The sequence below is a fragment of the Pollicipes pollicipes genome, unplaced genomic scaffold, assembly GCF_011947565.3.
Source record: "Pollicipes pollicipes isolate AB1234 unplaced genomic scaffold, Ppol_2.1 Scaffold_4002;HRSCAF=4701_pilon_pilon_pilon, whole genome shotgun sequence".
Lineage (NCBI taxonomy): Eukaryota > Metazoa > Arthropoda > Thecostraca > Pollicipedomorpha > Pollicipedidae > Pollicipes > Pollicipes pollicipes.
Window position 1 is genome coordinate 7,364,743 of NW_023596420.1, and position 143,372 is coordinate 7,508,114.

General features: G+C 57.4%; 1 protein-coding gene across 1 annotated transcript; it reads left to right on the top strand.

The window, feature by feature from the left end:
- Positions 1-49,096: 49,096 nt before the first annotated feature.
- Positions 49,097-100,018, top strand: LOC119093476 (B-cell lymphoma/leukemia 11B). Its single transcript, XM_037216431.1, has 5 exons — positions 49,097-49,174; positions 66,562-66,606; positions 82,601-83,008; positions 95,843-96,018; positions 96,142-100,018. The coding sequence occupies exons 1-5, from the start codon at positions 49,117-49,119 to the stop codon at positions 98,140-98,142; spliced, it is 2,688 nt and encodes an 895-aa protein (XP_037072326.1). The 5' UTR covers positions 49,097-49,116; the 3' UTR covers positions 98,143-100,018.
- The last annotated feature ends 43,354 nt before the right edge of the window (positions 100,019-143,372 follow it).

Sequence of the window (143,372 nt, forward strand, 5' to 3'; positions counted from 1 at the left end):
GCTTGCCAGCGCCGGCTTTTATGTGGTCACAGGGCCGAGGACGCGGAGAGTTGGCATCACCGTGGGAAGGGATATTCTCGCACTCCACCAGCCTTGCTTCCGCAGTTAGTTGATAATGACCACACATTTCGCGCTAAAAAACAGAGGCTGGAAAATCAATCGCATCGTGTTAGGTTCGCTAGCAGCGTTTCTTTCTGAGCAGTTTGGGTAGCGCGTTTTTTATCTCGTTTATTTCAGCGCAGTGTCATCGGGTTAACGTTAAATCTTGTCGGAGTTGGGGAGCCTCTAATCCGCCACCGCTAAGTATGTGTTTGGGCGGGGGCAGGATAGCTACTGAAATGAGAGCATTATGGACTTAAGCACCGTAAACTGTTCACCCTATAACCGGCTTCGGTGACCGCGAATTCAGTTTTGGACCGAATGTCTATTTTTCGCCAGTTGCGGACATTCAGTTCCGCAAGAATTCTTACTTGCATCATTCGTGCGCGAAGCTGGCAAATCTGTATTGCTGTTTTACATGCTGACGGCGTCATCACATTCGTCCGTTTTTAGGGTCGGGGGGGGGGGGGAGCAGAGTGAGTTAAAAAACAGACCACGGCTCATCCTGTCCGCGGCCGACTCCCGGAGCTCACCGGACTGACCACGCAACCCGTCCTGACGAGCCAGCGCCGCCCCGCCCTCCCCGGCGGCCCGTCGCTTGCCCATCGCACCGCCCACCACCCGACCGCCGGGGAGCGTCGCTGACGACGCCCGCCAATTACGGGCGGTAAGTGGGCGGCCGGGCAGCGGCCGGCCCGGCCAGCGGCTCCGGCTGCAGCCTCGCCACCGGCGCCGATCAATAGGGCCGGGCGCGCGCCGCGAACGCCCCCGACACCGCAACCGCCGCACGTTATCCCCGCGCGCCAGCCGCCGCGTCGCATCCGCCGGCGCCGGATAAAAAGTGCGCCCATGTGCGTAATGCAGCTGCGTGTGCGTTAAGCCGCACGCGCGCATTGTAACGGACACCCGGCCTCCTGCCGGCCGCGATTTGTTTTCGGCAGGCCCGCATAAAATAGTCGACAATGGCGATAAGCCTGCGTGAAAGCGGCGCCCGGCGCGTCCCGGGACGCGTCGTCCCGGGACCGGGACTGGCCGCGCGCGAGGCGCATGCATATGCAGCGTGCGTTATCGGCGGATTGCCGAGCTGACGCGTGGGACGCGCCGCCGGCCAGCTGCGCCCACCGTTGGAGCTGGGGCGGACAGGAGATTGGACGCACGCGTCCGGACCTTGTGACTGGAGGCACGAGCGTAGGCCAGAACTCACTCAAATGGACAGGGTTCTAATCTCGCGCGTGTTGGAAACGTGGCTTTCTAGACCATTGAGGGTAGAGGAAGGCTTCTGCGTGCTCATGCTATCATCAGATGAAAGAGGAGTGGAATCACGAGGTTCTGACGATTGCGCCATGGGGAGTATATTAGCAATGGGTTTAGGTATCACACATGCGGCATGCCGGCGGAAACCAAAGCGCAATGTTCACTGTTCGTGTTCAGTATAGTCTGTGTGCTATTTTTCATGTTACCTAATTACTGTTTCATCATCGGAGCACGCAGGTTTATCCAAATAAAAGTTGACATTGCTGGCTATGCTCATAATTTCATAAAACATGTGGCTTAAAACCCAGACTGGTTTTAGCGAATTACTTTCTTAGCAATAAACGCCCGGGTTAGTGAGCTCGAAACGACCGTAATGGTAGAGACATGTCAAATTCATATATGGTGCCGATAAAAATCGCTGAGCTTAGATCGGCTGGGACCGAGCTACCGGGCGAGCATGACACCAGAATGTCTTTATATGACACCGCTACAAACGTTCAGTCCAGCGCGCTCTGGATGCGGACACACTGACCGCCGCTGCACCGAGCTGGTTTGGGTGTAAATCAGCCCACGGTCGCGACGGCCACCCAGACGAAAACGACCGTGAGGTCCGACGACATCGCTCGTTAAACAGGCTCTCGAGGCCTGGAGTGGCACCGGCCGTCATATCTTCCCTGCAGTGGCTGGGGCGCATAAGTGGACAGCGGGCGCACCTGGCACGTGTCCGGTCTGCAGGGACGGGCCCCGCTGCACCCGGACGGGAACGAGCAGACCCCGACTGGGCACGGCCGGCCAGCCAGGGACGGGCCCCGCTGCACCCGGACGGGAACGAGCAGACCCTGACTGGGCACGGCCAGCCAGCCAGGGACGGGCCCCGCTGCACCCGGACGGGAACGAGCAGACCCCGACTGGGCACGGCCGGCCAGCCAGGGACGGGCCCCGCTGCACCCGGACGGGAACGAGCAGACCCTGACTGGGCACGGCCGGCCAGCCAGGGACGGGCCCCGCTGCACCCGGACGGGAACGAGCAGACCCTGACTGGGCACGGCCGGCCAGCCAGGGACGGGCCCCGCTGCACCCGGACGGGAATGAGCAGACCCTGACTGGGTACGGCCAGCCAGCCAGGGACGGGCCCCGCTGCACCCGGACGGGAACGAGCAGACCCCGACTGGGTACGGCCAGCCAGCCAGGGACGGGCCCCGCTGCACCCGGACGGGACCGAGCAGACCCTGACTAGGCACGGCCGGCCAGCCAGGGACGGGCCCCGCTGCACCCGGACGGGACCGAGCATACCCTGACTAGGCACGGCCAGCCAGCCAGGGACGGGCCCCGCTGCGCCCGGACGGGACCGAGCAGACCCTGACTGGGCACGGCCAGTGCTGGGACGGGAGCGGGCCGGCCAGCGGCTGCCCCCGACTGCAGAGGGCATGGGATTCTGACTTTATAGGAGGTTCACCAGCGACAACAGTGGACATAAGCTACCAAACGACGGGTGTGGGCTGATTAGGGGAGTCTGTCACAGAGTGGACCCAGTGGAAGAACTGACTTCGGAGAACTTGAGAAGAAAACGAATTATTGACATCAATTCTCTGGCGCACGAGTTTATCCACCTTGTCTCTCTCCGACTACTTAACTGTCCATGGCCCATGCACGGACTTTTTCATAGACGTTGGGAAATGGTGATTGGTCACCTTTTATGAAAAAAAGATATCCTTTGGCCAGGCAAGATTATTGACTGAAGCCACTTACCCCCATGTGTTGTATACAAACAATCACAAAGCAACTGCGGAATTTCAGAGATGTGACAGAAGTCATAAAGTTTCTTTGCACAGTTTTGTTGAAAGGAATGATAGGTAACGCCACCAGACAATTTTGTGCAAAAATATAATGTAACATATTTCTTGAATATGTATCGCCATTACCATTTAATGTCTACACCTTGTGATCTTTCTGCAATCACTTGGGCGTCGTCCAATGAAAACAAGCCGTCGTAGTGTGACGTCATCCCGACAATTTTCGCTACACCTCACCAGCAAGGGCCATCTCACCTCACCAAGAGCGAAGCAATCTGTCACACCCTAGAGCCAGCACCCAAAGTCCCCGCCGCCGACACCCTCCAGAGACTCCACAAACCCGCCCACCGTCCGGCCGGTCCACACGGTGCGTGCTGGACCTTCTCTAATGTCGGAGAGGGGCTCAACGCATCCGGAATCTCGGTCTGCTTTTTGTGCGCGCGCGCGCTCGGCCGGCCCCGGTGTTATGTTGCTGGCCGAGCGATGCGGTCACCGCCGGTTGCCACTTGGTCGGCCACCCGTGAGCGCTAGGCTGCGCCGCAGCCCAAGGACAGCTGATTGCCGCCGGCCGACGGCGCCGGCCGAGGCGGCGGGCGGCGAAATCGGAGCTGGACACGGCCGTGTCGGGCGCGGGGGCGGCGGGAGTGCTGTGGATCAGACAGGGAGGTAGGGAGGGCCGCATATTTGGAGAATGTCCCTTGGAACTGGATTTTTCCTTGAATCGGCCGACATAAGGTTTGCTATGTACTTACGCGACAAGTTGGAAGGTCAGTGACTCTTCCACCTTTACTCCACGATAGCCATTGCTATAAATGACACCGACGCCTGTTTCCCTCTGGTGGGCTGGTCGCCGGGCATGTCCGGCAGCAGATCACGTGGCATGTCGGAACGGTCACGTGACGGGAAGTTTGCCGCCTGCGAAGCCGCCGAGCCAATTAATGGTCAGACGTGACCCTGGTCTCTCTTCAAAACGTTTGGAAGAGTGCTCGCTAGCCAAGGGAAAGGATTTAATGGCATTGCACGCTCCTTGTTGGCTGCAGAGGCTGCTAGTTGGAGGAAATTCGAGCCATCACGCCCAGCACTTTTGCCGCCGCACAGAACATGCGTCAGCGGCAAATCAAGGCGCTTAATCATCCATCGCTTCCTGCAAGTCCGGTAACGGTGGCCGCCAGGGTTTTGTGCCACTTCAGGCCGAGAAATGGCACAACTGAGCTGGATTTCAGCTCCACAGTGCATGGTCCTGTAATACGTGACCCTGCGCAGTTAAGGAGTGCTCATTTTTTGTTTGAAATTCCATTTCATGTAGGCTCTGACGCCGAGCTTGCATTTGTTTTCCTTTGCGACAGCACCGGCGGGCTCTGGAAATATTTACAGGACAATGAACTGGTTTGCACATTCTGAGCTGGATGGTTGTACCATTCTGTAATCTGGCGATCAGGGGCGGAAGCAAGGGAGCGATCCAGGGCCTCCCCGCTCTTCCTTAGGCCTGAATTCATTTTATTTTACATCATGGCTGGCACCAGACAGATCGTTAAAATCGGCGTGATGTATACTCATCTAGCTGCGCCCTCCCCTCCTTATGGAAATCATCGCTGGTTTCTTGCTAGCACTAATAAGCAACAAACAAGATCTGACCACAGACAGAAGCACTAAGACGAGTACTGCCCAACTCCAGCCTCTGACCACTAGCGCGCCAACGAAGGATCATCACTCTCCGATGGTCACCATACCCCTCAAGGTCTCACGCGTCACCAATCCAGCCCAGTAAACACCCCGGCGATTATTACGTCTGCGGAACCAGAGATCTGACCAGATGAGCAGATGATGAGCCGACTGAAGCAGCTGCTGGAGCCGCGGGAGCCGCGCCAGCTGTCCGCGGCGGGCGCCCACCTGTAAACAGATCGTGTTCAGCGCGGCCCGTCAGATGAGCCGGACGCCAGACTGCAGAGCGGCGGGAGCCTGGGCGCCGACCGCCGCGGCAGGCGGCGACGCTCGCTCGGACGCCGTGGAGCTCTGATCTGAGGACGCCAGGCATGGCGAGACACGGAACGTCACGGTGGCAACAAGGCAAAAGTTATGCCCCAGTGCTGATCAGCTTTAGCCCTGCTAAAAAAACACGACTCAGCCATGTTTACCAGACGTTCGTTTGCATTTCACTCACCAGGACTTTAGAAAACAGTGAAATATGCAATTCATGAGCTGGCATAGCATTCGTTAGGTGTTATATTTTCATGTATATCAGGAGTGTTGTACGTGTTCAATTGCAGAGACTTCATAGCCCATGACATGACGTGGCATTATGAAGTTCATAGCCCATGACACTAGTCCAGTATTAGGGTGGGATGGGGGCTTGACTAATGCACAATACGATTTCCTGTTGCCTCGCACCACAACTAGACATATTGCCGAAACGTTTTGCAAGTAATTAGTCCGCCGGCCCTTTGGGACGGGCGCACCCACGCTGAGCCGTTACCAGGCCAGAGTGAAATTGTCCACCCTGCTCCCCCCCCCCCTCCCACCAGAATAGCTCTAGCCTGGCGTGTCGTGGTGTGTTCCGGTGAGTGCCTTCATTCCCTCCGATTTGGCTCAATGTGTGCTGTCCTTCCGGCAGTGTCCCATCCGACCCTGCATAGGCCACGACTCCAACCCCTACACGAGCCACGCCGTCCAGCCCGGCCAAGACGGCTGCGCGCCCTGCTGACGGCTCCCTCAGCGTCCCGTGAAAGTCCGCCGTTCGCTGCAGGCCGCTCCAGCCGCTGAGGCGGCCAACCGGCACGGAGACACGGTCAGCGCCGAAAAACACAATACAAATGGCCACAGGGACTCCATAGAGTTCCGCCGTGGCGACGATAAGTGGGCCCGCTTGATTGGTGCGACGGTCTAAAAACAATGCCGCCGCCCGGAGGAGAGAGGAAAGGTAAGGCGCCGCGCTTTCTGGCGGTTGAGTTTGGATATTTTATAGCCGACCGGCAAAGCCGTAATGGCGTGTTTATTCATATGTGGAGGAGAAAGGATGTGGGAGCTCGCGGAGATGAGCGGCCGCCGCGCCAGAAATGTCACCGGAAATCTCGGACGCCGTTTGAGCCGTCGCGTGGAGGTCGGTCGGCGACCGAGCGAGATGGCCGCCGGCGGTCGCAGCAGGAGCGACCGAGCGAGATGGCCGCCGGCGGTCGCAGCAGGAGCGACCGAGCGAGATGGCCGCCGGCGGTCGCAGCAGGAGCGACCGAGCGAGATGGCCGCCGGCGGTCGCAGCAGGAGCGACCGAGCGACGGTGGCCGCCGGCGGTCGCAGCAGGAGCGACCGAGCGAGATGGCCGCCGGCGGTCGCAGCAGGAGCGGCCGAGCGACGGTGGCGGTGCGGTGGCAGTGCGTCCTTTCATCTTCGTGGGTGGTGGCGGTTCACCAGTGCAGGGGGGGGGGGGGGGGCAGTGCGTCGCATGCGCAGTCACGGCATTGCAATCCCGGCAGTGTCCGGAGATGGAGAATGCGGATTGAAATTCCGACCGCATTCCATTTGCCATGGATTTACAGCTGTTTGGCTGCGTGGACCGCGTGTGGCTTTTGCAAGTGCAGCGAGTTTGGGCTGCTGCCGAGAGTGGACTGGCCCACACGTAGCTTGCCGGTATTTCCATGTGTCCTAGTTGGTATGCAGCCCAGCAGTATGCAAACTGCAAAGGGCAGGGGTGGTTTGCGTAGAGCCCCTGAATGGCATCTGAGAGCCAACTGTGGTGTTCTACGGTTCCGCGAGGGTATACAGAATGATATGTAAGTCATATACTGGTGGCTGTTGGTGATGCTCTTGATCCATCGGTGTTGGTATCCTGAGTCGTGGGCAGGGTAATGCCGGGAACTCCGGAGCACGGTAGTGAGAGACGACTCCCGTGATTTGCGCGCCGGCAGGACACACGGTGATATGGGAGTTGTACCCGGACGGCTGTGGGGGATATTCTGATCAGCAGGAGTAGAAAGTTGAGAGTCAGGAGCGGCTTGCTGAGTTCCGAAACCAGAAGACTTGGCGCCGAAATGATGTTCCGAGACCCGGGAGTGGTGCCTGTCCTGGAGGCCGCACTGGTATACCGATGTCCGGGAGTGGTGCCGGTACTGGGGCTGCTGCGGTATACCGAGGTCCGAGAGTGGTGCCGGTACTGGGACCGCTGTGGTATACTGAAGTCCGGGAGTGATGCCGGTACTGGGGCTGCTGTGGTGTACCGGGGTCCGGGAGTGGTGCCGGTACTTGGGGCCGCAGCGGCATACCCAGGACAGGGAATAATGTACCGAGCGTCGGTATGATACACTGTCTGCCGGTAGTGGCACAGTGTGGGAGGGAAGTGTGCTCAGTCAGAGCGCTGTGACGTCACAGCTGACGTCACGGCGTAGCGCCGGCGACAAAGGCGACCAATTTGTCGAGTCCCGCTCCGTGCAGGTAACAAATGAACGGCCGATGTTCTGACTGCGCCGCGTGACAAATGCGCCGCTGCTCGTCTGAGTGTGACTATCGCGCCGCGATCGCGCCGACTTCGCCGTCCGGACAGCACAATTACCGGATGGAAGAATGCGCCAAACCAAATCATCGCCAGGCCAAACACAGAGCAAAAACCGCTGGGAAAAAGTCGTCAGATGGATATTTAAATGGTGCAAAAAGGTGGCTGACGGCCCAATTTATTTGTCACCCGGCACAAGGTGAGGGAAATAAAAACTGCGCGATCCGTCATTCCGCCCATTTTCAAGCCGATGTTTTCGTGGTATTTTCCCGATCAAAAACCTCGATTAGCTCCGCTTATTTTTGTGCGATCACATTCAGGCATACATGTTAATTGTAGACTAGGCCCAAATTAGACCATTTTATCTGGCTCTGTCAACACTGAAAACAAAGCGAGTTGTTTCACCGCGCTGTCGGCGGAATAAAGGTTCTGTTGACGCGTTTGTCGCCCTGTTGTAGCAACAGGCCTCCGTGTAGCGATGGAATCCGATGACGTCATCGGAGCTGGTACCGTGTGCGTTGTGGGCCGGTCGCACTGCTGCTGTTCCATACTCAATGCGCTGAACCTGTGGCGCCAGTGATCATAATGGAAACGCAGTGTTTTGTTTCCAGCCAAATGTCATTTCAGACAATTATATTGGCAGCCAGTTGCGCTGGTTGCGCCGTTCCCCAAGTGCAGCGAATCTGTATCACAGATATATACAGCGAAACAGACTTCGCTGGGGCAAGGAAAGCATGGTCGGGTTTTCCATACTTTTCTTAATTTCAATTCCAGCAAAAAAGGAACTGCTCTCCCATATCTCTGCGGACACAGTCCTACGCACAAAAGGCTTAATTAACGGCACTGTAATGCTGCCAACTAAAGCGTTGCAATTTTAAGCGCGTCTGTGTTACGCAACGGCCTGGAGCGCTGCAGGCTCCATGCTCGCACCGCGGTGGCGTCAGCCCATCCCTCGCACCGCTGTCCCACCCTCCCCTCTCCCACGGCCCGAGGCCTGGACACAGGCCCCCTGGCCAGCCTACCGCCTCCGCATCTGGACGCTTTTTGCACACCAGCGCAGCTCAAACAAACAACAGTTGCGAACAAATAGACACGGTATCTGGTTTCGGCGCGCCTGCGAGCCAATGAAAGACTGGACACATGAAGCAGTCCCCGCCCCCCGCCGCGTCCGACGACCGTCGGTCGCCGGCGCCGACGCGACGGCCGCAAAAACGGCTCCGGTCCGGTCCCTGACCGCCCCCGGCGGCGGCGGCGGCAGAGCGTCACGTGTCACGCACACGGCGGCGGCCCGGCCAGCTGCAGGACGTGGGAGGCTGATGGCTGGTGCCAGAGGCTTTGTTCTGCGCACCGAGAGGCAGAGCATGCACTATTAGTCGTGTTTGTATGTGTGACACTGTGCTGCCGTGGCCTGCCCTCTATGCTGGTCAAATTGCCTGAAGTATTTGTATTTCTTCTATGAAAATAAAAACGGGCATTATAACCAAGCCCTTGAAAAGCTTATGCCAGCGCCGATATTTGAGAGAGTCGGGACCCATCCATGACCCCTCTGCTCCCGTGTTGTCATGTTTTTGTCCTCTTCCTGTTTTGGATTTGATAAAAGCCGGCGCATCACCCCATCACCCTCACCGCCGTCCTGAAATGCTTTGACGGGCGTGTCCACAGTCCCCCCCCTTCACCCCCACTCGCCGACAGACAGCCGACCCCGACACAGCATCCGATTCTTCCCGGCGCACTACGGCCGGTTCCGACCGGTAAGTGGCGCCGCTCCGGCCGGGCCGGTCGGGCCTGCCGCCGCCCCGCCCCGCCCCGCCCCGCCCCCTGCCTCTCCCCGCCGCTGACCGTCCCCCGCCGCCGTCGTCGCCGCCGACGGTGACGGATGACGCGCGCCGCGCCGCCGCAGGATGCGATGCTCCGCGATGCCGTCCGCAAAAAGCCGCGTCACCGCGCCGTCGGCCGGGACGTTTTACCGACGCAGCGGGGGGAGCGTCGACGGCCGAGGGGGACGCAGGGGGAGGTGAGCGACCGCAAAAACCGCGGCCGCCGGCGCGCACATGGTCCTGCATTCCGCGGACGGGGACGGGCCAGCCGCCGGCGCCACGGGAGAGGTCTGCAGAGCTAGAGCGAAAGAGAGGATGGTAGAGGCAGAGTGGCAGAGGACGACAGAGACAGGGCGGGAGAGGACAGTAGAGGCAGAGCGGGAGAGGACGGCAGAGGCAGGGCGGGAGAGGACAGTAGAGGCAGAGCGGGAGAGGACGGCAGAGACAGAGCGTGAGAGGACAACGCAGATGAAGAAATGGGGAAGCGACACGGAGAGAGCGGGGCAGGACGACATGAGGGAGAGGCGAGGACGTCACGGAAGGCGTTCCACGTCCGCAGTACCCGGTCGGCCGCGGCTGGGCCGGAGGCCCCGTCACGTGACCAGTGGCGCGTCACGTGCCGCTGATTTGGCCGCGTCCGCCGCTCCCAGCGTTTCGCGCCGAATGTGCCACTTCGTTAGGCGTCTGACCGATAGACAAACAGAGCTTGATTCGGCTGAGTCGGTGGACCGCGGATAGCGCCAGGACCGCGTCTATCGGACCGCGGATAGCGCCAGGACCGCGTCTTTCGGACCGCGGATAGCGCCAGGACCACGTCTATCGGTCCAGAGCTGAAGATGGTTTCGGTGTGTCGTCGGATCCAATTCGCTCCAGCCACAATTAAATTGTATTCACAGCACCAAAGTACCGGAAGCAGTCTGCAGTCCATCCAAGGGTCCACTACACCGACGAACTTGTACTGAACATGAACGACGCAGGTTTACGCCACGGACGCGGTGAGCCGGCTGGTCCGGTGCATCACCATACCTGGCAAAATGCCGGATTCACTGCACTGCGTCGGATGCATTCTGCATAACGTTGCCATGTGTCATATCGGTATTCTGACATGGAACTTCCTGAATGAGCTTTTGTGACAACCTGCAATTGTCGGCTGGATATGACTATTGAAAGTGGTTTGCAAACAAGTTTTGCCGATCACTTCTGAAGCATAATTATAAAAAAGATTGATGGGACAGGGAAGTGACAAAAAGTGAATACATAGCTTCAAAGTGCCCTCAAGAACACAATGCCTCAGTTTGGTCTATAGTAGTCGTTGGAGGCAAAAATGATTGATGATTAATGATGCTTAATAACGGGATATGTGAGACATGTTTTGCACAGATCTGGTCCATTTTGGTTTTTATTCAGTGACAATAAGTGGAACAGTTGTACTGTACCAGGATGTTTTGTGGGCCAATAAATTCACAAAAGCAACTGCACAGGCGGGCAAAACCAAACGCAAACAAGGACTAATGTACACATCTTTTTTGCATATTACCTGTGATAATGCCAGCAAAGAGAGCGATGTTGTCTAAATGAACCCTGTTAGCACGTGGGGACATTGTAGACCCATGTGGTAGAATTGCCTACAAGCACGCGTGGGTTCTGACGTTCGGAAGATTTATCTGTGCACGGCCCAAATGCAGTAGTTTTGCGGCCTTGATGGCATTGCACAGTTTGGGTTAAGCAATTAAAATATTAACCCAAAATGCTTCAATTATACAAAATAACCATTTTTTTCTTTGCAGCCGCTGCCAAAGTAGTGACACTGAACATTTCTATTTTCGAAGCATGCCGCGCCCTAAATAGTCACCTGTGCAGCTACCACTATAGTATATACCACACACATTAAGTCAGATAAAGTTCCACATCTCGTGTCGCACCCGAGAACCATGGACCAAGTTTTCTTCACCAGGTCCGCGTCTCATTCCGTTCCGCCGGTGGCCCGTCACCTAACCACTACCTCTGCCGCCGCCAGACCGCGGGACCTAGCCTTCCTGACCCCAGACTCCGGCAGTCGCAGCTCATCACCCGGTGACCTAGCCTTCCTGACCCCAGACTCCGGCAGTCGCAGCTCATCACCCGGTGACCCAGCCTTCCTGACCCCAGACTCCGGCAGTCGCAGCTCCTCACCCGGTGACCCAGCCTTCCCGGCCCCCGACTTCGGCAGTCGCAGCTTTGAGGGAGTGCGCAGCTGCGTTCGCCGGGCGACGGCCGTGGGGTAGGTCAGCCGCGTCCGCCGCCGGGGACCGGCGCGGCTCGCGGCGCAGAGTGGCCAGGCGGGCCCGAGCTGTCGGCTACCTGCCGACGCCGCCGACGGCCTGCCGTCGCTGCCGACGGCGCGCCGTTTTTGCCGCGGCTGCGCTCGCGGTGCAGGGTGCTCGGTGAGTGAGGAGCCGGGCTGCGCCGGCAGGCCGCCAGCGGCCATGCGGGGCGGGACGATGTGCTCTGGACGCCCGCCAGTCGAGCTGACGTGGCAAGCTCACCGAGCTGGGAGAGAGACGGATGATCGAGTACGGCGACAGCCACCGGACAGCGAGGATTTCGTTCATAGCTCACGAGCAGCGCCAAGCAGATGCAGACTGCGACATGCATTGATTGTCCGGAAGATCTCCTAGTGAGACGATTCGTACGAGTAGTCGACCTTTATGGCGGGATGGGTCAATACGTCAATCAATCGCGACCTTGTGACGTTGCAAGCTTTGAACTTAGTTGCCGCTCGACAGAGCCACGCGCCGAAGTTCTGCAGAAACTCCTGACACGTCCGAGATTCTGAAGCTTATGCATCATCGCCCCTCAAACAACCAACAGGAGTGAAGTTAGCTGCCACTGAAGTGGCGTTTGAGCACTCTTCTAACATGATGATAATGATGGTGACGACTTCGATGTTTATTTGAATATCACTCGTATCTGACTGTTTGGAAAGCTGAGCAGATGAAGCACGCTGCTATTTGGTCCGTTGCCTTTCTCGTCGATTTGATCTCCCGGGCAGCCAGTCCAACATGATGCGGCAGGGATCAGCCAACAAATGTAGCATGTGATCATCAAGGACCCGGGCCGCAAAGTCATTCGAGCAAGCAATCCAGCCAGAGTCGATGAGACTGAAGAACCCAGGGTGACATTTCTGCCCACGATGGTGGCCAAAGGACACGTGAGGAACCTCCGGTGAGGAAAATGGCCCAATACAAAGGTTTGGCACTGCGTCGCCCCGGCCCGACCCCTCTCGTCAATGCTCGTCTCACCTTAGCTGCGCGCGCGTTGTACCAGTCCGAATCTCGCCCGCGTCCTCTCGTGTGATGTTGACTCGTCCCAGGTCGGCCCTTCTCGCCTCGCCCAGTCCATCTCAACTCGGGTGAGACGCCAGGCTTCGGCTTTGCCGTCCTCGTCCCATTTTGACCTGCCTCAGTTCGGCCCTGCCCGCCCCGCCCCAGCTCGCCACCGGAGGTTGTTTCGACTCGCTGTACACTCGTCCCGTTTCACTCTGATGCGTTTCACCTCAGTCAAGCTCGTTTCGGCTTGCCCCAGCTGGTATCAACCTGCTCCAACTCGTCTCAGCCTGCTCCAGTTCGCCTTGGCTGGGTAACTTTCGCCCCAGCTCGTCTCAGCGCGTCCCGCCCCAGCAGGCCCCAGCTCGTCTCAGCTCGTCCCGCCCCAGCTGGCCCCAGTTCGTCTCAGCGCGTCCCGCCTCAGCTGGCCTCAGCTCGTCTCAGCTCGCCCCACCCCAGCTGGCCTCAGCTCGTCTCGGCCCGTCTCGTCTCGCGGCTCGGCGGCGCCGGCCCGGTTCCGCTCGGCACCGCGCGCGACGCGCCGGCCGCTCCGGTCACGGCCCAGTCGCGAAAACGGCGCGGAAACGGCGCATTCATCATCGCCGACGCCGGGCCGCCGTGTCCGGCCGCGGCCGGCCGCCGTACCGGCAAACGACGCCACGGTTACGCAGCAGAAAGGCGACCGCGACGGCGGCGGCGCGGGTGGCCGGCGCGGCACGCGACCCGCGCCCGCCGCCGTCGCTCACGGCGACGCGGGATCACGACACGTGGTCACGACACGTGATCACAGGTCGCGGCAAGCGTCGTGTCGGCGCCAGTCGGCCGTGCCTGTGTGTGGACGTGGCGGGCCGCGTCGTGTGGCAAGTGCCTTGTCTGGGAAGATGATTTCGCGACATTTTTTTGCCTGGCCTTCACTTCGCCGCTTAGCGAGGCGTCGATCGCTCCCTCCCCAACACGTCCACTGTCATTGTAGAGCGCACGTTGTCCAAAAGCGCGTGGCGCGCGCCATCGAACTAAGCATCGACACAGGTGGCGGCGCATCCCTGCCGCAAATAATGAAATGCGTTAAACACCTCCACTGGCCGCTCGATTAATCAAATGGCAATTACTTGTGGCTGCGGGCGAGCGAAACGACCTGATCCGCGTCTGGCGGCAGCTGTTAGTGGCCCTGTCTGACCTCTTAGAGTCTGCCTGTGACAGTGACTTTGTCTGACCACGCGACTTCTAGTATTATTCCCCGGGGCTCCAGGAAACCATTCCTGAGCCGTTACTCCTTCTGATCTCCCCAGATTAACTCCTCACGCACAAGTCACAGTGCTACCTGACCTTTCAAGTAACAGAACGCTCAGCACCGTAGGGCAGACGCAGTGACCTTGCCCATGCGGGCACTGAGGCCCGCCCGTGCGCCCGAGGCGCGCCCCCTGACCTCGGGCTGGCGACTCCGGCGCCCCGCCGGAGTGACCTCTGGCCGGCGCTCTGCGTGCCCTTCGGCGGGTGACCGCCAGCCGGGCCCGAAATAGCCGGGCCGGTGAGCGGCGACGGCAGGTGCCGCCTGCGCGGCCAGGCGGCTACGGCCGCGCCGGCTGATGACTGATGTCCGGCCGCTCCGGTTGGCCGGTGGTGCCGCACCGTCGCCGCCGGCGGCGCGTGCCGCCCCCTCCGCTCACCGCCCACTGCCCACCGCCCATCGCCCACCGCCCTGCGCGAGAGTCAGAGGCGCGCCCGGAGAGGGCAGAGCGTTAAGTCAGGCCAACCTTGTGTTGGCCGAGGGAAGGACGGTGTGATAGTTGTTGATGGACAAGAGGTGTAAAGCCGGTGTTCGTGATGATGGTCGAGGCCGGTGGTTTTCTCTGGTTCGGGGGCGGTAGGCATGAATTAACAGTGCCAGTCGTCACCAAGTAGGTGTGAGAGTATCAGTTTAGGGATATTTTGATAGGGAAAGTTTGGGTTGGTCAAGGCTTCTATGGCTGGAGGAGTACCCAAAACGTGGGATGAACGCTGTTTCCCGATCGCCCCAATTGCTATCTAACCATCGCCGTTACATTTCTCACGAACAGAAGCCTTAAAAAGGCTCATTAATGAATTTCCCACTTTTCAGCTGATGTGTTTAACTTGTCCTGTAGTTACACGCTAGTCTAGCGAACAAGTGTCCGCTTCATGCATGTGTCTGTCTGTCTGCCCGTCTGCCTAACGTAACAAATCTGATTGATGCCTCACTGAGATCGCGCCATCCCGCTCTAATGTGCAAATAACGGTCGCAGATCTCCTGCAAACCTCGCCGTGTGTCTCGGGCAGTTGCACCCTGAAATGAACACTTCCGTCGCTACATTTCCCTCTACACATGGCGCGCGCGTCGAGGCGTGTCCTATTCGTTCCACACAATCCGCAGGCTTTGCGGCGCGCCGAATCGGCGCGCGCCCCGCGCCGCCGACCCGGCCGCGTTGTCAGACCACTGCCGACGAGTTCGGCCACCTCTCGGCCGCCTGGATGAGCGCTCGTTCCGCGCCGGCGGCGACGAGCTCGTTTCGCGAGGGCCGGCGAGCGCGGCCTGCAGCGGCCCGACGGTCGCCAGCCGGCAAACCGCAGACGCCGGCCCCGTTACTAGGCGCCGCGTGACCGGTGACGGCCGACGCGCGGCGGCGCGCCGGCTCTGCAGGGGTCAGGCCGGCGCGCCGGCGGGGGCGGCCGCTGACCGCACCCGCCAGATGTCGCCCGAGACGCCGCCCGCCGCGGCCCGACGCACCCCATTAGCCGTCGCGCCGCTGCACGGCCGGTGGGGTAGCCTCGTCGCCGACACCGACGCCTCGCAGCCACTATTGTGTTACCCGCGGCCGACACTCTGCCTCAGCGGGGGAGCGTGCTGCCCTCGCGGCGACCCGTCTTCGCTCGGACTACCGAGGTGCGCCAGCGGTGGCTTGTTTTGCGCGCCAGGGTCGCCGCTCTAGCACGGGGTCCGGCTGTAGCCGACTGCCTGGCGACAGCGCGTGGCGTGGTATTGTGCCCGCCGGAAGTTGCATGATTGCATGCCGCTCGCATGCGACGCCGACGAGCCTTATTTTTGAGGCAGAGAGCCCGGCTCCCGTGGTTCGGTCGCGTGATGTGACCTTGGGCCTGGGTTAAGTGCCGGTTGGGTGCGGTGATTTCCGGGCTATAGGATCCTGCTGACGGCCGCCACCAGCAGGAAAAGGAGGGAGGGCAGGACCTCTTCCACTCGGGCCGCCCCGGCTGGATGGACGCGCTGGTCGCCGTGGTTATTTGCGTCGTCGTCGTTGTTTACGCCGGTCGCGCTCCCGACTTTGATTTCCCAATAAATGAGCCAAACGTTGTACCGCTCTAGTCACGAGGACGTAAAAGTGGACTCAAAAGTTTATTGCCCAAGATAAAAGGAGCTGTGTTTTAAATACGACGGCGGCTACAAAAGTGCCGTGCTGGCTCACCCAGCGCGAACCGGAACAATGCATTATTTTTCCGGAGCTGGGGCGCCACCGTCGGCGCAGTCGGCCAGCTGATTACTGTTGCGTGGCGCCGCTGTTTGCACATCAGCGTAATGACGAAGTCGGTAAGTCCCACGGCCCTGAGGCCAAACAGAGCCAGACGGCGACAAACGCAGCGTTGTGGTCGCATTCCCTCCCCCCCTGGGCTCGAAGCGCTGAACGTTGGAATGGCGATTCACGCATGTTGGGAGTCGCCACGTGAGGAATGCGGGTAGATGCGTTAAAATAAATCAAGTCAGTCCTCAAAGGTAAGATCATGCCAAATGGGTTGGTTTTGCCTTTTATAATAGTCTGCATGAAGAATAACGGTTTTGGGAGCAACGGCATTGGAAAAGTTTGTGATCGATTTTTGAAGATCATGATGAAAGGTTCTGTCATTGATACAAGTTTGTGGATCGTCACAACTCTGCAGCTAAGACATGTCGCTTTTGACAAACGAGATCAATCCCGTTTCCACCGGCTGTCGAGGAGGTACCGCGCGTCACCGACAGACGGCAGCACAGTTTCGAAGGGTCAGGCGTCACGCTCGAATACAAGGCTGATCTGTTCGCCACCAGTCTCGTGCCTGACGGAGCGACGTCGACTGGAAATGTAAGGTCACCTAACAAAAGGTCACCTAACAACGCGTCAGCGTGTCACCGATGACCTTCCCCGACGCAAAAGAAAAGCACAGCCCCACCTTGATCCCAGCTGAGTGAGGGGGACGGGGTAACGAAGCGCCACCAACAAATCGAGAAACAACAAGAACAACTTTCTCAGCAAGGAGAAACAACTTGACGAAACGCATGCATACCACGACACCTGCGGAAATGGAGCGTGCAACCATAGAGCGCCACTGGAGTAGAACAGCCGGAGCGGTGCATGTGGTTCAGTGCATGTCCAGTTCATGCAGGTTCAGTGCGTGTCGCACATCATCACTGGTTCTGCACTAATGGCCAGGACGACTCCCTCCTGAGAGCCCTGTCTCGCCCTCCGGCACCGGTCCTGCCTCCGCTCTCTCACCTTAAGTCTAGCTCTCCCACTCCTCCACGATTTCTTTGTCTGATTCTTTCCCTCCCTCTCCCTCGCTCCGACTTCCTCTTTTGCTGTTTTCCTCGCTCCTTTGCCCGTTCGTTCCCTTGCTCCTTAGCTCTCTTTCTCTTTCTCTTGTCTCCCTCAGTCACTCACTCATTTCTTTTTCTTTATTTTCTCGTCTTTTTCTCCCCTTATTTCTGTTCCTCTCTCTCCTCATCCCTCTCTCCCTCCTTCCCTTCCCTGCCTCCCTCCCTCCCTCCCTCCCTCTATCCATCATTTATTCATCCCTCCACCCTCCCCTCTCTCCCTTTCTTATTCCCCCTCTACATTTCCCTTTCCCCTCCTTCCTCTCCTTCACTCCCTCCTATCTCCCTTGTCATCCATCTCTCTCTCGTCCCCTCCATCCCTCTCTCTAACCATCATCTTCTCAATCCTTCTACCCTCCTCTCTCCCCTTCTCATTCCCCTCTACATCTCCCTTTTCCTCCCTCTTCTCCTCCCCTCTCTCCTGTCCCCCCATCTCTCTCTCCCTCACCCTCTCCCTTCCCCTCTCTCCTATCTCTCCTGTCCTCCATCTCTCTCTCTCTCTCTCTCTCTCTCTCTCATCTCTCTCTCTCTCTCTCTCTCTCTCCTCATCTCTCTCTCCTCTCTCTCTCCTCTCTCTCTCTCTCTCTCTCTCTCTCTCTCGCCCTCTCCCTTCCCCTCTCTACTGCCGCATTTCCGCCGTCCTGTTTACCGTCCGGGCCCGTGACGTCACCGCTCCAGTCCCCTCCAGCGGTGCCCGCCGGTGACGCGACGCCCGCACAAAGAGCCGGCGGCTATTTTAGGTCAGCGCCGGCGGCCGGGGCCGGCCAGCCGGCCACCACGCGGGCCCAAACAACCCGCATGCCCGCGCCCCGCTCGGACCGGCCTTCCTGCCCCGCGGCGGTGTCAGCGCCCTCGGGGCGCTCCCCACTGCGCGGAGGCAGAGTGGCGGGGGACGGAGGAGGATGGGAGCGTGAGGAGGAATGAAAGTGAAGACGTCTGACCGCGGTGTGCGTTGCGCACAGGTGTGACGACACGCGCTCTGATGCGCGGGAGTCATGTTGCCCATGATGTGCCGCGGTGGGAAAGTCGAGCCGGGTCGGCATCGGGCGGGGAACAGAATGTAATCCGGCGATGCTGGGATAAGCACCCGTGAAAGGACGTTCCTAATGTTTTCGCTGTTAGTTCTGTTGCATGGTGCGAAAAATATTCATCCACCACGCAAATCTCATCAACATTGGGCCATTCGGGGTAACACAATGATCAAACACTGCCACAGTTAAGATGGCGATCCTAGCCTGCCTGTCTGCGGGCCCACGCGTTCCGGCTAAGGACATTATACCGCACCGCAAGCATACGTCTGCGGTCGTGGCTAGCCAACACGGGGAAATACAAAACCATTCGTTAAACTGGAACCGGCTACTTGAGCCTCATTGGGTAATGGGTCCAAAGTACATGTAAGATAAGTTTGGCTTAGATTTGGATGTGAAAACTTCTCTAGTCTGCACCACTCGTACATAAATATAGCAGCTGTAATGCAGCGGGGCCTCCCCAAGCGACAGCGAGGTGACATGCCACTGACAAAGGCAGCATTCGTTAGTGGACCAGCTTCTATCCTGATGCCGATGACGCTGTTTGTGGTTTTCGGGCGTCTCGGCTTCAAGGGGCATTCCACGCTAAGCAGCATCCATTCTTCGGCTGGGATGTCCTCATAGCTCTACTTGAAGGATATTTGACAACTGGGGCGTAGCTGTTGCCCCGTTTCTAATGCATAGCATTAAGCGTTGCACTGGCAGGTGGGGATTTTGAGAAGCTGTCAGAACCATTTTTTTCTTGGTTTGTTGTGCGGATGCCAAATAGCTTGCGAGCCAACAGGATTCAAACACGACGGACGGGATGTGGCTTCTTGTGCCTCTGGAGTAGGCCTTCTCACAAACTCCGCCGTACATACGTCCGATTTTCAGATGGTAGCTGATAGTGCTTGACGTTTGGCCATATCTCAACAAGAGACCCGTTCCTTATTGACAAACACCGTCCAAATGTCACTAACCTGTGACGTTACATGTATATTAAATATTTTGAATGATTTGGACAGACGGATGTTCGCGTGCGACGTAACTACCTGTAGCTACGTCACTCTCACATTGCCCTCGGGGCGTCGTTTTCCAAGAGAGAGAAGGAGGCGGACGTCTGAGATCTGCGGTACCCGACCGTCCGTTTGAGATGAGGGCCGGGTTCAGTTCTGGCGCGCCGCGGCCTTTGTGGAGCAGCGCACCGGACGGATCGCGTGTCCCTTATAACCCTGGACACGTCCCAACTCATCCGTTCGCACCACCCACGCCCGGCCGGCGCCAAGTCCAGCAGGGGCCTGACGTGCCATTGTAGCGACACGTCAGACGCACCTGCGAGACGTGACCTCGTCCTGACGCGCCGCCTGAAGCGACAGTCGAGGTCCAGCCCAGAGCTGGCGCCGCTCCCCCCCCCCCCTCATCTCTCTCTCCTTCTCTCTCTCCTTCTCTCTCTCTCTCTCTCTCTCTCTTCTCTCTTCTCTCTCTCTCTCTCTCTCTCTCTCTCTCTCTCTCTCTCTCTCTCTCTCTCTCTCTCTCTCTCTCTCTCTCTCTCTCTCTCTCTCTCTCTCTCTCTCTCTCTCTCTCTCTATCTCTCTCTCTCTCTTCTCTCTCTCTCTCTCTCTCTCTCTCTCTCTCTCTCTCTCTCTCTCTCTCTCTCTCTCTCTCTCTCTCTCTCTCTCTCTCTCTCTCTCTCTCTCTCTCTCTCTCTGCGACGAAGTGCGAGGTTCCGCTCAAACTCGGCCACTCCTCACACCGCCACTGAACCCCCGGCTCGCAACTGCCAGTACAAACTCTCCCTCATCCGTGACGCCACGTGCAATGCAGCGCACCCATCCCCACCTCCGTCACCGCCCCCGGCCGCAACGTCCCGTGGGGTCCACCGCCCGTAACGACTCACGAACCGGCGAAATCACGGCGGGCTTCCTGTTTTCGCGGCGGCCGGTCGTCTCCTTCGACGAGCGGCGCTCCTGCCAAGCCAACAGGGCCGCGTCGGCCAGCGGACGGCGGCAGGCAGCGCCCGATCCGGCGGATAACGACGGTATTTACCGGCCGCCGCCGCCGCTGGCGACTGCCCCCGGCCATTGAGGTCAGCCGCCGCGCCTCCTGGAACGAGGACGGCCCCGACGGCGACGGCGGGTGTCGGCGACGACGCGGCAGCCGCCGGCGTCGTTGGGCCCGGGACGGGGGCGCGGCCGCCTCGCGACGGCTTGGGCACGGACAAGGACGGGCAGCTGAGCCAGGACAAAGAACGCGACGGAGCTTCATGGAGACTCTGCAGTCCGCATGAAGGGTTTGGACGCGCACATGTAAGAGCGAGTGGACAGACTGCTGTTTCTCGTGCTTGGACAGAGGTGCACCCACACTAGACTGCTGTTTCCCGTGCTCGGACAGGTGTGCGCCCACACTAGACTGCTGTTTCCCGTGCTCGGACAGAGGTGCACCCACACTAGACTGCTGTTTCCCGTGCTCGAACAGGGGTGCGCCCACAATAGACTGTTGTTTCCCATGCTCGGACAGGGGTGCACCCACACTAGGCTACTGTTCCCCGTGCTCGGACAGTGGGATTGGTATCTTCAAAAGTCATCCTGTTGAGGGCAGTAAGATACAGGATTCACGCAAGCATGGTCCGTGGGGACCAGAGGCACTTTGTCTCACATGGTGAGGCATGCACTCACAGTCGTTCAGCAGTCGTCTAGACATACAGCATGAGATTGAAGGCAGCGTTCTTGGCAACGGCGCAGGCCTGCGCGGACCACCCGTGAACAACTAAACCTCGACCTGGCTCGTGCAAGAGGCATCTCCGGAACATTTTAGTGACTGACCTTTGACCTCACCCGTGACTGACTGACCTTTGGTCAATCGACATATGCAGTCTGGGGAAAGTACGCTGGGTTTCTCTTCGGTCACTGTAAAGGTTGAAGATTATGCTTTTTCAGGGTCCTCGTGGCCAAGCTTGCCTTGAATCCTTAACAAAAACTAAGTTTTTGTTGGCACCTGACGTGCAGTTCGATTGAGAGTCTTTTTGCCGGTCACCTTATACAGAAATCAATGCATCTGATTGCCTACGCTGACGCCATTAGTCATCGTTACACTCCAAACGCCGTGGGCTGTGACTAGACGTTCGACGTTGAGCCCCTCCTCCGCCCCCAGCCTCGGCGTATTCTGTGAGCTGTCTGCTGTTTACCGAGCTTGGAGGTGTCCTGGGGCCCGCGTCCGTTCCAAGCGCTGCCAACGCTCCGGCATTGGCAGAACTCAGCAGACCGTACAAGACCTCAGAAGACTGCATCAGAGCTCAGCAGATTTCAGCAGGCCTCACTGGGCCTCTGCAAGCTTCAGCAGGCCTCAGCAGGTCTCACCGAGCCTTGCCTGACCTCATGACGCCACAGCAAACCCCCGAAAATTCAGCAGACCCCAACAGAGCCTGGCAGACAACAAAAGGTATCATCAGATCCCTCCGTAATTTACCTGTCATCAGCCAACATCAAAATCAGCAGGTTCAGAGAGCTTCAGCGAGCCTTAGCAAACATCAGGAGACCGACAAAACTAACAAATTATCGTCCTAGCCCACCTCAGCGCCTTTCGACGGACCTTAACCTCAGCAAACCTGGACAGACCTCAATAGACCTCAGCAGGCCTCACATCTGACCAGATCAGAAAACGCCTGACCAGCCTCCAGCAGGCCCCAGCAGGCCTCGGGCGTCTAGGCGGTCAGCCGCCCTGGTCCCAGCCTCCAGCAGGCCCCAGCAGGCCTCGGCGTCTGGGCGGTCAGCCGCCCTGGTCCCAGTCCCCAGCAGGCCTCAGCAGGCCTCAGCAGGCCTCGGGCGTCTGGGGGGTCAGTCGCCCTGGTCCCAGCCTCCAGCAGGCCTCAGCAGGCCTCGGGCGTCTGGGGGGTCAGCCGCCCTGGTCCCAGCCTCCAGCAGGCCCCAGCAGGCCTCGGGCGTCTGGGCGGTCAGCCACCCTGGTCCCAGACCCCAGCAGGCCTCAGCAGGCCTCAGGCGTCTGGGCGGTCAGTCGCCCTGGTCGGCGGGTGTCTGGGCGGTCAGCCGCCCTGGTCCCAGTCCCCAGCGGGCCCCAGCAGGCCTCGGCGTCTGGGCGGTCAGCCGCCCCGGCCGGCGGGCAGCTCCAAATGTTAGTGTTCGTCCGTGTATACAGCGGCGCCGGCGGCGGCCCCGGCGGCGCCGGCGGACGCCTCGACGCTGACCGCTGCGTGGGGCCGTCCGGTGACTCAGGGGGACGCCAGCTGAGCTCGGCGCAGGCCCGCCGGCCGGCCGGGCGCCACCGAGCGCCAGCTGCGAACTGGCCGCTCATCACTGCCAGAGCTGCGTCACTGCTTTGTTTCGTCGGGCTACGCCAGCAGGCTGCGTTTCCGTTGCATCCGCCTTTGTACGGATGCGAACGTTTCTCTAATTCCGGATGAAAACAGACATGGAATGAACGTACTGGAATTGCTGAAGCCTTCAAGGTAGAATTTCCACCGAATCTGCACAGACACACACGGAGACATCCGGCATTTGCATGTCAAAATCTTGCGAACCAAAAATGTCGATAATGCCTTAATTTCTGCTGACAGTTTGTTGCAACGACCCATGTCACCGTCTGTCTGTTCAACCAGTTTGTAAACACCATGCAATATACACCACAAGCCTGCCCTGCGAGTAAGCACCACTCGCCTGTGCCGCCACACCATTCTGCACCACAGTCCGCACCATCACCGCCTTCATCCCCAACATGAGTAACACCACTCCCGCACACCTATCCTCTGTACGGCCGCGCATCTGTGCGGCCGTCGCGAGCTCGCGCCAGGCCGCATCGACGCTCGTCGCTCGCCGATACCATCGGTGGAGCGACGCGTCGCACGTCGCCAAGGCGCGCCACGCGCAAAAACGGCCGCCGCACCTATCTCAAAGAGGCATCGCCGCGCGGGACCGGCGCGCCGAGTTATGACGACTTCAGGGAAAACATGGACATAAATAGTGGCGCGAGCGACGGCGGGCGGCGCGGCGGGGGGGCATTCTTACCGCGCCTGTCGGACGACCGCCGACACAGCGGCCGGACGGCGCGGCCGTCTGACCCGGGCCGGCCCCAGCGAGCGGGCCGAGTTGCGTCAGCTGATGCAGCGGTGGGATATCAGCTGATGCGGCGGTGGGATATCAGCTGATGCGGCGGTGGGATATCAGCTGATGCGGCGGTGGGATATCAGCTGATGCGGCGGTGGGATATCAGCTGATGCAGCGGTGGGATATCAGCTGATGCGGCGGTGGGATATCAGCTGATGCGGCGGTGGGATATCAGCTGATGCGGCGGTGGGATATCAGCTGATGCGGTGGTGGGATATCAGCTGATGCGGCGGTGGGATATCAGCTGATGCGGCGGTGGGATACCGGACCTTCACGGCCGATCTTGAGACTCCCGAGGGTTTAGGGCTGCTGCGTGAGGGTGGGGTGGTCGGGGTGGACTGTCGGTTGATGTGGAGCTGCCGCGTGTGATGCACGGCGGGTCTTGAGACGCCTGAGGGTTTAGGACTGCTGTGTGAGGGTGGGGTGGTCGGCGTGGACTGTCGGTTGATGTGGAGCTGCCGTGTGTGATGCACGGCGACCAGGGCCATGGACCGATGGCCAGCATGAAGCCTTCACAGGGTGCTGTCCGGCCTGGCGTGGATTAGCTATGATGTTTCGGTTGTCTAATCGGGATGATTAGCTGGCGGTGCAACACTAGTAAACATGTGGCTGCTATGCGGGCTGTGCCGCCGACCATAGTCAGGCATTCAACATGAGACCGGTCCGATCCAATTCAGTCCCTGGCTCAGTCCATGGTCCAGTCCGCCAGTTCAGTCTCAAGCGCTTTTGTGCGCATGCATGCTCATCTTGAGAGAGCTCTCACTGCTGGTTAACACCACATTCTGAACACTATTCAATGTTACGTGGCGCCAGACGTGCACGTGAGTATGTACGAGCCCACTGGTCATCATGGTGTCGCAACCGGTGGCAAGAAGTGGCAAACGTCCATAACTGGGCGGTCCACGCCGCCACATAGCCGGCGTGCCCGTTGGTGACAAACGTGGACAGTCATTGAGCTTCAGGCGGTGCTATCGTGCCGTCATTTGTCATTCGTGTGTTTTCTGGATTTGGAGCTCGGCACGAGCTGAATACTGAACCGCCATCAGCCCCGGTGTTGTCACTTCAAAGAGCAGGGGCGTCGCCAGGTCCAGTCAGGGGTCGGCAAACACTGGCCGTGAATACATAAGAGAGGCACAGCCAGCTGCTCGAGGCTGCATGGAAACGACGCTGGCAAAGCCTGCCATAATCAGAAAGCGGAGCAGTTGCAGGGGCGCTGCGAGCCTGTAAAAAAGTATCCGCCTGCGAGCCTGAACGTAAGAGAGAGAAGTGATGCAAGTCTCGGTCTGAGGCAGAGTGCGGGGGGGGGGGGGAGGGCGGCTTCGTGCCGTGTTGAGTGCACCGTCTGTTCATAATACCCATGTCTCTTTAAGCTGCATGTATAAATGTATACTTCACCGTCAGGCCAATTTCAAAAGCTGGCCTCAAGTGCGGATTCCGGACAACTTGAGACAAGAATATCTGACCAGCTCAGTTTTCTTCTCTCGCCAGTTGGCCCCGCTTTTCAGGAGCACTCCTCAATGCCTGAAACCAGCCAATGAATGAGCTCGACCTTGCGTGCGCTCGAACAGTTATTAGCCCCCGCTATCCCCGCAGTCGTGGCTTCTTTGACGGCTCGCACGCGTCAGCTGCCGTTTCTCCGCAGCCAGCTGTCGGAAAGAACGCTGGCTCTGCGCGACGCGCAGGACGACACCTCTGCCGCAGTCCCTGGACCCGCCCCTGCGGCGCTGACCTGCCCCAACTGAGCTGGGGCGCGGCCGGTGCTGCAAGCCGCGGCGGCAGGCGCGGGCTCAGGCGCGGCACTCCGGGAGGCGACACCACGGACAGCCGGCGGCCGGCCGCCAACAGCGTCCGCCGGCTAATCGGACGTAATGGCCGGCGTAACGGCCGGCCGAGTGGCGGCCCCCGGACGTTTTTGTCCTCCGGGTCGGCCCGGAATGCGGGCGCCAGCCACTTCTGGCTACTGAAGGTGCGATGCGTACACGATGCGGATGCACTCGTTTGATTAAATCACGCGTTGTTTTTGTACTGCTGGCGGCTGGAGTGGCTTGGGAGAAAGATGCTCTCGTTGGGTTGACATGGGAGAGATGCCGCGTCAAAAGTATGCTCACGTTACATGTCATTTTGCAAGATGTCACGTAATGAATATTGAGAGTACGGCCGGCGTAGAAAAGAGTGGGTATGATGGATTGGTTGTGACAGTTCTCAACACGCCCATGTCAATGGCGGGCTCTTTTGCCTCTGTTTTTGAAGCGTCTTTGCCGTTATACTTCTCACGGATGGAAATGACTATGTTCAACATGTCCTGACAGGTTGACACTTTGTGGTTATCAATAAAATTGTGATTTGTATCCGCATGGACAGTGACGAAAGGATGTGGCGTATCGTTACAACACGACAGTGAAACATTCAATGCCAGTGCGAGCATAAGTTGTCCAAAAACACCATCTCCACCCACGCCTGTCAGTTCCGCCAAATGCCTTCACCCGTGCGAGAGTCTCACACGCCAGACGAGTCTCAGTTGCCAGTCGAGTCTTAGCCGCCAGACGAGCCTCAGTCGCCAGACGAGCCTCAGTCGCCAGACGAACCTCAGCCGCCAGACGAGCCTCAGTCGCCAGACGAGCCTCAGCCACCAGACAAGCCTCAGCCGCCAGACGGGCCTCAGTCGCCAGACGAGTCTCAGTCGCCAGACGAGCCTCAGTCGCCAGACGAGCCTCAGCCCCCAGACAAGCCTCAGTCGCCAGACGAGCCTCAGCCGCCAGACGAGCCTCAGTCGCGTGCCCCAGCCAGCTCCCGCCGCGCGTCCGCCGTCTCACCGGCGGCCCGCAGCTGGGCGGCCCATCAGATTCGTCCAAAGGCCCCCAGCGGGCCCCCGACGCCCGATGGCGCCGGCTGGCTCGGCCGTCACCGGCCGTCACCAGACATAATTTGTCGGCATTCAGGCTCGGGCCGATTATTTGTTGGTTTTGTCCCCGGCTCGGCAGCAGGCCTGAAGAGCGGACCGCCGGATTCAGAGCTCCCGCCGATTTTATATGAAACCCTTTGGACATCGGACGCTTTCAGGCTTACGGGGAGTCAGCATTTTTGGGGTGCGTGGTGCTCTGGATAGTCGGCCACGACCCTGAGGGGTCTGAATGGGGCCCGGATGATCCACGCTCTTCATAATGGGCGCCAATTCGGAACTGGACACCCCGTCGAACCTTGCGAAAGACGTGGTGGTCGCTTTTCGGTTTCGGTGCCGTTGTGACGAGAGCAAAATGCGTTTTCTGAGTGATTTCAAAATACATCGTTTCCCAAGGCTTCAACAATGCTAGAAAACCGGCACTGTTTCTTATGTTTTTCTTTGTTCACGCCATTGTGAGGCGTCTATATTCTATTGGTACACGGAAAGATACAAAATAAATGTATAAAAGGAATGTGACGCACGATAGGGAACTGCAGGGGCTGTGTACCCGTGCTGCACTGCATCAGCTCATTGACTGGGGTCGCCCAACGCTGTCGCGCGCTGCAAACATGGACACTTGTGATTCTCTTGAGTGGGAATGCTTGGCTGTGATGATTGTACAGGTGCATATTGTTTTCGTAAGGGTTACAACTGAAGAGTAGAAAGGCTGGGTGGGAAAAGACCATCCAAAAAGGACCCCAGAGCATTTGAACAAACAGCAGCCCGCCCCCCGCCTCGGAGCTGGGCGGCTGGAGCGGTGCCATATTACGGTGCCTAAGCGTTACGATACTGGCCACACGTTATGTCGGCATGCGTGTGATGTCTAAAGACGGCATGTTGGATTAAACAGCACGATGAGCGACGCATTGAGATCTTATACGGGTGACTTTGGCTTGAATGATATTCGCTAAATGGGTATCAATGCCTACTGACCTTGCTCTGCCAAAAATAATCGTAGTTATAACAGAGGCTTTTATGAAAAAACTCCATTTCAAGGCACCAGTGGTGCACCCAGGAAGCCCAAAAAGGTGACAGACATACAGTATGCATATTGCATGATGTTTCCGTGCCGTGAGACGTACGGTGGATTATCAAACTTATTTATACGCATGCGGGTTATAAAAGCCCATTTCCAATGGGTGTTTTGCTATCTGCTGACATGGAGATGCTAAGTAAGGGCCAGTTTGATTACCGACCTATGCTTTGAATCCAAGCATGCCAGTGTACATAATTCAGATATTATGTTTAAATGCATGATATCTCACAGTTGCTTTGAAATGCATGCCGATGTTTAATGAGTCGTTTTGCTTAATGTAGAGAAAATGTTCGTTGCATGGCAATGTTTGCGTGCACAGATTTAATGTAGGGTAATGTGTGACAATGTGTAGATGGGTGGATATCACGTACGGGTGTAGGGTATGGTAATGCATGGATTTGTTGTTATCAATGTGCGCATTTAATCTATGGTAATATGCGAATGTAATGCGTGGTAATGTACAAATGCAATGCATGATGATTTATGTGAATGTGATCTGTGGTAATTTGTACCTGTGGTACCACGAATGTGATCTGCGGTAATTTATGAACTTAATATATGGTAACACATGGTGAGGTGTGCATAGATGGATATTATGTGTGGTAATGTTTCAGGTAATGTTGAATGTCCAATGATTCGCCAATGCTTGGTGATCTATCAAGGTAAAAAATGTGTCATCTTGATAATATTATGTTTTTGATAATTTGTCGATGATAAACAAACTGTTGTGTTTGAAGATTTGACAATGTTTGGTAATTCGTCAACGTTTACATGCATGTTTAAATACACGCACCACCAATGCATGAGGTTGGCGCCCAGAGTGGGCAACCCTCGATGATCCAATATGCCGGCGTTATACACAATGAAGTGCGATGGGTTATGTATGTACGGCATGCCGTCCCCACTCAGCTGGCGGACTGGCGAGATGTGAGCCGCTGTTGTGTGCAGACCTGCTCCAGAGGCCCAGGACGTCCGCCACCCCGGTGGAGGGACGTCCTGGTGCGCGCCGGTCTCAGTATCCGCCCTGCCTTGACAGCCACCGTCTCGGCGTCCATCGTCCTGGTGCGCGCCGGTCTCGGTATCCGCCCTGCCTTGACAGCCACCGTCTCGGCGTCCATCGTCCTGGTGCGCGCCGGTCTCGGTATCCGCCCTGCCCTGACAGCCACCGTCTCGGCGTCCATCGTCCTGGTGCGCGCCGGTCTCGGCATCCTCCCGAAGGCCGCGCAGTCGGTGCCCGCCGCCACGCAGGTCACACTCCCAGCCTTTGGCTGTGAGTCTCTATCCATCACCGAGACCCTCCGACGGGCGGCTGCCGACGACGACCGCAGCTAACCGGGCCTCGGCAAAAACATCGACGCGGCGACAGCATGGCGGCGGCGGCGGCGGCTCCGTGATCGGAGATGGGGCAGCGGAGAAGATGGTGAGGGTGGACGCTGTCAGTGGACACATGACGGAGGATAGACAGCTGGGCACGCCAGTGGGCATGGGGCAGAGGGGGAGGGGTGGACACATTCGACACGTAATGTGGAGGGCGTTGGATGGTTGACATGCCAGGAGACACAGGCTAGAGGGTGGTGGCAGGTGGACACATGATCGGGCAGGCGATGGCGAAATCGCTGTGGGAGGATCCAAAAGCATGTCATTGCGTGGGTGGGCGACGTGGAAGCATTTCACGGCAACAGGAACGTAAGTGCTCATTGATGAGCATCGGTGTGTTTTTCCGAACGATCACATTAAACGCCGACAAGAAAACAACACTGCGTTGGCTCGGCATGGGAGCCGCTATCGTGGCCAGAGCTGCTCATCGATTGTCTCAGTATCCCAGAGCCGATAATGGCTGTCGAACCACCGTGGCATCAGTCAGCGAATAGCCCTTGCAACAGCACAGCTGAATGGAACAGCATATAGGTAAGCCACGCAGGACCTGTCAAGAAATATACCCAACCCGCAACGTGGAAATGATCGGGGCTAGGTCGAGGCTTGGGGAAGGAGCCGTGACGCATGGCTGCATCCGGAACCCTGGCGGTGACCTTTGGAAGCCGCCCGCGGGTGATCGGTGTCTCCATCTAAAAAGCGTCGTAAAACCCGACTCCACCAAGCCTATCGATAACTGAGCGCTGATGAATGAGTCTGCGGGCGGCCGAGTGTTCAACGCTCACAGTCTTTGTTTAGTTCTGGAAAGTAAGCGTGGAATCGAACCACACGTACTCCCCGGAAAAAGTGCGCGATAAAAAGTCACACCATTGGCAAGGTGAAAAGAATCAAATGGTCATTAGGGGTTTTTGTCCACCTCGCGCTGTAATCTATATTAACCTTGGGTCAGCTAATCGGTCTTTTATTATAATTAGGTACCGATTATTAGCAAGTCAAATCCGATGAAAAAACAATCACCACTTTGTTGGTGGATTAGCATAGGATATCGATTTTAATTGCCTTGGTGTCCGAGTCCGCCCGTGGACATTGGCCTGAACTTTGGCACCCGGCTCTCTAGTGAGCTGCGCTCTGGCTTGGCGCCCCATTTCCATATTCCACGCGGGTAATTTACCGGGCTGGCACGCATTAGCGATGAACGCGAGCTCATGCCTACATACTCTCTCGCAGGCGGACAAGCGTTCACGTCGAAGCCAAAGTGATGTACTTAACGTATGTGGTGGTGGGCCGAGTCCCACCACACTAACAACGAAAAACGGGGAACGTGTACAACTTGCACCCACAGTACCTGCACACACACAAAAAAACGGCTCGTGGGGTCATCGCCGCCTGCCAACGTCCATCCAGCCGTTCGGCCCGCTGGGCATGCGGCGTTAAGTCGTCGGCTAGCGCCGGCGCCGTACGATAAAGTGCCGGCGGCGGGGCTCAAAGCACGCCGTGGAGGCATTCCGGCCGCGCCGGGCCGCCGGCGTGACGCCGCCATGTTCCGGCGCGCCGGCGACAGCTGCGGCGCACCTCCGCGCCGTCCCGGCCGTCGCTGCACGGCCCTGCTTCCTGTGAGATCGCGGGAAAGTCGCGTCGCGCGTCCGCGGGCTTCCGTTGTCGTTCCTCTGTCGGCGGGAGGAGCGGGGAGGGGCAGGAAGCGTCGCCGTCGGCGGGCCTGCATGTCCCACCAGATGACGACGCGTCTGCAACACCACCTGCTGCTGGCCCGCTCCGGTGGCGGCGAGTCTGCACCCTCAACAAACAGCCACCGCCTGAAACATGGCCTGTGACGACCCCACGGCGGCAGCAGGAGTACGAGCCGCATGCGCATGCCCCCATCCGCCAGCGCGGACCTCTTCCGCCGTGGCGCGGGCCTGCTCCGCGCCGCGGCGGACCGCCGGACGCCGCCGGCTGGGGAGGCGTGTCGCCTGTCGTCGGCGTCACAACAGTGGCGTCTGCACCACCTCGGAGCGCCGCCGCCACTTGTCGCCGGCACTCAGGCCGACCAGCGGCCATCACGGGCCGCTAATTGGGCCGGCGAGGCCCCACGGCGCGTCCCCGGCGGGCACCCGCGCCCAAGTGCGGGTCACGAGGGAGGGGCACCGTTACAGCCCGTGGAGGGGAGGCAAAGGCCCTCCAAATCAGAAGCAGAACTTGGCATAACTACTATAGGCATTGCTCAGAGAGGGATGCGTCGATAACCTAACGTACTCGCTAGCTTGTGATATGTTGTGAAATTTTTGGGCTCAGTGTTAAGCGTGTCTCAACGAGACGCGTGGTGATTTTAAAGCGGATTGTTTTGGCATTCGAATCAGCTAAGATTTAAATGACTCTAAATCTGGTAGGAGCCTCGGCGGCCTCGGTGCCGATCTTAGAAAGTTGTCTTCCAAAGTCAAATCTAAAGTTCAAAGATGGACCAGCTGCCTGTCCAAAAACTGTCCAAAAAACTAAGTTGTCAAGGCATTTCCAGTTTATTTAAAATATCAGGCTGCTACACATAATAAATCAACCCAATCGCTACTTACGCCATGGCATTCTTTTACTCGAAACGAATGAAAAAAAAAACATGATCGTGGATAAGTTATGTGAATCGCAGGTTTCCGGGAAGATATCCATACTTTACAATTCACATCGATGTCCTTTAAGCTTAACTGTCACTGTGCTCGACAACGGCAACTAGGTAGGATGGTGAGTGGTCCGGTTCGTCCGGATAGTGAGAGTGGTAACGTATTGAGTCCCATAGCCTAAGGAGCGGCGGTGTACGCAATGTGTTTCTATTTTGTGTGTTTCTATTTGTGTGTTAGTGTTTGTATTTTATGTTTCAAAAGTTGCACTTTTTAGTGTGCGCTACCAACAACTTGTTGATGGTCCAGAATCAAATAAATTTGAAAACGAGCAGCACTAAATAAACTGAGCTACAATAAGTGGCAGGACAGCATCACATCGGTTGTCCAAAATACTCCTAAGGTTTTGCCCCTGTGTGTCCCAAATCCCAAATTTCCAAATTGAACTCTGCAAATGTCTGGAATTCCAAAAAATGTTGGATCCAGCCGGCACCTATACTCGGCACCCGCTCAGGAAGGGAGCTGAAATCGATGACTGCACCAACAGAAGATAACCCCCATGGCATGGAGCAGGAGTGGCGGTCCTAGTCCCTTCATGCGTGACAAAATGCGAAAAGCTTTATTCAGTTGCGGAGCCGGACGCTTGTCCCGAGTTTCAGAACGTAGCCGGCAGGAACGCCAGCCCCACCCACGACACCCGGCCGGCCCAGCGATCCGTGCTGGGCGCCGCGACCAGACCATCGGTGCCACACGTGTCGCTGGCCGGGAGGGAGCCGACTCCACAAGTGTCGCCAGCGCCGGCGCCCGTGCCGCCGTCGCCGGTCGCTCGTCGTTTTTTACGGCGCCGGTCCGATATTTATGCCCTCTGGTCGAGCGGGTCTCTCGTAAACGGCGACCGGCCCGTCCGACGGTCTGCTTTGCATAATACATTGTCATGGGCTGCGGTGTACGGCAAGTATTTATCGTGACCTGGCGCGGCCGGCGGCGACCCGGTGACCTGGCCACATCGTCGATCGGAGCCTGGTGGGCGGACAGACCGCCGGCTGCCGCTCGGCGCCAGCGGCTCGCTGGCCGGGCCGTCGGCGAGATCTGGACAAGGGACGAATGCATGCAGAGTAGCAGGTGAAACCGGGAAGTCTGAAATGATGAGAAACTGCCGCGAGATGCAAGTGTTGTCTAATTCGTGACTATACATAATATCATGTGCTGAGGATACACGTTCACGTGGTACGATTTTCGCGTATTATTTGTGGCAGCCTGCGTGCTAATTAGTCCAAATATTCAAAACAAGATTGACAAGTCAAAATGTGGTCGCTGGAGTGGATTTTTTCGTTTGTTTACTTATGCGCAATCGCTTAATCGCCACGTCTGGAATTATAAACAAAGAAAAAAACACACAAAAACAGTGAAATCATTAACGCATGCACGCATGATTGTGCGCGAAATTTGGCGATGGGGCACAGCTCAACATTTCTTACCGGCAAGCATTCTAGCACGCCGAAATTGATTGCTCTATTCTAGCAGCTCTGTAAGTTTTCAATCCAGTAAGTTTTACATGGCGACCTCTAATGTTTTGACGCCGCCATTCACATGCATAATCATGCATGTAAAAACTGATAGGGGTAGGAGGCACGTGACCGCAGTGTCCCCTTGAATGCGTCCATGCACGCGCGTTTCCTGACTGCGGTAACACAAACTAGGAGGCCGCTTTTGAAGACAGTTGTCCACCCGAGACTGTCATGGCCCCTGGGGGAGTCATGATGTGTGAACAGTTCACTCGTGACTCAGGCCCGGGATCAAAACACGACTCCGATTCGGGCTCACAACGTCACGATTCAAGCTCCGATTGTGAACTTCGGTGGCATGGTGTACGCCCATTCTGACTCTGGCTTTGGCTCGTTCTGAGATAACGCGAACCGAAATATGGATCCATATTAAATCGAGTGTACTTTATGTTCACATCATTGGAATGTAAGATATCGCGTTGACCAGTGCAGCAGTGCAGGTATGTATTTTAAGGTCCAGAATCACAGGACAGACGCACCGGCATATGCAAGGTCTCACGTTAGTTTTTTTGCGTTGCGTGCAGCACCTTATGAATGTGAATGGTTGGGGGGGGGGGGGGGAGGGTCAGTGTCGGATTGTTACGTAGCAGTACAGCCCAATCAAACCCAAATGATGCAGTCCAAACCGGTACAAACCGGTGAAGCAATAATCCCGCGACCATGACATCACAAGTGCACAGCATTTACAGGCTGACATCTAGAGCGTAGGTCGCCACAAGCCCCCATAACGAGCCCAGGCCTGCCTGCCTGCCTGCCAGCATCCTGTCTCCCTCGCGTGGCTCCTAACAGAGCACGCTGCAGTCCTGGGCCGCGGCCGGGCGTCTCCCCCAGGGGCCTCCCCCCGCGCGGGGGTCGCTGGGCTTTTTTAGCGGACATGCCCTCGGGCGGCACGCGAGCGGCTCCCATCCATCATCCGGCGACATGGCGACGTCAATGTCGCCGTTGTCATGGTAATGCCGGCGTCTGATCGGATGCCGGCGCGATAGCTGATCGCCGCCGCTGTTCAACGCCGATCGCCGCCGCTGTTCAGCGCTGATCGCCGCCGCTGTTCAGCGCTGATCGCTGCCGCTGTTCAGCGCCGATCGCCGCCGCTGTTCAGCACTGTTCATCGTCGCCGCTGTTCAGCGCTGTTCACCGCTGCCGCTGTTCAGCGCCGATCGCCGCCACTGTTCAGCGCTGATCGCTGCCGCTGCCGCTGTTCAACGCTGTTCATCGTCGCCGCTGTTCAGCGCCGATCGCCGCCGCTGTTCAGCGCCGATCGTCGCCCCTGTTCATCGCTGATCGCCGCCGCTGTTCAGCGCCGATCGCCGCCGCTGTTCAGCGCTGTTCATCGCCACCGCTGTTCAGCGCCTATCGCCGCCGCTGTTCATCGCTGATCGCCGCCGCTGTTCAGCGCTGATCGACGCCGCTGTTCAGCGCTGTTCATCGTCGCCGCTGTTCAGCGCCGATCGCCGCCGCTGCTCAGCGCCGATCGCCGCCGCTGTTCAGCGCCGATCGCTCCCGCTGTTCAGCGCTGTTCATCGCCGCTGCTGTTCAGCGCCGATCGCCGCCGCTGTTCAGCACCGATCGCCGCCGCTGTTCATCGCTGATCGCCGCCGCTGTTCAGCGCCGATCGTCGCCGCTGTTCAGCGCCGATCGCCGCCGCTGTTCAGCACCGATCGTCGCCGCTGTTCAGCGCCGATCGCCGCCGCTGTTCAGCGCTGTTCATCGTCGCCGCTGTTCAGCACCAATCGCCGCCGCTGTTCAGCGTCGATCGCCGCCGCTGTTCAGCGCCGATCGCCGCCGCTGCTCAGCGCTGTTCATCGTCGCCGCTGTTCAGCACCGATCGCCGCCGCCGTTCAGCGTCGATCGCCGCCGCTGTTCAGCGCCGATCGCCGCCGCTGTTCAGCGCTGTTCGTCGTCGCCGCTGTTCAGCACCGATCGCCGCCGCCGTTCAGCGTCGATCGCCGCCGCTGTTCAGCGCTGATCGCCGCCGCTGTTCAGCGCTGGCGGCAGGCGGCCGCCCCGCTCGTCAGCCAGCGTGATTGAGAGGCTTAGAGGGCAGGTCTTGTTTAGGAGGGTGAGCCACATCGGCTGTAAGTCGCCGGGTGGCCAATCGGGCCAGCTGGCGGCTGTGGCTCGATGCCACTGACGCTTGGACCAGGAGTTCTGTCATGGTACGAATGCTAAATTATTGAGTGATTTGGTGCAATATTGTATAAGTTATAAAAATGCAAGGCCTTTCATTGTGAGTAACTCGGGCCGCCAGCGATTTGACTTTCCGCAGCACTTAGCTTGCGCTCTTGGTGACTGTAATATGCCACAATCAACACTTAACATCAAACTGATACCGGCATACCAAACTCTGACGTGACTCCATATGGGTCACAGTAGTATGGTGTACGGTGTGCTCCACACAGTTGCTGCCGCCCGACCGCAAAGGTCCCGAGGAAAGATTCTTCCGTGACCAGAAAGGTCGGCAAGATTGCCGAATGGGAGCGATATAGGCGCCTTGGCGTCAGCATTGATGCGTACTATCGTTTTATTTCGTCTAAGTTAGTAACAAGTCTTTTACCTGCGCTCCGAGAGTATCAGAACAAGAAATAAACCAAATTGCAGATAGCTTGATATCTAAATTACCCAATGTTATCCCGCTTAACCCATTCAGGACGGCCATTCACCATTTTCAGACCACTAATTCCAGTTTCGTTTTTGTTTTTTGTTTCGCTCTGCCCAGTCCAGCCAATGGCACTGGCCGCCCCTGACCGCGGCGAAGTTCCGCCAACATCGGCCACCACGCCACCATCACCAGTCCGGCCTGCATGGTCACAGCGCGACCGTGGTCAGTTTGGCGCCAAACCGGCAGCGCTCCGCGGACGGCGGACTGGCCTGACCATGCGGGTCACCTCCGGGTCAGCGCCAACCGCCCCATATGGGTCACGCCGCGAAGCGGGCGGCGCTGCCGTCCGGGCTCATTACCGATCGTTTCATTACCAGCCTCCGCGGGGCGGAGGGACGGGGCGCACGAGCGCTGCGAGCGGTGATGTGCGACCAGCACCGCCCGGCCCGCGGCGGAGGAGCTCCGGCTCCCGCCATGGGATGGGCCGGGAGGCCTCCCCCGACTCCCGGCTCCCACCCGAAGCACCGTGAGGTCACGAGGTCACGGTAACGCTACCGGTTCCAAGCCGAGGAACGTTTGGGAACGTTCGGATCACGAATGTGGGGAAGGTCGGAATCTGGACTGGGTAAAGTTGGCCATGGCATTCTGCATCAGAGTGCGTGGCATCATTTTGACGCAATAGGCTCTGTAGTAACTAGAGCGTTTACCAGGCTTGCACGCCGTAGTTTATCGTCACGTCATCCGGCACGACACTGCCGCAGTGGCCATCTGCAGCTGTCAACGCGTGCACTTTGTTTGGACTTCTTACTGGTGTCGTCATTACTGAGTCAAGACAATGTTCATCGCGCTGAAGGTGATAACATTTGTAAGTTGACACAGGTCTTGACATCCTGAAAATTTGCGGCATGTGTAGTCGACACGATGGAAGATGGAGATGATGCCATTCCAGTTGAGGAGCCCACAGGGCATTGGTGCTGGGACAGCATGTGTCCGTGATTCGGATGCTCTCCATGTTAAAAAGGTCAAACATGCGCAGAACCACGATCACGCATGCGCACTGCTCCAGACCGATGTTGCAACTCACTGCCAAGAACACCAGAAGAACACAGACCGGGACACCACCTCACTGCCGCATCTCCTTGGTGTTCTGCCGCGTTCCCGCACTTTCTCAGGCAGCAGTCCGAGTCTGGCAGCCTCGAGTCTGTCACGGATCAGCTCTGCACACAGCCGCCAGTCGAGCTGATACGGGGTATTTACGGGCGCCGTCCCGGCCTTCGGTGCACTCGCGGCACGGGCCGGCAAACCCTGAAAAACTCCGCCGACAATGGCTTTCGCGCCGAACCCAGTGACAGGGTGCGAAAGTCACATGTCTCGGCCGTATTTTTCCCACGTCTTCTTGTTCGCCTCGGCGTGTTTGTGTATTTTTGCGGGATATTTTTCCCGTAACGCTACAGTTGTCGCTTGATGCGTAGGCGGTAATTTTTATAATAGGAGCTGAGACATGCAATTAACCATTCACGGTCTGCATTGTGCGCCGTTTTTCTTTGTTAAATGGAGTATGCACCAAGGTCATCCGATCTGCAGATAAGTCACCTGTTGCATACTGCGATGAGGTAATTACTCGGATGACTGTGGGCGGGAACAGCCGCTATCTTGCCGAGATCGCCCGGGAGCCGGCCCGAGCGGCGTACCGACTGATGGTGCTGACAGGACAGCGGACGCACCAGCTGCGCCGTCCGGGGGCGCGGTGTCTGACAGTGCAGGCTCTGGCGTTGTCTGGTGGCTCACTGGGGGGAGATGCTGAGACTGGAGTTGTCGGAAGGAATTTGTGTGGTGCATGCTTCAGTTTCCGACATGTAGTTGTATTTCGACTCGTCCATTTTGGACGTTCATGCCGATCAGCATATGTTAAAACATGAAGATCGGCGTAACGACAAAAATGCAAATTATGCCGTAGTTACGTCCGTCAGCTCGCATTCTGACGCAAGAGCACTTACTGTTGCTCATACGTTAACCTATATACCTTGCAATGTTATAGGAAGGTCAAATGTGTAGTTCACTCGGCACTGTCTGGGGACTTCTGTCTGAAACTGCACCTGCTGTAATGCAACTGCCTGTGGTCTGCATCAGTTCGTAGTGCTGCCTGTTGTCCCGTTGTCTGCTGGTGTACCACACTTTCCTTCTAAAATGCACATTTATAGCATTTGTACGGAAAGCTAAACTGAGGCCGGGCGGAAAGGTCAAGAGGCTTGCTATCATACAGGTCGTGTTTTCCTGAGCCTCTCTCAGGGAGGGCACCACTAACCGTCGGTGCTGTGCGTGCGGATCGGCACCTGTCAGCGTCTGGTCCGAAATGGCTCAGTGCTGGGGCGGGCGGGAGGGCCAGCAGCCGCTGTAATAGCCCGTGAATGGCCCGCGCGCGGCCTTAATCGTCCCGCTCATCTCGCAGCGGTGACCCCAGCTTGACCCGCGACCTGGCACTGATAGGGCCGTGCTGTGGCCAGGTGACCCCGAGCCGCTCATTTCTAGCATGCTATCCCGGCGCGGGAATTACGACTTTATTTCAAAGCGTAATTGCCCCCGAGACGTTTTAATTGCACTGAGGAAAGGGGAGAGATGGTGCGTTCTATGCGTCATGCTACATGACGCGGGTAAAGCCAACTCGGGGCACGCTAATCAGATCTCGTGGGAAAGATTGTCAACCAGAGTTGTGCTAGTCTTCATAACATCAATATTATTTTGTCACTATCATAACATAGGCATTGCCAGTGTTTTCAATAACCGACAGCTAACTTGCAGTGTGCAACGAATGAGTTCGAATTGGCAATTGCGTAGAAGCTGCAGATCAGTGGGGAAATGCTTGCCACACAAAAATCACTACATTAATTGCCATGAACCGTTCATTCATAGCGTCATACTAAGTCCCGCACGCGTTCCTCATGCATCGAGGGGCTTAGGCACGCTTGTATGGACACCACATGAAGGACGTTATGCCACGACACACCAAGCCAACAAAAACCCACAAAACAAAAGAAATCGGGCCAGCGGACAGCCAAGCCGGCAGCCGAAGAGAAAGGCGCAGGAGTCGGCAGCATAATCGGCCGGATGGGCCGAGAGGAAGATATGCCAGGGCGCTGAGAGACTATTCGCCGACAATTTGTCTGCGGGGTGGCCGGTGGCGGCGACGGTAATGGTCGGCGCCCTGCCTCCATCATTATACACCAATTACTGCCGACTGCGGCCCGGCCGTCGGATGGCCGGCTTTCAGGGACAGATGACCGCTCCTCAGGGACAGGTGATAGGTTCGCTGGCAGCATGGCGTCTCAGGGCAGATGACCGGCTCTCAGGGACAGATGACCGGCTCCCAGGGACGGATGACCGGATCTTTTGCGGCACAGCATCTCAGAGATACATGCCGGTGCCCACGGATGGACGGCCACTTATCATCAGCCGACAAATACCCATCCTGATAGCTCAGCTGGTTAGAGAAACTGCCTTCCAGCCCGCCCACCTTTAGCGGGATGGATTCGAGTCGGTTTTGGGCGTTCGCCATTTAGCCTTGAAGGGGATTGCCTGTGGCCGTTGGCAGTGGCCGTGCTAAAGGTCAGATGACGCCAGAGGGCAGGACGGGCTGAGCCTAGCCTTGCGGCACGTTAAACTTTGACCACCAAATTTTGCCGTTGAACTGGAATCTCACGATCAGATGGTGGCGGCCAGGGTTCACGCCAACAAGCACTACTTAGCGTGAGGTCTGACCTCAGAAATTTATTCACTCAATAGATTCGGGGTACATTTGTTTTGGTAAAGATGACTGAGCACTTGCCCGCACAGCTCTTCAGGGACAGATTAACCACCATCTGGCAACACGGGATCTCAGGCTTACTGCACTGCCTGCCTCTGCAAACGACCGGTTCATATCGACAAAAAAACATCCATCTGACAACCACCAATATCTCAGGGACAAATGACGGACTGTCATGGGCAGGTGACGGCTATCTGGCAGCATGTCTTCTTCGGGACCAATGATGGGCTGTCAATGGTGGAAGATGAGCTCAATGGCAGCAGAGTGTCTCGGGGATATTGCCGTCGCCGGCGGTACAAATGACGGGCCTGTCAGGGTCACGTGACCGGCTGTCAGCCTGCCAGGCAGAGGTAACCAGCTGCCTGGTAATCCGACATCTTGTGAGCATATGTACCGGTCTCAGGGGTACATAACAACCTTGGGAGGTGGGGTGGGTGGGAGATGGCCAGCTCTCGAGACCAGATGGTAATGTTTCAGGGACAGATGGCTTAGCTCTCGAGGCCAGGTGGTAATGTTTCAGGGACAGATGGCTTAGCTCCCGAGGCCAAGTGGCAATGTTTCAGGGACAGATGCTTTAGCTCCCGAGGTCAGGTGGTAATGTTTCAGGGACAGATGGCTTAGCTCTCGAGGCCAGGTGGTTATGTCCCAGGGATAGATGTCCAGCTCTCGAGGCCAGGTGGTAGTAATGCAGCATTTAGTTGGTGATCAGTTCTTTTTAATTTTCTGGGGCATCCATTATTGACATCCAGCTCTATGGCCTTCATGAAAAGAAGCCTCGTTTCCTTCTCCCACGCAAAGACCAGTCAAGCACCAGGAAATTGGCACCTTCTTATGCGTGACCGGGTTAGGAAGCTCAAGAAGACTTGTCAATGTGATTTCCCATTCACGCTTTTAAGTTTGGGTAATTGAAGTAGTGAGATTGGATTAAAACGATCTTGTAAGTTGGCTTTTCAAACCGGAGTTGTTGAACTCTGTTGCGCAGCATACGATTTTTTATTACGATTCAGCCGAACAGCTAATGAAACAGAACTTAAATCCGAATCTGTACAACACAGGATCAAACCCGGAATAAGACCCTATTCTGCTGGAATCGAGCTGAGTATGGTGGGCCAGTTTCGTGAGTAGACATTCGTACACAGAGCGGCGTGGTCGTAAGATGCAATTAACGCTCCCTTTACGGCGAATTATGTTCATATTTTAGGATAACATAGACACCAGCCAAATGCCCGCCTACCGTCACGATACTGCACTCATGTGTGGAGTGCACAAGAGCTACGAGCGAGCAAGTAACATGCCACGCTTTATGTGCATAGGCATTCCGACACCGCTCAAGCACCAGACTGAGTGCGTTAGCGCCGGCTTACAGCCAATAATATTTACTGGCACTGTGAATTTAGCAATCGTCTACGTTCAGTCCCATGCCTTCAAAAAGGCAATGCATGTGCAATCATGATTTACCATGCGTCATAATGAGCTTCTGTCTCCAGCACCGAGCAGCTGGTATCGACGCTGGAACAGTCCAAGCATCGCTCCAGCATCGCTGATGGCAGTCGAGCACCGGACGCTGGAACAGTCCAAGCATCGCTCCAGTATCGCTGATGGCAGTCGAGCACCGGACGCTGGAACAGTCCAAGCATCGCTCCAGCATCGCCGATGGCAGTCGAGCACCGGACGCTGGAACAGTCCAAGCATCGCTCCAGTATCGCTGATGGCAGTCGAGCACCGGACGCTGGAACAGTCCAAGCATCGCTCCAGCACCGCCGATGGCAGTCGAGCACCGGATGTCGCTGCCGTGGCGCCGCAAGTCTGGGCCTCTCCAGTGCGTGTGCACTGGCTACGACCAGCCTGAGAGTCGGCCATCTCACCTTCCCGAGGGCTCCACAGTCAGACTGCAACGCATTGTCACCTGCTCCGTTCACACGCACCCGCCGTTCAGATAACGGTACGTGGAGATGCGCCGAATGGACGATGTGGCTATCTTGCAGCATTCACGCCTTTCCGTTGAGTAGCGTTGTACGTTGAGACACTGACGGTCGCGCAGCAGTTGCAAACTCTGAATCATGGCTTGCAATATGGACGCGCAATCCTGCTGTGGCCCACCGTCCGCCAATTCGCGTACAGAGAGACTAAAGGCAAGGAGTCGGGCGGGGGCCGGGAGGGGGGGGGGGGGAGAGGGGATGGCGGTGCTGCTAATCATTAGCACCATGTATTGCTGTTGAACTCTTTACTTACGATTGCTGATAATGACGTCCCTTGTCACTTCCTAGGCATAAGAATGCCTCATGACCGTACTTCACACGGAGTCCTTGGCGTTTCCAATAGTTTGCCTGCGGGTTTGGTCATACGACGCTCCAGCGCTCATCAGCGCCTCAGCGGTGTCCGCCACGTGTCCGACATAACTCCCCCCTGAGCAAACAGCCATTCCGCGGTAAAAGCCAACTTCATAGTGCGGCGGGAGCGGCCAGGCCGGAGCCAGATGTGTCCGGGCAGCCGGCTGTCCGCCACGGCTTCGTGTCGCAGTCGCTGAGCACCGGAGTCGCCGGCTGTCCGCCATGGCTCGGTGTCGCAGTCGCCGGCTGTCCCCCACGGCCCCGTGTCGTAGTCGCCGGCTGTCCCCCACGGCTCGGTGTCGCAGTCGCCGGCTGTCCCCCACGGCTCGGTGTCGCAGTCGCTGAGCACCGGAGTCGCCGGCTGTCCCCCAGGGCTCCGTGTCACGGCCGCCGGCTGTCCCCCACGGCTCCATGCCGCAGTCGCCGGCTGTCCCCCACGGCTCCATGCCGCAGTCGCCGGCTGTTCCCCACGGCTCCATGTCGCAGTCGCCAGCTGTACCCCGCGGCTCCATGCCGCAGTCGCCGGCTGTCCCCCGCGGCTCGGTGTCGCAGTCGCCGGCTGTCCCCCACGGCTCGGTGTCGCAGTCGCCGGCTGTCCCCCGCGGCTCCATGCCGCAGTCGCCGGCTGTCCCCCACGGCTCGGTGTCGCAGTCACCGGCTGTCCCCCACGGCTCGGTGTCGCAGTCGCCGGCTGTCCCCCACGGCTCCATGCCGCAGTCGCCGGCTGTCCCCCACGGCTCCATGCCGCAGTCGCCGGTTGTTCCCCACGGCTCCATGCCGCAGTCGCCGGCTGTCCCCCACGGCTCCATGCCCGCAGGTCGCCGGCTGTCCCCCGCGGCTCCATGCCGCAGGTCGCCGGCTGTCCCCCACGGCTCCATGCCGCAGTCGCCGGCTGTCCCCCACGGCTCCATGCCGCAGTCGCCGGCTGTTCCCCACGGCTCGGTGTCGCAGTCGCCGGCATGGCTGCAGGCCACACGGTCAGTCTCACGTGTGTCACCGGCGCAGGCGGGGGGGGAGGGGGGGGGTAGGGGGGCACCGGAACCGGCCATCGGCCTCACACTGGGGCTTACCGCTCTGCAATCACATCCTCGGTCTGATAAGCCTGCCGTGTGTTTTGTCGTGACGAGAATGCTTCACCTGTGTGTATTTTTTTTTTGCAAAGTATTGTCTTATTGAAAAGCACTTATGCATTACAAGTCGCGCAAGTGTTGTGCGCAGCACATCTTTCAGAAATGTCTTTTAGTCTCGTGTAACGGACGCTATACGAAACTGACGAATCCTTTAAAAATAACGCGCATCGCCACGCTACCGTGCTTTGAGCGAAGCAAACTACGACATGTGGATACCTCAGTGAACCAGGGGCACAACTCCACGAAATTCACAGAAATGTAAAACCAGATTCCCTCAAGACATGGCATCGCATGCTGTTTTTATGCTTTCAGACGCCTTCCATTGATTTAAGGTTTTACATTCGTGGCTGTCAGAGAGGGGTTAGATTTGAAATAGGAGTTGTTAGCTTTTATGAATTGTTTACTATGAATGTATGTAGTTCTCGATGACTGACTGGAGTTCTTGTCCACCTCCCCCTGAGGCGTAACTAGCTCTGGGTCTTGCGAGGGGTCATTGCTCATTTGGTTGCAGGTCCAAACTCCGTACCATGACGATACAATGAAACAGAGCTACATGCAAATTGATGCGCTTTCCATCACCTTAGGAGAGGACCCGCCTGTCCTCTCCCACCCTCCCTTCCCTCCCTCCCACCCATCCTCCCCTCGACCCGCCCTTGACCTCTCGTCCCCCAACGCCCGCAGCGTCGACCCAGGCTAGCGCGGCGCACCTCACACGAGGTCCGCCGCCATCTCCTAACTCGCCCGCAGCGCCGCGCGTCTGGCGCGCGGCTGGCGCCGGGCCGGTCGGTGCGCCGCGCGGGGTCGGGCTGGGCCGTGTCGCTGCTACAGCTGGCCGTCACTGTTGTACATGTACGCCTTTGTGCACGGACAAGTGGTGCCCGGACGAGTGACAGGCGCCGCCATAGGCGACGAACACCTGTGGCCGGCAGCGAGTGGCCTCATTGTCCGCGCACCACCTGAGCGCCGGGCGAGGGACCCGACCCCGCCCGGCGCTGCGGGCGCCGTGTCCACCGCCGCCTGAGTCATGAGGAGGGGCCAGCAGGGAGGGTGTCCACCGCCGCCTGAGCCATGAGGAGGGGCCCAGCAGGAAGGGTGTCCACCACCACCACCTGAACCATGAGGAGGCGCTTGGGTTCGTGTGGTGACTGGACGTCTGACGCCACATCTACCTCACAGGGGGGAGGGGGGGGGGGCATTCGCCACCGCCTGAGCGCCAGAGGAGAGCGACAGATCCTGCTGCTCAATGGTCATGAGGAAGGATCGACTCGTTTACGCGCAACGCCTAAAGGGCTCCCAGCACTCGAGGTTCTCCCAGCACTCGAGTGTGCATTATTTTTGTGTAATGAATGAGCAAATGTTTTCGTGATGACGATGTGATGATGTGATAATGATCCGCGAATGCTGTTTGCGTGGAAGTCAGGTCAATGTGAAGATCAGACAGGTCAAGCAGGCCAAGGCTATGTTTGGCAATTTTTCTGAATTTTCTAGCTCCCTAAGTTACGTGGCCCATTGTGGCCCACAATGACCTGCTCAGCAGTCGTAAGTGCCCTGTTATCGGTTCATTCAAGCCTTCTCAGTTCCGGATCACACGCACGACGCCTCATAGTCGGCGTATGTATTTGAACTTCACAACAGAATTCAGCATAATTGCGCCAAGGTACAATGGTGGCGCACAAGGTACAATGGCGACGTGGGGAGCTGGCCTCTAAACTGAGGGTGCTTTGCATTTAACATGAGACATCATATGACAATTAGTTTTGAAAATATGCTGGTGCTGGCTTAGAGACTAATTTGTCACGGCCCGAAAGGGCCAATAATTTGGCTTAGTCACTTATAAGTTGATCTGACATGGCTGTTGCTGCCGCCCGGATCCGACTCACGGTATTCGCTGGCCCAATTCAAACAAGTAAAGTAGTTTGTTACAGCGGTCCAAGACGAGAGAGGGAACTTCAAACCGCCGGGTTAAGAAAACCACACCAACACGTTGCACCAAAAGCTCTGGTTCTTGGAAGGCAGCTGTTTGCTTCCCATTGACTCAACTTCTTTAGATACGGAACAGTGTGACAACTTTGTCAAGAATGACAACAGTTGACCTCGTTCCCATACATGAAAATGCCTCCAGGACGTATGCCAAAAATCTGCACCAGGTGAAAGTGTGCTTGTAGGTATCGTTCCCTAGTTGCGCCACTAATGGAAATTTCGACATTTTTTTATATTTGCAGCATCAAATAATGCACAAAATTGTTTTATATGGCTGAAGTAACGACATGAGTTGGCGGAGTGTTGCACATGTAATGATCTCACGGTGCTGAATTTGGAGTTCACATTTAGAATAGCACTGCACCCACGTTACAGCCGGAACACCAGTAAACGAAAAAAATTATCTGCACTCTACCATGCATGATGGTCAATTTCTCAAAATAATTGGGGGGCTAGATTCATGAATGTCGTCGAAAAGTTACAAGTACGGAAAACTTCTTGGATTTCGTCCGTTTATGTTCTGGTTGTTTACTTACATAATACATATATATATATATATATATATATATATATATATATATATATGATAAATTAATATATATATATATATATATACATATATATATATATATATATATATATATATATATATATATACATATAAAGATAGACATATAAACATCACATTTTCCATGCGTTTTTTTAAAGTTCCATGTGCATATCCATAGCAATCACATATGAATGGTTGGCAGTTCGCATCAAACTCTAATACATACGCAGAGCTTTTGTGAAGTAGAGGGTGTGCAGCTGTGCACACTCTTTTGCCCGCTGAAATGAGAAATTGACGTATGATTCACCATCATGCACTTGAAAACTGGAGAGAAAAAATGTTCAAGAGCGGGGTGTTCACAATATATGCAGCTATCCCAACCCGTTTAGACATACGTTCTCAACACGCAAACATTTTGTCAACAGAGCAAATGCATCTCAGTAACGTAAAAGAAAACATAAGTCCTCCTCCACGCAGCCTTAAACAAAGTTGTCCTCACACTTTCCCCAAAAACGCCTAGGCAGATGCCCTCCTCTTGAGACAGATTTTCCCCGTTCGTTTCAAAGAATACGCGTTAAGAGCCCGCGTTACATCTGTGGGACACCGTTCTAAGCTGTTGTGCCTTTGAACGAAAAGCAGCCATAACCCGTTCCACTTCTTACGTGTGCCAAACGAAACGCCCATGTCATTGTCATGCGCAACACGGGTTGATTGTAACAGCGTTGCTAGTTGAGCTGACTCCTCAGTAGTCATGCGATTATACTTATGCCCACATACCCGGCGCTGAATGAGCTCACCGACGCCCAGCCAGCCTTAATACCCCTGGTTGGCATTGGCAATGATCGTACTTTTGACGGTTCGCTATCACTCTGGCCGAAAACGCGCTTCAAACACCGCACCCACATGCGGTCCTCGCTACGCCTACAGCAGCGATGCGGATGAGCACGTTCGGCTGCATTGATAGGTGCTCTGTTTCTCGCATGAGGCTCTTTGGCGTTCGATAACGACGACATATATTGACACGCATATTGCAATTACGCACGCATATTCAAAGGCCGGCTTAAAAGTTATAGATGTGAAAAACTCGCTCCAGCATAACCTTTCAACAACGCGAACTAATTTTGAAGGACTTTCGGAAGCATTATTCTCCGACGGTCGTTCACAATCGGCGCTCCATACCTGGTGTTGACCACAGTGGCCAACACCGTTCAGTTTTACGGAGAATACAGCGCTGGGCATGGTTGCTCCTGCTCCCAGCATTACGGAGAATACAGCGCTGGGTATGGCTGCTCCTGCTCCCAGTTTTACGGAGAATGCAGCGCTGGGCATGGCTGCTCCTGCTCCCTGTTTTACGGAGAATACAGCGTTGGGCATGGCTGCTCCTGCTCCCAGTTTTACGGAGAATACAGCGCTGGGCATGGCTGCTCCTGCTCCCAGTTTTACGGAGAATACAGCGCTGGGCATGGCTGCTCCTGCTCCTACGATTGTGAGCGCGCAGACACACAACTTTTATGTGAGTTGTTTCACAAGTCGATGCTGCAAAAGGATCAACGCTCTTGCGTGAACATCAGCTGGTCTTTTTCGCTTTTTATCTGATTTTCATTCGCTCTGTTGAGCACTAATGAAAGACCTTACCGGGCAAGGTGTTTTGCAGGTAAAACACTAGGGACGCATTAGCGTTCCCAATCATGGACTGAAGGGCCATTCCGTTCCCCCTCGGGGTGCCTACCGGCTGCCATTTTGGCGATACGGGAGCGGGGTCCCCTGGTTGATTCGGAGGCCTTAAGAGGACTGTTTCATACATTGGTCCCCTTCTCGACGCGGGAGGCCCTTTGACCCAGTAAGTTGGCCCCAGGTCGTTGCAGGAGCCCTCATTGACACAACATGATCTCTTGTCACCGCAGGTGGTTCAACAACTTAGCTTTGACTTTTTCATTCACTCTTTCATTCTCTGATCAGGCGTTGCAGCAGAATAACGTAACTCATTGCAGTCTGTAGAAGCTGAAGTATTACTGAATACTGGCAAAACACCGAGGCAATGCCAAAAAACTAGACCAGAGCCAATAATGCTTATGCATCGTGTAATAAAAATACATGCAGCATGCAACAAAGAGAGAAAATACAGAAGTAAACACGGTACAAACGCAAAGTTCTAAAAGTGTGACTAGCTTAGCTGCACTTACCCTTACATGACACCGCAGTTTGCATTTCGTTTGTTCTTTTGACCTTTTAAATGTCTGTTAACAGCCTTCATTAAACTTGATGTGATTTTAAGGTTCTGTATTTAATGCTCTGCTTGTACCGAGGCCATGAAAGGTTGGAGGTGTGTGCAGTCACCATTAGGGGAGGACGAGGTAACTTGGAAAGGGGGGGGGGGGGGGGGGGGGGCGGGGGCGGCAGTGGTCCAACCAAAACGATGGAATTCGATACCCGTGATTGCAAGTCGCATGTATCTCGATAGAAGGTCCCGGCATAACATGCACGAACTGATTTGCCTTCAATGCTTCTACAAGACTACTTTTGCTCAGGGCTCACTTTGTGCCGTTGCCGAACAGCCTTCCGGAACTGACGTCAGTCGTTGATTGGGGTAGAGTGGGGGTATCGGGAAAACGCTACTCAACCTTAACTTTCTTTCTGTGACTAAATGACTGGTCTGGTCGTGCCATTCTGCCCCAACATTATTCATTGCAAACTGGAGTTGGTGCCCCCCACCTCCCCCACAGAAAAGGAGAGAATCAATAGTTCGGTTGTGTTTTCCTGTTCCGGGTTTGTTATTTCCCAATCCTGGGTGCTGGACCAAGTTCAGAAAACTGTGAAAAAATGTCGATTTTTTCGGTAAAAACAACCCAAAACCTAGCATCATAATAATTCAGTGCAAATTGGACATTAACAAATTGTTGATGTATTGTTATGATGCGCATGCAAGTTTGATAACTTCAAAGATGATGAAAATCTGGGGATCCACCTGGAACACACGTGAAGGCTTTCAGAAAATCAGGGAGATGCTCATGCCGTTAATTCCAGGTGGACCCGGATCAAAAGTTGACATATATGACCAGAAATTACAATTATCATAACGGTGGGCTATGAAGCTTATGCGATTTCGACAGAAATTCCGACCGGCAAATAGCTGCAGGCTTAGGCTAAAACCGTTCAAATTTCATCTCTCTCCTTAAAATATGCCATATCGAAAGTCCCGGGACGCAACGAAGCCAGCTCTCATCCGCTTTCAATGCCCGACTTACCGCAGGCGGGGGCGCGAGCGCGGGCGCGGACAGGAGCGGGGGCGGGGGGGCGGGGCGGGGGCGGGTGGGTGGGGGTCGGTCGTGCCGCGCCGGCGGCGCCGTGCAGCCGCCTCCGGCGCCAGTGGTTTGCCGCCCGCAGCGGTCGGCGGCGGCCGTCGTCGGCGGCGCCCCACCTGTCGGCGGCGGGCGCAGGTCAGCCGGCCGCCGCTCGGGCCGCCCCCGCCGGCCATGCCCGCGCCGCGCCGGCCACGGCGGCCAGCGGTCGACGCGCGGCGGGCCGCCGGCCGTCGGACAGTCGACTCGCCGCCGCCCGGCCGGCCAGACGCGCCGGCCCGCTGCCGCCGCCGCCGCCGCCGCCGCCGCCGCCGCTGACGCTGCTGCCCGCCGGCCGGTGATGGCGACAGCTGACTGACCCTAGGTCACGGCTCAGCTGGGCCGCGCAGTGTGCCGCGCCCACACGGTGCGCCACGGAACGCTTGAGGGGCCGACAAGATGAGGGTGAAAATGCCTCCTTCCATGCGGATTCTGCAGGATAGCCAGGCGGACCAGGGTGAGTACAGAGTGAGCTGATGTGTTTTGCGCACGGGGTGGGGTTTGCTTACAACTCAAAGGTAATCCTGCGTGACCGATGATACGTGGTTCTAATACTTACTCACGATAAATCCCGCTCCCGCGCGAAGCGCCGATGAAGAGCGACGATGACATACAACACAGAGTGCCGCGCATTCCGAACTTGAATTATTAGACTGCGTTTGAGTTAGCTTGCTATCTGGAAGCATTTGTGAGCTTTTGTCGGTACTTATATGTTGTGAATGACCCGTTTTTATTCGAAATCATTGTGGACGCTTGTAATTTTGACGGGCCGCCTTTCCGCGTAGTGTTATATTTAATAGTTCAAAAGCAGCCGTTCCCCTTTTTGTTTTTACGTTCCTTACAGAAATTTGATATTTTTGTTTTTCATAGATATGCACAATTTCTGAAACGATATTTTTGTAGTTGAATTGCTGCGGTTGAACAACTAGCTCCAATTTAAGAAGCATTTGCACTTTACAGACCATTCCTGGTCCATTGTCGCTCGCTTTTGTTGGTTAGGTTAGCGTTCACGTTCGTTCAAAGATGTTTAATTTTTGCTCAGAATTTTCAAACTTTTGCGCAGTTCTAAAGCTAACAGGATACCAGCGGCCATTTTCGCGTCAACCCTTCAGAGCCTGATAGTTTTCGTAATAATTATTTGTCTGCGACCCAGATATTCTTGCATTCCTCATAGCCCGCTGTTATTTCGCAGACTTGATTGTGAATGCAAACGCAAATGAATACCATCGCTCAGTTTCGGGGTTCAGATAACCAACAGGACAGCACACGAGTGCCTCTCTTGAGGCAGGCTTGATCTTGACTTTTAAGCAAGTTACATGGTGCGTGGCCGATTTAGCTGTGGGTTACAGAAAGTTTGCGAAATCCTTACTTCAAAAATAGCACAGTGGGTTGACCACGCAAGATAAGAAATAGCACGCACTCGTGCTTTGCCAGACACGGGACTAGGTGGCATCAGACGGCCAGTGTGGTCGGGGCTGGGAAGGGCCGTGGAGTTTTACTACGACTTTGTTATGAAAGCTGTGACATTAACGACAAAACTTGAGCGCTGTTGGGGAAACCTGAAGCCTTCAATGCTGCATTCTTTTTATTATTCACAAACCGATGGAATGTAAGGTTTGGACATCTTGGTGTGACTATGAATAACACATCCCAAGCACGCAGAAGACGCCCTTTTTAAAAACCACGCACAACTTTCAAAATGGAACACTTAGTGTATGTGAGGTTGAAGAGTATACGATGTGCTAGGAAAGCTATGCTTGAAATTCTGATAGCGCACTTGAGCCTGCGAATCATTGCTGCCTGGGCGTGAATGGCAGGGAAGCCGGTCAGCCGGACTGCCGGAACGCGGACCAATCAAATGTTTCCACCAGAGGAGCTTCCGCCATGACACGCAGCGATGCTGATGGCAAAGGCTACGGCCGTCTGACAATTAGCTACGTTACGCCTAGTTTAGATGACCCACGCACGGGTGGAGGGGGTGGCGCTCCTGGGGGTCAGATACTTTGTAACGCGTTGTTTTATTAGCAATTTGGTAGCCTGTGAGTAACTGGCGGTGTCACAAGCGTCATACCTTTTCTAAGACATTACCCAAGTTAAGGCCTTCCCGCCAGATGCACTCGCATGTTATTATGCTGTTGATGGAACATTTTTAGTAGAACGTACACCATGCGTTAGCAGTAGACATGGATCTAGAAGGAAAAAAATAAGTGCAATACGTCGAACATAGCTCTTATACTCAATTTGGCTATGTCTTAACGCAATGCTGGATTATTTGTAGCAATTGTTTTAAAGCAAAATACTTGAGACAAAAAAGAACAAACGGCAATAAAGTTGTCTAATGCATAGTGAAGTAAACAGGATGACAATTCGTGCAATATATCAAAAGTGCAAATATGAGCATAACTGCAAGATCAAACGCTTTAACGTAACTCGCTTCTGCAAGCGTTAGGGGTGCCCCGTATTTCGCTTTGTTGGAACGCATAATTTGCAAGCACCAGTTGACAATCGCAGTCGCCCGGTGCCCGGTATCATGTCTGTTCCCATGTCTGCTGGAAAACATGCTTAGATTCGGCAAAGGCTGGTGATCTCAGAAGTTGGGCGAAACACAGCTGACATGACAAACTGCATAGTTAAACTCTCATGAACTTTATAGTTTGGAGCGCTGTCAGCCTGTTTTAGCAGTTTTTCTTTATGTAGGTGTGTACCGCGCCGCGCTACGCCGGCGATGTATCTCCAACCGCCTGCGAGATTCTCCTGCGTTTCCATTCCACGATCTGGCGTCCCCGCCACTCAGGGGAGAGACCTCACCTCGTCCACTCGGCCGTCGCTCAGCGCCGCAGTGCTGGCGTCGCCGCGGCCTTGTCGGCGTCCGCTGCGTGACAGTTCGCTCCACATTCGCCGCGCGCACTCGCGCGCTCTCGGTCCGGGCACGAGGGGTCGAGCGGTTAGCTTCAGCCGTCGCGCCGACGGGCCGTCGGCGCGGCGCGGAGTCGAATTCCACCTGTCGGCCCCTCTCGGCCGCGTGACCCCGCTGACCCCGACTGACCCCGCCGGTCATCCCGCTCCGATCTAGTTACAGGCGGGCGGCAGCTGGCCGCGCGCCGTGCGGGTCCAAGGCTGCGGGGGAGAGTGGGGAGCGGCCGTTTATCGCCCCCCGCCGAGAGCGGGTCCTTCGCCGGTCAGGGGTGCGGGCGAGGGGGGGGGGGGGGGCGCGGGGTACCGGGGCACGTGCGCTCCGGACACTTGGCAAACGCTGCCCCGCTTCCTGCCCGGCACTGAGCGTGTTTTCGGCGCGGAAGGAGCGCGCGCGGCGATTCTGGTGCGCCTTTTGTGCGCGGCCGGCCGGTGCGCCAGAAATAGGCCGCCGATTCAGAGCAGTACATGCCCGATCTAGATAAACACGCGACATCAAAGGTGGCATTCAGCGCTGGCTGGCCAGATATGGTCAGTGCGCAGGCATTGTCGACTTGTTTTGCATATTTTGATGGCTGTTTTGTCGGCGGTCGCCCTATGAAAACCGGCTGGCCAAGGGTCGCCAGCCATCCCCGCTGCGCGCCTTTCAATCATCTCCAATTTACATGTGAACGCGCCTTGGCGGCCCCCGCTCGTTTCGTATTCATTGCCTGTTTAACGGCGCGACCGGTGACAAAAATCGCCCTGCAATGTCCGTGGCGCCCAAGGGCCGGCGCTGCTTGTGCGTGCCCCGTGCCGACTAAGGCGAGGGTGCTGTCACCCCGTGCCCTGCCGCTGGGTCTGACGGCCGGCGCCCTCGCTCGCTCACCCGCTCCTTTTCGTGCAGCGCCCACCGCGGGTCCGGCCTCCCCGCTCTCTCCCCTGCCTCCCCGCCCGCCTCCCCGCGTCCCCGGCCGCTCGCGCTCCGCTGCGGTGAGCCACAGCGGCGGAGGGCCTCACCCGCTGGATCTGCCGATCGGCCCGGGCACACGCAGATACTCCCGAAATTATTGTTTGCGGCTGGCGGTCTGTTGCAGGCGACCATAACCTTGATCGCAAATTAGCCCCGCCGGAGCGCGTGGCGGAAAACAGCGTCATCTGGCGGCGGCGAGTCTGGACCGTGACCTGCCGGTAATGCCCCGCAGGCGTGCGTCAATGAGACGCAACAGCAGGAGCCCCACGCAGCTCTCCGCGACACTGCTCCCGGTTAAATCTCAACGTCATGCCGACTGTCGTCTCTGAATTTATGCCTGCTTGAGAGGAAGAAACGTGTGATGTCTCGCTCCACACCTCTTCACCGCGCGGCTCCCGGTGCCTGGACGCGCAGGCACCCGACCACGGACGGCGGCGGCTGCAGGCCCTCCAACCAATACCGCACGGTAGCGGTGACGCGCTCCGACAGCGCTGCAGCACCTGGCGCCCCGCAGAGCCGGTGCCGGCTGCAGCCTCACGAGTGGAGAGGAGCGATCTGAAAGCAGCTCCATTGTAAGGGGCGATGATGCATCGCAACTAATTACAAATACACGGGTATTCATTGGATGTGATGTCAATATCGCATGAAACAATCTGGCCCGTTTGGTTGAGAGATGACCACAATCCTTCACCGGACTACCAAGTCATCGCCGAGAGAGAGGGGGGGGGGGGGGGAGCTCACGACAGTCATCCCTGGGAGGGGGCCGCCGTCGGGCACCGGTGTCAGCTGCAGCTCAATAGCCCGCCCGTACCTGTGGATTTAACCCCTTCAAACAGGGCCATTAGCTCTAAACACGGCCTGCCCCCGGGAAGGGGCCTATTTATTTTGTGTGTGAGCCGAGCCATTACATTCAATTATCGCCATTAGCCTCCCCCGCGCTGGCCGATAGGGGGCGGGGCCGTCCGTGTCCGGCGCGCGGCCCGCTGCTTTGTCGGGCCGTTTTTGCCTCGGGGGACGCCGCCGGGCGGCCATCTGGTCAAGCCGTCGGACGCGCCGCGCCGCCGCGCCGAGGTGTGGCCGGGCGCGCGGCGCTCGCCAGAAGCGGCGGCGCCGCCTGTCAACAGAGTCACGACGGCTGCCTATCGCGTCCCATCTACAAGCGGACGTCTTAATTAGGCGACGTGTCAACCTTTCCGGTGTTCTTGGTCCTGTTGGTGTTTCTGAGGCAGACGCGGCGCGCAGGCGTTTGTTTCGCCTTCGGAAGTGGAGTGACGCAGAGCGCCTTGGAGGCTGGCGGCAGGGAGCACGACTGGAACCTCGAGGAACGCAGACCGTGAAAGGCACGTTCTGGAACGGCGTGTAGCCTGCAGGGGGCGCAGCGGCGTCTCGGTCATTTTTCTTGTTCTGTTTTGGACCGTCACCTTCTCGACGAGCCGTCGAGAAGGCGACGAGACAAAAAGCCGCCTCGTGACGGGTCGAGCGTTCGTCGTCTTTGAGTCCCCACCCTGCCATGCTGCGTTGTTGGGCGCCAGGCCAGTCAGCCTGCTTGCAGAGACTCTAGTTGGACTGGCTGGCTGGCTGGCTGGGCCTGGCTGACTGGCTGGGCCTCGCAGCACGTAAGCGGGCTCACCGCCCCGGGGCGCCCAGGTCACGTGACACCGCCGCCAGGTCAGAGTGCGGCAGATCGTGTCGCACGCGCGCGCCGCAGCGGCGGGGAGAGTGACGGGAGGGGGCGGGGGCAGTGGACGCTGCGCACCCTCCCAGCCCGGTGTCTTATCCTGACTGATAGGAGCCGGACAGGTGTGCGTTTCGGCCGGCCCCGTCGCCCCGTAATCCGTTCTCAAGCCGGCGCCGACCCGCTCCAGTTCCCGCCGCCAGGGCGGCGCCACCATCGCGGATCCGTCACTGACCGGCCTGTTATTCTATTTATCCGGATGTCCCTCCCCTGCTCCCCTGCGAGTGGGGAGCGCGTCCGCGGTAGACGTGCCCACGGTCAGATCTCACCCCCTTCCGTCCTCCTAGTCGGCCGCTTTGTTGGTTTTTCAATGGGTAAAAACTCTTTGAATGGCGAAAGGGTTGGTGACCGTTTTTTCCCGGCACTGGGGGAGGGTCGCACCAAAATAGATAGGTAATTAGAAAGGCGAGGGGCGCGCACGGCAGTCGCGGCTGGCGCGAAACGAGCTCACGGCTGGCGCCGCGCGGCCAACGGCTCGGCGGCCGACGCGTCCGTGCATGATCCCATTGGCAGCGGCACCTGGTGCATCTGATGAGCGCGCGGAACGGTTTTCGACCATTCGTCCCGGCGCCGGTGGGGTCAGCGCCTGCTGAGGGCGGTGCCGCTCTGCGAGCCAGCAGACGCGCCGGGCGTGGCCGCCCCGGACACGCCCGGCCGCCGCCGCCGCCGCTGCTGTCGCTGCCGCCGCCGCTGCTGCTGCTGCTGCTGCTGGCGCTGCTGCCGGCGTTGTTGCTGCCGCCGTCCCGCTGCCGCCCCTCCTTCTCCCCTCCCTCGGTAGCGGGAGGGACAGGGAGCAGGCCAACCGGAGCTCATTATCAGCACCTTTAGCACTCGTTATGTCGCGGACCGACCGCCGGGCATAAATCAGGCGGGAGTGGGCAGCGGCCAGCGACCGGCACCGCACAATGGCCGCAACAAGTGGCCGGCTACCTCCGCGGTGAGACCCCCCTGGCCGCGGTCGGGGGAGGGGGGGGGCGTCACCTGTCGCCGGCCCGGCCCCAATCAATCTCGGCATCGATTATGTCGCGACACGGCCAGAGTGTCCGGCGGCCCAATGTCAGCCGGGCTGAGCGACGTGCCGGCGGGCGGCGAGCGGGAGGGGCCGCCGGGCCGAGCGGAGGACTGGGCCCGCCTGGCCGAGCGGAGAACTGGAGCCTCCCGACCGGAGACCGCGACCGACCGGACGAGATGCGGGAGGGGCCGCCGTGCCGATCGGAGGGCTGGAGACGCCCGGGTGGAGAGCGGGAGGAACCCGACATGTCGCTAGATGAGCTGATGAAGCGGTGTACTGCCCAGTCGAGTCAAATACTCAGAGAGCCTACCACAGTTGCGGTGAAAAGGAATTTCGGGGGCGACCAGGGGGCAGGTCACCACTCGCAACACGCCATTGTACGGATGGCCCAGTTCTATCGACTCCTAAACGGCGAGCGGGGTGCTCGAAGCTGGAGCCGGAGAGCAGGCCGGCGTGGCCAGAGCTGCCGGGATGGACCGGTCACCGTCACCGACCAGGTCAGCTGCCGCCGCCGCCCGGATGGCCGCCGGCCTGACCTGCGGCCAAACAATGGCCGGAGAGCGCCATGGAATGCTCAATTAGGCCAGCGCCGGCCAATTTATGAACGCCGGCGCCGGTGGCGAGCATTGTGTGGTGATCGGGTGTCGGGGCCGCACCGTCCGACCCGCCGCGGCCGCCGCGGCCCGACCAAGGTCCGCCCCCGCCCGCCGCGGCGCCCGGCCGGCTATTTGCTCAGCTTAGAGCGTCTCCTTTTGAAACGGCCGCTTCGTCGTCGCTCGGTCCAGCGGCGGCGGCGGCCGGCGACGCGCTGAATCTGGGGCTGCCGGCCGTATTTTGACTCGGGCACATTGTGGGCCGCGACGCGATAAGGCGTTGGCCCCATAGATCATCGGCGATTCTCCGCTCGCGGGGCTGTCGGGGCTCACTCAATGCGCGCCTGTGACCCGCGAACAAAAAGCGTCGCCGGCCAGCGTCCCCCGGCCGGGCAAAAACATACACAACTCACGCTCGGTCGCCCCGCCGCCGCGACGGTCCGGCCGATCGCCGGCCGTTCTGAATGCGGCCGTTTAGCTGGCTTTGTGCGAGGTCCGGCGCCCCGGCGCCGCGGCCGCCGGCTTTGCCGGAGCTGGTGGACCATGGCGCTCTCCGGAGCCGCGCCGGCCGGGGAGGTCGGTCCGCGGCGGACCGGCGGACCGAGCGGCGGCGCCGCGGACCGCGACACGTCGCCACGGACGGCTGCTGTGGACCAAGGACTGCTTACGCGGACCGGTGCTGTTGTTTGAAACTACAGACCATGGGCCATGGGCCAAGCACCACAGGCCGCTGCCATCAACCATAAACCGCCTCGTATAAGACCGCAGATCACAAACCGAACCACAGTCTGCCGTCACGCGCACAGCGTCCCAGCAGACCATCGCCATGTACCGTGGGCCACAAACCTGCCGCTGACCGCGGACCCCGGACCCCGGACCCCGGACCAGGGCCGGTCGCCCTGTCGGTGGCCGATCCCCCCCCCTCCCGGCCGCGCCGACCGTCTGAATAACTGATCCGGCCGGCGGGCGGCGGGCGGGCCGGGCTGTCACGAGTGCTGGTGACCCGTGTGACACACCGGGGCGCAGCCGGACAGAATCCATCACGCCGCCACAATGCCCGAGTGGATTTTAATTCAGCGCCTGTGCGAATTTACATGGCGCCCACCACCTTAAGATGCCATTACAAATTAAAAATAGCCGCGCGTTTCGAAGACGGCCGGCGCGCCGGTAATTTTTCTCTATGGAGATGAGTCCCGGCCACTGAATATGGATGCCGGTCGCCGGCCGGGCGGACAGGACGGACGCGGGTGGGAGGTACGCCGGGTCGGGTCAGCAGCTGACCGACCCGCGTGGCCGGGCGGACAGGACGGACGCCGGGTGGGAGGTACGCCGGGTCGGGTCAGCAGCTGACCGACCGGAGCGGGCGGTCGGCGGTCCGGCGGAGGACCGCCGCCGCTGGCTCCGGCCGCGGCGGCAGCGGCGGTGGCGGCGGCGACGGCGGCAGCAGCGCGCCCGCCGGCCTGACGCCAATTGGCCAGATTGCTCGTTTCAGCCAATTACGGTCATCGGAGGGCACTGGCAGCTGCCGGTCGAGGACTTCATTAGTCACGTGACCCGCGTCGGAGGGGTGGTCAGTGGTAGTCGGTATTCAGTCGTCAGTCAGATCTGACTGCCGCCGACTGCTGCCCTCAGCGTTTGCCGCGCCGGGTTTCTCGTGATTTAGATCCACCCTTGCATATGCTTCACAGGCATAGAAGCGCATGGATCACCGAATCAAACGACGCGTCTAAGTTACTGCAAGTCCGTGAGATGGGAACTCTTGAGCAGGAAGGGCTGGACTGGCTGCCAGCGTGCTGTGCTTTTCTCTTGGCACTGCTCGTTTGTTCCATAAGGCCGGCGATGAAAGTCTGGGAGTCGTTCATGCATGTTGGGGTCACAGCGCTCGGTGCTCTGTTTAACCTGCATTAAAATACCAGCGAGGCAGTGCCATTACACAGTCTGCGGCAGCAGCTGCATACGCAATAGTCACGCACGACCCTGGGCAGAGCCCGTTCGTCCGAATTCGTGTCTCTCCCCGGCATGGGCTCGACGCGGTGTGTTGCATGCTCGATTCATCCAGCGTGGGGCGGGGAAGGGCATGATGCGGAGTCAGGCGTCGGCTCATTTTTACGTAACCTGCAGTTTACCCAGATTCCTTCCATGTCAGCTGGCATGGTCGGCTGAGCAGGGGCGGGACTTCCCAAAGTCGTTGCTCGGTTGGGAGGCACGTGGGATCCGATGCCAACTCTGTCCACGCAGCGCTCATGGACCCCATGTTAGGAATCACACACTCCATGACAGCCAAGCCCCCCAAAATACTGACGGTTCCACCTGCACCTCTGACCAGTCCAACGTCGCACCAGACAAACCATTTCTCGAGTGGGCCTCGCGTCAGTTCGCGGCCCGTCCGCGGCCGCTGGGCGGCTCGCCACCGCGGCGAGCACACAGCCGCAGGGGCAGCCGCCGCCCGCGCGGTGCGGCCTTTCCCGCTCAAGAGTTTTTGCCTTGGCGCCGGCCGCTTCAAGTGAATAATGTAACCTAATGATGAATCGGACAAACCCGATGTCACGCCGCGCCGCGAGCCTTGCGGAAGGTCAGCTATTGGCCGCGGCCGTTTTTCGGCCGGCGCGTCGCCGCGTTCAGCGGCGCCGCCGCAAAAAACGCCACCAGCCGCGGCGGCGAATAACGCCCGTCCTGTTTTTGTATTTTCATCGGGCTTCATGCGCGGAGGACGACCGTGCGTCGGGCTAAGCAGCGGCGTGCCGCACGTGACGTCATCAGAAGCGGCGGCGGCCGACAGGCGGACGCGTCGGGCGCCGATAAATCGTGGTCAGACGGGCGGCCGCTCCCAGGTCAGGCGCATCTGACCCAGCCGGGGCCGTAAACAGGCGCGAGCCGCGGCTGCGGCCGCGCGCGCCGCGTGCTTTACGAGTTGTTGGCGATGCGCTGCCGAGAGCGGCGCGTTTACGGTGTTTACCCGATGGAAACCATACGGCTAGATTCAAGGCTTCTCCGGACACGGTTTGCGGTAAATCATGTGCGGCGGCGCGACTTTCACTGAGCCCCGCCTTGAACCGGGCGGCCGACGGCTCGGGTCATCGGCGGGTCAGGCGCGGGTCAGCGGGCGTGGGTCCGACCCGTGACCCAGCACACCTGACCAGCGTGCCACCGACCGCCTGCGGCGGCAGCGGCGCCGGTGTCTGACGGGGTGCTGCTGTCGGCAGCATCCAGAGGAGGCCCGTCGCGGTCGCCTGTGCAGACAGCCCGACTGCAGCCCCCTGTCAAGATCCCGCAAAATGTGCGTTCATCCAGGCAGATGCGCTCATATACTACCTCACATTAGTTTATTCTGGAGCTTGGCCAGATGCATCGACTGCACTTGAGCTACGCGACAAGCTGGGTCAAGTTGGCAAGCATCTGCTTCTCCCTGAGTGTGTGCTGTAAACAGCGATAAATAGTGAAGTCTGGTACAGGTATCGCATTGGCCCAAAGGCTAGGAGCCTACTCTGCTAATCTGCTCCGGCAAACGGGTACATCTAAACACATCATCTGTGAGTATGCAGGCGAACTCACGCACAGACACTTACGAAACCACTGACACACGCACACGCACCCACACGGTGTTTACGGCCGTTCGCATCCGCCGCCCCGACGCCGTCTCGGGCCGGCACGAGGCGGCGCCTGGCAGGGGTCCCGGCGCCGTGCCCGGAGTTCCCGATGCGGAGCTGGGCGCGGTGTCAGGGGTGCGCGGCGGCGTGCGGTCGCCACCATCCATCAGGCGCGCCCGGCGGCGGCGGGTCCGGCCGGTCATACGTCAGAGCGAGGTCAGATGAGGCCGGAGGTCACGGTCGCCGGCCCGGGCGGCGGTGCGCGTCAAGCTGCGCTCCGGCCCGGCCGAAGCGCCGGCCAGATCTGTCCAGAACCGCCCAGCAGCCGCTCAGATGCTGTCCCGTTCCGGCGAGGTTTGGAGCACCTCGCCTCAAGTGGGGTCCAACTGTGGCCCACCCGCGGTCCAACTGCGGTGTAGCTCCGGCCCAGCTCTGGTCCAGATCTGATTCACATGCACTCATACTCCAATGTGGCTCCGGTCCGGCTCCGGTCCCGTCAACCTCTGGTCCAACTTAGGTCCAGCTTTTGTCCGCCTCCGCTGCAGACCTTGTCCAGGCTTGGTCCATATCGGCCTGCTGGGAAACCGTGGGAGCTGCCAACAGCATTAAACAACGCCGAAACACTTCCTGATCGGTTTCGGTATGCAGCTGTTGGATAGTTCGTGCCAGAACCCGACACGTTTGAACCCGTCACGTGTCCAGAAAGTTTTCGCCGCATGTGAGCCACAGCACCGCCGGGCCTCCACCACGTGCGGCCTCAGGTGCGCCGAGGCCCCGCCGAGACGCTGGGCGGGAAGGCCGTCGTGCCTCGTTTGGTTATTTTACACTCGTGTTTACCACTGTGCAGTGAGGGTTAATTACCGACTCCTGGAGCTCCGCCCTGGCGGATCCGCAGCGGGATCCGGCCGCGGACGCCGTGGACACCGCTGGCGGACGCAGTGTCCTTCGTTATCGGCCGGGCTGGGCGCGCGTCACTTCCGGCCCGCGCTATGGACGGACGAGCCGGGCGGGCAGGGAGGGGCTGTCATGTGCGTGACGGCGTGCTTTTGGTGCGGCGGTCGGGGTCACCGGCTGACCATTGTGTAAGCGCGCTCGGCCCGCCCCGCCCGCTCCCGGTGACGCCCACGGTCCGCGGCAGCGGTCCTCGCGGCGGAGGACGGGGTCCTCGCGCGGGGAGGACGGGGCCATCGCGGGTGGGGTGAGGAGGTCCTTGTAGGCGGGAGGACGAGGTCCTTGCAGGCGAGAGGATGATCCTCGCGGTTGGGAAGGACGGGATCCCCGCGATTGGGAGGACGGAACGGACCTGTTCGGGACGTGAGGGCGGCCACGTGTTGACGCCACCGGCACGGGGATGGTCGGGGCCGCCTGATGTAACCTTACCTTTGGGGGTCGAGCTAAAAACCGGCATCGCACGATTGACAACCTAACTTAATCTACACTGAAATGAGCCGATCTACTTCTACTAAACTATGTCCTGATAAAAGCCAGCCTGACCTGGTCCTTCCCACCCTGACGTGAACGGAGCTGACCTGACATGACCTGACGTAACCAGAGCTGACCCTTACTGATGAGAAGCGCTGGGACTTGCCACAGGCCACGTTTGCAATGAGTGGCCTTTTCAGTCAAATCCCCGAAATAGCCATCAATGTCCCGTGTTATTTTTCATAACTATGTTTTTATGCGGAGCTGATGTGGGGGCTTCAGCTACTTGGACCTTCCTGCACGCACGTGTCCTTGGGACCAGTATCAGTTGGGAACAGCGCGCTCTTGTAATCCTTTGCACGCGCATTTGTCCTCCCCTTGCTCTGAAGATCTTCGAGCCTCAATGCCGATGTCTGAACGCATGCACGGTCCTGCATCTCATTTGCAACAGCCGTGGATGCCACTCCTCTCGCATATCCGGTCTTACTCCCTCGGATTGCACTGCATGGTTGACGAGCAATGGGCCCAGTGTTCCGTGAATCCTGCACCGAGTCTGCGGTAGGCCTATCAACACGGCGCCGATTAGGACTGCCCCTGCTGTTGTCGGCTTAGATACGGGCGCCCCGTGCTGTTGTACCCAGTGTTGCGACCTGCAGCCTATGTTGAGCCCCGAGACATGGCCGATGCTGCGACTGCCATTGGCCGTTGCTGTGGACCAACCACGTGACCCGTGCCGAGACCGGCCGTGACGAGCGATGAGACGAGCGACCTGCTGCCAGCTTTGTGACCGCTCTCCCGTCCGGTCCTTCGCCCTCGACGACAGCACCGTTTACGCTCCCAGGGCCGCACGCCCTCCGCCGGACAATGGTCAGGCGCAGGTCAGAGGTCACGGGCCGGGTCAGAGGTCACGCGTCGGGTCAGGGGACGTTCGGCTCCCATGCCGGCGCGGCCGTTACTGTCGCCGCGCGCTGCGCCTGCCGGTGGCGACGCTTGTGGCGCGTTTGGCGCGGCGGCGGTGTGTGGCGGCTGCGGCGCGCCGGCTCCGCGCCGGCTCCGCCGGCCGCGCGACTCTAGAGCAAACAGGCTGCTGTTTGTGCTCGGACCTGGCCGGTGGGGCGACGCGCGGACTTATTTTGATAGGCTTCACCTGCCACTCCGTCCGGCGGCCCCGCTGCCGCCGGCCGGACCTCACGGCCAGCGCTGGCGCTCGGCCGAACGGCTGGCGAGTGTCGCCGCTCTCGAACGTTGGTTTGGCGCCTCATCTTGCCGAGCGGGTGAGGGGATGGATACGCCGTTAAGAATATTCGTAACAGGCGGTGATTGTGCGGAGCGGTTTGCAAGATGTCTTGTCGTGTTAACACGGCGTACGAGGTTTGTGTGCTTGGTCACTGTCTGAGACGCAGCGGATTGATGCGGGAGTCGTTTTCCTTCTTTACACGATGTCTGTCTGACAATACCAAAAGATCCTGGCTGGCCGCTCGGGCTCTACCCTGGTTCGAGATGATCTCACGTTGCCCTGCCTCCCTAGTCTTGTGCCTGGGTCCGCCACTGCTGACGGCCGGACGGCGACTCCCTTGACCGGCCTCCTAGCACCGCCTCTGTCGCCGCCCGCCACCGTCCCGACATCCGACGCCTCACATGTGAATAGTGTGCGTCCCCGGCACCCGAAGCCGGCCTTGGCGTATTTGTTGTGATTGTTTGGCGCAGAGCCCGAGGTAGCTCGAGTGGGTGCCCGTTTCCGGATGGCACTGCCTGTGGGCGGCGCGCCCAGGTCGGTCACCGGGGGGCGCCACGGAAGCGAGCTCAAGGCGGCTTTGGGAGGATTGAAGGTCTGGATTCATCCCGGATGCTGTTGGTTGGTGTGTGGACGTCGATATGCTCTGAGATCGAATTCAAGTTTGGTGTGTGTAATCGGAATGCGTGGTCACTTTTCTGCGTTGCGTGTTTTTTATGGCGAAAAGATGTTTTTAAGCCTTTTAAGTTACACGATAGGCTTATGGTACGCTGTCATGTATCCTGTTATTTTATGTTGATAATTTTGTCTTCTGAGACGCAAAATTTACCTGCATGCGTACTCCATATCCCCTGAGCACCTCTCGTGTTGTCCTGATGCTGTACGCTCCAATGTGGTCAGCTGGTACGTCTATGTGCCGGTTCCAGTGTCCTGCTCAGGTTCAGCTCGCTCTGTTCCGACCCCGGTGCCCCCGGTGGCTGCGCTCCCATCTGGTGCGCCTGTTGCGCCCGCGCCGGCGGTGGCTGGCCCCTCCTCGGCTCGATCGCAGGCCAGGTGCGGCGCCTGCGCCCTCCGGCGATGCCCGGCGCCCCCGGGGCCGCCGGTCCAGCCGCCGGCGCCGGTATTTACGTCTGGTGCTGGCAGCATCGTGCACTGAATCAAGGCCCGGCTGATTTACGGTACCGGGCCGCGTGCTTAGATTTACAGCGCCGACACTTGAAAGGTGATTTTTCAACAGCTCAGCGGCTCTCGGCCAGCGTTAGAGGCGTCCGATCTCCCTTGGTCCACACCGCTTCCCTTATACCAGCGTGGGCCAACAGTCTGCCGTATTTACACCCTGACCTGCTCCAGTCCACCTCAGACTTCCCAGCCGTCGGCTTCGTCCCACCTCGGCCTGCTCCGGCGCGGTCCCGGTCTGTCCGTCCCGTGACCACCCCGCCTGCCCAAGCACGCCCTCAGGGCCCTCGTGCGCCCGAGGCCCGGCGCGCTGCCGGCGCCACGGACGTGCCGGGCCATGTATGTATGATCCATGGCCGGCATCCATTGTACTGACCGTCGGCCTGCTGCCACCCGCCAATGCCGGAAAACAATGATATCTGGCCGGGAGCCAAGTCGCCGCGGCCACTGCCGCCGCCGCCGCCGCCGCCGCCGCCGTCGGCAGGCTGTCTCGCGTCTCGCCGAGGTGTGCCGATTTCCATACGCCACCGCTGCGAAACACCGGCAATTTCGCCGTCGGCGGCGGCGGCAGGACACTTCCGCCGCCTTTGTGACGTCAGGGGCGGCAGCGGGCGCGGCGGTCGGCCGGGGACGCGGCCGCTAATGTCGGATTGTCCGTCCGGCCAGCCGCCGCGTTGGCCCACGCCGAAAGTGATAATGGATATAAGTGGTGAATTGTGGTGACCTTGAGGTGACCCGTAATGCCGGTCGGGTGACCCGACGCCGCGCTCCGATCACCTGGAAATCGGTCGATCCCGTGGTCTAATGGAGGCCGGGCAGACCTCGCCACCGGCTGGTGGGGAGCGACTCCAGGACCTTCTCACAGCCGGGCGGCATCGGCGATGTACCACCACCACTGCAGCCGACACGGGCTCAGGGGAATGCAGTGCAGCTCATCATGGTCTCGCGTGTGACGCGAGCACTGCAGCGGTATGTCTCGACGCCCCGCTGACATGACGCCGGGCCCCTGGTCAGAGCGCACCTTGACGTCCCATGCCATGGCCAAGGCACTTCCCACCCTCCTGGTGCTCCGTGTCAGAGTCGGGCCACCTCCTCACATGCCGTGACGCGGTCAGACTGACACGCTGTGACGTCACGTCACATGGCCACGCCGGTCGCGTACCGGGCACCGGCCGGAACCGAGGCCCGTACTGGCCGGACCCGCTGAATGGCATAGCCGGCGCCATTGTGTAACGGCCCCATCACAATCGGATTGTTTAGCCGGGCCGAGTTTTTCCATAACAAGCTCTTCACACATGGCCGGCGGTCGATCGCCGCTCGCCGACACGGTCGTCTCTTCCGCCGCCGGACCGGCGGCCGCTCTCTCGGCCGCGTTTTTACCGACGTGCTGGACCGCCGGGCTAGCGACGAGCGGTGCGGCCTTGCCGGCCCGTCCGTTGTTGACGGGTGCGCGGTCCATTGTTGAGGGGCACTCGGTCCGTTTGTGGTGGAGTCCGGTCCGTTCGTGGCGGAGTCCGGTCCGTTGCTGACGGGTGCTCGGTTCATCCATGGCGTTGTCTGGTCCGTTTGTGGCGGAATCCGGTCCGTTCGTGGCGGAGTCCGGTCCGTTGCTGATGGGTGCTCGGTCCGTTCGTGGCGTTGTCTGGTCCGTTCGTGGTGGATCCTGCCCGTTTGTGGCGGAGTCCGGTCCGTTCGTGGTGGAGGTCGGTCCGCCATTGCTGTACGTGCGTGGATAAGCCAGGCAGCTTGTCATTTTGTTGTTTGTCCAGAGCGCCTGGTCTTTCCGCGCTGCATTCCCCACCCGTCCGCGACTAGTGCCGCCCCCCCCCCCCTCCCCTCACCTCTCGCACTGACCACTTGAGCTGTCAGAGCAAGGAGGTTAGGGACGCACCCGCAGTGACCCGGGCGAAGCAGAATCTATACTGTCGACGTCACTCATGACATCATGCCCCGTAGATTCCGCCCGTTTGGTGTTCGCAGCGACCCGGACGACAACGAGTCTACGTGGCGTCACGTAGAACCTTTGCCGTGTACGCAGAATCATTTTCTACCACTCGATCGGAGTAAGACAGAAATGACTTAAAACAAATTCAATTAAAGATATGTAAATTTCATGCTCAGGGCCGACCACGAGTGAGCAAATGTGTTTTATACGTTACAAATATCACAATTTGTAGTTTCTATTCGTAGAAGCGCTGGGAGTTTCTGGGAATGAAAATAATGTGTACCCGCATGCGCAATTATTTTACTCCGACAGTCACGAAGATGTATACACAAACCGAGTCGCGCTGCAAACACGCCCGGCAAATAATTTACGTGATGTCACGTAGAAGAGAACTTTCTTGGTGTACTGCAAATACGCTTAAGGAGGCGCACCATGCGCGCTGAGGAGGTCGGCCCGCGCCGCCATTCGGCCGCTTTCACGCACCGCCGTCCGGTCGTCGCCGGCGGCGGACCTCGTGACCCTGCCGGCCGACGGGTGCCGAGCTGACCCGGCCTGAGCGTGGCGGCGGGCGCGGCGGCGGCGGCGGCGCCGGGCCACGGGCGGGGTCGGGACCCGGCCGCCGCCGCCGGCCGCCGTGCAGCGGCACCGCATCCGGCGCGCGGCTTTCCTCGGCGCTAATTTCAGGCCAGAACGGCCGGTTGCCGGCCGGCCGGCCGGCCCGTCCGGTCGACGACGGCCTCGCCACTCCGCTGACGCATTTCGGGGACGGTGAAACTGGAGCTCTGGGGGGCTGGGCTGTGGACGCCGAGTAAGCCGGTGTAGCCGGGTCGCCGTGGTCGGTTGGGGTCGCGTAGCGCTACACATCTGCAATCTCTTAAAAAGCACGGAGACAGTGTGGTGTCAGCTTGCCTTAGCACGTGTCTGCAGTGTGTATCCCGTGGCGGTACCCCTGCCGTGGCGGTTGACCTCCGTCAATTCCCAACCCCGCGTGGACCGAGTGCCCCTCCCCCTCCTCCCCCTCCCCCGTCGGATGACTCACGTCGCGCCGCGGCATGCTGGCGAGACCCGTGTTTAGTAAACACCGGGTTTGTTTCGGATTATTTAGCTTCACAGCCGTGACGCGCATGACCAGGCGTCGCAGTCTCAGCGCCGCCGCCGAGCGTGTACGGGTCGACCTGCGGGCGGCGCGGCGCCGCTCCCAGCGGGCGGCCGGCGTCACCACCACGACCCTGGCGCGTGTGACCCTATCTGACGGCCGCTCCGTGCTCTTCGCAGGGATGCTGCTGCTGCACCGGGAGATCTGCTGCCAGGGCAGCGCGGGTGAGTAGCCGAGCGTCCCGCCGCCTCCGCCGCCGCCGCCGATGCGCCGACGCGCCGATGTCGTAAGCGCTTCTGAGAACGTGCTGAGAAAAGGGTCCGACGAACTGGAGGCGTGCCAACTCGCATGACGGATTCGCTAGATCCTATCAAATGGTCGCAGCGACGGCTTGAGGCGAGCGCTGGGCGAACCTTTGATGACACGATAACGGTAATATTGCAATAGCTTTATAACATTATAACTGATACATGGACGACGTTAAGCTGACCCGGAAACATACTACCCTGGTGGACGACATGACCTCAGAAAGAGCCTTCCCACCGGCGTGTTTGGCGATGGATCCAAACAGGGCCTCCCCCGCAGTTTCCCGGTCGGCCGTCGGCCACCCCTGGCTGCCGCCGCGGGACGTTGGTGGAGCGGCCTTTGAAGTCGACACGGCCGTGCCGCGTCCCGACCGGCGCCGCGGGCCACGCGGTCGGCTAAAAAGGCGTCCGAGGGCCGGTCGACGGCGATTGGCCGCCCTTACACCTCTGTTGACCTTCGTGACGGCCGTGACAAAGCGGGGCCCGCCCGAGCCGCAGCCGCGCCAAGCCAATGGCGGACGAACAATGCGTCGAACCGGCGTCGTCGGCCGCCGCCGCCGCCGCCGCCGCTGCTGCCGTGTTGCTGGTTCGGCTGACGCTGGACCGCTGACGCTCGACACTCCGCCACTGACGCCCGACACTCCGCCGCTGACGTCTGGCACTTCGCCACTGACGCCCGACACTCCGCCGCTGACGCCCGGCACTCCGCCGCTGACGCCCGGCACTCCGCCGCTGACGCCCAACACTCCGCTGCTGACGCCCGACAGTCCGCCGCTGACGCCCAACACTCCGCTGCTGACGCCCAACACTCCGCCGCTGCCGCCGCTGCTGCCGTGTTGCTGGTTCGGCTGACGCTGGACCGCTGACGCCCGACACTTCGCCACTGACGCCCGACACTCCGCCGCTGACGCCCGGCACTCCGCCACTGACGCCCGGCACTTCGCCGCTGACGCCCGACACTCCGCCGCTGGCATCCGACACTTGACCAGTGACGTCCTACACTTCGAATGGCACACTGTAGTACATCACAAACGAACGGCAGTCGTATACTTAACCACAATGATTGACCACGACTGTCCGACGGGCGCACATCGACGCCTGATGACGATATCCGACGTCAGCGACGTCCGACTGCTGGCCGATGAGAGGCGACTTCGGTTGCTAGTGCGCGACTCAGTGAAAATGAGGTTCAAATACTTCCAATGAAATGTTACGACGTGGCCCAAAAGAGAACCGCAAATCCTGACAGAGTAAGTCCGGAGAGGAATGTAAACCAGCCAACGATTCGCGATTCAACGCATCGTAAAACTCGACGCTTTCATTAGCTATGCAAATGGCTTCGAAAGTGAGGTAAGCTGCGTGTTTGGAAGCCAGAGGTACGGGTTCGATTCCCCGCAGTGCCCGCCCTCCCTGCCAGAATGAGAAGCAGGCTGCGCCATGAAGCCTTAGCAGCTGATTGCGCCATCAAGTCTTAATGACACGGATCGGCATACAAACTAGGAATGCTCCCCATTTGCCTGTTTGCATCAGTGGCAAATCATTTGGATAATGCGATGAGCGAATCACCAACACGCTTGCTGAATATAGCTCATGATCAACCCATGAACTTACCAGACATATATCACGGCTGGCACACGCCTCACGAGACGTTCGTGACTGAGGGGTGCGGGCAGACGGCCGGTCGCCGCCGCGTGTTGTGGCCGGCGCCGGTCAGTTTTTGCTCCGGCTGACCCTGGCCGAAGGTCATGACCCCGCCGAGTGCCCTTGAGCCCGCCGTCAGCTGGCTCAGAGGCAACACAACAACAGCGGTGCGATGCTCTTCTCTGGGGATCATCGCTTGACCCACACCGATCAACTGGATCGACTGTGCGAATGGGGTTTTGTTTCGTTCCGATTTCCATGCAGACTTTCTCATAGCTAAACTTTCCTGTGGAGTCCAAACTTTCAATTCATGAATTGATAAGAATGAATTGAAGATGGGCAAGCGTGCTCGTATCTGCTTGTTTGCCTTCGTGGTGATAAATTTCGGGGATCCATGATCAGGCTTCAAAGCCTGGGAAGTTATGTTCAATTACCGGAGGGCGAATGGAAACATTCCGGAATCTCAAAGACCAGCAGTATTTCATTTTTGTGATTATAAACAAATAAGCGGGACTAACAAGAAACAAAGTCTTTCGTGGCGGTCACAACGTAGGTTTACGGTCAAATAAACTTATTAATTGGCAGAGCGGCGACCAGTCGAGACTGAAATGAACTCGACGGGGCTCCGTGTTTCGTGACCCTAGCCTAATTGGAGGCCGTGGTCTGATTTAGAGTCGTCGGACTGGGGCCGATATCAAATGGCCGATAAATATGTAGCGGCTGGCCATGCAACGCGCACGCGACGCAGGTGTCGGCCAAGGTCTAGACTGGGGCCACCCACAGCGTAGACATGATGACGGGGGGGGGGGGCAGTGGACGGCGGAGAGATGCCGAGAGGGAGATGGTGCGCGCTGCCGCTGCTGCTGTCAGCGTCCTGTGTGCTCTCGGTCTTGCGCGTCCTGCGTGTGGGCTGTCTCCATCCTCAGCGAAGGCCACCCGATGGTGTGTGGCCCGTCAGCCAGGAGACGCTCAGCCCTCTCGACCGTTCTGCTGTCTGGTGCCTTCCCATGTCAACTCAGGTGTGGGACGGATCAGATACTTCTCCTGCTCCGCTCAAATCCCGACCTGTTATCTCACCCACACGTCACTCCGACCCTCCCACTAAGCGGCTACGTTTTTTGTGCGCTGGCTAGTAGATGAGACAAGCCACAGCAGCGCTGCTCATGGCTTTCGGCGGCCACAACAGCGCTGACAGTTTAAAAGCGAACAGACCACGCGGCCCGAAGCGGACACCTGAGCGCCCGTCTCAACGTATGCGTATCAGCCGGACAGCGAGCCGCCGCTGCCAGTCCGTCATATGATCCCGGCCCTGTGTGTCCTGGCTCGCTGCCGCCTGTGCCCGCGCTCCATGACACCTCGCGTGCTCCCGGCCCTCGCCCTGGCGCCGCCCCCGTTCCGTCCCCTGCCTCCCCGGGCCGCCGAGCCAGGCGGTAGCAAGGCAACGCGCCCGGCACCGGCCTTCGATACGCGGTCGCCCTGACCAGGCAAACAGTCGTAAATTCAGCACTCCAACTCCGCGCCGCCAGCCAGCAGCACGCTGTCTTATCAATATCAGGATTTATGGGGATTTGGCGCAGACGGCGCGGCCAGCGCACGGTCGGAAGGTCCGGCGCGCGGCGCCCCGACGCGTCGGCCGGGCCCCCTCCCCTCCCACTGACACTGACCCCCGCCGACACCTGCACCCGGCGGCGGGGTGCACACAGGCGGCGGAGACGGCGCGTAGGCAAATCGTGAAGCGTTGCGTGCAGAGATTGATCACGGCAGTGCGTTCCTTTGCGAGACGGGCCGCCCACAACGGGCGTCTGTTGCAAAACTTTCCGGCCCGCTCCGCAGTGTCGGCGGCGCTCCTCAGGTGGTGCCGGTGGTTACGTGGGCCAGCCTGTCGCGGCGCCTCAGGTTCCACCGCCGCCTGCAAAGCCCACAAAACAGAACTATTACCGCCGCACAATGTCGTCTTTGTTCCACTGTGCGCGGCGAATCCGTCTCAGATTATCATCGGGGAACCATTTGCAATACTGCTTCATTAGAGGACAATCGCAGCGACGTTGCGGGGCTGTCATTACCGGTCGGTTCGCGTTGCTGCCGTTTGTCTTCTCGGCCGGATATTTGTGTGGCTGCGTGTGGCTGTGGCGTGGGGCCGCGTGCTCTAATGACCTGACCTCGGAAGAGATGCTGCGGTCCCGGCCTCACGCACGCGACCCCCCACCCCACCTCCCCTCCCCTCCCCGCCCCCGCCGAGCTGTTGATTCGGGGACGCACCCCGGTCCACGCGGCTTCGACAAGGTCAAATTTACAGACGATCTGCGCTGTTATCAGATTTATCACTTAACGTACTTTGTTGTCAGGGAGTGCGCACTGTTTCCCGTGTTATGAGGCTACCGCAGTGTAGCTATGTGCGAGATGCTGCCCTCCAAATCTTCCAGAACATTGATGAAGGTCCCAACAGTATCAGACAATACCAGACGACGGCCCATCTCCCCCGGCTAAGCGCATTCGGCGCCGATCGAACAAGTTGTAATGCGCGCGGCAACACGTCTTCTGCGCTATCACAGCGCGCTCCGACGCCGTGTACGACACGGCCGTTACGACGCCGGCGTGTCGTTTGGCGCCGCCCGGCCGCGGGTATCACCGCTGCTCATCAGCGTGGTCACGGCTAATCTAGCCGGCTCTCCGACGGTCGTTTATCACCCATCATTGGCCGGCTTTGAGGACTCCCCTCCCTCCCCGCCGGCGCGGCCGGCGCGGCGGTGCGGCGGCGCGGCGGTCAGTCAGGACGGGCGCGCGCGATTGCCCGCGGCCAGGCGACCCAGCCATACCTGCTGTACGCGCCGCTGTCCGGCCGGCGGTCGCGGCCGGTCACGGTTTGATGGTAATGATGCGGCCGGCCGGGGCGGGCACACTCGGTCCGACGGGCGGTGACCCAGGCGACGCGACAGGGGCGCGCACATCGTTAGTCACCGCTCGGGTCATGTCGGGTCAACAATGGGTGGGGGCGCGGATAACAAGCCTGTTTGGGCATGTTCTGCCACCGGCCGGAGCGGGAGACGCTCAGCGCACGCCGGCTGGACAAAGCGGATGGGACCACGTCCGATTTGTAAGCGATCCGGCCGCGCTGGGTGGGAATTTTCCCCCGACGCGTCTGCAGCAGGCGTTGGATGAAAAGACACGGTGTAAATGGCGGAATGTGCCCCTAGGAAGGAATGCACCCACCCCAAGAAGCAGCTGAACTTCTGCCCGACTGCGCTCATCCCGCGTCCTCTCAGAGCACGCTGGGAGCACTTGAAAATAAATCATGCCGAAAATGGTCGGCTGCTGCGGAGGCGCAGGCGCCCGCGGTTCGTCTCTATTGGCCGACAATCGGACACGTTATGGTCTCGTCGGCGTCTGTTCAGTGTCCGCGACTGGGCACTGGCCAACAATTCATTCGTCGTCTGTCCGTCTTTGAAAGGAGGGCAATCAATTACTGGCGAATGGAGTCGGCCGTGAACAATAGACCCTGACCAGAGCGCGGCGCCAAGACGGACGGCGCGTCGCGCGCCACTCGCGCGCCGAATTTGTGTTCTGACGTCACCAGCGCTAACAGGCGACGGCCCATCCGTGCGAATCACTTCCAGACGTGCGCTGGAGGCGATGCTTAAGGGCGAAAGGCTCTGGCGAAGCCGAATGTAAACTCGATGGATTTGGAGTCAGATGAGCAGAATGATGGGAGCAGAAAGCGAAATGACCTGCCTTTCGCTGCCTGGGATCTCGTTGGGGGACTGATGCAGTCTGTGTGCCGTACGATGGCGGAGAATGCGGATTCTGCGTGATATCAGCTCAGGTCCCATAGCCGGATTATGAACGCGTCGGGATATTGATAAGTCCCGGGAAAGTTTCGACCGAAGACATATTTGAAAACCTGCCAGGATTTCTTGCACCGTCTTCGTTTCGTCGCAATCCTTTCGACTTGGAACTGTGCATTAACGATTGCTTGCGACTGTATATTACAGCAACGACTTTGCATGCCCCAGTTCAAATGTGCCAGAGGTCAGCCTAGCTTTAAGTTCGTTAGAACTTTAAAAGTCAAACTAAAACGCTGACGTTAAAGCGTAAAAGCTCGAACTCATTGGGACAGTCCCCTAATGTACGGAGCCACTGCCCGACCAGCTGCTGCCTGTGACGGGCAGCAACTGGCTGGTCCAGCGCCGCTCCGGCCGGTGCTATCTGGCTCTCCCGTCCTCGCTCCCATGGCACCGGGACACCGCGGGCTGGTCCAGCGCCGCCCCGGCCGGTGCTATCTGGCTCTCCCGTCCTCGCTCCCATGGCGACGGCACACGAGCTGGTTCAGCGCCGCCCTGGCCACGGTGCTGTATAGCTCTCCCATCCTCGCTCTCATGGCACCGGCACCTACCGGGCTGGTCCAGCGCCGCCCCGGCCACGGTGCTGTATGGCTCTTCCGTCCTCGCTCCCATGGCACCAGGACACCGCGGGCTGGTCCAGCGCCGCACCGGCTGGTGCCGTGCGGCTCTCCCATCCTCGCTCCCATGGCACCGGGACACAGTAGGCTGGTCTAGCGCCGCCCCGGCTGAGGCCGTGCGGCTCTCCCGTCCTCGCTCCCATGGCACCGGGACGTACGGTCCAGCGAGCCGTGCCGCCTTTTTATTCGTCCCAATTACGCTGGTGGCGGCCAGAGTGATTCGAGCAGGCGCGGCCAGCGCCGGTCGCCGACCGGACAGCATCCGGACAGGCAGCCGACAGGCGTCCGGACAGGCGGCGATTCAATGAGAATTAGCGCCGCATTCTGGCGGCTCGGCGCCGGCCGGGGGTCCGGCCGGAGCGCGGCGGCTGGCGCGCCCGGCCGGCGTCATTCACCGCTTTGTGAGGCGTCTTATCTCCACGGCGATCCCGTGCAAAAAATCGCGGCCGCTGGCGCCGGCACCTGGCCCCCGATGGTCAGCGATGATGCATGGGGAACGGTGCCCTCAATGCCCGCTGAGTAAAAAGCCCGCCGGATTAGGCGGGGGGAGGAGCGGCCGGTAAAAACCACGCACCTGGCTCGCGTCGCGCCAGCGCGGCGGCGTCGCGCGCTTTTGTGGCGCGGCCGGGGCGCGCGTCGCCACCGCACTGCGCTGATGCCCGTAGCGCGCGCATTGACGATTTGAAAGCGATCGCGCTGGTATGAGTTACTGCAGGCTCGCCGCGCCGCGCCGGCATAAATTTCCGCGTGGGAATCACATAGACATGCTCGGCATGTGCGCTGTGCGCGCCCGACAAGGCTGTAAACTGCGGACGGACTGCCCCATCGCCCCTCCCCCCCCCCCCCCCCAGCCCGGTCCGCTGTCAGGCGCCGCGTTTACAGATGTGAAAATATCAAATGACCGGCGGACAACGGAGCAAATTTGAATGCGGATCAGGGGGGGGGGGGGGGGCAGCGTCCGAGGCGCGCCGTCGCCGACAAAACAGGCGGCCCAGCTGCCGACCGTGTTTTATTTGGGCCGACCGCGCGCGCGGCCGGGCGGGGAGCGACGGCCAGCTGCGGCCCAAGTGGTCATATCATAATTACCGGCCATTGTGGCGCGGCCGGGCCCCTCGCCGTCGGACGGGCAGTTTTGATCAATGACGCGACGGCGGCGCGCGGCGCGCGCGTCACGTGACTTAAGGACGGCGGTGGTCCGGGACCGCGCCGGGGGTGAGCTCAGCTCACGCCGGTCTGCGTCGGTGGAGACCCGCCGATGAGGCGGTCTCGTGCCACCGGGCGGGCTCCGTCTCCAGCTCCTGGATGCAGTGGCATTTGCTCTCAGCACGATTTTCCGATTCGTACGAAACTTTGGTTGTTTTGGAACACCTCTCGGTCCCCAAAACCAGAGTCAATTAGGACAGATTCTTTGTTTGTGCGGTTCGTTTGTCAGTTTTTGGTAACAGAAGGAAGTTGCACATGTTGTGAGGGATGTACCGATGCGTTGTCTCCGCAAGCATCGATGCTGAACAGGGGCATTTTTCATAAGCCATTGACACAAGTTGTTGTGGGAAATGGGAGAAGGAGAAGTCCTTTATCACCCGCTACGTGCAGGCAGGGGCACAATTTTCACCGATATTGTTTAATTTCGGAAATTGTCACGTAACTGCAGGCGCTGGCATAGTTATTTTGTGTCACACATTTCAAGCGGCTTTGGTATGACGCCCAGTGACATAATCATGTTCCAAAACACCACAGATGCCAGCAAACCGGACAGACATGGGGGACTGCCGTGATTAGATGTCAGTTTCCAGCTGGGTGTCACGTTTTGACGGAAACTGTCATTTTCAGTGACGTAATTGTATTAAATATTACAAGCTTGTAAACTGACTGGTCAATGACCTCACCGAAATATTTACTCGCTCACACGGTAGCCCAAAGTCGGCTCCAAAACTGCATTCTAGCGTCGTGTCGCTTAACGCACAGACGTCCCACCAAAGTCATCTGAAAGGCCTGGGCAAGCCACGAGCCGCTTTCATCCCGGACCGATCCTGACGGAGCGCCGCCGACATTAGCCACACCAACTGGCCGCAAATGACCCGGCCGCCGGCCGGCACCGCTCCATCATCCGATTTTATCTGGACACCGGCCGCGGCGGCATTTAACATATCTGCCATACCGCGCCGATTGGATACACCTACTGCGCGCGGCGCGGCCGCCGTTCCATCACCGCGCTATGGACCGGCGACCGGCCGCCGCCCGCGTCCCTGATGAGACGACCGTGGCGCGGCGCCGCGCACAATGCGCCGCGCCGCCGCCACCGCGCCGGCCGGCCGGCGCGCGGCGCGACAGCCGCCCCGCCCGCCGACCCCCCGCCGGGCGGCCGCTGCGAACGGCGTTTCCAGCGTTCTGGGCGTTTTCGGCGCTGTGCGCGCGCCCGCGGCGCCGCCCTGCCCCCGCGCGATCCGCGCCAGCGCTGGCCGCTCGGGAGGTCAACCGAAGGTCAGGCGCCGAGCTTCCCGTCCTTCGGCCGGCCGGCCGCGGCGCCGGCAACGCTCAAGTTGTTTGCTGTCGCCTTTTTGCGGCGCGGGCGGCGCCGACCCGTCTGCGGCCGGTGGAGGCGCTCCGGTGTCTGTCTGCTGCCCGCTGCCCGCTGCCCGCGGCGCTCGCGCGGACCCCCGTCCATTGTCCGGCGGCGGTGCCCCTCCAGCCCTGGACGCGGCGACACAGGTGGTCAATGTGAAGGGAGCGGCGGTCAGGGCGGCGACACAGGTGGTCAGTATGAAGTGGCCCGCGCCTATCGGCAGCACAGGTGGTCAGTGCTGGGGGAGCCACGGCCAGGGGAGGACGCAACACAGGTGGACGCGACCGGCGCAGGAAGCGGCACAGGTGGCTGGTGTACGCCACAGGTGGACTGCGGTCAGTGCAGAGGGGCCGGCGTCACACTGAAAATAATACCGGTAAGCGCTTCCATTCAATGAACTCCTAGCGCTTCGTGGTGGCGAAGCGGCGCTAGTCTTACAAGCGTGTTCAATTAAGCCTGCTGATTCGGTATTTGCGGGATGAGGACGTCATGACCTGACCTCATCACTGACGCTCAGTCGACCCGTCGTCGGCGTCGTAACACCCGACGTCGTCGATCTTCGTCAAACACGCGACCGCATCACCCGGCTGACCGCTCCGCCGTCGCCCGCCTGGCGTCCCGCGTCGTCGACGCGCGCGCCGCCGGCGCCGACGACAGGGTCAGGTGGCGTCGACGCCGACGGCCGGGTCACGTCGGGAATGGCGGGCCGCGGCCGGCGGCGCCTCCGTCCCACTAATCACGCCGCTCGTTTGTCTTGCGCCTGACACCCCGGCCGCTGCCTGGCCATTATCGGGCAATCGCGTAATTGTGAATGAAGCGTGCTGGCCGCGCTGACCGCCCCGGCGTGGAGGCGCCGCCGACGGTCCGGCGCGAGCTTCGAGGCGCTTCGCGAGGCGTCTGGCTGGCGAGTCGAGACTGAGTGTCGCTGCCCGGGCCATCGGTGTTGCAGGCTGACGCGCCGGTGACGCGCTCGCGCGCTGGAATGTGGGGCACGCCTGAGCCTCGTGCGGCCTGCCATCGGCAGCTCGACGCGTGTTCTCGGGTTGTCGCTGCGTCCGTCGGTGTCCGTCGGCGGCCGTCGGCCAGGAGCGGAGGCCTGCCCGGTGTGACCCGAGCAGCCGGGCTAAGCCGGCTGCTCGCAGGCAATGATCTCCTCATGAGCGGAATCAAGAAGTCAAGTGGTGGTTTTGCCTGTGTGCATGGCTTTTTGGAGTTGGGATGGTGCATTTTAACGTCATTGTTAACGAGCCGTTACCTCCCTCGTACTTGTAGTTTGGTCTGTATCAAACGCTGCCGATTGGCTTATCCGACCTAGTTTTTGCGATCGCCATATTTCATTGAACGTTAGTCTTAAGAAAAGAGCAAACACGATTAAAATTACCGTCAGGATGCTGGACTTCACTAATTTGTGTTGTGTGACATCTTTTCTCAGAGCCGGTGGAATTTCCGTTACAGATGGTTTATGCCATGAGGCTGGATTCCCCATTCCAAAAGCCATGCCGGAACAGACGACGCTGAATGAACTCCCCCCCACTCCCCCACCCCGCCTTTTCCTGTCCGTGACTAGACCCACAACCGACTGGACTTTTGACAACTGGACTCCTGCTGACCAGTCATAGCCGCCTGGGCTTCTGCTGCCCAGAGCCGGTGACGGCCGTACTCGTCGCTTATTTGCTATGTGGGTCAAGAGGCTGCTTATTCTGGTAATGTACCTTGCGTGTGGCTAGTTATCTAGCGATCATTTTAAAAAGCATACACATCAACCAAAGCCAGGACCGGCTGGACTCTGCTGACCAGAGCCAGAGCTGGCCTGACCTCTGCCAATGCCAGAGCAGTCCAACTGCCGACTACTCTCCCAGCCTCTCAGTAACGAGCCGTGGAGTCTGAATCTGACCAGAGCCAGAGCCAGCCGCCCTCAGCTGACCAGAGCCAGAGGCGCCCGCGCGGCGCCGCTTCCCGTAAATATACGGCCATTTATCACCTGGCCGGGCAGCGCACAGGCGTGCGCGCGCGGCCGCCTTGACCTGTTGACCCGCGGTCAGCGCCGGCCGGTCCACCGCGCGCGGCCGCCGGCGGCGCCGCACGACCCCGCCGTTCGCAGCACGCCGATTTGTCATTCTCGGAAATGAATGACCGCTCTCGCAGACGAATTGATTTTCGCCGAGCGGCTCGACGGCTCGCAGCCGTGAGATAAGGGCTGTCGGAGTTGAGCGAGCTTAACCACTCACGGACTGCAGGATGCGGGCTCTCGCAGCGGAAACCACTATGGCGGGACGCCGTGGCGACCGTGGCGGTGAGAACTGGCCGTCGACTGGACACGATAAACGCTGGATCGCATCTGTGTCGTGCTTGAATGTGGGACCGGTAGGGTATCGTAGCAGCAGGGAGATTTGGCAGACTTTTTAGGGCAGGGGGGAAGAGATACCAGAGGTCTTTCGAGCGCACGAATGCTTAGTTCGTCCCTATTTCTTGCGTTTGGGGAAGCCTTGGAAAGCTGTTGGTCTGTATCCTCACATTTCTCCATGTTCAGGAGTGCCCGAGGTGCGAAGCCAGTCATTTACCAAGAGTCCTGGTAATTCTGCTGCTGGAACAACTGATCACAAGATCTTTCGCATGGTTTCCATGGGGACAGCGGCTGCATGCTTGGTTGACTGGTAACCCAATGCGGGCTGCACCGGGACACTTGGCGACCATCAGGCCGAAAGCGCGTGCACCCGCTCTCCAAAATGGCGCGCCCCACCGCCTGGGGTCGGATGAAAACGAATCAAAAACGCATCAGCTCGGTGCGATGTTGGTGAGTCGTGTTATTGCCCCGCGCCGGCGACCGGCAGCTGGCCCATTGTTAGGGGCGCGAAACGGATGGCTGACGAGAGAGATACACACGGATTACCACTGGCTTTTCTGTGTAACTGGTGGTCGCGGGTGGGCAAAAATAGCGTCACACGCTGCTTTGGCGTGCGTGTGGCGCGTGTGTTGTAAAATTCGGGGCCATTGACAGCAGACGGAGGTGAGGCAGTGGCGGACCGGAGGGAGAGGGGGCTTCCCAGGATGGTAAACATTGCGCAGTGGCGCGCTGACGGCTCGCCACCCGCCGTCACCAGCTCCCCTCTCCCCTGCCTGCCCCCTGCTGACGTCACAGCGGCTGTCCGCACCGGACGTTCACTGGCAGTACACCCGCCTCTGGGCGGCTCATGGGGCTGCGACCCAGATTTCCTCCGGTTAAGGGTCGTCTGACCGTTGGAAGTGCGTGCTGTCCTAAGCCGGCTGGACCCAGCCCCCTCCTCCTCTGCGGACATCGACCTTTGTCAGTCGCACCAAAAAGCCGAGCACTGTCGGCTTCAATGGGATCGGGATTATTTTACGCAAAAACGAGCAAAGGCCTGCTGGTAGACAATGGGCGTCCCCACAGTGTGCTCGGCTGCTGCGTGCCCCGGGCTGGCCCGCGCGACTCTGGCGAGTGTCGGACCACCTGGCCCAGGGAGGGGCCGGGCCGTTACTGCCCGCTGGGTCGGCCCGCGCGCGGGATGAAACGGCGGGGACATGAGGCGCCTCCCTGTCGTCGCTTCAGCGGTGGCGCTGACTCGGACGAGACGCTCGGCCACCTGGTGGCTAACCGTTCGTTTGTTTGACACCGTATCTGGCAATTGGCAGTGGCTAGCTGGGCGATGAGCTCAATGCTTTGTTCTTGACGTAAAGGACGACAATGCCGCTACGTGCATGGCTTATCCAACGTAATTTTGGAGACCCGAGGAGGATTGTTCGTTTCAACCGATGAAATAAACTATTTTGAAAAACAACAGTAAAAAACCGCACGCTTTTGGATCCACCTGACACGTTCACTGAAAGGTGAACCTGTGTGTATCCACCTCCTTTTCATTTGTCATATCACTAGTTGTCACTCTCATGGTTGCTGGTCAGTTTTGCCGTAATCATGCCGTGCTGCCATTTTCACGATTAGTCAATCTACTTAGCCCTCACCGGGCTGCCATATTATTTGAGCGGCTCGTCGTGCGCGCTGGCCCACATTCTGTTTCGCGCCACCGGTGCATGAGTTGCGCCAGGCCGGCGTAACTACCTCGTCTATGTCCGGTGCGTGTCCGGCTTTCAGTGGTTCCCTGCGCACGACCACAGGGGATGTGCAACGCGGCCTCGAGCAGCGCCCGTTCGCGCTTAATCGCTTCACGACTGGCCGGCGCGCGCCTGCGTTCAGGGCCCGCCAGTTTCGCCCGTCACGACCGCCTACCGGTCCACGGTGCTGCCGTGACCTATGACCTGGTCTGACCCGGCCCCGCTGGACGATCAGCGGGCTGCCGGAGCCGGAGGCTGTCTCGATTTACGCCGTCTGGTCACTGACGCTGACGGTTTTCGATGTGGTCAGAGGGTGGGGTTTTTGGGCAGGTTGCGGTCCTGCGTTCCGGCGTCAGATTTAGCCGGCAAGTTTGGTGATTGCATTGGGAGAAAGCTGGCCTATTCTCACTTAACTGCTGGGATTATTTTGGTCTCGTACCACTTATCATACGTTAGGCCTTTTCGTTCATCAATCTGTCAAAAGACCATGTTTTCGTTGGTTTAGTTACATTCTAAATGCCTTCCCGGCGGGGAATGGAATAACAGACTGAAGTTGGTATCAGTAGCTGGCCGGCTTCCTCATCAACGACACATGAGTCATGTATTCATTGTACGGAATGTTTTTAAACTGGCTTATCGAAGGCTGTTAACACGTGACACTCAAATCTATTTAAAATAATGTCACGCTTGAGCGGCCGGAGCTAGCAGAAAAATTTCATGACTGAAATGAGCATTCCATGCGGGCGATTCATACGAAGCGAATGAGCCAGCAGTATGAGAAAACAAACACAGCCCAGTAGGTCAAACCAAACCTGCATGGTTGGACTGCTGTTTGCTAGCTGATTTGGGGTACGGAATTCGGGCATCTTCTTTCTTTTCTGGGCAGCTGTTAAGGAAGACGAAAAGCTATTAAATCGGCTGCAGAAAGATGCGCTAATTAGACCGAGCAACGCGCTTCTTATTTTCTCGCCAAAGTGACTTCCTCCATCTTATTCATTTCTCCCAGCAGCGGCCGGCTGCGATTCTCTCTGCCGCTGCTGCGGCCATCCCACCATAACGGCGCCAATGGGGCGTCGCGTCCGACGGTGACAGGTGACCAACGTCGCCGCCGACGCCCCGCCTGCCGGCTCCGCGCCGACCGCTCGCCTCGCGGCCGGCTATTTTTGTGGGACGGCCGCGACTGCCGGCAAATGGCCAACGGCGGCGGCCGATGATTTGTGCTGATGTCCGAGATCAAAGACGCCGCCAGGCCATCCGTCTGCGCGGCAAGCGCGGGTCATCTGGCGGCCGTCTGCGTGACACGCTCCGTCGCGCCGCTGGCAGGAGCCGGCTCCGCGAAGCGTCGCTGCAGGAGTCGGCTCCGCGGAGATTCTGCCGTGCGGGTGGCTGATGGCGGGAAAGGGACGTTGCTCTAGCTGCTCCACAGCGAGGCCCGCCTACAGACCCGTGCGAAAGTCACTCGAAACTCCGGACCCGACGCCGCCCACGCGGGTGGAGAACACGACCCCGCACCGGGTCCGTGGGAGGCGGCTCCGGGGCCGCCGGAGCCGGGGAGCGGCCTCAAGCCACTCGGCTCGTGTGCGGAGCGTGGCCCGGGGCGCGACGCGCGGACCGCATGCGCTACATCGATTCGCCTCGCGCCGGCCGGTCGCGCGCCGCGTGCCCCGGCAGGCCCGGCGGACGTGTCGCCCGTATCGACACAGCGGCACGCGATGCCTGCGCGCCCCCGATCGCCGCGATGGGACGCAATTAGGCGCCGGTCCACCGGCGGCCGGGGTCCGCGCGGGCGGCCGACGTGGCGCGCTTCTCTGCGCTGCGGCGGTCGCGGCACATCCCGGCACGCGTCGTTTGTGCCGCCGACGCGCTCGCCTCGTGGCGGCGCCGGCACCGCGCTCTGACCCGCGTGTTGACAGTTGTGATGCCGCTGGCTGACCCGCGAGCCGCCAGCACCCGGCGTTATTCGGTATTCTGACCCGGCAGCAGCGGCGGCGCGTCATTTCGGTCCGCCTGCATTCGTGGCGCATTATTATGGGCCGGCGGCGGTCCCGGCGCGCCGGGCTCGAGCAGAGGCGGTGGTCACGTGGCGGAGATATCGTGTGTCGTGCCGGCTAGGTGGAGAACAGGCCCACGTCTCATTGATCCGCTGGTAAAGATCGCGCCTTCGGTGGACGCCAGCGGCAGGGCGGCCGGCCTGACGCGGGCGTCGGCCGTATCACTCCGGCGCGGAGAGCGTGATCGGGGCTGATCTGATGCTTTCGGTTAATTAACGTCACTCCGTCCCGGTGATGGAGCCGTGACGCCCGGCTCCGCCGGCGGCGGCAGATGGGATGCGCCACTTTGGCCGCCGGCGGCGGTTGTGGCGCGCGCGCCGCGCCGGCCGGACCGACAGGAAGTCAGCGGGCCCGGTATTGATGTTACTGCGGTCGGCTGGCGTGACGGCCTGAATCAAGATTTTATTTCTAGATTAAGATGTAAATTAGTTTTTGTGTTTAATCACGGGGTGGCGCGGGAGATGGCGAGGGAGCTGTCCACCGCGTCGAGCTCGTTGTCAGACATTATTAGGGCTTATGTAATCGTGCATGAATTAGTGTCAGTGCACCAGTTAGCAGAACGTCAAACAGGCTTCAGACGTCACCCGCGATGATGTGACCGCCCATCACAACGGTTGTCGACCTGCTGGCATCACTGGTGCTCCGGGCAGTGTTCTCGAGGAAGTCCTTGTAAAATCGTTCAGCGATTGATTTAAGTCAGTGCGACGGTGATTTGAGTGTCGATAAAGGTCCCTCGCTTCTTAACTGGTGATCATCTTGGCTTCAGACACTGCTGGCAATCGGTCGTGAGTCTGTGTTACTCTTATTCGCTACACACTGCGGCTGCTTTGTGCAGGAACCGTATTATGAACAGCACATGCCGCAGCATCCGTGCGCTCCCAAGTCGGGATGTCCCTCTGTGAACAAGCGCTTGTACTGCCCCTCCAGCGCAGTACAAGCAGCCGGGCGACCAGGCCACTCCAGCCGCCGACTGTTGCAATGCGCGGGATCGGCACAGCCGGCCGGGGAACGCGCGGCCAAATTGACCCAGTTGGTGTGGGAGAGGTCAGGGGTGGTGGCCGCGTCGGGCCGCGCCGTCCGGCCACCACCGACCCGCAGCCTTCACCCGGCCTCACCGGCGCCTCTCTCCGGCAGACGCCGACCCGGTGGGCGACGCGATGACCTGCCGCATCTGTCAGCGCGACTTCGACCTGGCGGACGTGATCCGGTTCATCCACCAGCGGGTGCTGCAGTGCGCGCCGCCGCCGCCCGCCACCGGCGATCAGGGCGGCCGCGACACGCCGCCGGGGGCCCGGCCCGACCGCGACGGACCAGGCCTTAACGGCCGCCGGCGGCCTAGCGGCAATGCTCCCCGCCGAATAGCGACATCTATCGGCGACCGTGAGAAGCTACATTTGAACGGGCTCTCGCCGACGCCGTCGGTGTCGAGCACGTCCTCAGACGGCAGGAGAGAGGACGGCGACCGGCCGAAGCGGACGGAGGAGGAGGAGGCGAAGATCAAGTGCCGCCTGGTGGATGCCTGTGCCAACACTACCGAATCCGGTAAGCACCGCCAATGACATTGTTTTCAGCATGCGTGTTGTGAACGCCGTGGATCTTGAGCAACATATTGGCGAAGAATCTCGGGATGTAGTTTTTCAATCAGACGAGACGGACCCAGCGCCACCACAGTTTTGAGATGGATCTAGCACGACTTTTGCCCAGTGCGGATGAGCGGACGCGGAGTGGGCGATTGAGAAGTAGCACCACCCGACCTGACCCTGACCTGACCCGCCACCTGTGCGCCACCTGACACCTGACACGGCCAGCAGCCTCACAGTCCGCTGAGGCGAAATTGGCGCGCGGCGCCGGCGCAGCGCCGAGCGCAGACACGTGTGAACTTCTGCTGCCGTGGCCGGTGATGGATGGCGCATCAACGGGCGGAACGCAGGCAATTTTACACTTCAAACGCATTGTCCACCCGCCCAATGACCGTGTCGGGCCACGTCACAGCGCGACCGCGGCGTAAACGGATAAATCCACGGCGCCAGCCCGCGGAGAGAGCGACGGCGCTGAACCGAGTCAGGCGAGGAACCGCGCCAAAAAGAGCCGTGAAGGGAGAGCGAGTGATCAGTACATGACCAGAAAATATCATTGGGTGTTATCAGCTATGAGGCGGCTCGGGCAGTAAAGGTGTTCTTCCGACGCTGTCATGCCTCTGCTGGGGTCGTCATATTTGATGAGGCAACGGATATCGATGCCTCCCACCAGCAACCCGGAGTCCACCATTCACCATCATCCACCAGTCCACCAGGTCACCACATCTGACATGTCAGAGGACTTCGCCCCCGCCCCTCGGCCGTCCTGACTCCGCCACTGAGCGTCCCATCAGCCGGTGGTCAGCGGTCATCGGCGCCCCCTCGCCGGTCGTCCTGACTCCGCCACTGGGCGTCCCACCCACCGGTGGTCAGTGGATATTGGCGCCCCCTCGCCGGTCGTCCTGACTCCGCCACTGAGCGTCCCATCAGCCGGTGGTCAGCGGTCATCGGCGCCCCCTCGCCGGTCGTCCTGACTCCGCCACTGAGCGTCCCATCCGCCGGTGGTCAGTGGATATTGGCGCTCTAATGGCGCCGGTTCCGGAGCCAGTCCACGCGTCGGAAGTGACCGGGCCCGACTTCACACTCGCCTAATGGCCTGATTTCCGGCCGAGCTCGACGCGTCATCGCCGCCGGCCTATCGCACTGTGACCTGGTTCCACGACCAAGTGCGTGGCGGCCGCCGGGCATCAGTCGGCGCGCGGCGCTCAGCCACACGAAGCCGCCAGTGCCCCCCCCCCCTCTCTCTCTCTCTCTCTTCCCTCTCTCCTCTCTCTCTCTCTCTCTCTCCTCCTCTCTCTCTCTCTCTCTCTCTCTCTCTCTCTCTCTCTCTCGTCTCTCTCTCTCTCTCTCTCTCTCTCTCTCTCTCTCTCTCCTCTCCTCTCTCTCTCTCTCTCTCCTCTCTCTCTCTCTCCTCTCTCTCTCTCTCTCTCTCTCTCTCTCTCTCTCTCTCCCTCTCTTCCTCCCCTATGTGTCTCCAGTAAGTAAGACCGATAAAGTTCCATGGAGTTATCCGCTGCTCCTCTGGTAACGGTGGCATGGTCCGATCGACCTACCCGCGGTAGTTCCGGCCGTCGCGTGCACGTCACAGCGCCCGCAGTGATGTCGCGTGCGCGCCGCCGCCGCAATCACACCATTTGCCCTCAGCCCCGCCAGCATGACAACCGCGTGCCCTGCACCCTCCCAGTGCCGCACTCAGGTGCGTCCTGCACCCCTTCCACCGCCATACCCACGTGCGGCGTCAGCCTGAGGTCACCGGTGGGTTACGCCGTAGCCCCGGCCTCCGTAAGAAGCCAGCTCACGCTGGCCGAGCGGCATGACAGTGTCGCAGGGCCACTGGGGCGGGCTGGGGCACCCGGACCACCGGACCGCTGGGACCGCTGGGACCGCCGGGCCTGCTGGGGAGGCTGGGCGCCCGGACCCACCGGACCGCTAGGGCCGCTGGGACCGCCGGGCTGGCTGGGGCGGCTGGGGCGCCCGGACCACGAGACCGCCGGGACCGCTGGGACCACTGGGCTGCTGGACCGCGAAGGCCGTTGCAGATGCCGAGGCTGATGCGACCACTGGGAACGCTGGGGACGCCTGACCTGTCTGACCCCGGCCTGCGGCGCCGGCAACTCTGGCCCGCCCCCGCCCCCCCCCCCCCCCCGGACGCGCCGGCGGACGTGGAACAGGCGCCGCGCTGGTGGGTCCGGCGGCCCCACCCGCTGGCCGCGGGGCTGGACGCGTGGATGGGAGGAACCAAGGTCTCGACGTTTTACCAAACAGCTGGATATCGATTTAGTTTGTGATTGATGACCTGCGCTGACCCTGTGTGACCATCAGGGCCGACCGGGCAGGGTCAGTCATTCATCATTAACTGATTCCATTTTAATGATTCCTATGAACGTACGACCACTATCTCCCAGGTACGGCACGCTTATGGAAATGTGGTCGTGACGGTGGGAGAAATGCGCTGCCCCACACCCGGAGACCTGAGGTAATTCATTAGATACTCGCGCCAACGTCTCTTGCCCTGTCGAGGGTCGGATTGTGAAAAACCCTGAATATGCACGGCTCTGGCGGTGGTGGGTGTGCCATTTTTGTCAGAACTGCGTTCAGAGCAAGTCAAATTTTTCGACACTGTTCCTCGTGCTGTCCCTGCTCCCTGGCCCTGTCAAATCAAAGTCCTTTAAACAAAGTGTCTCCTTTGATAAAATGTGCATACATGGTGTGGCGAAAATTTGTGGTGTGGTGGAGTAAACGTGAATAATCTAGTTTGGCTATTAGTCATGCTATTACTTATTACGTAACTACGGTAAATAAAATACCAACTACTCCGACTTTGCACAGATGTTGCTCGAAGCAATGTAATATTTTAAATGCCACCGGTTCTCTTGCCGTGTCAAATCTTGCCGAAGCAGCCGCCTGAAAGGCTTGAGATATGCTGTGCCGGCGTGCCCGAGAGGCTCAGCGGCTTGGTTGCTGATTCCGCCAACAGGTGGCATTAGCGGCTGGCTGAGACATCCGGAAACAGTTGGGCCTGTTTAATGAAACCACCATTAGGTCACCATCGCGGACTACTTGTTGGTGCAAGGCGCGGCGGCGTCCACTTGGTCTGGCACGGCTGAACTTCCTGAACTCTCACATATGCATCCATTCGCAAGCACCAAGGCACTAGAGATACTGTTACACCCAACAGTTGTGTGCACCATGCGGCATGCTATCCTTATCCAGCACTTAATCTTCAACCATCGGGACATCCCGTCTCACTGGGGCATGTCGCGGCCGTCATCCATTAGCTTTGCCCAGGCCCGAACGCTGGCACAAACCCCGAAGCAGGGTCTCTATGCCGGGTGGTATAGCGGAGGCATTTCGCGACGGCCATGGTATTTCCCCGCTGGTTATCTCTTCCTCGTCCCGTAGCCCTGACATTGTCGTTATTGGATGAAAGGGATATAGTCGAGACCACGCCAAACCAAACCATATTCAGAAAAATGACAATCAGGACCGCCGGCCGCCTTACGAACATACTAGTCGAAGTGATTAGAGTGTCGAAAGGATCGGAGATCGAAGTCATACAGAGTGATCTAACCTCGAACAATTTTCAGATCACTTGAAGAGTATTTTGCTCTGGCATTGTCCGTTCGTTTCCACCCAATGACATCTGCTCCCTGTCATGCGTTCTTCGCCGACGTGAATCAAGGCATTGGCCTACCAATCCTTTTGTATTGTTAACCCTCCCTGAAATTCTTGTCGGATCTTTAAATATCTGACCATGACCTATGAAGCTTCCAAATCCAGCCTTTGAAGTTTTGACGGTACAATTAAGCTAATCACCCGCTACTCTTCCTTGTGGATCTTTGTTCCCGGTAATCGTTAGCTTTCATAATTATCATAGCGCTACCCTTTTTGTGTAGCTGGCTGGTTAGATCTGCAGATCATTTATAACTGCCTGATGATGGAGTGGTGCTCTGAGATAGGGCCTCGAAAACCGCCTCGTTTTTCGTGGCGGCGAGGGGCCACCAGCTCATGCTCTCATTTGCACCGTTGGATGGCGAGGCTCTGACTTCAGCCTCGTGTTCACCAGCGAATTTTAGACGAGGATGATGTCATAACAATGGCTCAGGACTTGCACGTAATAACATTGGCTTCCTCCCCTCCCTCCCCCCCCCCCTCCCAAGTTTTCGCCACTGTTATTGCCATCCGTTGCGAGCTGAAAAGGGTGATGCACGCCCTATTTGTATAAATCACATCCAAATGCGCGCCCCGGCACAGCTTGTTCGGCGATCATCGTCAGCACGTGTGCGCTAGAGCAGCGCCGCATCACAACCGTCCTCGCCCGGTTGCGCCTCTCTCCGCTCGCCGCCGCTCAAGAGGCACCCCTCTCTTCGTTCGCCGCTCCAGAGGCGCCCTTCACTGCAATCCTTTTCGAATGCAATATGCCGTCCGCTGCGGCCAGCGAGCCGGCACCGTGGCGGCCTCCGACGCGCACCACACTTGTCAATTTGCATGATAGCGCTGTTAGCGGCCGCCGCCCGTCCGCCGGCCGCCGCCGCCGCCCATCCCGTCCACCTGGGACGGCCAATGCAAATGGCATCGTTTGCGACACTTGTGCGGCGCCGGGCGGCCGCGGCCGCGGCAGCGGCGGCCAACCCTTCTGGCGCCACTTGTGGCCGACGCTGCGGGGACGGGCAGGGGGGGGGAGGGGGGGGGGGGGGGGAGTGGCAGACGGCGCCGAAACGGGGAAACGGAGCACGGGGCGAGTAAGATAGAAGCGCTTTCTGGCTGTTCACGGTTGGGAGTAAACAGTAGTGATAATGTCCGCTGGTGATCCTATTCTATGGTTTGATGGCATGCGATTGCGCATTTATCTTCCACGGTGCGTTATGGTCCTCACACCTTTTTCGAGTTTCCCATCCGATCTTTCGCTCTGGCCAGGATCTCCATATTCCGACACTCTGCAAGCGATGGCACGGCGTCTGCTGTACCTAGTTAGTGGTTTTCTGTCCCTAATTCCGGCTAGTTCACGGTCCGGCGTGTCTTATTCCCATCAGCTGTGAGCAGCGGAAACGGAGGGTCGTGTTATCCACATGCTCCGGCGCCTCGTGACTGTGCATTGGTGTCATAGGGCAGTGTGCCGGTTTATCGAGGCTGTGGACCACGGTCCAGGAACAATGCATCACTCATCGTGTGCATCGCGCATCAGCATCCCGCGCCGATAGCGTCAGTGTCCCGCGCCGGTTGCATCAGTATCCCGGGCGGGTGTATCAGTATCCCGGCGGGTGTATCAGTGCCCCTAGCGGGTGTCCTAATATCCCAGGCAGGTGCATCAGTATCCCATGCGGGTGTACTAGTATCTCGGGTGGGTGCATCAGTCTCCCTGGCGGGTGTATCAGTGCCACTAGCGGGTGCATCAGTATCCCAGGCGGATGCATCAGTATCCCGGGCGGGTGTATCAGTATCCCGGGTGAGTGTATCAGTATCCCGGGCGGGTGTATCAGTATCCCGGGTGAGTGTATCAGTGCCCCTAGCGGGTGTACTAATATCCCAGGCAGGTGCATCAGTATCCCAGGCGGGTGTATCAGTATGTCGGGCGGGTGTATCAGTAACCCGGACGGGTGCATCAGTATCCCAGGCGGATGCATCAGTATCCCGGACGGGTGTATCGATGTCCCGGACGGGTATATCGGTGTCCCGGGCGGGTGTGCCAGTATCCCGGACGGGTGTATCGGTGCCCCAGGGCGGTGTACCAGTATCCCGGACGGGTGTATCGGTGTCCCGGGCGGGTGTACCAGTATCCCGGACGGGTGTATCGGTGTCCCGAGCGGGTGTATCGGTGTCCCGGGCGGGTGTATCGGTGTCCCGGGACGGCACGTCCGGCCGGTGGTCGCCACGCTGCCCGCAGGGGCGGCGGCGCTCGTCCCATCCCGACGTCCGTAATTTCCGAATACGATCGCCTCCATTCGACGGCTGAAAAAATGGCCCGTAATGAGCGCGCTCGCTGGCGGCGCGGTGAGGTAAGGGTTAATGCTACGGTGGGGTCGCTCGCAGCGAGCCCTCCGGCTAATGGATGGACCAGCAGATATTTTTACATCATTAAAGGCCCATCATCATTCATCAGTTGTCTCTGCGGCGGACGGTCGGAGAGGGTGACAGGACGGTCCAGCGGCTGGCGCTGTCCCGGTCAGGACCGTCCAGCGGCTGGCTCTGTCCCGGTCAGGACGGTCCAGCGGCTGGCGCTGTCCCGGTCAGGACGGTCCAGCGGCTGGCGCTGTCCCGGTCAGGACGGTCCAGCGGCTGGCTCTGTCCCGGTCAGGACCGTCCAGCGGCTGGCGCTGTCCCGGTCAGGACAGTCCAGTGCGTGGCTCTGTCTCGGCCGAAGAGCGAGGTGGCGTGGGATATGAGTGTGCCGAGCACTGTCATTGGCCGCGTGATCGACTGCGTTGTCGCCGGCAGTCGATGGCATGATCACCTGCCCAGTCCGAGTGTCGCAGTTAGACTTAAACCGTCCCGTGCCCACCTGCCTCGGTCCCGTACGACTCGCGGCCGGATGGGGTTAGCGTCGCACAGACGATGCAGGGTGACACAGGATCGCTCACGACACAGTCCAGCTTCCAGAACCGGGGCCGATTCGTCTTTTTGTGGGTTTTGGCGGGGGAGTTGGATCATGTCTCATTGACCGTCTGATATGGTGGTGTTCGGTGTTTCCGTCTATATCTGCCGAGAATTGAATATTATGTTAATTACTACACAGCGACGCGTAAGCATTGCGGACACACTTGAATGTTGTCACAGTGGTAGGCATTCCAAGGACGATAAGCCCCAGTTTTTAGCAGTGAGCTACCAAAATGTTGTAAGTGGGCGAATTAACAAGCCACCATGCTAAAAAGTTACGTTAGTTGGACGCGAATTCGCCGCACCAGAACATGAAAGGTGGTGTTGTGCTGGTCATTGAATTCACTTGCCTTTTAAGCATGTAGTGACGGTATGCATGATTTTGACACCACAAGGGGAGCTTCTCAGTTCCTGAAACCTCTTCTGCTCTCCGTATAAAGGTCTTAAATTATTTCACTCGAAGCTGTTTCCTGTGCATTTTTTACCCTCTGGGCTCGATACTACTCTCCTCCTTACCGCCGGCTCTTCCTAGGGGTCTGATAGTATCCTTCTTTCTGACCATCCCTGCTCTCCTGTGTGCCAAGCATGACCCCGCTCCTGCTTGCTGCCCCCTCCCAACCCAGGCCGTGCCCCCAGCTGGCGTCGCTCGGATCCAGGCCATCCCTAGCGTCGAGGTCAGCCGCGCCCCGGGGCGATGGGCCGGACGGACCGAGGGCTGAAGCCGCGGTCCCAGCGGCGCCGCCGACCGCACTCAATCCATCATGGCCGACCCACGGGGGTCCGGCAGATTTCGATCTTGGGCGTCGGGCCGGCCGACAGGAGAGAGAGGAATTCCTCTCAGAAGAGTCCAGCTGCCGCCGGCTGGCGCGTGACAAAATCGGCAGCTTTATCAGGCCCAGATCGCGTGCTCAGTGTCAAAGGGCTGTCGGAGACACGCAGGCGGTTCAGTATGTGAGGCCGACCCCCACTGGATTCCATCGCTCCGCTTCCACCCAGGCCTTCCGCACGCCCACGTGCGCCCCAATTTTAAACATAAGGTGTCGAAATGAGAAGTTTTAGGAGATTAGAGTCATTAGCAGGCACACAATACATTATTGAAGACAACGCCCTCTCCGGTTTTCTCGTATCTGCAGTACCTACCATTCATGATTAGATCAGACAATACTTCAGGCTATATACCACCGCTGCTGCAAACGATTGTCTTTTAGGCGGCGTCCAATTACTATGAAGTTACATATATTTTTGAAGCAGATATAAGTGCGTCTATGTCCATCATGCTGGTGTCTCCAGGTTCCGATCGGGTAATTTGTACTACGGTCACTGCGTTGGCTTAAGGTCATGTGGTCAAACAAAAACACGACATCCATTGAAAGGAGGAAGTGTAATCAGTAACTTGTAAGCACATTCGCGTTTGGAGGCTAGGTGGATCTATAATCATTGAGTCATTCTTACCCCAGGCGAATTCTTAAAACCACACACGCTCATTTAATTCAGTTCATAAAACGACATGGAGATTGTCGGTAACCGCCAAGGCTATTTGACGCCATTTGGCCCCTCTTGCCGCACGGTCCTGCACAGACGTAAGAAACAAACGTACGTACGGGACAAACCTGCAACCCCGGCTAGGTCGCGATGGCCGGGGAGCGCATCCCCGCTCGTACCACTGCCTGTCCGGCAACTGGACCACCACGTGCCCCTGACGGTCCGGTGACCTGGACCACCACGTGCCCCTGACGGTCCGGTGACTGGACCACCACGTGCCGCTGACTGTCCGCTGTCCGCATCGCCACGCGCCGCCGGTCCTGCACCGGTTCCGTGCTCGCCGCGCCCGGCCGCCGGGGCAGGGGGGCTGGGGTCGCTCGTTGATCACCGTCGGCGCCGCCGATGAGGGGGCCGCTGTTCCGGCGCCCGTGTGATGGGCGCCCGTCGCGGCGTCCAACGTCAACACTCGCCGCTCCGCCTGTGACCGGCCGGTCCAGCGCGCCGCTGCCAACCCACACAGGACGCGCCGGCAGCATCGTCGCTAATGGCCCCGCGGCGCCTGGGGCGCGTCGGGCCCGCCGCCGCCGCCGCGGAGGTCCGCGGCTGGGATGAGCGCCGCTCGCCGCCGTTTGGGGCCGCCGCCGCCGGTGCTTGGCAGCCGGGTCACGCTCCGGCCGCCTCGGGGGTCAGGCGGCGGTCCTGTCCCCGGGCGGCGCCGGCTTCTCCTGTCACCGGGCACGGCTCATTAATCACCGTCCGGTGTCGGCCTCACCCTGGGGACGCGCCGGCGATTACCGCGGCCCCGGCCGGCCGTCGCCGCTGCCGGCGTCCGCACACTGACGCCAGGAGTCGGCCGCCGGACACCGCGACGGTATTTTTGGACGGCGCCGCGGTCGCACCGTGGGTGGGCGTCGCCGTGACCTTTGGTCGGCAGCGGGCAAGGTCCGGCCGGGGCCGGCTGAGCCGCGGCCGCCCGTGTCCGCTGTGTCCGCCGTGTCCGCCTGTCCGCCTGTCCATGTGTCCGTTTGTCCGCCTCCTCGCCCGCCCGCCGGTCCGACGCCCGTCGCCCGACAGCCCGCCTCCGTTTTTGGCGAGTATGACGCGATCGCCGCCGTCCGGCGAGACAGAACGAGCCGTCCAGCCGGCGGGGGTCCGGCCGTCCTTCCAGCGGGGCGCCGCGCCGGCCGCCGCCGCTGCTGCTGCCGAAATGACCCGGCGCCGTCGCCGCGGGCGACGCCGGAAGCCGGGAGGTGGCCGACCAGAAGGCAGCCGGAAATGGCCGCGCCGGACGCGCCACGGAAGAGCGCGGGCGAAAACGGCGCCATCGGACGTCGTCTCTGATGAAAAACATTAACGATCTGGTGTCCGGCGGTGGCGGCAGTGGCAGCGGCAGTGGCGACTTCAGTGTCAGTGGCGGCTTCAGTGTCAGTGCCGGCTCCAGTGTCAGTGGCGGCTGGGATGTCTCTACGGTCTCGAACAGTCGTCTGTGTCAGCTTGATCTGTGGGGATCAGTTAGAGGCGAAGAGAGGAAAGAAGAGAGAGAGAGAGAGAGAGAGAGAGAGAGAGAGAGAGAGAGAGAGAGAGAGAGAGAGAGAGAGAGAGAGAGAGAGACGGCTAACGTTTCAGAATTGCCAGGTAAAGTCAAGAATATTCGGAAGGGGCTTCCCGTGGGAGAAGATCTGGCTAGCATTTACGTCAATCTTCATTTGCTCGCTGATGGACACTGTGTGTCGACTCCCCAGATAGCTCTGGACAAGCGTCCCGCAGCTTAATGGCGTTGCCAGAATTCGGAAGGGTTGAATGGTGAAACCGTGTTATCTGTTCAGTCAAACTACTGCGCGTGGAATCCTCGTCCCAATACGCGATTTTTCGAGCCAGCATGAATGACCTGTTCCGGACCGGACTTGGGCGAGCCGACTCCGTTTGACTGGAGGCGTATTAAGGCGGTTCAGTCCTCTGTCATTTGGCTGGAAGGTGGTCGTAGCATGGCCAGCCAACCCTGGGCTGTCATGTGACAATCAATCAGTGGCGGGGCTATCAGATTAGCCTGCTTGGCACCGACCAATCGCCACACGTATGGGGGGGGGGGGGTCACATCTTCACGTGCACTTACACTTGCGTGTCATCACCTCCACTTGCACATCATCGTCACATGCATTTGTCTTTACCGGAAAACTAGCATTATCCGTGTGACAGGGAGCTGTCAACTAGCACAGATCTGATGGGACCGGACCACCACCATGAGTCTTGTGTTTATCGCATGCTCATCACTCAGTGAATGCTTATCGCATGTTTATCACATCGCAAGCTCGCGCCGATAGAAGCCTAACCGGGGCACCACGAGTTGTTCAACACGCCGACAGCTTCCCGGCGCGCCTGATAAGCAGCCGACAGTGGCCTAACCAGGACCTGACCATTGTGCACTCACTCCGAGCTTTGGTAAGCGCTGGCGGCGCGTCCACCGCTCCGTCTGACGGGCGACGAAGCGGCCCATGGGGCGGCAGCATTGGACGGCCCCAATAACGGCGCTTCCCGACACGCTTTTCTGAGCTTGACCGATTACGAATGCATTGTTTCCCCCGGCGGTGCCGCCCGCCTCATGGCTGCGCTAATGTAGATTGACAGTTTAGATCCAAATTAAATTAAAATGTAGAAATTGGCCCATTTTCCGGAGGGCGGAGGTCATCGTGGCCGACGGTCCCTGTAGGAGGCGAGGTCGACGAGACGCGGCACAAAGGCGGGCTCCTGTCGACGCAGCCGATACCATCTCGGAATCGAGCCGAGTCAAAACAGCCCGCCCGCCATGATCGGAGAAACGCGTCGGAAACACGCGGCGCAGTGTCTTTCAAGCCAGCGGGGGACGGAGGCGATAACAGAGCAGGGTGCGCGTAACACAACCGCACCGATGTGGATTAGCTTGACGCACCGCGCGCCAGTAGCAGAGTGCGAGCTAATCACCGGGCTGGGGATGGTGCCCCGTGCTCAGCCATCAGATCTCTATGACGGAAGGGTTGGGTGTTTATTTTGCGCTCGTTTGGCACGGCCCGCGCCAGCTGTTCTCCTCGGCTGCCAACGTGCCGTGCCGCCGTGTCGTCGGCGTGGCTCTAACGGGCCGTCACGTGTCGGTTGACGCCACGCTCTCGGCATGCTCCAGAGAATCCCGCCGCTCGTCTGCGGCTGTTCCGGCCGCCGTTCCGATGTTTCGGTTCGGTCGCGCGGAGGTGTCTCGTTGAGCCCGTCGCTGTAGCGTTTTCACGAGTGGCATCGATTGGTCGGTCGATTCTTTCCATGAGCTCGACGGTACGTTCCGGGATACTGGCCTGGCTCATTCCGGGATCACTGCCTGGCTCGTTTCGGGACACCTGCCTGGCTCGCCTCTCTTGTGTTTCTGGCGCCGTTTCTCAATTTGTTTTTCTCCACCGCCTTTTCCCAAACAGTCTGACAACTTGCCCCTTGCACTGACCACCCATTCTGGGCACTCTGCCTCCTCGACCCCTGCGCAGCCTCCCCCTGTCGCCGTGTCCTGACCATTGACGTCTGACGTCACCCACCACGCCAGCGCCACCTGGCGGCTCATCAGCCCGCCGCCGCGTCCTAACCGCTGACGTCTGGCGTCACCCCCGGTGCCGGCGCCATCTGGCGGCGCTTCAGGTCGCCGTCGCGTCCTGACCGCTGACGTCTGACGTCACCCCCGGTGCCGACGCCACCTGGCGGCGCTTCAGGCCGTCGCCGCCCGCTGTGGTGCGCCTGACCGCTGACGTCTGACGTCACCCCCGGCGCCGGCGTCACCTGACGCGCTTCAGGTCGCCGCCGCCCGCTGTGGTGCGCCTGACCGCTGACGTCTGACGTCACCCCCGGTGCCGGCGCCACCAGGCGTGCTTCAGGCCGTCGCCGCCCGCTGTGATGCGCCTGACCGCTGACGTCTGACGTCACCCCCGGTACCGGCGCCACCTGGCGCGCTTCAGGCCACCGCCGCCCGCTGTGGTGCGCCTGACCGCTGACGTTTGACGTCACCCCCGGTGCCGGCGCCACCTGGCGGCGCTTCAGGCCGCCGCCGCCCGCTGTGGTGCGCCTAACCGCTGACGTCTGACGTCACCCCCGGTGCCGGCGCCATCTGGCGGCGCTTCAGGTCGCCGTCGCGTCCTGACCTCTGACGTCTGACGTCACCCCCGGTGCCGGCGCCACCTGGCGGCGCTTCAGGCCGCCGCCGCCCGCTGTGGTGCGCCTGACCGCCGGCGCGGCTCCAATGTCGGCTATTTGATTATGCGCGCCACCGGCGGCCGCGGCGCCGTCGACGTCGCCCCGTGGTGTATTGATTCATTAGCAGCGCAAGGGAATGGCCGCGCGCTGCAGCCCGCGGTCGGTGACGCCGGCCGCGCCTCTCAGCAGCCGAGTAAAAACGGCGGCGGCGGGGCGCCGGGCCTGGGCTGGCGGCCCCGCCGGCCAGCCAGGTACAGGCTTAACGTGGGGGCTCGCAGTCTGCCCCCGCAACGGGACTGGGAGGCGCTTCCCGGCTGGTAGTGATGAGCTGGCTTTGGATGGCAAAGTTTCAGCGCTATTGTTATTGTTGGAATTCCTAGAATTATCACCTGTCACATGATATTGCAGCGTGCTGAGCTGTATGAGAATGTCCCGATGGCGTGAATGCATACACCATCCGGTTATGCTTTATGGAGTCATTTGTCACTTATTGGTCTTTGACGCTTTCTTTTATGTGTTCCAGAGCCTGGGAGCTACGTCTGCTTCACGTGCAAGAACAGCTTTGAGTCGGCTTGGACGCTGCTGCAGCACGTCCAGGAGGACCACGGCGTCAACATCTACGTCAACCGACCGACGCCGGCGCGCGCATCGCCGACTCCGTCGCCGCCGCCGCGCCGTTTGTCGCCGCCGCCGCGCCATGTCTCGCCGCTGCCGCGCCACCTCTCGCCGCCGCGCCGCCGCTCGCCGTCGCCGCGTCCAGCGTCGCCGGTGGCCGGCCGGCTGGCGGCGGCGAGCGGCGCGGTCCCAGTCTCAGTGCGTCCGCCGCCGCCCCCGCCGCCGCCGCCGCCGCCTGCGGCGCCACCCACCTCGGTCCGCCTGGCGCCCACCTCGTGCCCGACGACCTCCTTCGACCTGCCGTTCATGCGCATGCCGCTCGGCGACAAGCCGTTCCCCTCCATGCTCAACGCGCCGTTCGGCCGGCCGTCTAGTCACGACTTCCGCATGGAAAATATCATCTCGGAGCAGTTCAGGCTGAACCCGCCGCTGGCGATGGCGCCGTTCGAGCTGGGGCCGCGCCCGCGGCCGCCGCTGCCACTGCCCATGGAACCGCTCGACTTCTACTCGCAGCGGCTGCGGCAGCTGGCCGGCGCCTCGCTGCCGCCGAGCGAGCTGCTGGCTCCGTCCAGCAAGCGGGCTCGCCTCTCGCCGGGGCCGTTCGGCGCGCCGGCCGGCCCCAGCACGTCCAGTCCGGGACCGGTGGGGCGCACCCCACCACCAGTGCCCGCCCGGCCCGGCCTGGCCAAACCGGCGCGCAAGGAGCGTCCGCGTGCCTGCGAACATTGCCACAAGATCTTCCGCTTCCAGAGCAACCTGATCGTGCACCGGCGCATCCACACGGGCGAGAAGCCGTACAAGTGCAAGATCTGCAGTCACGCCTGCACGCAAAGCTCTAAGCTGAAGCGTCACATGAAGACTCACATGAAGGAACTCGAAGTCAGTGTGGAAAAAAACTCGCAGGCCAGCGATGATGTCAAGGAAGAGGACGACGTCAGCGTGCAGGAGGACGACGAGGACGACCTGCTGGACGAGGACGACGAGGACACTTCCGAAACGGCCGAGGCTGACGGGCCAGAGGACCTCTCCACCAAATCGGCGGCCTCCACGCCGGTGCCTGCCCCGCTCACGCCCAGTCACCTGCCGCCGACGCCATCGTCGGAAAAATCATCGCTGGTTGGAGAACTGATGGACAAATTTGGACTTTCCAACATCAACGCCTACCGGGACGCCTACAAGCAGGCGCTGCGCGAGTCGGGCAAGGAGGAGGAGCCCACGAGCGACAGCGACCACAGCGACGGCGAAGGCGACAGCGAAGCGCACGATAGCGAGACTCGCGACAGCGAAGCGCGCGACAGCGAAGCGCACGACAGCGACGCGCACGACAGCGATGCCCGCGACAGCGAAGCGCGCGACAGCGAAGCGCGCGACAGCGAGGCGCGCGACAGCGAGGCGCGCGACAGCGAAGCGCGCGACAGCGAGGTGCGCGACAGCGAAGCGCGCGACGGCGAGGCGGGTGACGGCGAGACCCGCGACCCGGAAGCGCGAATCGAGCGCGGAGGCCGCGCGAACGGTACGCCGCTGGAGGGAAGCACGATCAAGGTGCGCGATGAGTTCGGGGGCAGCCTGCTGGCGCAGCAGCCGGCGCTCGATCTCAGTCGCGGCTCCCTCCTCGGCTCGTTCGAGGCGGCGTTCGACCCGGCGCGCCGTCTCAAGCTCGATCTGGGTGGCCGCGAGCCCGACCCGGGCCTCTTCCCGGGTCTGTGGCTGCCGCCGATGGCGCTGCCACGCGATTTCGCCTTCCCGCCGCGCGCGCCGCCCGACTTCCTGCGCCAGGCGAAGGCGGCGTCCGACGGCGCGCTCAAGGCGGCGCCGCGCGGCCTCCACCAGCCGTTCGCGCTCAAGCCCTCCGGCCGCATCGGACTCGAGTCGTGCTCGCCCTCGCCGAAGCGGGAGCGCAGCCGGCGCGACACGTGCGAGTTCTGCGGCAAGGTGTTCAAAAACTGCTCCAACCTGACGGTGCACCGGCGCTCACACACGGGCGAGAAGCCGTACCACTGCAGCATGTGCAACTACGCCTGCGCGCAGAGCAGCAAGCTGACGCGGCACATGAAGACGCACGGCCGCATGGGCAAGGACGTGTACCAGTGCCGCTTCTGTAACATGCCCTTCTCGGTGGCGTCCACGCTCGAAAAACACATGCGCAAGTGTGTGGTGAGCCAGAACAATAAGACGGGGCTGCTGCCGCCCGTGCTGCCCGGCCACTGACTCCAGCCAATCGGAGCGCGCCGCGGCTGTGACGTCACACCGGCGCTCGGTGATCGCTGTTTTGTACCGGCTCTAGTGCAATCATCGGCGGGACGATGTTAATTAGTGAAATGACATAATCCAGTTGTGTGCGTGCGTGCTGGTAAAGTACAATATTCTCTTCAGTATTAGGGACCCGTCTGTGAGGTCACTGCACAAACCAAATAGGGGCGTCTCCGCGCGCGAGCCGAGGTCAGGAGAGCGAATCAGGTCACAAAGGCGGTGAGCAGATATTGCTGGCAGGACCAAAGCCGTATCACTTTTAGATTTAGTGTTCCGATATCTTCGATGACGCGAGTGGCGAGATCCGGTATCCGGCATCCAGTGAGTGTCCCGCCTGCGGGCTGTCTCCTGCCGTCCACCGTCCTCACACGTACCCACCCGCTCCGTCGTGTTCAGGTGCCGGGCGGCGGGGCTGGTGGTTTGGCTTGAGATGCGGGCGGTCCCACGGGCCGGGGCGGGTGGCGGGGCTGAACCTAGTCACGGCGGGCGGCGCGGCCGCTGCACCACCCCAGGTCACCGCGCGCCCTCGCCGGGTCAGACGCCGCAGGTCGGCCGGTCCTGGGGCAGGGCGGGCCGACCCTAGGTCACAGTCACTGGTCTGAGGAGGCGGGAGTTCGGCCCTGGTCCTCAGACCATTCGGGCCTGGGGACTGAGCGAGCCAGCTGCTGCCCTGGGCCAGGAGTGTTCCGTCAGTTCGGACAGACGCCTGTCCTGGGTCACGGGATCGCCGGGGTCGGGGCGGAGGGGACCCGGGTTACAGCGTAGGTGAGCGTGCTACCGTCTGCGAGAAGTCCGAGGCAGGCTCTCTATCCGCTCCACGCACGGCGCGATCTGGTCAGTTTTGTGTTCTGCGTCGCCAGCGAAGTGCGCTGTCTGTATCGGTTTTTCTGTGTTAAGTGTGAGCTGGAGGCTGGGTTGCGATGCGAACTGTGAGAGCGCGTGGGGCTGTCCGGTATCTCCTCGTCATCGTTGTGCGGCTGAAAGTTTTCAGGCCTGGCCGCAGATGCCACGCCAGTCGATACATAGAAAGAAAGCACTGCATCTGACTGACTCTGTTTTGGATCACACATGTGAACTATTGGACTGCGCTTCCAGGGAGATGCATCTGCGATCGCCGCCGTAACGCCTGGCTTTTGGCCGCTCCATTCCATAGCTCTAAAACGACGTGATATTTCTAAGAAAGTCTGCTGTTTTCTCACCAAGACGTCATGAGACCTCGAGGCTTCTGTATTCAGCCAATTGCACCTAAGCAGTTCTATGCCAAAGACGTGCTGTAATCGACGTTTGGTTTGCTTCCGAGTCGTTTGTTTCCAACACTGCTTCTTGTGTTCTAAATGCGTGAGAAAGGTTTTCTGTCTTGATGGAATCCGTTGGAGGTCACATCCCAAAAAGAGATCGTTTTAATTTCACCCCTTTAAAGACGTCGTTTATTTTTGTTTCCATTCTCTACTCTTCCGGGGAACGTACCTTATTTATTTATGAACCGACAAGTCGGACTTTCAGTGGCTTTCTCCAGCGGATGGCAGAGGGAAAGGCCAACCAATGTAAGAGAGCGACTCATTATTGCGTCTCGACGCCATCTTGTCTGACATCAGCATCTATTAACCCATGGACCCTGTGAGTACTACTGTTATATAAATCGTGTGCACACGAACTCCCCTCACAAACGTACATATTTGTCTACGTATGTACGAACATGCCTGAGCTGGACTTGTGTAGGTACAACAGTGCTCGCTGTGAGTCGGGCAGTCACAGCCACCTACTGTTCCTTAATTTATATTTTTCGATGTGCATTCAATGTACCGACTACATAGAATAAACGTATCTGTTAAAAGGGTGTGTTTGATTCGGAAACAATCTGTGTGAAGCCAACATTTCTGGAATGGAGGCTGTGCATAATGTAGGCCTACCAAACATTCCTCACCTGGCGTGCACAGGCAGTGTGATTTGAGTATCATGGTGAGAGCACAGAAAGATTTTGAGCCAAAGTAGCATGTGTTTTTTGTTAGAGAAATATACCATTCTTTAAATTGCCGACTACCGGTTATTTCATACGCTACCATCGGCTTGACGCTGCCCAGAGATTGTTGCAAACGTCTAAGGGCCCAGGGTGATGATGTGAATCTTACAGTTACTCTGAAGCTGCGCCAAGTTCTTTTACTCCTTTTCAATGGCCTTCATATTTGCAGAGTTTTTAGTCCCAGATATGCTATCATTGCCAAATGCACGTGTGGTTTTTCCGGTTTCAACTCCATCTATCATTGATGAATTAGATAGCAGCAAATTGATACGTGCACTGCTCGGTATGCGTCGAAAACAATAGCAATAAACGTAATATCAACAAAAAAACATTTATAGTCTCTGGAGTTCAACTAAAAACAAAATTAAAGATCATAACTCAATGACACGTGAAGACATCGTATAGGTAGGCTTCTGTTTGATAATGTAATTATTTTACAATAATCCCTCTTATTTCTAACCTGTCCCGGGCGAAGAGGGCCATTAATAGAGATATCACGTCTGTAGAAAGCATGAAGGCAGGAGACGTTTCTAAGAACTACGTTAAACTTCCATCTCCGGCGACCGGCCCTGCTGATCTTTCTTGTTTTCTGCCGATCTGTTCTGGAAAGGTTGACTACAAAATCGGGTAAACGCTAAGTGAACTATGCAACTGGCAAAAGGCTGCTTACAGATGCAGTTACCTTTGAATCGCAAGATCTTGATCACAGACATAGTTTTATTTCGATACCGTCATACAAGCAAGCTCGATCAGGTATGAAGGTATCATGCATTTTCCTGACAATGTTAGTAGGAGGAGACGTGAAAAACACACATTAAGGTATGTCGCGAAAGCAAAGATACACAAAATGGCAATAGTTATCAAGATGTGGGCGTGATGAGCGACGATGGGAACAACTATGCGCGTGCTGGTCGTGATATCCTCTCACACGTGCACACTTTCAGAACTATCATGGCTTCAGCAGTCAGGTCTCCAGGGTAAAATAGAGTTTCGCTGATATTTGGGGAAGCAAAATATATTTAAACACACCAAGTAACGGCAGCTGTGAATATTCGTGCAATGACAATGGGTAACAACATACGACACAAGGACGAAAAGGCTTTGCCTCCTACTTTTCTCCGACGTTATGAATTGAAAGGTCTTATATTGAGGCGACTGTCTTCAATATGCCAGGAGGAATGGGTTAAGCGACGTTCTGATGCTAGATAACGATTATAACGATAACGATAACGCCAATATAACGATTATATTGGCCGCGCTCTGAGCGTCGTCAATATTTAAATGATTAAATATAGAACTGCTGAGATCACATCGTTTATGGCACCGAACGCGCGTAGGCAGCTTCGATAGCGTAGAAAAGACAATGTTTGGCAATGACAGTGAAATGACAACGCTTTCGCTAAATAGCTAGGGCCATAGTGAGGGTACGAGCCCAACTTCCTCTGTCGGATCTATGATTGAGTAGCCTGGAGAGCTGCTGCATCAATGCGCCGTCGAGGGGCCGCCAGGTGGAAGCACGAAATGTCAGGGGGGTTTTGTTTTGATCTATTTAGAGGTATACTTAGTGTCCTTGGATCTCTAAAGCCGGTACCATTAGCGGTCTTTGATGTCGTGTAGGTGTTCGCTAAATCGCAGTTTAGGCTGGCGCTTTGTTTTATCAGTGAAGTAGGCCCCAGAAATAAGCGACGGACAGAAAGTGATTTCGGTGGGTACCGTTTTTTTCGGAATGCACGTTTCCTTTGCACCGGTGCCGCATACGTTGAACACTTCGCTGCCATACAAGCGCAACGGTGTGACAGGTTATGGATCATGATTTTGACAACCGGCATTCCAACCGAAATGATTTTAATAGATGGACTGTGCTTTTCCGACTTCTGGCCCAGAGCTTACATATGCTTGATGGAGATAAGACAGACAATAAGCATCGTGAGTTCGCTCCTTCTTAAACATTATGGTTTTGGGCATTGCGAGTTCGCCTGCTAAGAATAAGGAACTTTTAGCGTACGAACAGGCACTGGTTAAACGAAGATTCTGGCATGTGTTGGAGTATTCTTTTTAGCATGCCCAACGCTTCTAGGTGCGCTACTCTTCACTATGGGTACGGCGGGACATGTTAGGTATTTAGTGACATGTTTCAAGGTGTGCTTAATATCTTCATTTAAACAGTATTATCTGAGGTGTTGATTTCGCTTATGTTCGGCATAAAGTCCCAATCGCCGGAAGCTTAGTTATCTGGATGAACGACATATTTTGTCAGACCAGACTAATATACGTTCAATTTTTTAATGAATGTAGTCCAACATTTTGATTCGGGGTATTTCTGTGGTTACAGTACCCACTGAACAGCATTTGCTTGTGAGAGCCTTAAGTCCACCATCTGATCGCGAAATTCCAGTTCAATGGTGGAATTCGGTGGCGGAAGTTTAACCTGCCGCGATGCTCGGCACGGCCCGCCGCGCACTCTGACCTCATCTGATTTTGAGCGACCACTGCCACCAGCCGCAGGCCACCCCTGCCAGGAGCAAATTACGAGTGCTATCACCCCGTCACCGTCACCGATACCCTGTAAATTAGTTCTCCGCCAAAACGGCGAGGGATCTCCGTGGTCAGCGAGATCCACGAGACGCTCGGGAAAGGTAGTTCAATATCTATCCAAAAGATGGCAGCACAAACCGGAGTCGTTTCTCGCCTAGCTTGACGTTGAGTATGCATCACGCTTTTGTCGACCGAGCGAGAGTCAGGGCCGACGGATCACAGGAACAGACAGAAAGCCGCCTCACACGTGGCGAAATTTGAAGCCGGCCCTAACGCCGGCCCTACTTGGAACTTACTGTCCATGGCTCTACGTGGGAAGAAACGAGGCGAACTGAACCAACTCCCCCCCTCGCCCTCCCCGAGGACCCGTCGCGTCCGCGGCAGAATGGCATGCACATGGTCTGATGCTTATCACATAACCTTGGTGGCTTCAGCATCATGCTTATTTCCACCGAGTCGACAAGAAGGATAGATGTGATAGCATGCTAGTTGACCTTATTTTTACCGAATCAAAAGAAGGCGACAGCTCTTTGTCTCAGCAACGCCCAACGGCACCTGTAACAGCCCAGGTGTGCCGGTCTTGCGTGGTATGGTGTAGAGCTAGCTCTTCGTGGGTTGAATGTTCAGAAGCTAGTCTAATCCAACAACCCATCCGCCTTTCCACAAACTCCTAATCCATGTCGGTGCATTACGCAAAAGTAAAGATATTGCCCTTCAAAATTTGTTTGTTTAAGGCCGTCTCTTTCCAACCCGCTTTGACATGAAGGGTCAAATGTGTGGCTACATTGCGTCTTTGTTTAGTCTACTCTGATATTTGCAGCCTGTTTCAGTCGGTTTGCGCTGGGCGCTGACCAAATCCAATCGGTTTGCGCTGGGCGCTGGCCAAATCCAACCCGATCCTAGGGAATATCCCGATCCAGTCAAATCCAAACCATGGAGCAATCCTAAATCCATGCCTTCACTTAGCAGAATTCTCACCTAAACCGCACATGTCTCTTCATAGCATATCATGCAATGCACTACGCAGTTGTCTTGTGTGTATCCCTTTTGGAAATGATGTATGCAGTTTCCTCATGTCTCATCACTTAAATTTATTTCTCGTACGCGTGAAGATGCGTTTATGTCATGTGCTATTTACCTGACATCGAAGGGATGTTCCGCAATTACAGATGCCAGTCTTAGCACAAGAAATAGAGGAAGTGTTAATAATGAGCGCGCGATGTTTAATATTTGTAATATATTGAAAAATGTTTACAACGTCGGTACACATTCAGTGATGTCTAAAGTCGAAGACGTTCCGCGTTGATGATTGAAATTCTACTTAATAAGCTAATGTGTCTCACAAATATGCATCTAGCATCAGCCATAAATAGACGCTGAAGGTTGCAATATTTGGCCCCGTGGTATTCCAATTAGTCCTCCCATGGGGCTGACGACTTCACAGGCGATATAAACCACATTCACAGACGCTTCTGTACAGGTCGCAGGTAAGCAAAACAAGCATTGCCTAACTCCGAGAATGAGAGTCTCAAAGCCAAACACACTAAATACCATCTCAGTCACGTGTCTCCACCACTGGGAAAGGACTCATTGGGTTCTTGGCCACTCATTGGACGCTCACTGTGTTGGAGCTCCGCTTCCGTCGCTCTCGGTGGCATGGTGACTCTCTTCTCTCACTTCTCTCCTCAAACTCGTAGTGATTGAACCGACGCGTACGACTCGAGGGACTCTAACTAATAGAATCTCGACCTGCGAGCTGCTATCACAGAATGTTTGTAAGCGTATTAACCGTTCCAAAGCCTGGAGACTGACTCGGAAGACCGCCGCACAACTCATTAGGTCGTTATCTCTTTATCGACCGCTTCAAAACATTACAATGGCCACGGATGTAATATCTTGAAATGTAAGCTCCTTGTCGCCCGCATCAGGTACTGATAAATGCACTGCACATTAAGACTGACGCTCGACCTGGTCACGTAACCTGGTGACACAGAGACCGGTGATGAAGAAGATGAAGATGATGTCTTTTCGTGACTTCGAGTACATGAGCACGCCTGGACAGGTTTCTGGTAGGAGATGCAGGTGATAAATACTGGAGGACGGTATATCATCTGAACTGGTTGGGACGTCGTTTAGGGTACATCTCAATGGTTTGGTATTCCACGCAACTGCGTTATCCGGGCAGTCCTGGTCACTCTCACTGGTCACCTCTCATCACGCAACTGCGTTATCCGGGCAGTCCTGGTCACTCTAACCGGTCACCTCTCATCACGCAACTGCGTTATCCGGGCAGTCCTGGTCACTCTCACTGGTCACCTCTCATCATGCAACTGCGTTATCCGGGCAGTCCTGGTCACTCTCACTAGTCACCTCTCATCACGCAACTGCGTTATCCGGGCAGCCCTGGTCACTCTCACTGGTCACCTCTCATCACGCAACTGCATTATCCGGGCAGTCCTGGTCACTCTCACCGGTCACCTCTCATCACGCAACTGCGTTATCCGGGCAACCCTGGTCACTCTCACTGGTCACCTCTCATCACGCAACTGCGTTATCCGGGCAGTCCTGGTCACTCTCACCGGTCACCTCTCATCACGCAACTGCGTTATCCGGGCAGCCCTGGTCACTCTCACTGGTCACCTCTCATCATGCCTCAGCCACATTCAGACGTCCTGCTTAAGGTCTATCTCGAAGGTGAACGCAACAAGCACGCCATTCTCCACTGTATTGTGCGCACGAGGTGGTAGCTGAGTGAGTTGCCCAATTTGATTTTGGAAATAAGGTGTCCTCACTCAGCTGCCATCATTCAGAGCGGTTCCAGGGCAGGGACAATCGGGCCATGCCCACCACCTCAGGCCTCAGCAGACCCAAGCCGGGCAAAATGACACGTTTCAGGACCTTGAAGAAAATCTAAGCAAGCCGTTAAGAGCATTTGCACAGTGCTTTCTTATACCTTGCGAAGGACAACGATACTTTATTTTCACAAACAACCGAATGACTTGAAAATCATCTTTCCCTGAATGCTTCCTTATCCTTCGTATGGCTGTTTAAAATGCGGCACCGCGTAACCGCTAACGCTTTGAAGCTCCTAGTCCACATTCACGTTTTCTCCCACACCCTCTATCCGCCTGTGGAATCTGGGGTTTGGCGGCCGAATGTTACTAGACAGGGTGCAGGGGGTGATGCACCTCGCAGCCAGGCTAGTGAGTGGTGTCCGCCGCAGCGATCACATTTGTCCTCTTCTGAAAATACTCGACTGGCGGAACATGGCGCATCATGTACACCACCGAGGCTGCTTGAATAACTGCAGGGCACTGTACGTCCCCTAATCCCCTGTGCACTGCGTGCTCTATTCGCGACGCGCGTCGAGTCTTCCCAAAGTCAAACCCGGGCTGTTTCGGGCGGCGCCGGCTCACTACATGTGCCGTGAGTCCGACTGAGCGCCATCCAGCGGCGGTTTCTTTAACGCGCTGCTACCGCGTGGAGCCGGCCGCCCATGGCGGCTGTACCTGTCCTCCCGCACAGGGCATTCTTGGCTGTTTTAAATCACCGGCTCGCTGACTGAAACTGCTTTCACCTCTGCGCTCATGTCTTTCTTACTCTGTACAATGCTTCTATTGTGTGGGTGCAGAACAACACTCTGTGCCATGTTTCTCTACGAGTGGGTGCAGAATAAATACCACGTAGATGCGCCTTCAGTGAATTAATGGGCTGGAAGTTCGTTCACCGGATTCTTTTTAGGCCACTTTGGATCATGAAATCTAAACGAGAGTTAAGTAATATGGCGTGTCTCTTAAGCCAACCTTTCTTAAACGTAAGCCCCATGCCAAAGGACAACGCACATGCTGTGGGTGGTGCCGCGCAAGCGAGCTGACCTTCGGACCTGGACGGGGTGAGACCACGTGCTGCCGCTCGCTGGATGCGGACAAAAACACCAAAACAACGACACACACTACCCCAAAAAAGGTTGCTGGAAATGTGTGGCAAGTGCAGATGTCCGGGGCAGGGGGAAGGGGGGAGCTCCCCCTCCTTTCACGGACTTAAGCGGTGACATGACGGTGACGAGAAGTCATTTATTTCGAAAACAGCTTAGCCTTTCGCTGACTTCTTCGGGTGCTGTCGCATTTATGATTGAATGGATGTCATGAAGGACAGATAAATGACCTTGATTCAAACAGACATTGGCCTGTTTGCCGCTGGAGATCTGTAGGCTGGCGGATGAGCAGCGATCAGACGAAGGGTTCTGGCACAAAGTGATCACCTGTTCAGCACCGGCAGTGACGGGGTCACGGTTGGCATGTCCACCTCGGTTTTTGTCTTTTGTTTTTACTTCATGTAATGGCCAACAGGTCTCGAACAGCAAGCAGGTCAGAGCTATCAGAGCTTAAGATCATTATGTACCATTGCACACGGTGCTCCACATCGACGTGGCGATCTGTGGACTCCGAAGCTCCCGAGGGATAGAAAAAGTACTATTCATTCAGTGTCTTTACCCCGTACTTCCTGCCCAAGTACCGTTCAAGTGACCGTTATGCTTAAAAAGGTAAAATTATTGCCAGCAGTTTCTTCACCAACCGAACTCAATCTCCTGTAAATTAGAATGGCTGCTGTGGGTCGGAAAACATCACTTTCTGATAGCAAATGTAATCATAAAGTAAAACTACTTGTGCGTAGACATAGATATCATAGTTGCCTTACTCTGCGTATGCTGTGATGGCTCTATATTTTTAGCACCTCGTTCTAAGACCCAGGCCCCTGTTCTCGATGGGCAGGCCCACCTAGCGGATCTCGTTGGAAACTATAGCTCGTTCCGCAACGCATGGGCGCATTGCGGTGCAGCATATATATTCCGTCTCATAGAGCTTGACCAGACGCTCGGACAAGACAATGCTAATAACCCCAAACTGATCATCGCCTTTCTTCTTAACAGCGCCTCATCCCCTTCCATGTTTGTTCGACTTAATAGCATGGAGCTGGAACTACCAGAAAACCTATAAAAGAACAGAATGCGAAAACCTCGACATTTCGTGGATATCTGGCCTTTGCTTGCTCCAAATGCTTGTTATGCAGATTCCTGATCACACCCGTTTATGTAAAAATCAAATAATTGGCCTGCCAGCCTGACCGGCACGAATGTAGCAAAGAACCCAGATGAACCCTATCTATACTTTTTGTGAGGGATTCAGGATGTGCGGTGTACATCCAGACATTGACCTTTGACCGTGACTGGGAAAAGTTGGCTTTAAGGGAAGCGTACTGGACCTGGAATATTACTGGCGTTCCTATCGTTCTGGTGGCTTATATTTTTTTAGTCCGATTGTATCCTGCCTCCCACTGCTGCATCACAAGCGAGCGCTCTGACTCTTAGGGTGAGTCGTGGGCAATGTGTTTCAACTGAAAACCAGACGGACGTTTGGTTTGGTCAGTGGTGAATAACAGTGGTTTGACACTTACCAGGAGACTTGAAATGATCTTCTTTGGTGGCCTGATCGGGTATGGCATTGTGTGATTGAGACAGTCCGGTCTACGTGAATTTGGTTGACGTGACTATCGATTCAAAACGATGGATCAGGAAAACTACGCAAAGTTGTTTCTTAGAGCACAGACAAACGATGCTTTGACTTTGAGCTACTTCTTACAATGGCGTTGTGTGTCTCTGTGACGTAACGTGACATTGCACCAGTTCTTTTTCGAACTGTTTCAAAATGATCTAAGCTTAGTTAAACCAGTTAAGACTTGGTTGAGTGGTCTTCAGTGCTCATTAAACGATGCTTCCTGGTGAAGTCCCCAGGCTGATGCGGCTTGATAGCCTGCGTTCTGCTGCAACGCACGAGACTATATTGGAGTCACCACCTGTGAATGCTGTCTGTGGCGGATGCTACTCCTAGCTGCCCGAAAGCAATGTAGTTAGCCGGATGCAAGTTTTAAATGGTGAAAGACAAAATCAGGTCGATATGGTTCTTTTCATGAGTCATCTCCATCAGCTGTGTACAGCAGAATATCTGAAACCTCAAACGGTGTCGCATTTGTACAGCTCCGCTTTACATCGAGCTCTGTCTACAAAAAGGGAAAAATAACCTATGAACGTTAAACCAAATGCGCGTGTCACCCGAACCCGACCCGAACCCGAAGTAAACCCGAAATTTATGATTGTTGGAAGAAAAAGGTAGCTGAAATTGTGCGGAATCAAATCATTTCAAATGCACCACTCTCATCCCCTATGTTGCTGTGTTCTGATTTTACAAATGTGCGGAGGCGTGCACTGCCCCATCCACAGCCGGCGGGATGTATTCAGTCCGACCCTACTGTACCCGGCCCTCACTGCTGATAAATGGCTGCTGAAATCGCAGCGCATCAGCGGCCGGGCCGGCGCGCGCCACGGTCCATTCGGTGCGCACCACCTCCCCCTCACGGCTCGGCCTGCACATTCCATATTTTCCGAGTGATTGCCGCCAAGATCCAGCGTCGGCTCTTGACTGCCGATCAGATCGGACCGAGGGAGGCGCCACCAGCCGTGGGGAGACCTGACATGGTGTGGTGGGGACAGTGGTCACACTCAGACCCTTGTGTGGTGGGGACAGAGGTCAGACCCGGTGTGGTGGGGACAGTGGTCACACTCAGACCCGGAGGACAGCGGTCAGACCTGGTGTGGTGGGGACAGTGGTCACACTCAGACCCGGAGGACAGCGGTCAGACCTGGTGTGGTGGGGACAGTGGTCACACTCAAACCCGGAGGACAGCGGTCAGATCCCGTGTGCCGTGTCGCCAGGAAGCGCCGAGGGCAGGCTGAGGCGTGCAGGAATGGGAAGGTGGTCACAGTTCAGTCACAGGACCATGTCCGGTGTGTGTGTGTGTGTGTGTGTGTGGTGTGTGTGTGTGTGTGTGGTGTGTGTGTGTGTGTGTGTGTGTGTGTGTGTGTGTGTGTGTGTGTGTGTGTGTGTGTGTGTGTGTGTGTGTGTGTGTGTGTGTGTGTGTGTGTGGTGTGTGTGTGTGTGTGTGTGTGTGTGTGTGTGTGTGTGTGTGTGTGTGTGTGTGTGTGTGTGTGTGTGTGTGTGTGTGTGTGTGTGTTGTGTGTGTGTGTGTGTGTGTGTGTGTGTGTGTGTGTGTGTGTGTGTGTGTGTGTGTGTGTGTGTGTGTGTGTGTGTGTGTGTGTGTGTCGGCCAGGATTTTGCCCGCAGGCCAAACCGACCACTCTTGAGCCAACCTTTGATATCAGTACGCACACATGGGCGCGTATCTGAACATGTGAACCGAACGTGGACCACCGCCCGTGTAATGATCAAAGCCCGGGATATCACAGGCGGGTATGACGGCAGATGTAGATGGTAGACGATGCGCTGCGGCCTGAGGTCATGACGGGTGTAATCAAGGCATTGATTAGCGGAACAGTAACATTGATAACACGATCATTGTCCTCCACGTCGCAGTTATCATCTCCCAGAGCGCGATGACCGTCTCCTGGAGCGCGGTGACCGCCTCCCTATTCGTAGTGACCGTCTCTTTACCAGTGGTGACCGTCTCCCTGGCCGCGGTAACCGTCTCCGTCGGTACGGTAACCGTCTCCCTGGCCGTGGTGACCGTCTCCCTGGCCGTGGTAACCGTCTCCCTGACCGTGGTGATCGTCTCCCTGACCACGGTGACCGTTTCCCTGGCCGTGGTGACCGTCTCCCTGGCCGTGGTGACCGTCTCCCTGGCCGTGGTGACCGTCTCCCTGGCCGTGGTGACCGTCTCCCTGACCGTGGTGACTGTCTCCCCGGCCGCGGTGACCGTCTCCCTGGCCGTGGTGACCGTCTCCCTGGCCGTGGTGACTGTCTCCCTGACCGTGGTGACTGTCTCCCTGACCGCGGTGACCGTCTCCCTGACCGTGGTGACCGTCTCCCTGGCCGTGGTGACCGTCTCCCTGGCCGTGGTAACCGTCTCCCTGACCGTGGTGATCGTCTCCCTGACCACGGTGACCGTTTCCCTGGCCGTGGTGACCGTCTCCCTGGCCGCGGTGACCGTCTCCCTGACCGCGGTGACCGTCTCCCTGACCGTGGTGATCGTCTCCCTGGCCGTGGTGACCGTCTCCCTGACCGTGGTGACTGTCTCCCTGGCCGCGGTGACCGTCTCCCTGACCGTGGTGATCGTCTCCCTGGCCGTGGTGACCGTCTCCCTGACCGTGGTGACTGTCTCCCCGGCCGCGGTGACCGTCTCCCTGACCGTGGTGATCGTCTCCCTGGCCGTGGTGACCGTCTCCCTGACCGCGGTGACCGTCTCCCTGACCGCGGTGACCGTCTCCCTGGCCGTGGTGACCGTCTCCCGGGCCAGCCGCCGACGGCGCCCGAGCCTCTGCGCTCCGGCAGCGCCGCCGGAGAGAGCGGCTGTGGATTTGCATAAATGATGAGCAGCGCCGGCCGCCACTGATGCGGCCAGTTTGCAGTCATGGCGGTGGGCTCCAGCCAGCGGCGGCTGATGGACTCGGCAGATCGGTCGGACGGCCGGCGTCGAGTCGCCACTGTCGGCCGCTGTCCGGTGACCTCTGGCGTTGTGCGGGAGGCCACGAGATGGGGCCGTGCGGTGGCTTGTTTCATTCCCGTGGTTTTGCGGTGCTGTTATGTGTTCGCGTCCGATCCCTTTGGAGCATGACTCGTCTGTGTGGTGCTGTGTGGCGTAATCTGGTGCCATAACCTCTGACTGCTGTTCACAGTCCATGGCTGTCTGGTAAAATCTGGCTTATCTGGTGTTGTCTGGTGCTGTCTAGTGCTGTTGGATACCGCCATTAGTACTAGTATCGATTTCTTAAAGTGCTTTGGGGCAGATGCCTTAAGTAGCCTAAGCTAAAATTTTAAATAGTACTCGGCCGACTAAGAACAGTCGTGCCCAAGTTAGTGGGATAGATAACAAAGGAAATACCCCCTGTGCATGCTTGACCCAGTTAAGGCCCGGTTACACTGGTCAATGCATTTTGTACTGCATTACTTAAGATAGGATCATCGCTTCTTTCCAACACCTGGGTACTTACATGCCTCAGTGCATAAAAAAAATAATAGGTAAGCCAGAGGTTCAATAGTCACAAAACCTTTATCCAAAGTGATACTAAGCTACCATTTTACCAGAGAACTCCCCGATGTCCACATCTGCTGCTCTCACCCCCTCCCCCTCATCTCAAATAATGAGAAACTACATCACATGAAGCACCGGGCTGCTCGATTCTTATCGTCAAGGACGTCCGTGGGCTGAGTTCGATTCGCCGTCAAAACGGTGGCTACCAGAGCAAGGCTGTCAGCTGGCCGCTGCCACCACAAGACGTCACACGGGGTCGCATGAGACTCCACGCAGAACGGGCGGCTTCCCGCGCCGACCTGTCCCTAGTCCAAACGAGAGGACATGATTTGTCTCTGAGCTACGACTCATTAGATGAGATGCTTGTGTTTTACTAAGGGTTGCGATGGGCAAAACCAATGTGTGTAAGGCAATCTTGGGGCCTAAGTGACTGCAGGACCAAGAGCACTGCTGGAGGAGAGTGCAACCTTGAGAGGGAGGGGGCGGGGATCAAGGGCCCTACCGAAATTATACTGATGGACGCTTACAGCTTTCTGCCCTATTTTGTGGCCCTGTTGCGCGGTCTGGTGCCGTTGGTTCTGATCGTTCGCTGGTGGCAATAGCCATGCCTCATTGTGTTTGGTAGCGGATACCGATAGCGCATTGGCTAAGCTGCCCGTTTGGGAAACCAGAAGTACGGGGTTGGACTTCCCACGGTGCCTGTCGTTCGTGTTTGGGTGAGACGCAGGCGAACGCCATATAGCCTCACCATCTGAGTACGTCGTAAAGCTCCAATGACCCCCTCCCTTCCGCCCCCCCCCCCCACACACGATTTTGCTTGGTACCTTGCATAGGCTCCCGTTAGTTGAAGCTGCATTCTGTTGCCTTTTGACGTCTGGCATTTTCTTGCGTGCCGCGGGTTTCTGTCGTCTGGTTTCATGGTCGTCGCCCTCTCGTGGAAAACATTTGATCATCGCCTGTGGATGGCAGCTCAGCAAGCTTGAGCTAAGCTTGGACCGGTTCTGGCTCTGCTGGACCAGCAACGCAAGTGCTTACTGATGGTCCACCACGGCTCTGGATGGACGTGAGCCAGCATCTAACGCTTTTAACCAGTCTGTCTAACAAGTAGTTAAACGGCATGTTCTGGCGGTGCTCACCAACCATTCTTCCCAATCTGTAGGTGCTCACCCCTGACCCTCCGACCCTACCCAATTTGTTGTCCTCTAGCCCTCTGACTAGGGGCATGGTATCCCGGTGTTCGGTGTTAGGACTCAAGCACCCTTCCCCTGCCCAACTTGCAGCTGAACCCGTCCAACGAAAACATTATACTTAGCTGACACTCGCGCAGTAGAAGCAGAAATAGAAACAGTTAGTTATGATATTTAGATCTTCTCCGAGCGCCAGACCAAGGTACCGCAGATCTCATTAGGGCCGTTAGCATCTGGGGTGCCCTAGTTTGATCGACACAGAGCAGAGCCCGCACCCTTACTGGCTTAGGGAGCCGCCAGTCGCAGGCCATTCGCCATAAACCGCAGCCGCAGCCTGTAGCTGCTGGCCGTCTGACCTTCCCTGCAGTCTGCAGCTGCTGCCGTCTGACCTTCCGTGCGGTCTGTAGCTGCTGGCCGTCTGACCTTCCGTGCAGTCTGCAGCTGCTGGCCGTCTGACCTTCCTTGCGGATCTGCAGCTGCTGACCATCTGACCTTCCCTGCAGTCTGCAGCTGCTGACCGTCTGACCTTCCCTGCAGTCTGCAGCTGCTGACGGTCTGACCTTCCCTGCCGTCTACAGCTGCTGACCGTCCTCCGCTCGCCGAGCCCCAAGCCCTGCGGCGCGGGTCTGTTTGCGATGGCAGGGCTGCAGCCGGGCCGCTGTTTGGCAGTCGGCTGGCGCGCTCACTACAGGCCAATATCGCCGCAGACGAGCCAATATTGTCGGCGGGCGAGCACGCTCTATGCCAGTCCCGGCCGGCCGATCGCAGCCAGGCCGATTTTGCGAGCTGAAACATGACTGCAGCCACTGGCGAGCCGGTACTTTGTTTTCACCGGCTGTATATCTGCAGCGATTGGAGTTCGCGTGTCACATATGCGTTGTGTTTGCGTTTGTGGTAATATCGAGGAGCACCCGACTCTTTGGGTTAGATTCTAGAGCTTGAACAGCATAAAGGCTTGAGATAAACGAGATACAGCCCTGCAGTGGCATCGTAAAACGTGAATAGGTGTATGGTAGTCTCGTAATTGTAGCTGTACTTTGTTGTTTAACCGGCAGCTTAGTCAGAATGAAGTAAATGATAAGCTGAATTGAATAAGGTGGCTAAAAATTCTGATGGCATTTTGAGATTTGTTTTGATGGCATTTCGTCAAACGATTGGTTTTGGGGCATGTGGAGTCGAGTCCAGATCGGTCGGGTAGGTTACGGCTGGATATTGAGATAAACGACGACCATAGGATGACTGTAGTGTAATCACAACCATGTGCTCCAAGTCTTGTACGTAGATTTTCAACTACACAGGGATATGGCATCTCATTGGAAGCCTCAATTTTTCTTAAAAAAATTTAGCTGCTATATCGGCTAACAGAGCAAACACCTGCTGGAAGACAAAACACGAACCCAGTTATGACGCCATCCTTTGTGATGTTTTTTTTTTTTTATCTAATCATCCTGCCTTTTTGCGTGAGCGATTCTCAGGCTTAAGCGCGCTGAACGCACCTGAAGAGCTGTAGCCGCGCGGCCAGCCGAGGGCACGCGTTGTTCACTGTGGGGCGCACTTCGCTCGGCCGCCCTCCATCACCCCCCCGCCTTGAGCGCGGCTGGCGGCGCCGTCCCAGCCCTTTGGCGCTCGGCGGCGGCCATTGCATGCAACACGGGTGCAGGCGAGGCCCACGGCTGAGCCTCTGCCCTCCCTTTACGAGCCGGGGCGCCGCGGGCGTCCACCACTCCGACGCGGCGGCGGTCGTTCGTCGGACGAAAAGTTGCGCGGAGACAGGGCGCGCCGCGTCGTTACGAGTCTCCGACACTAAAGCGAGGCGGCCGCCGGCCCGGCCGGCTGTCCATGATCATAAGCCAACCTGACGGCGGCCGCGCAAATCCGCCATTTGTATTCGGCGTCACACTTTCATTTCTAATGCGAAACAACGTGAAAATAAAACCGGCCCGGCATTAGACTTTATTGCCTCTTGGCTTTTACGGCCCCAGGCGGCCGGCCGGCCCGTATCGGAAATCACATTTCGCCAGCGTTTTGCCAATTTGGCCGGGGGCACTTGGAGCCAGCCTCAAGAGGCCTCCCCTCTGTGGCGCGCGGGGGCGCCGCTCTGTCCACGCCGCGGGCTGAAAGGCCGGGGAAAAAACGGCTCCGTCATTGGTCAGCGGCGCCGGCGGGCCGGACGGCGCGCGCTGATTGGCTGCCGCCCCGCTCTCATTTATCAGGTTCCGGCGAGGGGCCGCAGCTGAAATTAAACGAGGGGCCGGAACAAAGCGAGCCGACGCCGCCACGGCCTCCCCGGCCGCACTGAAAGCTCTCGCCTGGAGCAATTTTCCCCGGATGAAGATTTATGGACACGGTCTCCGGTGGGGACATTTCCAATATTCGTTTTTCGGTTCCGAAATCCCTCGGATTCCGTTCCATCTATTTATATTTTGCCAAGACATCCATTATTGATGTTGGCCGGCTTTGGGGCCGCGTGCGGACCTGAAGAGAGGCGAGTCACCGCCGCCGGCCGGGCGGACGCCGCCGGAAAAACACGCACGTCCAAATCATGAATCGCGATGAAGAAATATCGGGGATCTGAGGCCGAGAGGAAATAGAAACTCCGTGAAGCGACTCCGGAATATCGCATTAGAGGCGGCCGTGATTTAGCGCCACTCGCTGCGTCGCGAGGCGAGCATTTCGCTCAGGGAGGTGACGCCACTCAGCGTCCCGGGACCGGTTTTTGCCCAGCGAGCCGCTGGATACTGCCGAGGGAGGCAACAACAGCTCGCCGTGCGCTGCACACTGGCACCACGCAGCGGGAGCGGCTGCCACGTAATCAGCAGCGATGCTAACGTACAGACGGCTAACGCTGCTCAGCGCTCCCCACCTCTTAGGAGCAGCTACTGAAATAATTGCAAGACGCCCGTTTGTTGTGAGATGCAATGCATTTTTGAAGAATGATGAGCCTGCATGCCATGGATGACATGAACCGTCGACAATCGTGCAAATCGGCGCACGGTGCTGTACTGTAAGCCGTCATATGCTATTTACGGATTGATGTTAGGCGCGTGTATCATATTATGTCTATGTATTGCGGAAATTGCAGCGTTTGTGTTTTACTCAGGCCTCTCGCAACTCGCATGTCACTCTGCAGCTCAGCCGAGCGGTCATCCGATCGCCATCAGAATTGGCTTCGGAAGTCGCTTCGGATCATCCTGAGGTGTTTTCACATCACAACCCATTATGTAGTGGATGGTCATGTTTGAAGGTAAGTGGACATCAGCAGGGCTTTACTGCACTTGGAAAGCTTACCTCTAAGCAACATTTTACTAATACAGTACACAAGCCAATCGAGCGCGTGGGATGGCGATCAGCTCTCCTCGAACCCGTCACAACAGAACTAAATTTTATGGCGCGCGCGTCACTCTGGCATATCGTGGTGTTGCGCGGACTGAAGCAACAACTTCACACCAACTGGTGTAGAACAAACCCTCTGTAGCTGATCGCACAACTGTCCGGCCCCCTTCCCAGCCTGCGGCAGTCTTCTCATCGCCCATTCTTCTACCTCTGTTGCATTTGGACACATTCCATGCGATGTAGTGTCTAGTGTCTACTTACTCTCCCAGATACGGACGTCATTCATTCAGCATTCACTCTCGCGTTGGCTTAGCTCATCCTTACCGCCCGACTTGTGTCCATGGCTTGAGTTCATGCCTTCTCCATATCTTTTAACACGAGTTAATGCAATGAATATATAATATTCTGCGGGTCCCCAGATATTTCAACAGGTTTGACTGGAGATATACTCATGCGTACTTGATGTCACTACGCACTCTTGTAAAACGCATAAGGCAACTGCATATCGGCAAGAACGGTAGAGTTCTAGTAATCTTGACCGACTTACTTGATGTCATGTTGCGTGTGGCGAGCAGATGTATTGTTTTTTTTGCGCTAGCGTCGCCTTGAAATGGGTGACTCCGTCGACAGTCATTCCAAACAGATGAAATGAAGTGAACGCCATTAAACGACACCGTGACTTGACACCCGGTCTTCATTAACAGCGCTATGGCCTCGGCTTAGTGGGGATCGGACCATTCGTCTCGGGGTGAACGGTTCACCTGGCGCTGTCGCCAAGTTTATCCCAGCCCTCCCCGCTCTTCCTCTCGCTCACCCGGTGCCACCTGTCGACACCCCCCCCCCCGCCCCCTACCCCTCCCCGCTCGTCGCGCTGAGCCACCTGACCATTCGTCCCCACCATTACTAATTTCCCTGATGACGCCACGTCGTCCGGTGCTGGCCCAGCACCTGTCGCAGCCTCGCCGAGCTGAGGCCTCGTCATACCTGACACCACCCGGCCCGCTGGCCCTGAGGCCTCTTCATACCTGACACCACCCGGCCCTCCGCCCCCGAGGCCTCGGCGCACCTGACACCACCCGGCCCACCGGCTGCCAGCGGCAGCTCGCGTCGGCGTCCGGTGTCGTGTGCGCTGCATGACAGCGTCATCCGACCCGGAGCTGGTGCTGCCCACCTGGGCGACACAGCCATGGTCACGGGCGACGGAACTGAGGTTGGGATTGAGGGGCATGGAGCAGTTCACACTACATGGAGCAGTTTCCAACACGTGGAACAGTTCATATCCAACGCATGGAGCAGTTCACACCAAACCCATGGAGCTGTTCACACTGCAGCTGCCACGTGTCACGACAAAATGAATAAACAAGAGCATCCCGATGTTCGAAAGACCGTACAGCTTCTCGCTCCTCTAGCACTAACCGCAGCCTTGTCGCTTGCTTTTAGTCTCGGACGTTTCGCTGGCCAGCGGTGCTGGCCGGCGGCCGTGGCACGAATTAAGTCTCAGGTCGGCGGCACTGGCCAGAAGCCGTGATACAACTTAAGTCTCAGGTTGGCGGTGCTGGCCAGCGGCCGTGGCACGACTTAAGTCTCAGGTCGGCGGTGCTGGCCGGCGGCTGTGGCGCTTGGTCTCAGGCCGGCGGCACTGGCCGGCGGCCGTGCCACGACTCGAGTCTCAGGTTGGCGGCACTGGCCGGCGGCCGTGGCACGACTCAAGTCTCAGGCCGGCGGCACTGGCCGGCGGCCGTGGCACGACTTAAGTCTCAGGTCGGCGGTACTGGCCGGTGGCCGTGGCACGACTCAAGTCTCAGGTCGGCGGCACTGGCCGGCTGCCGTGGCACGACTCAAGTCTCAGGTCGGCGGCACTGGCCGGCGGCCGTGGCACGACTCAAGTCTCAGGCCAGCGGCACTGGCCGGCGGCCGTGGCACGACTTAAGTTTCAGGTCGGCGGCACTGGCCGGTGGCCGTGGCACGACTTAAGTCTCAGGTCGGCGGTACTGGCCGGTAGCCGTGGCGCGACTTAAGTCTCAGGTCGGCGGTGCTGGCCGGTGGTCGTGGCACGACTTAAGTCTCAGGTCGGCGGTGCTGCCCGGTGGCCGCGGCACGACCTAAGTCTCAGGTCGGCGGTATTGGCCGGCGGCTGTGGCACGACTCAAGTCTCAGGCCGGCGGTATTGGCCGGCGGCCGTGGCACGGCTTAAGTCTCAGGTCGGCGGTGCTGGCCCGCGGCCGTGGCGCGACTTAAGTCCCAGGTCGGCGGTACTGGCCGGCGGCTGTGGCGCGGCGAAAGTCCCGAGCCGGCGGCGCTGGCCGGCCGGGCACGCTCGATATGTAAATGAGGCCTGCGGGCGCGGGCTTCGGTCATCAGATCGATGAAAGCCATCTGCATACCCTTCCTCCCGGCGGCCCTCACCGCTGGCGGACGTGCAGGCAGACAGACATGCAGACGGGCAGACGAACGGTGCGTGGTGGGGATTTGGATGCAGTGGACAGACTGGAACGCGTCTGCGAGTGACATACTGATGGGTTGGCGACAGCCCAGTACACTGGCCGGAAGCCGGACACCATGAGGATGAGCCATGTCCAGTCGGGATCATCCATGGGCGAACCAAACAATGCTTGACCACGCGTGTATTGACGCCTCATGTCCCCTGCCGCATCTCGCCACGTTCACACCCACAACATTCTCTCAGCCGGTAGCATGGAACGGGTCTGGGGGAATTCGTCGGCACGCTATCCACCGCCATTGCCGCTGAGTCCAGGTCGCCACCATCAGGTCACTGATTCGAATCATGATTTAAATGCATTCAGCTCATCGCCAGCAGAGTGCCAGCCGTCTGGCGGGCGATGTCACTTGACCAAACTGGCCGCCGGTCGGCGCGCTGACCTCAGAGGCGGGCCTGGCCGCGGCTGGCCAGTCGGCGCGCTGGCCTCAGAGACGGGCCTGGCCGCGGCTGGCCGGTCGGCGCGTTGACCTCAGAGGCGGGCCTGGCCGCGGCCGGCCGGTCGGCGTGCTGACCTCAGCGGCGGCCTGGCCGCGGCCGGCCGGTCGGCGCGCTGACCTCAGAGGCGGGCCTGGCCGCGGCCGGCCGGTCGGCGTGCTGACCTCAGCGGCGGGCCTGGCCGCGGCCGGCCGGTCGGCGTGCTGACCTCAGCGGCGGGCCTGGTCCCGGCCGGCCGGTCGGCGCGCTGACCTCAGAGGCGGGCCTGGCTCCGGCCGGCTGGTCGGCGTGCTGACCTCAGCGGCGGGCCTGGCCGCAGCCGGCCGGTCGGCGCGCTGACCTCAGCGGCGGGCCTGGCCGCGGCCGCCGGTCGCCGAAGCTCGCCGGGCGGCCGCGGAACGAGCTGCCATCAGCGGCCCGACCCACCGCCATGCATACTGATCAGCCGGCGGCGAAAATCTGAGGAAATAAGAAGGCTGTCGTTAGAGCCGCGGCCGGCGGGAGGTCCGCCGGAGCCGGCCCGCCGCCACCGGAGACGTTAGGAGCCGGCCGCGGCGCCGGCGGAGCCCGCGGAGCCCGCGGAAGTATTGCCCCGCTGCTGGGCACGCCGGGGCCGCTCTGAGAACTACGTGCGTGTGAATAGATTGGCAAAAGCAAGATTCGTGGTCGTGGGCGCGCTGCCATCATAGCCACTCCGGCAACGTATTTTTTTGCGACAGTTGCAATGCTGTCAACGACGCGCTTTTTGCATCGCAGATTTTATTTTGCTGTAATGAAACATTTATATCCAGTGAGGATTTTGCACCGCAATGCTATCTGTCGCAGTTTTTTTGCGCCTCAGTTGCAGGTTCCCACCGGCCAAAAAGGCAGGTTTTGTGGCAGTGCGACGGTTCCTTCCATATGGTGACCGCAAAGAACTAACCGTTTTGTTCATGCCGTGGCTGTGATGAATAAGGAAGTTGTCTTGTAAAATCTGGTGCCCAAAATTTAAAGTGCAGCAGACATTGGAAGAAACATCTGCTGTTCAGCATGCAATGCTGTTTTTCACAGCTTCCAAAGGTGTGTCGCTGGTTCCATGCGAAACGCATGGGCATTCTCTAAGGCGCCTAGCACATCTCGCTCCATCGCAGTTTTCTGATTCCTGCTTGTTTTGGTAACGCGTAAATCACACGGGAATGCTCATATTCATACCATATGACTGTTTTGTAGTGTCAAAACCCGCCTGCACGTACAATCTGCGAAATTTGCTAGCAAAAGACCTGAATGGACTGGCATTGACCAGACCACGCGTTAGTTAGTAATGCACGTAGGAATGTACATACCTCATGGGATTTGCTACCCGAGTCACAAGCGTCGTTTCGAGCGACGCAGCATGCTGAGCGGTTCTCAATGTCAGCTAACCGGGAATGTGACATTTTCAGCGGTCTTTCAATCACGCTTTTGACGGGTTGACGGGCTTGTATTCTTACAGCCACCGATCGTACTGTCATGCAATTTTGGCAACAAGTACCGCCGCTTGCTGTATAATATGTTGCAAATATGTTTTCGACATATTTGCAAGTGGATGCTCCATCAGGCGGGGTTTACTGCCACATTCCATCATCACGCAGCTCACCCACCGCGTGATTACCACGCGATCGTTAATAAGAACATAAAAATGTTAGGCTAGCAGAACATAAAAATGTCCTTACCGCCGAGTGAATGAAGAGCATACGTTAGAGTAAGGTCCAGGTACCCACGATCCGGCGTCGCAGCGACGGGAGTCCAGCACGTTCTGACAACGGGGAGAAAGGACTAACATAACGGTCAAAAAATGGGCACGTGCACGCCGTTGCTTGTGGGCTGTTACTGTTGCAGATGGCGCTGGGTGTCAAGGATTTCAAATCAACACAAGCTCGGGTGGCCGCTAGAATGTTCCGTGCTCGTGTGGGGGTCAATTTGAGCCCCGTGACATCTTGAAAACTAAGCCAGCTAAATGGACTAAATTCACATGGTAGATAGAGTTTTATGAAAACTCTCCCACGCCAAATGTTGAATTCCCTAAGTTGTGACCTTTGAGTTGAATAAGGTCAAACAAGGTCATACTCTAGACCGGTGTTTGAAGTGTTCTCAAATGTCCTCAAGCCATCGGCTTTAACCCGGACGCTTATTGAAACAAAAATGTCACGGTTGCCCATATCAGGCCAATGACCTAATTTGACCGCAAGGAGAAAACGGATCCAAAACCTTTGGCATTATTTCAATATTTGAAGTTACTTTTTGCGTTAAAGATTATCGTAGGTGGTATCCTACTCAAACCCAAAGGCTGGCCGAGATCTTGCTAGATTAGTGGCTTGCACTAACATTCATTAAGTAAAAAAAGAAATCTGTTGGCACCGTTGGGATCCAGGCTTTTGCAATGAGCGTCAAAAACATGTTCATAAAGTTAGACTAGATGCGTTAAGTTTTCTATTGATAAAGGGGGTTAGTCTTGATCTCCACCGAACCTACGTCCTGAGCTAAGGTCGATGGAATTTATGGTAATCCTAATTTTAATAGTTTCATTACCTCAGAAACCATCGTAGAGTGGCATGACTTCGTCTTTCACTACGTCGTCGCGTGATATTGACCGATTCCCGAGACATCGCTGTCGCTGATAGCCATGATCTGACTTTGACCTGTCATTGATCTGGTCAGTAAACTTACAAGGTATATGTGTCTTATGCCAAATGATCGGCTGTTTAGTTGACTAGACGTAGACCAAATTTGGCGCAGCTGCACCGTGTCATTTGGGAACTATTGTGAAAAAAGCATAGGCCCCGCCCGAGAGCGTGTTAACGTCCCACTTTGTCCACGTATTTGGCACGAGACCGTGAACAGAGCAGGGGGCAGACAGAGGGGGAGGCACAGGAGCCCGTGCCCTCTCCCAACCCTTAGGCTCCTCGCGGCCCTTCGGACCCCTCGGGGTCAACGACTAAGTGCCGATTGGAGTGCCTGATCACAGGCCGTGCTCTCAAATATTAGTCAAAGGGCCCCTTATGCGTATTTTGCGGGCGATTTAAAAGTGTTTGTTACGCACGGATTTTGTTTCTCTTCATTTGAAAAGCAGAGAGCTAAGCTGCCGTTCTGATGTTGTGACAGTGCTGTAGGGATACACTACGCACACTGCGGACAAAAAGGGGAGTTGTTACGGAAATGATAGCAAACTCACCAGCATCGGGCCTTTGCTCGGCCGCTTAGCCAAAATGAACCTGTCCAGCCATGATGCGTCACTCCAATGCGTATACCTGATCTGATGGGTGACGGCACCATGGCAGGTGATGCGAGTGATGAGTGACAGCACCATGGCAGGTGACGCGAGTGATGGGTGACAGCACCACGGCAAGTGATGCGAATGATGGGTGACAGCACCATGGCAGGTGACGCGAATGATGGGTGACAGCACCATGGCAAGTGATGCGAGTGATGGGTGACAGCACCATGGCAAATGATGCGAGTGCTGAGTGACAGCACCATGACAGGTGGTGTGAGTGACGGGTGACAGCACCATGACAGGTGATGCGATCTGCGATGGTGCCTGGAGGCTTTAGAATTCAGACACGTCTAAGGGACCGATTTGCTAAATTGTACCATTGTATTGACGGCTTTCGAAACAAATGTTCAAAAACTCGTTTGAGGTAATCCTGCATGCTGTTAAAGGGAGTGTTACACATTTGTACGGAGTTTTGAACTGAAATAGTCATCTTGAAGATAATTCGGCGCAGTTCACAGCCCTCACTTTCTAAAGATCTAAACCCCTCTAGTTTCTGAGCTTCATACCCTCGAAGGTAGGCAGACTATTTCGGGGAGACTATTTCAAAGTAACCCAGGCACTCATACCCCATAATAACGTCATTCAAGTCCTGACATTCAATTAGCCATGCGGCGATCAAGGCCAAAACAAATATAAACGGCGAATGGGCACGATTTCCAGACAAAACGGTCGTCAGTTGGCTCCCAAACAATGTTGTGAAAAGTATGATGATAAAATCAAGCAATGACACATTGAGAAGCACATTTACTTAACAGAGAAACTGTGAAGTCTAGAGCAGCCTTTTCCACGTAAAAGCGTTCCAAAAGTTATAAGTGATCTGATTTCGTCATGTTTGATGCTTGCTTCAGCATCTTCAAATATGGAACATCTCTTTAAGCAGCTAAGCATAGATAAACGTCTGAGCCATAACCATGAGCATGGTTCTCTCCCGTTCTTGAACGACCGATGACCATTACAGACCGCAGCCGTTAGCCGCAGCCGTTAGTCGCAGCTGCAGCATTTAGAAGCTTGAAATCGATTTTTTAAGTTAGGAATTGTGACCCAGCATGCTGTTACTAAGCGACCTTCGAGATATCATAACAAGTTCGTTAACAGAACATGCTACCAGTCATTGCAATATGTTAGCAAAATACTATTCGCATATAGCAGTGCTTACAATACCCAGTCAAATAGTCATTTCTGGTCAAATGCTCTTCCTCAGGCAGTGCGTGGGTTGGCGCTCAGTCAGTGTTGTAACAATGAGCTCTGCTAGAACCGATAAGTATCTTTGCAGTATGTTACAATCATTCCTTCGCATTTCATTTAAAACAGCACCTCTTAGCGTATCAAAGAGATGTGGTGAACATGATAATTCGGGCACACCTGGTATCTGTTACCGGCATACGACCCCACTGTAGTCTTTTGCATCGTTTTCAATGCGAACGTTTTCAGTTCGAGTATTTTCTGCGGCTCCAGTGCTTTCAATCTTACCTTGGCCGCATTTCGCTCGCTCTGCTGCTCTCCGCCATTCCATCTCCAGCACTCACTTTCCCTCTTCACTGATTTTGTCATGCACACGCCGCCCTTTTTAATCTGAATTTTGTGCTTTCTTTCCATCCTCTCCTCTCCCGCCGTCCCTCAGTTCTCTTTCCTTCCATGTCGTTTTACATTTTTTAGGCTCTCCTATTCCATCTTCCTTTTTCTTCTGTCCTCTCTCTATCTCTCTCCCTCTCTCTCTCTCTCTCCCTCCCCATCTCTCTCTCTCCCGCTTTTTACCCTTCTATTCCTCTCTCTTTCTCTCTCTCCACCTCCTTCTGCTCTCATCGCTCTTTTTCGATGTTTTCTCCGTTCTCCGGCTGTCTCTCCCTCCCAGGGACATGGAAATGTCCAGAAAAGCAGCGGGCAGCCTCTGTTTGCAGTCATCCCTTCCCTAAGCATCATTATGCGGCTCATGCTAAGCCTCCCCTGAAAGTGGGTGAACCATGTTTCTCTCCCGCCTCCTACCCGTAAGCCATGCCTCTCATCTTTGCGAGACTCTCTCCCGCCCTCTCGCTGCCGCGACCGCCGCCCGGCAGTCTGCGTCGCCGGGGTAATTCGATTAGGTCGGGGCCGGAGCCGCCGCCGGCGCGCGCGTCGATATGGCCGCCGCCGCGGCGGATGAGGTAGGTCGGGAACGACGCCGGCCGCGCGGCCGCTCCTCCTCGTGCCGCCCGCCAGGCGGCGTCCCGGGGCGGGACGGCCGCCGCCGCCGGCGCCGTCTGCGTTGGTCCCGGAGAGCGGGAGCGTCGAGCGTGTCAGAGTAGTGGGCTGGTTTTCGTGACCCCGAGTGAGACGGGTGAGCTGGGAGACTGCTGAGATCGGTGCAATGCGGAATGGCATATGACGGAATGCGCTAAAGCGATCATGCACTTTGTGATTAGAAAGAATACAGCAGGGGCCACAAGCAATAAATGCTCAGCATCACTCCACAGAGAACATCCCTAACGACGGTAACTTCATGGTCGGTCCGTGCTAAATATGCCATGTCTGCCCCTAAAGGTTCGGATAAAGTCTAGGCCCCTCGCACCATGGCTCCTGGGCGCTAATATGGCTCCGCAGTCGCTGACGCTCCATAAAAGTGTGCGTGACGTACGTTGCAGCGCTAGTAGGTGGGAATCCACCTGTTTACAGTTAGCGGCAGGAGTAGTGGAAGCAGTAATAGTAATAGTAGTAGTAGTATTAGTAGAAATAGAGACAATAGTAGAAGCAGTGGTAATAGTAGTAGTAACAAGAAAAGTAGTAGTAGTAGAAGTAGTAGAAGTAGTAGTAGTAGTAGTAGTAGTAGTTGTAGTTTATATTTTAAGTATTCGACAATCTATTGGTACAAAAAGCGGGCTTGTTGAATATCTTCGTTTTCGTTTTTCACTTAGGCAGCTTTCATATTCGTTGCATCTCATTGAGCAGCTTAATCCGCTGAAGCAGCCTGCAATCGTTGAGGCGCACGGACTGCTCAGTCGCTGCGCGCCGCCTTACCCTGATGGTGTTCTGCATCGAGTCCTTGGCCTGGCGCCGTGTGACGGTCCGCCTCTTTGACGCGCGCCCGAGAGCCGTCGGCTCGTCTCGCCAAGGCGTGACGCCGCTCCCTGCAGCCGTCGGCCCGCCCAGCCAAGGCGCGACGCCGCAGCCCGGCCGCCGAAGCGCCGGGCTTCCCACGCGTCGAATCTAGGAGATTACCCCGGCAGAAAAATGGAGCACTCGGCTGGCGCGGCCCGCCGCCGCCGGCACGTCCGTACCATCGATAACGACATCAATATCTGCCCCCGGCCCGGCAAGAAAATGGCGCACGGATGGCATTTTTGACAGTCGACTAATGATCTCGATATCTGCCGAGAGCCGGCGGACGCCGCGATAAACGAGACCATTCTGGGGACAGCGCACGTCGGGGCCGGCGATTTTCGGCTCGTTATTCGTCGACATCGACGGTTGAGCGGCGGCTCGTTATTTGGAGGCATCGTGGACGAGCGACGCTCGTTATTCGGCGTCGGCCGCGGCTCCAGGAACTCGGCCTGTTAGCCACGGCCGTGCCGGCACGACACCGGCTGATGGCGACCATCGTGAGCCTGAGATGCCGCGCAACGGCGATCTATTGACGGCTGGGTGCTCCCACTTTGGACACGCACGCAAACGCTGCTCGAAGGCGCACGCAAGTGAAATCCACGGTGAAAATACGCGGAGCTATTTAGGCATCGTAGGAAAGTTTATATGGACGTAACTGGCCCGTGGACCTGTCAACGTTGTTCAGTACAACCTAGCGTGCGAGTTTAGGCTTGAGTCAGATGTAGTTCCGGTGCACATAGACATCAGTGCCAGATGGACTGGACCTTTTGAAGTAATTTCGTTTTAGGTGTGTGGTGTCTAGATGCATTGCTTCAGTACCGGAGGCTGCCTGTCCTCACCGCAGCTCGCTTCTTTTTTGCTCATCCGCTCTCGTATTTGTTCTCTTTTCCATGTAAGGTTCAGCAGCGGACACCGCGGCAGGACACAGGATATTAACTGTATCACCGCAGCTGCTGTTCTAAAGGACATATTCAAAATTTAACGGTACAGGAGCAAAGATGGATCGATTTTTTAGCACTCTGGCAGGCAACAAAATTAGTCGATCGTTCTAAGAAAGTAAGTAACACCAGCATTTTACATCTCAGGTACGGTTAGAAAGCTCGGAGTGGGCTAGGGATTAGTGCCGAGAATGGGACGGTAACGAAAATGAAAAGAAACCCTGGTTGTCGTTCCTGAAGAACTGACATGACGGACCAACCACGCCGCAAGAGCCGTGGTTATAGGCAGTCAGCATTACAGCGTTCATCATATAAACTATATCAAGGCAAGCAAAGTAATTTTACTGTAATTGTGGTGTAATTAGTCATTGCAATTCACCTATCTTTTAAATCTTAGAACAGCATAGACCGGTGAAAAAACATTTGTCCTGTCACACTTTCATTCTGAGCCTACCCAACAGACTGCTGTATTAGTTACCCATTCATGTGCTGCGAAAAATTTAGGGCGTCTAGTTATTTAGTATCGTATATGTGCATATATATGTATAAAATTGCGTGCATATATACATATGCATGTAAATGTATGTTTATATATACATATGTATACGTATGTAGTTTACGTATTTGTGTTCTTCTTTCCTTTTAATTTGTCATTCAAAAAAGAAGAAAGCACTCACTGACGGAATAAATTCATATCATTGCAGGTTTCCCCAATGAGGGCACAGCTCAGCAACCTAGTATGGCCCAGGGCAACTTTTGTTCCAAAATTTACGCAGTCCGTGTACTTCTTACCATGCTGAAACTGTCGCTGTCATCCACGGTCTCTGCGTGGTCCCGAAAAGGCTGCCTGGAGAGAGTCCCCTCTCCACAAGCGACAACGCCCGAGGTCCCACCCACCTACCCACTTCTTTGAAACACGTCCCAGGGCAGGATGAATCAGTGATTTAACCTTGCCCCATTTAAATGAAGCAAGCTGCCCCTTGGTGTTACCGACAAGTTTCAACTCGTGAAAGCTACTACTTATGATTATGCGCGAACAGGGAAAATTCACATATTAAGTCCACTGGTGTGTGATACAACATGATCTGGATGAGTTCGGCATCGTAAGCAATCAAATATTGCAACTAAACGCGGAAATAACTGGGCAAAAGGTACTCACTAGCTCCCAACTTGAATCTTTTGATGCTTATCAAATAATCTAGCATCTCATCCCCGCGACAAGTAACTAGCACGAACAGGTTTGTACGAGCGCGCTCACTTTGGGACTGGTTTGGTCATGTTTTATGGATTCACTGACAAACTTGACATCATTGGCATTGATGGATATAAGCCGTGTATTACCTAGCCCCCGGGTTCCAACTGCTGGGGAGAAATTTGTCACGTGCACACCTTTGCAGAGAGAGAGGAGGAGAGCAAAAATATACAGCAAAGCCGGTATGATTTGGCGCGCCCTAAAAACAGATGATAATTGCCCAATATCATGAGGTAAAGGGGGGTACATGAGCCGGAATATAATGCTGTCGGTGTTCTTGCATTGCTCTTTCATTTAGCATTTCATGTTTCATGCATTTTGAACTCATGCATCTTACCGTCTGCAGAGAAATCTAGAGCAGCTGTCGAAATAGCTCTTTCAACCGGGACGTTATGAAAAACGTGACTTGCACTAGCTGCTCCGGACATAGCATAACAAGTTTGAATCATTCCAACCTTCACATGGTTGGACATGTCCCCACATTTCATGATCCAACACCTGCCGACATATTTTTATATTGGACGTTTTTCGTATTGCCTGTGTTGCGCAAGTTGTCACCGTTGACGGCTTACCTAACAGCAATGGAGCCTTGGCCTCAGGGCTGCAGCAGCTCTGCAAGTAACGCAGGACCTCACTGCTGGGCCTGGGGACGTTCGGATCCGTGTTCTGCACTTCACCGGCTGAAACACACACGCCCTGCTGCGTCAAAACTAACCGACCGGAAACCGGCAAAGCGGTGGAAGGATACGCGCCAGGATGACCGAAAAAATTGTAACAAAGCCGCGCATAGTGCGTGTTTGGATTACGTTGGACACAATTGACACATTTGGGCACATTTGGACCCGCCGTTTCCCGTGATTACGACGAGTTACATCGTGGCGCTAAGCATGTTAGGGTCCATTTCATCGCACGATTACAATGGACCTACGCTGAGGCCATTCATCAGAAAATTAATAAGTGCGTCCAGCAGCAGATCAGCTTCTCGACTATCAATTACATGTGTGTGACCCGATTATGTGCCCAAAACCCAAACATATTTTGAAAATGCATCATGTGCTGAACCACGCGGTCGTGAACTTGTAGCCATACGACCAAAACGATTGTGGAATCATTGCTACCAAAGCTAATGACGGATTGACAATTATGAATACCTTTAGAAAGGTTAATGAGTCAGACCGCAAGAAACATGTGCACGACTTCGGCTTCAGTTGTGCCAAATCCCCCAAGACGTCTGGAATAAAAGCTGCGAGGAATATTATGAACCACAGTGCAATGCGTCTCCTTTCAAAACGATTGTATAAACTTGAGAAAAAGCTCAGCACGCTGGTGCCGCGTGGAAGAGAGGATTTTGGATAGACTAATGGGCGGGTGCAGCCAAAAGGAAAATAATTATACACGGTTAGCGGGTGAGTTGTGTGGCGAAACGTTTATGTATTGAGTCCCGCAGGCTCGTACTACAGCACATGTACCCCAATCCAGTATAAAAATTAGCTGCATTCGAGGCGATGGAGATAGGAATATCTGGCCGCATCTACAGATACGTTTGTGTGGTAATACGATGGGTCCTGAAATTTATGAGACCACTAACCATGGACAGTGTTAGGACATCTAATTCCTGCTGCAGGCATGGGCGAACTTCTGCGCACTATGAAAGGCTTGGCATCTAGTCTGGCATGATGTTGTCTGTAACGTGCATATGTACGCAGCGGTGCACCCTAATTTTTTTGGGAGGTGAGCGGAGCTCCGGCTATGGGCCTTGGGGCCTTGGTGGGCCTTGGGGCCTCCCAGCTCTCGGGACACTCATGCGCAACAAGCCGGTACTGCGTTTTGCTTGTTACGCTGTGACCTTTTGGACATCATCATGTTGTAAATATGAGTGTGAGAGGTCCACAGTTTGCGTTCTGGGCGACAGCTGACACTACTTGGACGTGCTGAACATGGCCGGCTCGCAAGTCACCTCGATGCACGTGAAACGTTCCATAAAACAAAACCGAGGGCAACATGTGTGGTAGCATGGCACCGATAGAATCAGTGAGGGAGAATAGTATCTGGGAGCCCAGCTCAAAAGACGGAAGGCCCCTCCGTGGAATAGGGGGGGGGGGGGGGGGCGGGGGGATTCCAACTTAATTTCCCTCTCCTGAGTACGCTAGTGCATGCACATATCATACAAAGCGCATTACAGTAATTCCACGCTGTGGACATGATATTGATCATCAAGCAAGCGTTCATGTTTCTATGCAGAGTAATTTGGAACATCATTCAGAGGTCCTATTGAATTTGTTTATACATTACAGCAAATCATAAGCCTTAATCCTCGAAGAACATTGGTATGAGACATTGATGTCGATAACCATGCTGATGGACGTACTATATATATATATATATATATATATATATATATATATATATATATATATATATATATATATGCGTGTGTGTGTGTGAGTGTGTGTTGTATTAGCATGGGACGAATGCTTAATGCGTGTTACATGCTGGCGAGGATTCATAGATACATACACGACAGCCAGTCGACAAGACCCACCTTACGCAGAAAGAAGCCCTTAAGATATTAACAAACGTAATCAAGTGTGGGGTACATCCAGCTATATCACGAAATTATTTACGGCATCTGAACTTTGTCGCCATTTGCAATGCATGATGCCATCGCCCGAATCATCCGGCCAAGCAACAATGCTGGCAGCAGGCCAACTTTCAGCACACACGTGCACCCCCTCCCCCTCCCCCCCCACCCCATTCGCGGCGCTACAGGCGACAGTCATGGCGCCGCCGTGCGCGCCGGTTTCGTCGCACTTCCGTCGGCCCTCTGGTCGTGCTCCGGCCTCTGCTGTCCACCATTTTGTCTGCGCCGGCCGCGGCGGCACGGTCCGGCCGTGCGCCTCGCTTTTTTCAGCCGCGTCGTCGATGACCGATCGATGCGCGCCGGCGCCATGTTGGTTCGTCGGGTCCGACGGCGTCGACGGCGCAGCGCCAATCGCCGCCGGGCACGACGGCCGGAGGGAGCGGCGGCAGGAGGGAGCGGGGTATGGAGGGAGCAGGATATGAAGGGAACGAGAGATGGATGGGACGGGAGATGGAGGGTGTGGTGGTTGGAGGGAACGGGAGATAGAGGGGGTCGTGGCTGTAGGCAGCGGCAGATGGCGGGGCGGAGGATGGAGGAAGCGACGTGTCAGAGGGAGTGCGGGCAGAGCGAGCGGCGCCCGGAGGGAGCGACAACCGGAGGGAGCGGCGGCCGGAGGGAGCGGGGGATGGAGCAGGGCTGGGAGTTTAGCTGCAGGAAACCGGAGTATGGGACTTGACGGATCGCGCCTGCACTACAGCCCGTGCTTCTTCTTTGTATTTCGCATTTGTTATGGCTGGTTTTTCCAGCAACAAGCTCCGCTTAGCTGGGTGGACTCCCTGGGCACCCAGCTCAAAACCCAGCACGAAAACAACCAGGTAATTGCCCTCCCGACTTGTGTGACTGTACAACCGCTACCAATACCGTGAATGAGTGGTTGTAGTTTACTGGGTGGTTATAGCGGGCTGTCATTAGGTGACTTTGGCTAATGACTACTTTAAGCCTTCTCATGTACGAATTTTTTCCGTTTCCGCTTCCTAGCTGGGAGTGCCACGACTTGATTTCATGTTTTCTGGTGTTAACGTACGGTTTATTGCGTCGCTGGGATAGAGGGAGGGGCACTACTGGTTACCTGTTCTTAGGCAACGGTACAAAACAAGAAAAAAGGACGAGCTTTACCACCCGCCTCCAAGTCTTGCTTGTCGGAATGACAGACGTATCATTTTGTTATTGCACGGCGCTGGTGCGCACTCCTATAATCAAATAAGTCGTGCAGATAAAACTGTGAATATTTCAGTATTTGTGGGGCAGGTTTTCTTTTATATGATTTCCGTCCTGACACATTGTTTATAGGTATTTCACACACCGAGATCGCTTGTTCGGGCGAGTCGGGTTCGTTTAACAGCATCATAAGTAATGACAGGCCGACGGAGTAATCGGAGTAAGCCGTCTTCGGTTAGACGCACTGATGAAGTAAAGTTTTTGAATGACGTTAACAACACTCATACATGATTTGCCTTGTAATATGCTTTAGCATAGCCAGAAAACGTAGCCCAGAGCCAAGACAAATTGTCAAATTATTTTAAGTAACATTTCTGTATTACCATCAATTTCATAACACCTTTTGACTGTAATTAGAATTCAACAGAAATTATTTTTATCTTTGGCGCTGATAACCAGCACGCTGAGTTAAACTACGTCACCCTAGACATGTTCACCACTGACTGGATTATATGGCCGTAAGTGAACACGGCGTCTTTGCGCTTGTGACACGTTGAAGCATACAGGTAAGTCGGGTATCCGAAATGCAGACGATGTAATGTACTTTTCGGATTGTTTGAAATGTGCTGAATAAGCAAAGGTGGCTGCCAAAGAGAGCTCCAGTAAGATTCGTACTCATTAAAGTGAGGGTTCCACATTTATATGGGGTTTTGAACTGAAATAGCCAATTTGCAGACCTTTCGGTGCTGTTCATAATTATGCCCTTCTTAAGATCTAAGCATCTCTACTTTCGAGCAACACGCCCGCGAAAGTAGGAAAGGTGTATCGGGGAGAGTATGTTAAATTCACCTTGGCATTCATAACGCCATGACAACGTAATTCAAATCCCACCATTTCATAAGTCATGCAGCGATCACGGCCAAGACAAAAATAACTGTCAAGCTGCTCATATCTGGCGTTTGTCAGCGCGATTTCCAAATATAACGACCGTCAATTGGCTCTCAATAAATGTTGTGCAAGAAACGAAGACGTAATCACATCATGACACATTGAAGAGCATATTTCCAAAACGAAGAATTGTGCTGTCTAGAGCAGTTTTTCCGCCTAAATAGCACACCAATGGTTATAAGTGAGCTTGTTTCATCATAAATAACGATTGTTTTAACATCTTCAAATTTGAAACATTCCTCTTGTGGATGTCTCAAAAAAGCAGAAATGTCACACTTGACAATCTTGTTCGTCATGGGTTACCGCCAAGACAGCTCGAACGTAATGCTCTGGAAGAGACCGCGTGCAATAAACATGCATTCCCGTCACCAAAGGCGGCTGTGCGCTGTCGCAATAAATGCCTTGGGCCGCCCTCTGGGCTGATCTACTATCATACGCGCTGGATCGTACTACAGTTGCTGTTTACCTCTTACTCCGAGCAGATGAATAAGAAAGCCACCATGCCAACAACATAGGTAACGCAAGGCAACAGTCGATTGCATTGCGGAGATAAGTGGTGGAAAACCTGTCGGTGAAAATAAAATGAAAGGATAATTTGATACGCACATCGTGATTATGCGGGCATTCCAATCATCGTCTATCTACCTTTACAAACGATTATGTCCAGTGCTATCACTTCATTTATGCCATCGCGTACAAGAAGATAAGCAAATCCTTTTCGCATGGCCATTAAGCACATCTGCATCAGACAATCGAAATTGGCAGACAGGTAAGCTTTAGAAGATCAAAAAAGCTTATGATCGGGATCACCCGTTCATGAGCTGTCGGAGGTTTTGTGGGTGGAACCAGGTGCCAAGATTTTGTGGATGGAACCAAGGTGCCAAGCTTTTGTGGGTGGACCCAGGTGCCAGGCGCGGCAACAGCCATTCTCCTTCGGTTAACTGTGCGCCTTGGGGGTGGGGCCACCGGATGATCGCTCGAGACTCCTAACATCGCGCGTTTGCCATTGGCAGACTGCGATGTTGAATGGTGAGGTGTGGCTACCTCTGAGCATCCTGATGGCATACATAAACCGTTTTCATGGCATTATCAGCTATCAGAGTGCAGCCGGGAAGCACGGTCAACAGCATGCGCCTGTGGCGGACACGTCCAGTGCGCGGATGTGTGTCTCTGCGTCCATTTGCAATGGTGTATGAGGGTGGACGACTGGTAAAGCGGGGAACCACTTAAGACATCTTTCGTGAATATGGTGATGACTGCTTCATGCGCATCACACTAGCTTCTACGCGTGTTACGGCATTGCCTTGTGATCAAATCGCTATCATAAGACACCTTAGCGCTCAGTACTTTTGAGCACGCGTCGCTCGCGTAGGAAAACACGTACCTCACGAGACTCGTGCCGAGAAACTTGCAGAACTCCACCTGCCGGACATATAAAGCCCATACCATTCGGTGCATTGTTAACTTCGCTGTTGCCTCTGGTGCGACGGGCTTATGGCGGGTTAGTCAAAGTTGTCAAACTCGACAACGGAGAACTTGATACTTGGAAGGGCCGCGTGCAGCAGAATTTATGCAGTTCCATAGTGGGTGAGGTAATACGCAGCACATAAGGGCAAGTTGCCTGCAAAATGCAGTCTCAAAGGCTCAGGATAGCTTCCCCCTTCCCAACGTGCAATCGTGCAATGTGCGGTCTTCTGTTGAATGCTAGTAGGGGTTCGGGAACATGCATAGGGTTAGTGATAGGAAGACCATTTAATTGTTTAAGGCATGCATGCACCGTCGAACACCCTGGTCTTCCTAGGAACGCGAACTGATTGGGATGGTTCGCCTGTCAACCTGAACTGCTAACAATTTGTATGAGAATACTTGCATAATGGAGGAGGATATCGCAAACAAGGTCTGTGGAAGAATGCAAGCATCACTATTTCAATTTCTGATTCCCAACAGCAATATACTCTTGGGAAGCCTTCAGCGGCCACCGTCTATGTATCTAAGCATACCAGGATGGTTTTGAGTTTATACGTCCTGTCGCACGTAGGTGTCCTACGTTCGCGATTTTTTGCAATTTTGTTTTTGCCCAAGGTATCAATCTTTTCTCTAAAATGTACGTCACGCTTTGTGTTAGATGTACTGATATATCCCCAGATCACGGACGTCAATCTGTTATGTGCCATTAGTTAATAACTTCCCTCAGATTTCGTTCAGATAAATTCGATACTCTTGGCGGGAACGATTCTTTCATGTTTGGAACGCAGTATGCTGATTAATTTGTCTTCCTGTTATTGAACCATAGTAACTAAAAATGCAATCCTGTAAGACATGATACAACTGGGATATACTACATTTTAAAGCGTTTTGTGAGCATCTTGCTTTGAGAAAATATGCTAGGTTCCAAACGACTGCCCAACGGTTGATGGCAATAAGCATTCCAATAAACAAGGGATGGGTGTGGGCATGACCCTGCAAATAGTGGCTGGACATCTATCTCGCACACCAAAGCCTCCGCAAAGCACACTATCTCGTACACCAAAGCCTTCACTGCGAGGTCGTCATGAGAACCTTCGATACAATATTCTCAATCGCTGAATTTTAACAAAGTTTCCGATTCGGCTGCCAAAGATATATAATGTAATTATGATGGTAGATTGAAAGGAACAATCTCTCGGTCGTCGTCAACTTCAGGCACGCCATTTAAGAATCGCTCGGTTGCAGGAGCTGAAGGCCAGCTCCTCTCCGATCTACTTTTCATAGCAAAAAAAAAAAATCATGCTAACAGCGTAATGACCATGTTCTACGTGCTGAACTAACGAGCTTGGTCGAATCTTTTGCAGGAAAAGCGTTCCGAGAAGAGAGGTCATGACCGGAAGTGTAGGCACAGCTCGACGGAAATTGTGTGCAAAGATTTAACTTGTCCTGTGATTATCTGACACCTGTACCCAGAGCACAGCCAACTCCTAAGCCAGCTGCGCACTGTCCGCTCTTTGTCACTGATGGTGTAGCATGACTTTGACTTCAGCGTCGCGAACCCACATGTCTGCCGTATCGCGGTCAGAGGTGCAGCGTTATGACAATTCGGCTTCGGAGACTGTGTAAACTACCAAACCAGTAAAGCTCAAAATAGGCAACCACCCTCAACTTTTCACGTCGCATGCTATTTTTAACATACACGGCTTTTCAGGGACGTTCTACGAATAACGAAAATATCTGAACGACAACCACCACCTTATATAGAACCCCCCCCCCCCCCCGACTAAACCACGTGACCTCGCGTGCATCATGTCCCTGTTGCGTAGCGCCGCCTCGCCACGCCGGCGGCGCCCCACCCTTCCCCGTCTCGCCACGGTCGCCGGCTCGCCGGCCCCGACTGAAAGCGGCGGCGGCGGCCGACGCTAAACGCGCGACAGCAGCGGCGGCCGCGGGCGGCCAGTTTTCCGATCCGGCCGATCGGTTCCGCTCCGACGGGCCGGCATCTCGACGACGCAATCAGCACGGGGCGGTCGCCGCGGCGGGCCCCTGACGCGCCCCTCCAACCGCGGCGCCGCGCGCTGACAGCGCCGCCGCCGGCCCGTCGCCGCCGACGGGGTCCGACTCTGGCAGGCGGGGAAGGAAGGGAGCCGCCGCTCGTGGTGACAGGCTCGACTTCGCTGTTCCGCGCCAGTGCGTGGATTTCGTTTGGGGGGGGTGTTTGCTTTGGGTGCTAGCGTGATATTACGGAAACGTGCCATACTTGTTTGGCAGTTGCAATGTCTGTAGGACTGTCACGCCAGCTGGCGCGAAGGTGACCCGTCTACATCAAGCATGAGAAGGTCTCTGCCAACGTTTAATGATATACTCAGACCAAAGTCACATTTGAATGTTCCCTCACTGCATCTTGTGTCCCCGGCGGCTGAATGATGCTTCGATCAGCGACATTCTCTCACCAAAGGTCTCCGAATATTCTGACGGGGGCCGCAGCTGACCTGAGGTCATCAGACCCCCTCCCCTTCTGTCTGTCTCACCTGTGCCCCCTGCGATGGGTCGTCCCACTCGCCCGGCCGGCGGCCAGTGTCGACCGGCCGGTGTCGGCCGTCGCCGCCGCGGCACCATCACGTGACGTGTCGGCGACTGGCGGGTCAAGCTTCAGTTAATCAGCTGGGCATGGCGGTCGGTCAATCGGCCGCAGCAACCGAACGAACGGTCCCGACGCCTGTGGGTTGGCGCGCCACGGTTGGCGGGGCCGCAGAAGAAGAAGAAGCAGAAGAAGCGTGACCAGAGGAGAGCAAGACCGCCGTTCCAAGGCGGTCAAACGCAACACCACAGCAGCCGGTCGCTAACCCTAGATTGATCATCGCAGCCGCCGCCCACCGACCACAGATGAATGATAGTAGCACGTGATCACCAACCGCAGCACATGGTCAACAACTGCAGCAACTGATCTCAACGGTTAGTAAGTAGTCACAGCAGTCAGCAGAGTCTCCAGTGGTCGTCGAGTGACCACGACGCCTGATCCTCACCAGTCCTCGTGCCCGCTGTTTCCGCTGTCTCCGCGTCCCCACTCTCGCGTGCGAGACGCGCTCTCCTGCTCCTGCACAGGCCGGCACCACCGTTCACCAACTGACTCGTCCCTCCCCAGCTGCCGCGACCAACTCGTTTTCACCTATCACTATCCGGGCCTCATTTCTATTCACTCAAAAACACGTGCAAAAACGCGGCGCGCCTCGCGAGCGTCGAACGGCTCCGTCTGTGAAAGGGTTCACCGGCCACCCTACCCACTGCCGCGTACCCATTCCGACTCATAACTTTCAATTTCAACGGCGAGGTTTGCTGAATTTATTTATTTGATTTCCCTTTATGTGTTTTGATAGGTGCAGCTGGCAGTGTGTGGGAACGGGTTAGGCCGCCGGCCCCGGCTCGAGCATGCTGCCCATCCTCCTTTGTACGGGCCCGGCGCGGGCCGCGCCGCACTTTTGTAACCGCTCAACCCTTCCTGGCCCGACTATTTTTTATCAATTATTTTTTGCCGCGTCAGTGCTGGCTGAATGGCAGCGGTGGGAAGCGGGCGCCGCCAATGATACGAAAAAAGGCGACTGAAATTCTAAACCGACAGCTCTGGGAAGCGATCTGTGGATGACAAGAGACACAGTTGCGCGCCGTCGCCGCCGGCCGCCGGCTTTGTCGGCGGCCCCGTGGCGAACCTGGCGCGGGGTGGAACACGGAATTTTCGCATCGCGTTCCTGGTCCTGGCTGCGCTGGGCTGTCGGTCCTCGCACATAGATACGTCTTTGCATGAGAACGGGCGTTTTGCGATTTTTGGCCATACATACTTCCGTATTTGTGTATTGGGCGGCATGTCTTTTGGCGCCTGTACTGGCAGTGTCACTTACAATTTAACGGAGTATCGAGTGTGTGAATATCTTGGAAACGTGTTCCATGATAGTTCCGGCTAAATTGATAATTTCAGCACTTCATCGTCGCTTTAACAGGTAAAAGTCTTATTAAAACATGGTAGATACGCACCCCTAAAACTTCACGTTAAAAGGCATTTGATGCAGTCTTATGCGTACAAACACACAGAGCCGTAGATGCAAATATCAACGCGTCGGTACCAGCCACTAAGATCCGTTCCCAGCTTTGAACTTTCCAGTTCGGCCCCATTTTGGCATCATCATGAAGAGCAGCACGTTTCTGCCTCACTGTCACCTCCATATCCTTCACCACAGCAGCAAGTCTCAGTACAGCGCAGGTCCGTGCAACACCTCTGGCTAGCTGCTCGGGCCCGTCCCATCTCCAGCCTTCCCGGCATCTCCAGACCTGGCGGCGAGGCTTCTCCTCCTGCCCAGCTCCCCTCGGCAGCACCTGTCTCTTCCCACGGCGCGCCGCTTTCCGTACTTAGCGGCCGTTCCGATACGCCGAGCTCGCGGCCCAGCCGTCCCACACACAGGCCACTATAATGCGTCCCGAGCCAGCCCGTTTAGTGTGGGGCACCTCCAGCGCGCTGAATGCAGCCGATTCGCTGTGAAATGGGTTGTATGGAGTTGGGTAAAATGGGGTAAAAATTGGCGTATTATGTGCTGGAGGAGGATCGCTATTCAGAGGCGGTTATAAATTGGTTCATGGGCCCGCGGAGAGGTGGGTGAGTTCATCACGTTAGTGTGTCATGGAAACGCTTCACATTTAGGGAGGCGGATGCTATGTGATGTGTGTTAACGTGCTCCCAATGCTCGTCTATCTTAATACCTGTGTCCGAAACAGGACTATGTGTAAAGTGCTGCTCAGCTTTGTGCAAAGCATCACTAAGATGTACCAAATAAAGTGCATCCAGTTAATTACGAACAAGATCTGGCATCGCAAAGTCCCAGCAAATAGCAGAGACCAGTATCAATGTCGTGCATGTCACGCTTACCGTTGACGACTCGAAATAGTGTTCGCTTATACTAACGTCGGTCCTTGTTTCCAAACAACAAGCTCAGGATGCGTGGATTCCTTCCGCACTAAAGAGGACACAATGGTGACACAACGCGCGTTGCTTTATCTTCAAATGTAAGAAATAAGAAATAGCTGCTTTTCCGTCTGCGCTCCAAATGGACCTATCCGACGTTGATCAGGTATCGCGTAACACCGCTGAAAGGCTACTATACTAATGGACAGCTCCGGCCATTCTTTATTGTTATTTTGTTAAAGGCTGGGTCGCACCGAAATCAGTAGTGAAGCTCGAACACACGAATAAGTTAGGGGTTTGCGAAATTTAATGTCAGTTGGCTTCACCATGGATTGCTTTGCTTAGATAAACAAGGATGCCGAGCATCTTCCTTCCATCTTAGCGGATGAAGCAGGAGACGACGCCATGGCGCGCATCTTTACTTTTGAGAGCGCTTCAGTATGTCGATATCTCGCGAAGCATATGAGAGACACCGACCTATCGCTGCCTGGCCCGTCAGTGGCGAATGACGATCAGGTTAAGGTATCAGTTCAAGAGTATCTGCAACAGTAGCTTGGTGAGCGTCATGCAGTCCTTTTTTTGTCAGCTGCTCCGCGCTGGATATTTGCACCGGCAACGAAAAAACGGCAGACATCGGCAGCCAGGGTCGGTCACACCCAGAGAGAGCGTAGCAAAGTCAGGGGAGCACGAGACAACGCTGTCTGGTGAGCGCCTGTTGGCGACTCGGCCAACAGGCACTCATCGGTGCTGTGTCCACCTGCTTGTGAAGACGGAGAGAGGGGGCAGAGCGGCCGGCGGCGACGGCAGTCGAGGTGTCGTCGATCAATACGGCGCCCCCGCCCCCACCCCCGCCCCCCGGCCAGCGTCCGGGCGGCCGGCCGACGGCCATCGAGCGTCACCGGTACCCGAGCTGGACCTGGACAGGTCCTGGACAGGACCCAGGTCGGACATGGACAGGTCCTGAACTGGGCCTTGGCCTGGTCATGGGCAGGGCCTGGACAGGACATGGGCAGGACCTTAACCGGACCCGGGACGATCTGGGCAGGGACAGGCCGGACCTGAGGCCGACCTGGGCAGGACTTCGGCAGAACCTGAGATGACCTGGACAGGACCTGCACGCTACTTGGGTCCGGTATATGTCCACACAGCGGAGGACGGGACAGTGCGGCATGAGCCCAGTTCACGCAGCAAAGAGCGGCCCGCACAACAGGAGACCGACCCGCATAACTGAAGGCCCGCCCACGCAGCAGATGTGGGACGAGGGGGGCTGGGGCTGGTAATGCTGCAGTAGCCTTCCCACACTGCAAAAAATTGTTCAAATAACGAAATATCCACTTCCCTGAAGGCTACATAATACCGGCCCCACAGGCGCCGCAACAGTACACTGGCGCACAGCAAGTGTCTATTAAAGCACACCAGCGGCTGGTGCAGCAAGATAAATTGATCACCGCTCAGCCTGTAGAAATTCTGCACTATGCCTCCATATTTTGTCGTGACCGCACTCTCAGGACCTTGGACCAGTGACCGTATATAAAACGTAATGAATGAAATCACTAGGGCCAAAAATGACCTCACCAGGCTTGAAAACACTTCTGAAACGTCACCAAGGCTTATTGATAGTATTCAAGCTCATCAGCTCACGCCCGTTAAGTTTGGAAAAAAGCGTTTCGCCTGACTTTGCAATATGAATCATGGCATTGCCACGCGATTGTGGCGCACAGGCTCGGCGACAGTTTAACTGCATCTTCCATCAAACCCAGCAGAGCTCAACAACAAATGAGCCCGACCGAGCTCACCAATTGAATACGAGTCGGCGCGCGGCAGCGTTTGGCGCTGCGCTGCAGCCCGTTTCACTCCGCCAAACTTGGTCCAATTCCGCTCACGGCTGTCGGCCCAACTTGGTAGCGGCGCCGTCGAGCTGGAACGGCACACGCCCTCGCCGTCTCGTCAACAGGTCGCCCTCGGGCGCGAGGAATGCGACAGCAGCCTGCCACCGGCAGCGCACGACAGCACGGCACTTGCTGGCGGTTCACACACACGGGCACGCCGCGCCGGCCGCCACCGAAACCAATTAAGTTGTCCGAGTGGATTTGTATAATGAGCGCGGCCGACGCGGCGCGCGGGTGCCGCGCCAACACGGCCTAACGAGATGGGAATATGCCCGCTGTTGGGGTAGGGCAGACTCACGGGGGCCGTCACGACCGAAATAGACGCGGCCGGTGGTGGCACGGCCGTTTGCTGGCCGCGTGTGCCGATGGTGGAGCGGGTGGGAAGGTGGGAGGTGCGGCGCCAGCAGGGGTGCCCTTTTGTCTGCGAAAGTGTGTCTGAGAGCAAAACTGACCTGCAGAAGGAGAGAAATTCGCAGTCCGCACCGTCTGTTAGCAGGATTCGCTCACCAGTTGCGCTCCGGGAAGAGACGCGACCGAGCAAGACCATCGTGCGCAGATGTCACCAGCATGGCTCACAGATCTTTGTCATTAACTTTGAGCTCAGTGACTCGAGGCGGGATAAAAACCAGTGGAGGATGAACAAAAATGGCGAGGCGAGAAAGAACGAAGATGTCTGACGACGTATGGCTTTAAATAGGTGATTGGGAAAAACAGGGGAAAAACAAAAAATGAGAAGAGATTATTAAGACAATGAAGTTTTGCGCATGTCACATTTTTTTCATCCGGTGATCTTTCAAATGCATTTGCATGTTGGAACACTGACTGATTTATGAACATCCAAAGACAAACATTAACGTCGGTCAGCTGGTGACACTCAGTGCAAGGAAAGGGTAAAATTAAGAAAATCACAGGAACACACAAAACAACGGGCATTTTCGCAAAACACATTGACGAGTCATGCACTTCGCGTGCCGTTATTTAAATAAAGGCCTCTTCCTCGCCATCATCGCCGCCGACAGCGCTGCTCGCGGCGACACGGCCCCAGTCACGACTTCCGCTGCCCACTCTCTCCCCATGACCCAACCATCGAACTGAGGCGAGCGACAGGTCTTCGTCATCAGTGGCGGATCAGCGGGCTGGCCTGAGAGCGTGGCCGTCGGCGCCGGCGGCCGTCGCCGCCGACGCCGTCTTTGTCTCCGGCGACGGCTCGTAATTCGGGCCGGCCGTAAAACCGGCCGCCGCAGGCAACGGCTGGCCATCGGCCATGATGGGCCGGGCCGAGCCGGGGTCCCGAGCGGTCGGCCCGACGAGAGGCGCCGCCACGGACCGACCGAGGGACGCTGCTTGCCACCGGCCCCGCCCCTGCTGCCGCCACCAGCATAAATCAAGGCGGCAATTTCAACGTATCGAACGGGGCGGCCGGCGCGGAAATGGACCGGCGTGATTAACGAGGCAAAACTGCCGGCGGGCCGGCGCGGCCCGGACCGGCCGGAAACGGCGCCAGTCGCCGGCGATTTCCGGGGCCGCTCTGGGGTCTGAGGGTCTGCTGTCTGAGGGTCTGGCGGCTGGGTCTGCCGTTTGACAGCCCGGCGTTTGGCGAATGAGGGCCCGGGGTTGGGGTCTGGCGTTTGAAGGCCTGGATAAAAGATGTCTGGCTGCGTGCTATCCGCGCTCTGATGATTTGGAGGCCTTTTGTCCGAGTTTTGCTGAATGGAAGGGTGGTGTAAGATGATGCAGTGTTTGAGGGTCTTCTAAACGTCGGCCTGACGTCTGAAGACCTGCTATTTGTATGTCTGGTGGCTGAGACACCGCAGTCTGATGTTTATTCCTGTCTGAGCATCTGTTGCTTTGTTATGACGGCTGCGCATGCGTGGATCCTTACCTGAGCTCGCTCTGGTTATGTTCATGTTGCGGCTATGTGAGGTTCACGATGCGGTTCGAACACAATCGCTGGCTACGTTTTGCTAGTTGGAGCCAGTTTCCAGAGCGGTATACAGCTGTGACGACTTTCACTGCGCTGTTGGTGTTTGTGAATTACTTATTTTACGTGCCTGAGCTCACGCACAACGGCGCGGCCCCTCCGGCCGTCTGTCTTCGAGTTCGGTGCTGCCGTCCGGGCTCCTCCTGCTCTCTGAGCCCCAGAGGCCACCCCGGGAGGCCCGCGTGGCGGCGGCGCGAGAGCATCCTACCGACGGATCCTAATTGGAATTCTCTCGGCAGCGGCGGGCTTCTCGCGTCGAGTTCTGAAATCAGGCTATTGATTATCCGACGCTGGCGGTTTTAGCCAGTCCGGCAGGCTTCGCAAAAACGCGCGCTCGCAGGATGTCGGCTACCCAGACCAGGGGCAGCGGTATGAGCCGGGCCGGGTGCGCAGGGTCCACAGCACCCGCAGGTTGTAAAACGCGGACAGTGGGCGGAGATGCGCTGGCTGAATTAGACCGCTGGATCTGCGGAGCAAAGGTATGCCGCTAAGAAAACTGGTTCAGTATGCACGGGGACGTCGGCTGCCTTAGGTCTGCCGACTG

Bases quoted from the DNA above. Each gene is read 5' to 3' on its own strand.
- LOC119093476 (XM_037216431.1), top strand. From the start codon at position 49,117: ATGAGGGTGAAAATGCCTCCTTCCATGCGGATTCTGCAGGATAGCCAG. The intron at 49,175-66,561 runs GTGAGTACAGAG...TGCTCTTCGCAG, and splicing joins GGATAGCCAGGCGGACCAGG to GGATGCTGCTGCTGCACCGG. The intron at 66,607-82,600 runs GTGAGTAGCCGA...TCTCTCCGGCAG, and splicing joins CTGCTGCCAGGGCAGCGCGG to ACGCCGACCCGGTGGGCGAC.